The following is a 144179-nucleotide window of genomic DNA, read 5'->3' as shown; positions in this document are numbered from 1 at the left end:
CGGCGTGTTGGGCCCACCCCTGCACGCCGACGGCAAAATTCTGCCCAGAACGTTAGCAGTGAGGAACAGCAAGCAATTAGGAAGGAAAATTGCATGATGGCCTTGATCACAATGTGACTGGAGTACAAGAATAAAGAAGTCTTGCTACAATGATACAGGGCTTTGATGAGACCACAACTGGAACACTGTATGCAGCTTTGGTCTCCATATCTAAGGAAAGACATACTTATTTTGGAGGTGGTACACAGCAGAGGTTCACTAGATTGGTTCGTGGGCTGAGAGGATTGTTCTATGATGAAAGGATGAGTAAATTGGGCTTGTACTCCCTGGAGTTTAGAAGGATGAGAGGTGATTACAAAGAAACATGCAAGATTCTGAAGGGGCTTGACAGTGTAGACACTGAAAAGTTGTTTCCCCTGTCTACTGAATCTAGAACGCGGAGCCACAGTGATAAAAGCAAAATATTGCGGATGCTGGAAATCTGAAACATAAATAGAAAATGCTGGAAAAACTCAGCAGGCCTAACAGCACCTGTGGAGAGAGAAACAGAGTTAACGTTTTGAGTCCGCTCTGAAGAAGAGTCACGCGGACTCAAAACGTTAACTCTGTTTCTCTCTTGAGTTTCCCTATGGAGTTTTTCCAGCATTTCCTGTTTTTGTGACATGGAGCCACAGTGTCAGGAAAAGGAGCCAATCATTTAGGACTGGGACAAGAAGAAATTTCTTCTCTCAAAAGGTTGTGAATCATTGGAATTCTCTTCCCAGAGGTTTGTGAAACCTCCATCGTTGAATATATTTAAGGCTGGAATAGACAGATTTTTGGCCTTTATAGAATCAAGGGACATGGGAAGGATTCAGGAAAGTGCAGTTGAGGCAATAGATCAGCCATGATCGTATTGAATGGTAAAGCAGGCTCGAGAGGCCTTATGGTCTACACCTGCTCATATTTCTTCCGTTCTTACTGAGTCTTCGATCAGTTTGCAACTTTGTTGGAGTTGACAAAGGCCTATTAAATTACTATTTATATTATATTCCAGGCTGGAACTCGTAGTATGGTTGTTGGATGGGCCTTGATATCCATTGCCAGGTAGCCAAGACTACTGTTCACATGTGGTTGTTTCAAACAGTAGTTCTTCGTTTACTGTGGTGGGATTTCTGTGAAATGGATGAGCTGTCTCCTACTTGAAAATGTTTGTTGTCACAGCTGTTACGATATTTAACATATAAAGTAGATCATTTTTTTAAACAAGTTATCCTAATTGTAGTTCATATCACAGTAAATCTGAATGAACAATGGCACTTCAGGTGCAAACATTGTTATACTCTTGCTGCCATATAATTTATTTTCTTGGCTTTTTTCCCATTCTCCTCTACTCCACTCTTAAGCTGTTGACTGCTCCCAGAGTTATGGTTTCAAGACATTCCTGACCTCTTGGGTTCAATGGCCTTCTCTGCACCAAAAGCTCCATTAAGTTTTATGACTAAGATATTATGGAGGAGTGCACTCATAGGGCAGAATTTTACAGCCCCGTCTCGGTGGGGACGGGGCCGTAAAATGTGGCGAGACATTCTAAACCTCATTGGCTTCGGCGGGAACATAAAACCCCCCTGCCGTAAAATTTCGCCCATAGAATGGCAAGCAACAAGGCCAACTGCGGATGTTACTTTAGTCCATAATTTTGCTAAATTTTGTGCAAGTTTGGTGCTTGCATAAATGTAATATGCCCTTACTGGGAATTATTCTCCATACAATTTCCCCAATTCACAGAAATATTGGGATCAAGACTGGGTTCTTGGAATATTCACCATTCTCCTGAATGGATGCAGCAGCAACAAAGCTGAAGAAGCTTGCCATCATCCAGTACTTGATCAGCATATTTTCCATCAGGTTAAATATCCATCTCCCTCTACCACTGGTGTACTGTGGCTGTAAGTGTTTATTTATTACAGGATGTAATACAGTAACTCACTAGGTTTAGCTGTGACATCTAAAGCTAAGGACAAGAGCAGCCAGGTCTTGAACACCGCAACCTCTAAGTTCTCCTCCACTTGGAAATATATTGGCATTTCTCTATGGTCACAAAGTTAAAATCCTAGAATTACCAACCTCACCATCATCATCACAGAACTGTAGGGAAGATCTGCTACCATCTTCTCAAGGGTAGACATGGATGGACATGGATGGAGTTTTGCCAGTGATGCTTTCACCCTGTGAACAAATAATAATTAGCATTGTTCATTTGGGTGTCAGATGGCTGCTTTAATTTTACAATGATCAGTGATGAACAGCAACTAAAGCCCAGTATCTGGCTCTGACTTAGGACGTTGGTCAAGTTCCAGAAATTGCGGGTCACCCAGAGTCATTTTTCCTCTGTTGGGTGGATTTTTCCACATTCTAGCTGGGCCATTAACTGGACACTGCCAGGGAAACAAGAAATTTCGACTTGAACTAAGGGAAAACCTGACACCATCTGTTATATTTTGTTTCAATCAGACTTCCTGCTGCCATCGGTGAGGTCTCATTGACGCCAGCATGGAAATATCTGCTGACTAGATTACTGTAACCTGCTGACAATGCAAAGGAGATATATTGGCAAGCTCCATGTGACGGAAAAACAATACATTAGGAAAAAGCATGACAGACCAAAAGATTCAAATATTAGTGCAACAAACTTAATATGAATCATATGTATTCAGTTTAGGCACTGTTATTTGAATCATGCTAATGATCGTGGCATCCTTATTATTCAGTTTCAACAGTATTAGTTTCCGGTGTCTGTGGGCAGCATGAGTAATTGTTTACATAAGGAAATCTAAATGAGGTGCCTGAGAGGAAATTCCAAAGTTATTTGAGATGGCAGTTCCCTTTATTGGTAAGTTATCATGAACACAGTTCGAAGTCATAAATAATTAAGTCCACATCACATAAACATTATATTCCACTGAGAAACTGTTGACTATGCAGAGTCCTAACAATGTTTCTAAAAAAAAAACAAAATGAAAATTAAAAACATCTTTTCTTTTCTCCCATGTTGGCCTTGGTCCCAAATCTTCATTTGGGAAGCCTGTGGGTGTTATTACCTGACAAACACGTACCTGCTCACTTTTTCTTTTCAAAAGCAGGCAAACCTGTCCCCAGCTCAAAGAAGCCCAAATTGGAAAGTTTGTTCAGATTTCTGGTGCAAAGTTGAAAACTTAACACTGAGTCCTCAAATTTATTCGGCTTACTCTGAGCAAAGTAAGGTGTCAGCCTTGGGTCTGTTGAAGCAATCTGGTCTCTGGGTAGGATTTTCCCGTTGTTGGGCGGGCAGGCCCGGGAGCAGACGGGAAGCGGACCACCGCCCATGATCGGGCCCCGATTGCAATTTCATGCTGGCTGGCCAATTAACAGCCAGCGTGAAACGCGCACTGAGAACCTCAGCGCTGCCGAGATAGGGGCGGGAGGAGTGCGAGCGCTAAAACCAGCGCATGAGCGGGGTATTGCGCACAGAAAGCTCCCTGAAGGCACAGAGCTGCCTCAGGGAGCTAAAGAATTTTACAATCAAAAATAAAGATTTTAAAAATAAGGGAAACATGTGACTCAGTCACATGAACAGGGACATATTAAAAATGATGTTTACAAATTTTTACTTTTTTAAAATTACTGTTGGAAACCTCATCCCGCCCGTGGATGAGGTTTCCTAAAAATCCAAAAGCCGCTTGGCCGATTCGCCTGCCCACCAACCGTAAGGTTGAATGGGCAGTGAAAAATACTACCTAATTAATTGATTACTAGACTTAATAGCCCTCTTAATTGTCGGCAGGGGTGCTGTTGACTCATGTGTGCACCTGCCGACAGAAATATCGCGCAAGCGCGCAATGATGTCAGGACCCTCGCCTGATGTCATCACGCACTATTTTACACCCGATTGGGTCAGGCACGCACGCGCCCGCTCACGGGATGTAAAATCCTGCCCTCTGTGTCAGAAGGTTGTGGGTTCAAGCACCAGTCCAAACTTGAATATGCAATCTACTATGATACTTTAGTGCAGAACTGGAGGAACACTGCACTATCAGAGCTGCCATTTTACAGATGAAATGTTAACCTGAGGCCTCATCTGCCTTCTCAAGTGGATGTAATATATTCCATGGTACTCTTCGAAGAATTCTCCTGTTGTCCTGATCAACAGTTATCCCTTAACCAATAGTACTAAAAAGCGGATTGAATGGTCATTTATCTTATTGCTTTTTTTGTGAGGTGCTTTTTCCATGATGTGTTCGAACTGATTACCAACGTTACCCCAGTGATTGTTGTTGAAAGGCACTTCATTCACTGGGAAACTCTTTGGGATACCAGGGGGGCTGAAAGGGATGATATCAATTCAAGTCATTTCTTTTATCTAATGAAAATATTTAAAGTCCTTTCAATTTTTTGAATATTCACTTGGTATTGAAGCGGTATGAGTTCCCATAGTTTACAAACTATTTCATCAGACCTTAAAAATACATCGTATGGATGTACAGATATTGCAGTGAGTCTTTCCCACAGCTGTTTGTATATTCCAATACAGTGAAATGTATGAGAATGGATGGTTGCTTTCCCTGTGGGAATTTTTATATCAAAGCTTCTCTCAGGAGTTTAATTGAAAGAAAAACCTGTATTTATAAAGCACTTTTCATGACCTCCAGATGTCTTTAGCGCTTTACAACCAATTACGTACTTTTGAAGTGTAATCATTGTTCTAAAGTAAGAATTGCGGCAGCCAATTTGCTTAAACTCCTACAAACAGCAATTTGATAGTAATTAGATAATATGTTTTTTGGTGATGTTGATTGAGGGGTAACTGGCTTTCTTAAAAGTAGTTGTCATGGGATCTTTTACAATCATCCACCTGAGCAGGCAGATTGGGCCTCAATTTAAAGTTTTCATCTAAAAGATGGCATCTCCAACATTGCTCCAACATTGTTGCACTAAAATGGAACTTGAACCTCGAATTTTGTGACTCGGGGCAAGAGTGCTGCCGAGTGCGCCACAATTGACATTGCAAGAAACTGAAAGAAAGACGTGTGTTTATATAAAGCCTTTCACCACCTCAGGATGCCTCAATCCACTTTACAGCCAATTAAATACTGAAGTGTAGTTACTGTTGTAATGTAGAAACATGACAGCCAATTTGCACAAAGGAATCTCCCATAAACAATAATATGATAGAATCAATTTAAGATAAAAGCAAAATACTGCGGATGCTGGAAATCTGAAACAAAAACAGAAAATGCTGGAAAAACTCAGCAGGTCTGACAGCATCTGTGGAGAGAGAAAAACAAAGTTAACGTTTCGAGTCCATATGACCTTTCTTCAGAGCTGAAGAGAAGTGGAAATGTGATGAAATTTATACTGTTTAAGGGGGATGGGGCAGCTGGAGCTGGATAGAAGGCCAGTGATAGGTGGGGACAAAGGAGGGATTGACAAAGATGTCATGAACTAAAGGACAAAGAGTTACAGTAGTGGTTAGTGCTAATAAAGGTGCTAATGATGGTGTAAAGGTAAGAAAGCAGATTTGATTATAGCAGAACAAGGATAGCATTGTCTGAAAGAACATCATGGAACAACTGACAGATGACCCTGTAAGGAGTGGGGTGGGGGGAGGGGATGGTGGTGGCGGGGTGGGGGGGAAAAGAAAGGATAGAAAATTAGATATAACTACGGATAAATGAATAAATATAAAAATAAAACAAGCGGATTAAAAAATAAAAATGAATATAAAAGAAAGGGGATAAAAGGGGGTGGGGATGGAGGAGAGAGTTCATGATTTGAAGTTGTTGAACTCAATATTCAGTCCGGAAGGCTGTAAAGTGCCTAGTCGGAAGATGAGTTGCTATTCCTCCAGTTTGCGTTGAGCTTCACTGGAACATTGCAGCAGGCCAAGGACGGACATGTGGGCATGAGAGCAGGGTGGTGTGTTAAAATGGCAAGCGGCAGGGAGGTCTGGGTCACGCTTGCAGACAGCCAGAAGGTGTTCTGCAAAGTGGTCACCAAGTCTGTGTTTGGTCTCTCCAATGTAGAGGATACCACATTGGGAGCAGTGGATGCAGTAGACCAAATTGAAGGAGGTACAAAGGAAGCACTGCTTCACCTGAAAGGAGTGCTTGGCCCCTTGGACGATGATGAGGGAGGAGGTAAAGGGGCAGGTGTTGCACCTTCTACTATTGCATGGGAAGGCGCCGTGGGTACGGGATAAGGTGATGGGGTGATGGAGGAGTGGACCAGGGTGTCCCGGAGGGAATGGTCCCTACAGAATGGGTGAGGGGAAGATGTGTTTGGTGGTGGCATCATGTTGGATGGAGTTGGCAAAATTGGTGGAGGATGATCCTTTGAATGTGGAGGCTGGTGGGGTGAAAAGTGAGGACAAGAAGGACCCTATCATGGTTCTGGGATGGAGGGGAAGGTGTGAGGGCAGAGGCGCAGGAGATGGGCCGGACACGGCTGAGGGCCCTGTCAACCACAGTGGGGGGGGGTCCTTGGTTAAGGAAGAAGGAAGACATGCCAGAAGCACTGTTTTGGAAAGTGGCATCATCGGAACTGAGAAAATGGGATGGAGTCCTTACAGGAAGCAGTGTGAAGAGCTGTAGTCAAGGTAGCTGTGGGAGTCGGTAGGCTTGTAATGAATATTGGTGGACAGTCTATCACCAGAAATGGAGACAGAAAGATCAAGGAAGGGAAGTGTCGGAGATGGACCATGTGAAGTTGATAGAGGGGTGGAAATTGGAAGCAAAATTGATACATTTTTCAAGGTCCAGTCGAGAGCATGAAGCGGCACCGAAACAGTCATCGATGCACTGAAAAGAGTTATGGGAGGGGGCCTGAGTAGGACTGGAACAAGGAATGTTCCACATACTTCATAAAGAGACAGTCATAACTGGGACCCATGCGAGTACCCATAGCCACACCTTTTATTTGGAGGAAGTGAGACAAGTTTAGGGAGAAATTGGTCAGAGAGAGAACAAGTTCAGCCAGGCGGAGGAGAGTGCTGGTGGATGGTGATTGTTTGGGCCTCTTTTCAAGGGAGAACCATCCTGGTGAGGGATGGAGGTGTAGAGGGATTGGACGTCCATGGTGAAGAGGAGGCGGTTGGGGCCGGGGAACTGGAAATTGTTGATATGACATAGGGCATCAGAGGAATCGCGGATGTAGGTGGGAAGAGCCTGGATTAGGGGAGATAGGAAGAAATTATTTCCGTGGGGCAGGGTCAGGCTAACATGATCGATCAACCGGGATAGTCCTGTTTGTGAATTTTGGGAAGGAGGTAGAAGCGAGCTGTCCTGGGATGGGAGACTATGAGGTTGGAAGCTGTGGAGGGAAGATCTCCAGAGGATATGAGGCCAGTTATAGTCCTGGAAACAATGACTTGATGTTCGGTGGTGGGGTCATGGTCCGGCGGGAGGTAGGAAGAGGTGTTTGAGAGTTGGCGCTCAGCCTCTGCGAGGTAGAGGTCAGTATGCCAGACAACAACAGCACCACCCTTTTCGGCACGTTTGGATAATCAATTTGATTGATTTTGCTTAAGGAAAAATATTGACCAGGATACCAGGGAGAACTCGCCTGTTCTTTTTCTGAAATAATGCTGCGGGATCTTTTATGGTCATCCGAGAGGATATGGTTGAGGGCCACGGTTTTATGTTTCAGCCAAAATATAGTACTTCCAACAATGCAGCACTCCATTGGATTGCCATCCTTGACTTTTTTCACAAGTCCTGGATGGCACAAGAATCTACATTTTTCTGACTCAGTGAGCCAGACACTTTGATGTGAGAGCTAGGGTCTGTAAAAGAGCTGATTGTACATGATCTGGAACTGGCTTATGAGGTTTCTCATGTTGTAGGTTATACTGTTTCAACATAAAAAAAACACATTTAATGTTTCAAATTTGGGAAAATTTTTCACTCATTAGTGGAGTACTGGAAAATTGGCAAGGCTGGACTGACATTATATTCTGAAATGGAATTTTATTTTACTAGAGTTGTTGCATGTGCAAAGTCATGGATATGCACCTCTTCCATTGTTAAAAAAAGAACTTGATGTCATGATGGATCATAAAGTAATGGTAGATTTCTTAAATGAAGGCTTTGTATCTACTTTCATACTGGAAGCAGAGGCCGAATACGAGTGTTATGACGTGGCAGATGATGTGTACCAGGCAGATCAAATCCACAAGGAAACTTGATCACGCAGTCACAACGATTTTGCAATTTGTAGTTATTTCAAGATGCGTGCCCTGAATTCAGGGATTTTTAGAAAACTAAATTAAACATTTATTAACAAAAGAAAAGATTTCAAGCCCATACATAGGTCTACAAATTACTACTATAATAACACCTAAAACCCCTAATTAATCTGGCTTCCACTTATACCCCCATTAAGGCAATGGTAAATAAAATAGATTTAAACAGATCCTGGCAAGACACCACAATACCGTGGGCAAAAGAATTCAAAGTGGCTTTTCCCAGCTTCGGGTTCTGTAGACAGCAGCTTAATGCACAACTATTGGAGGCTTTTCACACTTAGGGTAGATCTTATAATGCCTTCCCTGACACATAGCTTCAGCCTCCTTTATACATGTTTCTCCCTTGTAATGTAAATTCCATTGTTCCCATATGCCTTTGGAACTTTACTTTTCTCATAATATAAATCTATTCATGGTGCTAATTTTGTCAATAACCTTCGGGAAAAATAAACACACTGCTTGGCCTAGCTTCTCAGGCCTAACATCCTACCATCCTTTGAAATTCAAACTACCCTGCTTTATCTAAAAATACAAATTCTCCTCACCTCACATTCTAAAACTTCAGACATGTTGACGTATTTAGAATTTTAAACCTAGCTCCTTGAGATGAGTCAAAGCCTCCAGACAAGCTGTCTCCAATTCAATTAAATCCCACACACACACTGACACACAGAGAAGCTATCCAAACCCCATTATTAAATACATTTACAATAAATCACAACAATATTATGAGAATTATTACACTTTTGTGATAACGAGTAATAAAGTAAAAAATGGTATTGGAGAAGATGGTAGGCCTTAAAATAGTTATAGATCACCAGAACATAATGGTTTCCTTAGAATATTAAAAGAAGCAAGTGGGAAATGGCAGATGCATTAGTTGTAATTTTCAGTAGTTCTCTAAATTCAATACTTGTGCTTTTAGTTTGGAAAATTGCAAATGTCATTCCATCATTTATGGAAGAGACAGAAAAAACAGGAATCGATAGGTCTGTCAGTTTAACATCAGCTAATGGGACCTCCTGGATTCTATCATCAGGAACAGAGTGACTGAGCACTTGAATGATCTTCAATAAGCACTTGATCAAAGAAAGTCAGTATGTATTTGTGAAGGGTAGGTCATGTCTAACTAATCTAGTTAAATTTTTTGAAGAGAACGCTGACAAACTAGATATGGACGTTGTCTAATATGAACATCCTTGAGGATCCTGCACAAAATACTTTTAGTAAAAATAAAAGCAACAGAGGTAACCTTGCAAGGTTGGGTGGTTTGGCTATGCCTCAGATTGGAAATCCTCGTCCTTGTGTTCAAATTTCTTCATGGCCTCACTCATCCAATCCATGGCCGCTTGGGCCTCCCCAGTTTCCATTGTTCCCTCACTGGTGGTCGTGCTCTCAGCTGCTAAAGACCTAAGCTATGGAATTTTCTCCCTAAACGTTTCCACTTCTCTACTCTCTCTCCTCCTTTAATAATCTCCTTAAAAACTTCTCTTCGACCAAGCTTTTAGCCACCTGTCCTCATATCTCATTATGTGACTCAGTGTCAAATTTTATTTGCCCCTGTGAAGCACCTTAAAACATTAAGGGCACTATATAACTGCAAGTTGGTGGTGCTGGTAATTGGTTGGGTGTTAAGAAGCAGCCAGTAGGGGTATAAAGCATGCACTCTAATTAGTGAAATGGGACAAGTCTCAGGGATCTACACTGGAGTTTCAGCTTTTAACCGTACACAGCCAAGACTTGGAAAAAGGAATAGAGAAAGTTGCATCCAAGTTTGAAGACAACACTAGGTTATGAGTCTCAGTGAGTTGTGCAGAGGGAAGCAAGAAATTATAAATGTGTGAAATCAGACTAAGTTTGTGGGCAAAGCTATGGCAGATAAAGTCCATTGTGAGAAATTTGCCTCTGAGAAAGTCAAATCAGAATATTTCCTGAATGGAGTGAGACTAGGAGCTGTGGATGACAGAGATTTTGGGCAGAATTTTCTGCCTGTCGAGTGAGCGGGCCCGACCCAATCTCTGACGGGCGGGGAGCCGATCCCCGCCAGCGATTGGGGCCACACCACACTGCCATTTTACATGGGCGGGCCAATTAATGCCCGCCCAGCATGACATCCAGCGGGAAGCGCTTTGTGCTCCCTGTGCAGGCGGATGGGGGGGGTCCCTAAAAGCAAGAGTGCGCTCTTTCGCGCATGCGCACAAAAGAGCGCATATCTCCCTGAGGCTAAGTGCAGCATGAGGGGGACATGTTCATAATTTACAGATTAACTTTATTAAAATTTTTAACACCCTGCATGAAGCCTCATCCCGCCGGTGGATGAGGTTTCATGTTTTCTATATTTGCCGCCAGGGCTCCTTAAGGTTGGATGGGCAGGTCATTTAATTGATTAAATGATGCTGTCAATGGCCTCAATTGGCCATTGACAGGTCGGCAGGCCCACTGCTGAATTTGCTGCGCCCCCGCCTTCCTGAAAATTTAAATGGGGCGGGATGACATCGGGGGTTCCGCCCAATGTCATTCTGCATCATTTTACGCGTCGGCGAGCAGGCCCTGCCCCCTGTTCGTTGATGCAAAATTCTGCCCTTTGTTTTCATGTGTACAAATCAGTAAAATCTCGTGCACAGGAACAAAAAGTCATTTTTTTTATTCTTAGATGGGATAGAGCATCGTTGGCAAGGCCTTTGTTCTTCTAGGTGGTAGAGGTCACAGGTTCGGAAGGTGCTGTCGAAAGAGGCTTGGTGAGTTGCTATAGTGCATCTTGTGTGTGGTACATACTGCTGCTACTGTCCATCTATGGTGGAGGGAATGAATGTTTAAGGAGGTGGATGGGGTGTTCACCAAGCAGGCTGCTTTGTCCTGGATAGTGTGAAGCTTCTTGAGTATTGTTGGAGCCACACTCTCCAGACAAGTGGAGAATATTCTATCACATTCTTGACTTATGCCTTGTAGATGGTGAACAGGCTTTGGGAATATAGGAAATGAGTTACTCGCTGCAGGATTCCCAGCCTCTGACCTGCTCTAAAAGGATAATGGAATGTTGGTTTTTATCACAAGAGGGTTGGAATGCAAAGGGGCAGAAGTGAGGTGAGGCTTCAGTTGTATGGAGCCTTGTTCAGATGCCACCCAGAATATTTTGTTCAGTATGGCACCATATCTCAGGAAAGATATATTGAGCTTGTAGGGGGCAATGCAGTGAATAATAGCAGGGCTTAAAGAGTTAAATTATGAGGACAGGTTGTATAGACTAAGGTTGTATTCTCTTCAGAAGGTTATGAGGTGATCTAATTGAGATTTTTTAAATGATAACATAATTTGATAGGTAGATACAGAGAAACTTTTCTCTAATGGGGGAATTGAGAAAGAGGTGGAACAGCCATAAAACTCAAGTTGGGCCATTTAGGAGTGAAATCAGGAAGCACTTTACACATTGTGTGAAAACTCTTTACCTGTGAAGGATGGGTGAGGGACAATTAAAACCTTCACAAATAACATCAACAGATGTTTATTAGGTATCAGGAAATAAATATAGGAAAATGGTGTTGAAGAGAGAATTAGAAGGGGTTAAGAGAGTGACACATTTTTGAGACTGAGATAGTATGGCTGATTTTTCAAGGCATGTGTTTCCAGCTGGACCACACGTACAGCCAAAAAAATTGTGTGTGTACTGTCTCTAATTTTCCATCCATTGATTTCAATTCCATTAAACTGATTCATTTATCTTCCACTTACCAGTTCTAGTGAAGGTAGTCTCTCTTTTTCTGCTCACAATGTTGATGGGCCAGTGTATATCTGGTTAATATTGTTTCAGATTTCTAGTACCTGTATTTCTTTGGTCTGTTTGCTTTCTTTTGAAGGTAAATCTATCAAATAAGTGTTCTTTGCAAATTAATAAAAACTACCCATTAAAAAATTAACTTGGGCTGCAAATTCCCAATTTCAGTTCCTGCAAATTAGTAAAGATCTACCCCTTAATGAGTGAATGGGAAAAAAGGACAATATCTGTAGGATGTGGGCAGGTTCCCACAGCCATTCCAGACTGTTGAAACTGCAGTCTGCACTATTACTACATGTTGAGTCACACAAGCCAGCCATGAATCATGAAAGCCACTATGAAATTCCATCCTATGTTCCATGTACTGCATGGGCTGAGGAAGACCATCATAAACAAGTTGTGAGAATTGCTTTCCACAACAAGGCTGCTTTAAAAAAAATCTTTGAAATCTCAGCATGTACCAAAAAGATGGGCGCATTTTTAAGAATTTGTGTGCCATTTATCTCCTGGCATTGGGCATGTCCCAAAACAGCACAGGGATACTTTCTTTCAGTCTTTGACACTTTGGATATTATACAAATGCAAAAGACTCCAAGGCCAGTAAATTCATTTTCATTCACTTTTCACTGATATGCATATTCCATTGACCCACTAAATACTGAGTTTTCCTTTAAATTTAAAATATGTGTCCTCTCCTTATTTTGGAATTTGCTTTCTCCAGCCTTCCAATCAAAAAGGCTAAAAGAATGTTTGCCTTTGAATTCAGGGGCCTAGAATATAAAGAGGAGGAAGTTTTGCTACAGCTATACAAAGCACTGGTTAGACCACATCAGGAATACAGTGTACACATCTGGGCACTGTACCTTAGAAAGAATATGTTGGCCTTGGAATGAGTGCAGTGCAGATTCAGCTGAATGTAATCATAGCTCCAGGGGTTAGTTTATGAGGAGAGTTTACATAAACAAGTCTCCTATTCCCAAGAGTGTATTGTTGGCCCAGGGAATTACAAGGATACCTGCCATGGAGAGAGAGTTTTCTGCCATAGAACTTCATGCAGATTTCCCAAATGAATCCCTGCAGAGTGTTTACACAGCCAGGCATACTTTGAATGCCAGTGTCTGCCACCTTAAACACGATACAGATGCCTTATGGCTTTACAACTAATCACGATTTTCACCAAACTGGGCTGCATTAGAGTGGTATGAGTGATGTGACTCTGACCCAGGTGAGGGAGTTAGGGAAGTGAGAACTCCACTCAAACACCCCCACTTCTCACCATTGCCTCCCCTCGTCCCAAGTCATTACCCAGCATGCTGCCTCATCTCCTGATGGCTGCCTTAGCCTACACAGGTACAGGTGAAACAGGCTTTGGGGCTCCAAAACCCAGAAGGTACAGCTAGGTTTAAAACAGCAGATAGGGCAGGAACCTGAGCAGCTGATCTCTAATCCTGCTGAGGCCTCGCAGGATGCTTTTGGGGGGGGGGGGGGGGGGGGGGGGGGGGTTGGGGGGTGGGGGCGGGTCCGTGGGGGGTGTGGAATCGGGAAGAAAGGTGTTGGGATCTTTTGGAATGGATGAATGGTAAGGGCAAAATATCCTTGCTCATCACTAATGAACTGGTAATCTACATCAGAAACAGCATTCCGACAAAGTGTATTGGCAGTCATCAGATCAAAGTGATACAGTCAGACCATCTCATGAGCTGGATTATCACCCCTTGTAACTGTTCCACCATTGGTGCACTCAGCAACCTAGACTGCAAACTCTGCAATTCCTTCCCTAAACCTCTCTGCCTCTCTTTTCTCCTTTAAAACACTCTTTAAAACCTACCTCTGAACAAACTTCTGATCACTTGCCCTGATATCTCCTTATGTGGCTCAGTGTCAAACTTTGTCTGATAATGTTCCCGTAAAACACCTCGAGACATATTCAGTTTAAGGCACAATATAAAAGCAAGTTATTGTTGCTTACATTATATTCAGGGCAGTGTGTCTGGTGAATGAGTTGTAGAAAAATAACAGATGTGGTAGAAGCCTCTGTGAGGCTGCACATGTGCTTTCTAAAGCCCCTCTGACTCATATCACCAGTCCTAGGATTTTAGAAAAATTAGTTTGAGGCAAATACGTTAAACTCTTTGGGCTGAATTCTCCCATCTAGGACTAAACCCTGTGGCGGGGGCTGGGACGGGGAGTGGTTCCTGCTGCGGAGGGAAATCCCATGGTATCGCACGGCCCCAGTGTCATTAACTATTCAGCTGGGGGTTTCCTGACAACTTGCCTGGCAGGACAGGCGGGATGGCCCTTGAAGTAGCAGGCCAAGGAAAATCAAGAAATATTAAATCACAACTGGTTGCACGGGTGAACAATTGAATGTCACAATCAGAGAACTTTTGTAAATATAATCACTTTCACTTTAATAATGTCTGCTGTCTTGTTTCAGCATAGTCCTTGACGTTTAGCATTCCTGCCCCCACCCCCTTCATCTTCCTGTGGATACTCCATCCCTCAGAATGAGGGACCTGCAGGGAGACAACAGTATGTCCCAGGGCCCTTGTGAGCCATGTGCAATCCTTTAAACTCTCATGTGTCCAAGGGCCCTAGCATTGTCAATAGTACCTGCTGAGGTTCCCAGAATCACAGATCACAGAATTGCTACAGTGGAGTAGGAGGCCATTCGGCCCATCGTGTCATACCAGCTCTCCGGATGAGCATCATGACTCAGTGCCATTCTTCTGCCTTTTCCCCATAACCCTGCACATTGTTTCAATTTAAATAACCATCTTTCAGTTGTCCAGTTGAGGTGACCTGCATCTCCACCCACCCAATGACCCAACTCCCATGCAGCATCTCGAGATCTCCACCATCTGCACAATTTCAAGCAGACCAGTAATGGTGGTAGTCACGTTTCTCTTGATCTCCAATACCATTTTCCCTCCCTCAGTCACCCATACCCTATCCCTCATAACCATTGACCCCCCTGGCATAACTTTCCATCTCCAACCCTCTCCCATCATCTTCGACAATGTCCAGATTAATGTCCGCATCCCCTTCCGCCTCGAGAATCTCACCCCATTACCATTGATTTGCCCACCCTCCTCCTGTCCAACCTCCTTGAGCCCATGTCCATCTCTGCCTTCCCGTCAACAACCCTCGGCGCCCCTTCACGTGACATCATTACACCCTCACTCTCCCACCCTAACGACTCCCTCGGCCCTCTATAATCCTCACCATTCCGTCCAGCCATGGTTACCATCTGTTCTCACCCCAGGAGTCTACAACTGACTCCACCGACCACTCCCTGTGAACTCCTTCACATCTCAACACTCCCCGATGCCTCTTCACACCTCTACACCCCCATGCCCCTTCACAACTATACACACCCTCATGCCCCTTCACACCTCTACACACCCCCATGCCCCTTCACAACTCTACACCCCCCCATGCCCCTTCAAACCTCTACATCCCGCCATTCCCCTTCACTCCTCTACACCCACCCATGCCCCTTCACTCCTCGACATTTCCATGACCATTCAAATGTCCACATAACCCCCACCACCCACAAACCACCACTGCCCTTCCCACGCTCCTGCCCCATTCCATCTGTCATAAGGCCCCTCTGAAGCCCTTTCCCCAGCATCCCAACTGCTCATGTCCTCCTCTAGGCCTGAACCCCGTACTACATCTTCACTCCTCTCCTATCATTCTTTCAAACCCCACCCTCCCTCAGTCACCCATATCCTATCCTTCATAACCACTGACCTTTCCATCTCCAACCCTCTCCCATCACCTTCGACAATGTCCAGATTAATGTCCACATCCCCTTCCACCTTGAGAATCCCACCCCATTACCATTGATTTGCCCACCCTCCTCCTGTCCAACCTCCTTGAGCCCATGTCCATGCTGCCAAAAAGCAACTCCTGCAGCCTCCCAGCTGCAGCTGGATGATCCGATCCCTTGGCAAAGTCCCTGGATGAAGGTCCGAAGCCTCGGCCAGGCCCTTGAATGAAGGTCTGAAGCCTTGGTGAAGTTCCTGGATGAAGGTCTGAAACCTTGGCAAGGCCCTTGAATGAAGGTCTGAAGCCTTGGTGAAGTTCCTGGATGAAGGTCTGAAGCCTTGGTGAAGTCCCTGGAGGAAGGTCTGAAACCTTGGCAAAGTTGCTACACTGAGAACAACCACCTCCTGGATGCTGCTTTACAGAGGTTGGAGGTCCACATGGTTGAAGGTCCACCCACCCATTGCTACATGTGGTGTCCCAGGATCCAGCCATTGGAGGCCTCCATCTTCTCTTCGGATCTTCTTCTTAAACTACGTCCCAACTTTTTCACACCACGTTGACCTAGACGAGTTCTGGACCTGCATGATTTCCCGCTAGCGTCACGTTCAATCGGGCATGAGGGGCTACAGGCCCCTCCAAGATTTGAGATTTATACTTCTGTCTGTTTTCTATGATCTTTCATTTTTGCTTTCCCTCCACCTTCTAGCAATTTCCCATTCCTGCTCTAGAGGTAGTTAAAGTAGAATTGTTGGAAAGTATTCAGTTAACTGCGAGCCTTCTGCTCAGTCTGTAACACCACATTAACTGCAGAAAGTAGTGCAAAAGGGATAGCTCAAAAAGTAAAAATAATTTTCCAGGAGAAGTATGCAAACACCAAATGTCCTTTTGAAGCGTAGGGTCTATAGGACCGGGATTTAAGGTTTTTCTTTTGTTCTTGGCTCCTGTTTGCTCTCTCGCTCTGGTTGTGTTGGTGAAGTTAGTTATTGGCAAGAGTTGGTGTGAAACTGTTCGAGTTGGTTTGAGCCCGCTGACGCTTCATAATGAAAATCTGAAAGGTCATGTGGGAGGAGGTGGGTGAGGTGGTGGAGAAAAGCGGTGGGAATCACCTTAATCCTGGACATAAAGCACTGTTTCTTTCTGAGAAGTAGACCCCACCTCAATCCCAGTCTATAGATGGGAAGAAACCTGTGGTCATTGGAAGGGTTGGAAATGACATCTCCAACAAAAATACTAGGTCTTTATGCATTTTGCAAGTATTGCTCAGTGCATCAACAGCCCACCTACTGACAGTTTTCATATGTTCCGAGAAGCATGTTTTTTTTACCCTTATCTAGTTGACATTCTGAAAATCTAGACAAAATTGCTGCATTCAGAGCTTTGCAGAAAAGATTAGAAATGTGCCCCATCCTGAAAGTCAGAAGTATTCTGCTTTAAAAAATGTTTCTGGTATGCAATCGCCTCCCACAATGGAATGATGGCATTAGGCCATTGCTAAATGTAAACATGTTTTTCCATCCAGCATAAAGCAAGCCCAGGCAAATTGTAACTTGTACAGCAATAATGACCCCCAGCTTGGCAGAGCAATCAGTGGGGTCGATCCTGACATATTGTGAACATGTAAAATAGCTGGTACCAAGCTGGCAGTTAATTGCACATCTTTCCTGATTTTATTGTCACTGACTTCAATTGTTGCAGTAAATGCATCGCCCTTTTATGGTGTGTCATGGTTGCCCATATAGACAGTGCTAATTGGCTTTTTTATTGAGACTACATTTGTAAAAATGAATGAATGTTCACGGCAATGAATGCAGTTACACTCCTCCAGTGAAAGATGGGCCTAAGGCAAACCCAGTTGATTCTGCCTGGGGTTGTTGGCATGTAATTTAGCTGCACCCTCTGCTGCTCTGGTTTGTTGCTTTGGAACCATCACCTGAGTCAGCCATGGCTCAACGGTTCGCACTGTGGTTGTGAGTTCAAATCCCACTCCAGAGATTTGCGCACAAAATCTAGGCTGATACTTTAATTGCTATCATTGGATGAAATATTACATCAAGGCTCCATCTGCCCTCATAGTTCCCATGGCACTACTTCAAAGAAATGCAAGGGATGTCTTGGTCAATATTCATCCCTCAACAAACCAAAAAGGAAAACAGCTCTGGTCATTATCATCCTTGTTGTTTGCGTTTAAATTAACTGATGCATTTCCTACCACAGCAACAACACTTCAAAAACACTTTATAAAAAGTCCTGGGGCGTCCTGAGGTTGGCACTGATGCTACATAATGCACATTTTCTCTTTTCCCTTCAAACCATCCATTATGTTTGTCGGCCAACTGCTCTTCATAGAGTGGCAGATGAGAAATCACTTGGATCTCTAAGGGTTGCAAACTGTGAACACTCAGCCCACTCAACTCAACGTCCTCTTGGAATATTCTTCTAGGAATTGCAACCAGACCTAGCCCCTCCTCCCCTCCCCAGTTGGAAAGCAAACATAAGAGATAGGTATTTGAACCACAACTCATACATAAATGTGCAACTGCACAGTCCATCCCTCATGATTTTTTAAAGATCACCCAAAACTGCAACATTGAGTGAGAAGATTGTAATGATTTGATGTACCGGACAGGTTTCTTCCACTCCCACTTGGAATGACAAGGGTCCAGTTTCTGAGACAATTATACCAGGAACCTAACTAGGCCCATTTCCAAAATTCCGCACGAAAACTGTATCTCCCACAGAAAATGCACGAGCTTTGTTATGAATATCGTGATCCAATTTTTAATTACTCTGACTCTCCTCTGCCTTCCCCTCTAAGTTTGGAAACACCAGACTTAACCTTGTACATAGGTGGCATTTCATCAAGGATTCAGATGGCATTGAAGCCGTGGTTGCATGAGGAATCATACGATAATTGAGAAGAAAACATGAAAGTCGAGTTTCTAGAGTACCTTTGGATAACCTCTTCATTCCTGATTTGAAAGTTTTCATTGCTTTTTCAGTTAACCTATTTGATGAGAGATTATATGGTGCTGTTTCAATATGTTTAATTCCATTTAAAATCATGAATCTCTGAAATTCTGTACTAGTAAAAACTGTACCGTTATCCAAAACAATGACTTCCGGTGGACCATGTATACTAAAACGTTGGCCCAGCTTTTCAATAGTTGCACTTGATGCCAGTGATCTAACTTCATACACATCCATTCACTTAGAATGCGAATCGATGATCAATAAAAATATGGTACCTAAAAATGAACCTACATAATCAATATATAGTCTCACCCAGGGTCAACCCAAGCCACTCCCATGGATGCAGTGAAGCTGAAATAGGCAACTTTTGTTGTTGCTGATACTGGAGACAGTGCTTGACCATGATTCCAATGCCACTGTCTATACCTGGCCACCAGACATAGCTTTGCGCAAGCATCTTCATCTTCGATATGCCTGGATGTGCACTGTGAAGCTCCATCAAGAGTGGTTCTCTTTCTTGCAAAGGGACGACAACTCTTGATCCTCACAACAAGATTACATCTTGACAACTTAACTCTGTTTTACGGGCATGGAATGGTCTCGTCTCTTCAGACACTGGTGAATTCGACCACCTTTGCCATACAAGGTCTCGGACTTTGGACAAAATTGGATCCCTGTTTGTCCAATTCCTTATTTGCTTTGTACACACAGGCGAAGAGTCCAAGGAATTCAGCACAAGCACAACTTCTTGTAGCACTGGAACATGTACAATACTATCTGGCAACGGGAGACGACTGAGTGCATCCACATTTACGATATGCACGCCAGGACAGTGCATAAATGTACACTCATACACAGATAATATCAAAGCCCAACGTTGAATTCTTGCTGAGGCTCTTGGTAGCATGGCTTTATCTTCACTGAATAAACCCATTAGTGGTTTATTGTCTGACACAATGGTGTCAGTTAGATCACTGACTCCAAATGTTACTGATAAACCTTCCTTTTCTAGTTGTGTATAACACCTCTCGGCTGCAGAGAGGGTTCTGGAGACATAGCCGATTGGTCTTTCGGAACCATCTTCCATCCCATATGATAACACAGCTCCCAGACCATAAGGAGATGCATCACAGGCTAATATTAATTTTTTTGATGGGTCATAATGTACCAGTAAACATAATGAATGTAGCTTCATAGCTTCTTAACTTTTACAAAGGCTTCTTCTTGTTGTGAATTCCACGACTAACAATGATTCTTTTTCAATAATAAGTGTAAACGGGCTAACAATGTTGACAAGTTTGGCAAGAAGCACCTATAATAATTAATCATGCCCAAAAAAGAATTGAGTTGAGTGATGCTGGAAGGAGAGAGCTCCTCTTTGATTGCCCTGACTTTCTCCCTTCCTCGATGCAGCCCCATGGCATCCACTCCGTGACCCAGGTAAGTGACTTCCGGTGCTTGGAATGTACATTTCCCTTTTTTTAAAATCATACACCATCTTCCAAAAATCTTCTTAAAACCTCCTCTAAGTTGGCCAAATGTTCGGCTTCCGTTGACCCTGTGATCAGGACACCATCTAGGTATACTATTACTCGGGGAAGTCTTTGCAATAGACTTTCTATGGTCCTTTGGAAGATTGCACATGCAGATGATACTCCAAAGGGTAGGCACGAATATTGACACGGACCCGTGTGCGTGTTGATGGTTACATACCCTCTAGACACGCTATCCAGCTCTAGCTGTTGGTAAGCATGGCTCACGTCCAGTTTGGTGGAGGATTTGCTTCCAGCTAGCTTTGTGTACAAGTCTTCTACCCTCGGGATAGGATATTTATTTAGTTTAGCTGCCTTGTTCACGGTTAATTTGTTGTCCCCACAAATGCGAATAGTTTGATCAGGTTCCATCAAAGGAACTTTGGGCATTGCCCATATCAAAAATTGGACTGCTCGGATGATGCCCAGCTTTTCTAAGTGGCACAATTCTGCATCCACCTTCACCTTTAGGGCATAAGGCACAGGTTTGGCCTTAAAGAAACAGGGTGTCGCCTTGGAATCTACATATATTTTTGCTTGTAAGTCTTTTACCTTTCCCAATTCACCACGAAATACACTGTCATATTTCCTTAACAGCTCAGGCATTCCTCCTGTTCTCACTTCAAATATTTCAGACCAGTTCAGCTTAATTTTTTTTGTAACCAGTCGCAGCCCAGAAGACTAGATCCTTCACCTGAATTTATGATCACTTGAAGCTGGGCTGTCTGTTGCCTATAGGACACAGGTACTGTGGTGATGCCCTTTACCTGTATGGACATTCCAGTGTATGTCTTCAGTTGAGCCATAGTTTGCTCCAGATACAGTGGCTGGGTACCTTCATTTAGGTATTTTAAATGTGTTTGAGGCTCCCTATTTACCTCCATGACTAATGGCCTCCCATTCACTTGAATGGTAATGGTTACTGGTCCAACTTTTACTGCTTTGACATTGTACAGGGAATAGATATCAGTATTGGCAGCTTCAGGTTCTGTTATTTTATTCACTTCATCCATCTTGCTCTGCTGTCTTAAGGGCTGTCTCAATTTCGCTCTGCACTGCCTTATTACGTGTCCTTTCTTGTGGCAGTGATGGCATTCTGCCTCCTTGAACCTGCAGGTTTCTGGTATGTGGTTACCCCCCACATCTGTAACAGATTAATTTCGTTGTCGCTACTGAAATGTTTCCACTAGATCTTTTTGTTTTTTGAGCAGCAGAAACTGTCTCTCGCTTCACTGCTGTCTCTCTGTTTCTCGCACCACGTCTAGCAGTAGGTTCCCACCCCAACTGAAGAATGGCGCCATGTTACACATTCTGTAAAGCCTGCGAGTCCCTTGCAGCACTTTCCTTGGCTAACGCTATTTCCGTGGCGTGCTCCAAGCCAATATTAACTTCGGCAAGTAAACGGCGCTGAATCACATTGTCGTGAACACCACAAACTAACCGGTCTTTCAACATGTCAGTGTGTGTTGTTGTGGAAGGAAACAGTTATCTCACAAGCAAAAACAGAATTACCTGGAAAAACTCAGCAGGTCTGGCAGCATCGGTGGAGAAGAAATCAGTTAACGTTCCGAGTCCTCACGACCCTTCGGCAGAACTGAGTATAGTTAGGAGAGAGGTGAAATATAAGCTGGTCTAAGGTGGGGGGGCGGGGGGGAGAGAAGTTGAGGGTGGGGTGATTGTGGGGATAAGCAAGCAGTGATAGGAGCAGATAATCAAAAGATGTCACAGACAAAAGGATCAAAGAGGTGTTGAAGGTGGTGATAAGAGAAGTGCTAATTAAGAATGGAAGGCAGGATACTCAAGGTACAGCTCTAGTGGGGGTGGGGTGGACAGACTAACAAAGTTTTAGTTTTAGATTTAAAAATAATGGAAATAGGTGGGAAAAGAAGAATCTATATAAATTATTGAGGGAATATGTGTTTGGTGGTGGCATCATGCTGGAGTTGGTGGAAATGGCGGAGGATGATCCTTTGAATGCGGAGGCTGGTGGGGTGATAAGTGAGGACAAGGGGGACCCTATCATTTTTCTGGGAAGGAGGAGAAGGCGTGAAGGCGGATGCGCGGGATATGGGCCGGACACGGTTGAGGGCCCTGTCAACGACCGTGGGTGGAAAACCTCGGTTAAGGAAGAAGGAGGACATGTCAGAGGAGCTGTTTTTGAAGGTAGCGTCATCAGAACAGATGCGACGGAGGCGAAGGAACTGAGAAAATGGGATGGAGTCCTTACAGGAAGCGGGGTGTGAGGAGCTGTAGTCGAGGTAGCTGTGGGAGTCGGTAGGCTTGTAATGGATATTGGTGGACAGTCTATCATCAGAAATTGAGACAGAGAGGTCAAGGAAGGGAAGAGAAGTGTCAGAGATGGACCATGTGAAAATGATGGAGGGGTGGAGATTGGAAGCAAAATTAATAAATTTTTCCCCCACTAGAGCTGTACCTTGAGTGTCCTGCCTTCCATTCTTAATTAGCACTTTTCTTAGATAATATCACCACCTTCAACACCTCTTTGATCCTTTTGTCTGTGACATCTTTTGATTATCTGCTCCTATCATTGCTTGCTTATCCCCACAATCACCCCACCCTCAACTTCTCTCTCCCCCCGCCCCCCCACCTTAGACCAGCTTATATTTCACCTCTCTCCTAACTATACTCAGTTCTGCCGAAGGGTCATGAGGACTCGAAACGTTAACTGATTTCTTCTCCACCGATGCTGCCAGACCTGCTGAGTTTTTCCAGGTAATTCTGTTTTTGTTTTGGATTTCCAGCATCCGCAGTAGCTTTTAGCTTTTTGTTTTTATCTCACAAGCAGTTCAATTGCTAATTATCAGTTAACAACCCGACTACACATTTGGATGTATAAAAGGGAAAACAGGTGAGACAAGTTCTCTCTGTAGGGAGTTTTATGCACCAGAAATAAAACTATATCTGAAGGAGTCTGTCGTACCAAACAGCTATTGGAGCTTAACAAGTGTGTCCCTTAAGTTGCAGTGTTCAACTGCTTGAACTTTGCTATAAAATTTGTGATGGACTCTGCCGGGACCCTTACTCTGGAGTAAAACTTAAACCTCTGCATTATTACCGATAGCTTTGTCTGAAAATGCGTCTTCATGAGGTCTACAAGTTCATTAAAAGATTTGGAATTGGCGCATTCCGGGCGGTCAGGCTGCAGATGAGGTTGTATGTTTTGCCATCACAGACACTCAAAAGAATTGCTTTCTTCTTCTTCTCCCCCGCGGTTATTTTGTTTGCCACGAAATAAAAACCAGGCCGATCTACATACTGGGTCCAGTCTTCCATGGACACATCATAAGGGTCGATTCTGCCGAAGAGTGGCATGACTGGTGAGTACACTTTTCTTTCCTTTTTTAAGAACTGATGTACGCACATTCACAAGGTGAGATGCAGTGTCACAGCTATCCCATCCTCTTGCCAAATGTAATGACTTGATGTACCGGACAGGTTTCTTATTTGAAACAGATAACTTTATTACAGAGCTCTTTTGGAAGCGACATGCACCCACCCCCCCGCCTCAAATTACCCAAGCTTAGGGCTCATTCGTTAGGGCAATCACGTGACCTGTAGTAGGTAGTAGGAAAGGATATACCTTCAATCATTACAAAGGCACAAAGCAATTCAGAACATACTTTCAAAACAAAATGGGATTTTGAAATTGTTTAATGCAACAAAAATTCAACAGACGGTTACCAACCTTTGCATTCAGCATGAAACCGGTCATAATTACAAGAGCAATTGATTATTGTAGGTTACCATTAGACTACAAGGAAAAAGTATTTGCCTGGGTGATTGATGGCAAGAAGAATCCTTTGACAGTGATACAGAAGTTTTTTATCCTTGAATCAGGCACAGTCCATAAACTTAACAAAAACACAAACATGTTTTATAATGCTTGGTGGCTGAGTACAAATATCACATTGACACACATGCTAACTGGTCACAGTCACACTTTTTCTCCTAGTTTGAAAACGTTTGTGAAATCATACACAGAGTAACATTGGAAAAGAGAACTACTGAAGGCAGAGATGTATGCTAACAATGAATTATGGATTGAGCCCCATAAAACATCATTATGGTGGTGTCAACCAAGTATAGCTAACTGCAGAATCGGGGTGGGCATGGGAGGATAGCCAAAGCATTTACCAAAACAATGCACCTGAAAAGTGACGTGTTTGAAACAACGGTCACTGATCATCTGCTTTCAGTTTATCTGCTTTAAATTCAGTGTAGTTAGTACATCCCTATAAACCTCTACCATATGATTAGACCTGAAGTTCCTCTGAAAACTTGAAATATCTGCTGAAAAATTCTGCCCAAAAAAAGTTGAATGCTTTAATTTTTGGCCTAACTAAGGCAACCTTATCCTTTTGGCAAAAAGCCATTTTTATTTTGTTTGGCAAAATGTAAATTCAAGATTTTCTTAAATAAAAGCAGTTGCACTGCCACAGCATGTGCACAATCACCAGCTTGGTAGCTTGATTCCATAATGGTTATCTTTGCAAAGTTTTGAGGGATAGTATTTAAAAGATTTAGTGATTTTAATTAAGGTGCATATTCTCTTGCAAATGCCACACTTACGAGCCTTATTCATTGTGTCCTAATGTCCATCTGCTTTACGCACTGGGCAGCATCTTCCGCTTGGCGAGTGGAGGCAGGGCCTGCTTGCCGACATGTAAAATGACGCGGGAATACGTCAGGCGTATATCCTGACGTCACCCCACATCATTTAATTTGCAGTTTGGCGGGCGCGCAGAACTGTCAATGGCCTATTAAGGCTATTAAAAACTAATTATGATTAATGGACCTGCCTGCCCAACCTTAAGGTTGGCGGGCAGGCCAGGAGCCCTGGCGGGCTTCAGAAAAAACATGAAACCTCATCCACGGGCGGGATGAGGTTTCATGAGGGTATTAAAATATTTATGAAATGTTTCAATAAAAGTTATGGACATGTCCCAACTCATGTGACAGTGTCACATGAGGGGACATGGCAGGGAAATTTTTTTATTACCTTTATTTGAAGTTTTCAATCGGAGCCGATCTCCGAGGCAGCACTTTGCCTCAGGGAGATCTGTGCGCCGCACTCCCGGCTGAGGGAATTCCCCCCCCACCCCCCCCCCGCCCCAGTGCTTCCTGGCGGATGGCACGCTGGGCGGGCCTTAACTGACCTGCCCACATAAAATGGCGGCACCGATCGGAAGTCTGCCTGCCCTCGCCCACTCCCACTTACCCCCCATCCACCCCGACAGGGGGAAAAATGTTGCCCTCTATTCCTAAATCATCAGGGTTATCAACCAAGCATCAAGGCAGTGCTGTTCTTGAGCAAGAAGGCAAATGCAAAACTGCTTCTGGGGTGATATGCTGTCTGACTGTCTTTTCGAGTCCATGCCTTTGCTGCACATAACCCTTCCACCAGAGGTGACTCCAGGAAGCATTAAATTTGAATGAGTTAAAGTTCAATTGATATATTACCCCTTTTTACTTGGCTCAAGCAACTAATTTTTAGTTTGTGGATAATATGATACAGGATTTCAATATGGGTGCCATTATGATCTTCCAGAGATACCTGCTTGACTTGTTGCGCTTGATGCATTCTCAGGAAGACAAGTTGCTAATGGTCACAGCCTGAGCTGTTGTAGATGAGTTATGGCACAAATGCCCTAAATTGCTGAGGCATTTTAATAAGGGTCCAGGCAGTCGATGGGTCTGCCCGACCCATTAATGTTGCTGAAACTCTTTAACCATTGATTCCTAACCAGGTAGAACAGAAACTACTGGGATTTCCCAATCAAATCTCACATATAAATAATGTGTAAAATCAAAAAACTGGAAGGCTCCTCAGCTCCATTAAATTATAAATTAAAACGGGGCATTGCTGTGTGTGGCCTTTTAGGTATCAGGCATATCAGAAACAGGCTGTGTGTGACTCACCAAAAACTTGCCATGAAAGTTAGCCTGCCATGAATTTAGATGTTCACTAAGGGCAGGATTTTACACGTCGGCGAGCGGGGGCGGACCCGCTCGCCAACATCTAAAATGACACACGGTGATGTTGGGGGGGAAGTCCCGACATCATCCCACCCCATTTAAATTTTCTGGAAGGCGGGGGCACATCGAAATCAGCTGCACGCCCGCCGACCTGTCAATGGCCAATTGAGGCCATTGACAGAGGCAATTATGTAATTAAAGGACCTCACCGCCCAACCTTAAGGCTGGCGGGCAGGCTGGGAGCCCTGGCGGGCATTGGAAAAAGCATGAAACCTTATCCATGGGCGGGATGAGGTTTCATGTAGCTTTTTTAAAATTTTAATGAAGTGTTTCTGAAAATTATGGACATGTCCCAACTCATGTGACATTGTCTCATGAGGGGACATGTTAGGGAAATTTTATTTTTCTATTTGTATCTTTTTGACATTCACAGCCAATCTTCCTGAGGCAGCACTTAGCCTCAGGGAGATGAGTGCGCTCTTTCGTGCGCATGTGCGAAAGAGCGCACTCTCGATTTTGGGATTCCCCCCCACCCGCCGCCTGCACAGGAAGCGCATAGCGCCTGTGCGTGCCCGCCATTCAACTCCCCCTCCCCACCCCCCCCCACCAAACGGGGGGGAAAATTCAACCCTAAAAGTGAAGATATATGTGGCCAACTGACAACTTCTAAAATGAACATACTTATTTTAATCACCATTTCTTCAGGATTGCCGTACAGCACAGGGGAATTTGAGGAACACAATTTTTATTTTTGGAAACTGAATTTCCCTTCAGCTTAACTGTAAAACATTATAAAAGTACCTGGCTGCTGTCTTGAATTGGCCCATTTCAAAAAGCAGGCAAATCCAAACCAGCTCCCTCGCTGCAGTTCATAGTTCTATTCTTTTGGCATGACCTAAGTGCAAGGGAATTAATAGCTATAAATCTTTAGGCCCATATAGTTTTATCTGCAAGAGGATAATCTGGCTCGGAATCACTGGCACCAAACAACACCTGGTCAAGCAAGAAATGAAAGAAATGCAATGGTCTAGACATGAAGGAAGCAAGCGTCAGCAGTCTGCACACACTCTCACTGCCCAAATTCCAATATTTGCATGTTCAGATTTTATTGCTTCTTCTATACTTGAGATTTTGGTAATGATAGAACAGTAGGGCCACTGCCCATTACAACCTGCTTCACATTCCTGAGGTTGCCATTTCGAGTCCTGACATTTAAATCTATCAGCTCCGCACATGCAAAGCATGTTCAGATCTTAGCTGGGCATGTAAGTGCATCTCTGTTTGACTGTGTGGGTGTTAAAATACAGAAAAATAAATTTTATCCTGCATTCAAATGACTAACCTTGGCTAAATCAGTGATGATGGATCCTGTTTGCCTTGTCCTTTCTAAGGGAGGACGGGTGAATTTTACTTTATCATGTTAAATGGGTATTAGCGAGTCGATTGCTCCTTTTTCCATTCCCCTGATTTTCATTTCATGGGCTACAATGGGGAAAGAGATGCAATCTAGGCTGCAATTCGCCATCACTGGTTTATACTATTGCCCAGTTAAAATGACCCCTCATTTCTCAAGTTTAAAGAGGAAAATGGGATTGCATTGTTCTATAAATAACCATTTAATTGGTACAAGTGCAGAGACTGCATGGGTTAGTACTGTGGCCATACCCAGAACGTAATATAAAGATGCCAAATGCTGGGCAATTTCAATACAAATGAAGCTCACTGATACAGTCTCTGCATTTAATAATGCATTTCACAACAGTATTAAACCTTACTGCGGAATTAAAATACTTATTAGCAGACTTGAACTGCAAATATCACAAATGAACCAAGCTGTAAATACTCCAACTCGCCAATCACTGGGAAAATCCATGGACATAACCTGAACCATACCCCAGTCTCATATGTGTCTAAGTTGAATTTTTAAGCCGATATTTTCATCTGTTCAGGCATTTGATTTTGGCTGAAATCTGCAAGGAGTTGCTAAATGGTAATTTGTGATTACTTGGTTGTACGCAAATCCCCACATCCCCGACTCCTCCTTCCTAAGGAAAGTTTATTCAGACAATCTGTTTGCAGCGGAAAAGCTCATGAGCAGCAGGTCCCAGATGTTACAGATTCAAAATGCAGATGCTCACGTTTGATATAAAGCGTACGGTTTATCACCAACTCTGCCCACAGCAACAGAAAGCCTCCGTAAGTATCCAGCAAAATATAGTTCATAGGTTCTGTGTAGAAGAGGGGCAGAAACTACCAGCTCCCCATGGGAACTTGTGAAGAGTGAATTCACAGAGAAATACAAGACGTTAAGGGAAAACGAGGAGAAATTACTCTCTCTGACTCTCTCTTCCTTTCTTTACTTAATCTTTCCAGTGCAAACAAACTTGCCACAAGAGCACAGGTTAGTTAAAACAGAATCAAGTTTGGATCTCCCAGTTGAGTGTGTGTCACTGTAACTTTTCACCAACTGAGCTATCTACCCTCCTGAGTTTATTTAACTGAGTTCCACAATGTGCTGAGACATTTTGGAGCTGTTTTCAGTTACAGACTATGCCTGAGCCTTAAAAAGATATACAGAACAGTGTGAAGACAAGGCCCTCCGATCAGTAAATTAAAAATGACTCTGGAGAAACAAACAAAACAATCCAAGGAATGCTTAGATGAAGTAAATGTTTGTCCAATCCCTTGCACAAGTACTGAAACAGCAGGCATGAATTGTGATGAAAACCCAATTTAGGGACTGCAACAGCTCTTTTTCTAGATTCACTCCTTCTTCAAGAAATTGATCAATGTCCATTTCCAGAAAGGCAGCAGTAAAGATTTAGGAACTGCAATGACATAATTAAGGAATGCAGAGTCTGAATTCCATTTTCCGCAACAGCTGGATGGTCACAGCACACATCTGTGTTTCAGATTGTTCAACAGTGTTTCAGTGACAAATGTGCACAGGGGACTTCACTACACCTCAGGAATGTAAAAACTGTTCAAATTTTAATACATTCCCTATCACCAGTGTATCACGGAGACCCATTGGCTGTGGTAGGTAGTGCTGGGCCTTCTTTTGTTTCGAGTTTCAGTTGCCAGACAAACCAGAGCCTGGCTGTGCGGTTAACCTACCAGATCCAGTAGGAATGAAAAGTACTGATGGAAATGTAATGAGCAGCCAAAAACACAACCTTGCTGCTCTTCTTGAGCGTTCAATCTCCAACATAGCTTCCTGACTTTACGAAGTAATGAAGGTACAGCGAGGACGATGGCAAGCTAAGCTGTTTACAAGCAGGCACTTTCACCCAAAACAAAAATTAATCGAGTCACTAATCCCAGACAGAACAAACAATAGAAAAGGCAAGTTTACTGTCATTAAACATCCGTTGTTCGGATGCCATCATCATCTATGTTGTATTGGAACTTTTGCTCATTTCTGGGTGCTGGCTGTGACCTGTGTCTGCGGCGCTTCCCTTGACCATTCACATCTTCCTTCATTGGCAGCTGCATGTTTGGTACTTCAGATGGTGCTTTCAGGACACTCTCGTGCCTGCCCACCTCCTCTACTGGGGATAAAGGTGGCTCGCCAGCAGCTGGCACAGGAGTCCACGGCTGCCACGATGACACCACGGAGGTAGACTTGGAGAGAGGCCGTTTCTCTTCTCCTTGTGGCTTGGAGCTAGACTGAGGCCACACCGACGCCGAGGAGGAAGGGTTGGATGCGGTCAGGGAATCTTGCAGCTGTGAAGAAGAAGTTCTGCTGATGAAGGTGGATTGAACTGGAACTGCCTGTGAACGGTAGTACAGAAATGAGGAAGAGGAAACATAATGTAACCGAGATTTAACTTCCAAATACCTAGCGACCTGTAATCCTACCAACAATGATGGATAGGAAAAGACCCTCTAATCCTTGCAGCTCGCCCCAGAAAATTCTGATACCTTGTATATATCACAGAACATACACTCTCCACCCCACCCAAAGAACCATGCAATTATTCTGTATAGCCATGTTCACGTGAAACACGATGACACTGCAGAGAACTATCGATGCTTTCATGGTATATAAGTGGCTTTCTATAAAATATCCTCATATATTTTGAATGTAGTGAAGTTTCACTGCAAGAACTTGCATCTAAGGAAGTGCCTGGCACAATGCTTTAAAGGCTATGCAGCCCCTGGAGCTGCCTTTCTAAAATTACCCTAGTTGCAAGCTTGCATCAGCTGTTTGAAAGTAATTGCTATGAGATCCTTGTTTGATTACCTTCTGAGGTAGGAGAGAGTTAATCCTATTCCATTGAGCTGCAAAGCCACAGCTTGAAATAATGAACAACCATCTGCGTTCTGACTCATTTCCTTGGCACTTAAGTTAGTGGGTAACTCACTAGTCAACAATTGCCGTTGCTTCTTTTCTCATTCAACTTGATTCAATATGTAAGACTCCATCCAGTACTGGTCAAAACCAACTGACAACCAGCCCAAAGGTTAATGTACTATTAGCAGATGGTACGAATAAGAATAGAAAATGGCAAATGACTTTTTTGTTCTCATGATATTCCTATTCATATGGGGGCTTGGGCAACTTTGGGTTAAATTTACCCCCTTTCCTTTTCTCATTTATTTCTGCTCACTCCATTTGAATGCCCAGATTTTACACCGAGAATAAAGGTGAGGCTAACAGTGCTCATTGTTATTATGGAGAAAATTTTACAGCAACTTCTGGGGTCTGCGCATGTCCAATTAAATGCGGGAATACAGATGTTGTAGTCCAATTTTCCCTGCTCCTCCAGAGGCTACCCATACTTGTACCTGACAGGATCAGCGTTGCAAACCTCAAAAAGGCATGAAATTACGGTACTCACATTTAGCCCATGCCCCCATATTAACAGGAATACCATGAGAGCAAGAAAGTAATTTCCCATTTTCTATTCTTATTTGTGGTACTTATCAACTAAAGAAAAAGCTAGTGCTGGGGCATTCAGGCGTAAGTGAATTTTTAATGGTGTGATAAGCCTTAATTACTACCGAGAAACACCTCTGGCACTAAAAATTTAATATTACATGAGTGGAGTCTCATTCCTTCAACATTTAATTATTGTTGGAGACATTTTAAAAACATGAAATTTTCCTTCACTTTTTGTACCTCTTTTATGTCTCTTATCCCATCTTTCTTTCCCTCTCTTAATTTCATTTTTGTGCTATACATGATTTTGTAATGAATTAAATAAAAAATTTATTAGATTTATCAGACTCTGCATGTGTCATTAATGATTCTTCAACCTGATTGTTTGAAGAGACATGCTGTTACATAGGATATTCCCTTGGAGCTGGGAGTAACTCAAGATGATTTGCCCTCTAATTTCTCCCCCATGACTGGGAACGTGCAGTGCAAAGGATCAGAATCTGTAAACAGACACTGGTACAAATTCTCTCTTAGAAAAATAGAGACTCAATGAACCCATGCAAAAATATTCAGTTCAGAATGTAACAAATAGCTAATGGGAAGGAGCCATGAAATTTTGTTCTGCATTTGTTCATGGCATGTAAGCATCTCTTGTAAGGCCAGCATTTAATGCCCACCCCTAATTTCCCTTGAGATGGTGGTGGTGAGCCACCCTCTTGAACGGCTGCAGCCCGTGTGGTGTAGGTACATCCACAGTACTGTTAAAAAGGAAGTTCCAGGATTTTGATCCAGCGACACTTAAAGTGTGGCGATTTCTTCCTAAGTCGGGATGGTGTATTATACTTGAAGCAGCAATGTGATTTTTAATCATCATTTTTAATCACTTTTAAATGAAGTTAGAAAAAGTTGTTTTGGCTCAATTAATGGGTAGAATTTTGCCCTCGTCGGGTGGGCTCAGCGGGGGCAAGCCGGAGCGGTCGGGAAGCCGCCAGCAATCGGGCCGTGGCCGTGATGCAGCGCTGCCTGAGTCGGAGGTGGGGAGGAGGGCAAACGCGTAAGTTTGCGCATGTACGCGAGTGCATGCAATGAAAGCTCCCTGAGGCAGAGTGTTAAAACTTTCATTTAATTTTTAATTTCTGTTGGAAACCTCATCCCGCCTGTGGATGAGGTTTCCTACGAAATCCAAAGGCCACTTGGCCTTTTGGGCCTGCTCGCCAACCGTAAGGTTGGACGGGCAGTGAAAAATTTCATTTAGTTGGTACTTTAATGGCCTTAATCGGCCTGTTAATTGTCAGTGGATGCGCTGCCGACCAAAATATTGCGCGTCAGTTTACACTCGTTCAGGTCGGGTGCATGTCCCCCTGATGGGTGAAACATTCTGGCCAATAAGTATCCAACGTTAGGGAGCACAAAATCAGGAAGTTAATGCCTCAAATTCCCAATTCTTATCTTTGTCTTTAAATCTTTCACAGCCTCACCTTTCTCTATCTCTATAATCTTCTCCAGCCCAACAACCAATTCCAAACTCTCTGTTCCTCTGACTCAAACTTCATCTGCTCCCTTCGCACCATCACTGACGCTTTCAGCAACCTATGTCCTCTGGGCTTCTCTTGCTGAATTCCAGCATTTCGGTCTCCTCCTGTGACCCTCCCTCACACCTACTTCTTTGACAAAAGCTTTTGGTCACCCCTGCTAATCTCTACTGCTTTGCTCAGCTTCCTTTCTCCTCGGGTCTCTGTGAGGTGCCTTGGGATATGTTTCTGCATTCAACATGCCAAATGAATGAAAATTGTATTTGCTTCGTACTACAACTCGGCAAACCCTGCCTGTGTGAACATCAGGTGATTGGGGTCAGCTTCAACATCTCCGCGTCCCATCACCACTTCTCCCCACCCAACCCAAACATATACCCAGGCAAACAGCTTGCTGGCACTCACACATGAATAATGGCCAGTTAGTTAAGGTGCACTATGGCCAGCATTGCTCCTCAATCACTAGTCACTGCGTCCAGGAAAGGAGAAGGCGGAGGATAAGTGATGAGAAAAATAATTTTAAAAAATAGATACTGCCAGTTAATGCCATGGATTTGGTATTGCTTTTCTTAAAATCTTCATCCACAATTTCATCACTACATTTGAAAAACTGCATGGCTAATTTTCCTAAAAGATGCTGTTTTGAGAGCTGTTTATTTAGCAGTGTTCTCGCAGTAGTACCTACCAAAAATGACATAACCATTGGCTTTTCAACTTAGCCTTAGTGTGTTTTCAGGTCAAAATGCTATTTTAAACTCTGATTTTCATAAGCAGTGGACTCTAACAAATCAAATATTTGATGTGTAGGAGGGGACGTACTGCATTATTGCTCGAACACTTCAGTGCCTTGATTGCTTGATTGATGGCTTTCATCCAGCTTTCCATCTCCGCAGGACTATCTGCCTGTTTGCAGAAAACAAAATACAAAGACCAAATTATTTCATCTTCAATTGCACACTCAAAGAAAGAGCTCACAAACTGACTTAATTCAATAATCCTTTTGGTTCCGTGGATCAACACACTTTGCACAGTTACACTTAGTTTGCACCTTTGGTCAATTTCTGAGTTATCATGACCAATATTGCCTGTAAAGTGCTTCATGATGTCCTGAGATCATGAAAAGTGCTGTATAAATGTAAGTTCCTTTTTCAGAGCTATCTTGTGATAAACTTCGCTTTGAAGTACAATCACTTTCAATTCTGATGGATTTATAGGAACAGACATGGCCATTTAGTAGGCCTGTTCCGCACAGTGAGTTTTAATATAAGTGAGGAACATCTATGTGCTATTTTTAGAGTGGGAAAAACTGAATAAGCCAGAAGTCTGAATTAATACATTTTCATAAAACATCACAGTCATCATTTTAGTTTATATGATTTCAAGTTTAACAAGAAAATACTAAATGAAATAATTTGAAATTAAGAGCAGTGAACAGTCTGACACATTATTTATTCTCAATGTTCCAATGTATTTAAGGGACCAAAAGAAAATCTGCATCAATAGCATTTTGCTCTGTGACTTAATGTATTTTATCTCTTGTACAGTTACATTCATTTTACAGCATTAATTAACCTCATTTCACAGCCTCATCAAACTTCCAGTTGTCTCGACTAATATTTATCTCTCAACCAACATCACAACAACAGATTATCACAGGGTTTTGTAAATATTGGTTTGGTACTTCTGTGTACTTGGCATTTGTGCATTTTAGTTGAATTGCAGATCAGCTGGACACATCAATGTTACCACTGGAATATTAAAAGTGTTAGATTCCTCAAGTATGATCAAGAGAATAATATCTCGTATTGACAATGAAAAATTTCTTAATATTGAAAGACACAGAATGAGTTAATTGTAGTCATGCTGCTAGAAATTTCTGGACATGTGGTGTTCTGTGCCTGCCAGGAAATGGCATTGCTGATCTTTGGAAATCAAGCTTTAAATAGAGTGACTGCTGCTGAATGTGGTCTCCCTCAGGAACTTTCATTTGGGATACACCCACACACACTATTCCGGTCACTAGAATTGGCCTTTTTTTGCACTGCAATTCAACAGCCTTGTCCAAGGCTCTTGAAGATGCAGTTTCTGAAAAAAAAGTCATGAGGTTTTTTTTTAGAGTGAAGCACAGGTACAATTATAGTGCAGAACTGCATTCTGAAGAGCTTCAGCAAACCTGGCTGCTTCTCCTGTGCTGCAGGACCAGTGCTATTTGCACGATGGTTTTGACAACAGCTGGACCCACTTGAAAATAATGTGCGAGTAGTGACTGTTCTGCTTGGGCTGGTGTCTTCCCCAATGAAGGGCACAAGCATTTCAACTAACCGGCAGCTAAGTTCTGGGCCATCTCTACCTTCAACCACAGGCTACTTAGCATTTGTGGTGCAGTTGGAGGCGGCCGGTGATAGAGATATGAACTGAAGCCATCCATCTGGATAGTGGGCATTACCTTTACTAGCAGGCATGCTGTTGACTTTTGATATATATGGACCATAAATAATTGGCTGGGATGTAGATTAAGGCCCAGAATTGAACCCGGAAAACTGTTCAAAGCAAGCTCTACTAGCTCTTGTCTCCTAGATTCTGCTTCCTTGTGCAGCTTTGTTCCTGGCTGTTTTATATCTTGGCTGTTTAAATCTAGTTCGGTCAAACAATCGGAAATAGGAATGGGGCCACCAAAAACTATGCTTTCCCTGCAGACCCCACCAGATGCAGCATCCAGTTGTTGGTGACTCCTATCCACAGCAGAACATCCACCAGCTGTCACCCAAAAAAAGGTCCAAGAATGAAGCAAAAAGCAAAAGGAGTTAGGGAAAAGGAAGAGCGACAGAGACTAAGATGATTCATTCTTCAGTTATGAAGCATTTTGGAACATGCAGAAGCATAGAAACTAAAGGCAATCAGGGGCATGTAGTGGGAGAACACATGGGGCAGAAGTTTAGGAGCGGGCGTCAAGGCGTGCCTCCGATGCCACCATTTTACATGGGCGGGCCAATTAAAGCCCGCCCAGTGTGACATCCGCAAGGAAGCGCTATGCGTTCCTCGTGCGGTGGTGGGGGGAGGGGAGAAGGATCCCTAAGCGAAAGAGCGCACTCATCTCCCTGAGGCTAAGTGCTGCCTCAGGGAGATCAGCGCCAAATTTAAAAATGTTAACAATAGAAAAAAAAAAATCCCCAGACATGTCCCCTCATGTGATACTGTCACATGAGTTGGGACATGTCTATCACTTTCATTAACACTTTCATTAAAAATTGAAGAACCTACATGAAACCTCATCCCGCCCGAGGATGAAGTTTCATGCTTTTTTCAATGCCCGCCAGCGCTCCCGGCCTGCCCGCCGACCTTGAGGTTGGACGGGCACGTCCATTAAGTAGTGTAATTACTTTGTCAATGGCCTCAATTGGCTGTTGACAGGTCGGTGGGCGCACAGCTGATTCTGCTGCGCCCCCGCCTTCCTGAAAATTGAAATGAGGCGGGATGACGTTGGGAGTTCCGCCAGATGTCATCCCGCATCAGCCAGTGGGCCTCGCTGACCGGGAAAACCTGGCCATGGATTCTATGGTTAGTGGGATTGCCCTCCCCAATTTCAGTAACCATGGTAATCATTTACTTTGATATAGTTAAAAGGATTTTTTACATGAATTTTGCTTAAGGCATTTGGATTTATTTTATGAAGTCATTAAGAGAAAAATGACAATACAGTTAAGAGAGAGACCATTTTTTTCTTATTTATGTCAAGGAAGATTAACTAGCAATTTACAAAAAAAATATGAAAAACACCCTTTATGAAGTTCAACTTCCTCATTCTATTGTACAACAGTGCAACTTGGTGGTAGCAAAAGGATGTACAACACAAGGAGAGATTTGTGGCATTTTCATGCAGTTTCGCTTCTCTACCATCACATGGTGCTGTTGCACTTTGTGCACCAGGTCTTCTGATGACTAGTGTAATAGTTACAAAGCAGCATCTTTTAATATCAAGCAAAATGGGGAATTTACTTCTCGCTGTCAAATATCTGCTGAAAACACTTTCGGTTGCTTCCTGCTTATAAAACACAAGGAAAGGTAACAGTGGAGCAGTAAGTGAGTGTTGTTCTATTGGAGATACTAGAATTTGGATAAGATGTAATATTGGAGGCCCTGTCTGCCCCTTCAGGTGGATTGTTCAAAGAACAGCCCGGAACTCTTGAGGGGGTGACATGATAAAGGTCTTTAAGATTATAAAAGGGTAGGTGTTTCCACTTGCGGGGGCAACCAGAACTTGGGCCATGAATAGAAGAGAGTCACTCATAAATCCAACAGGAATTTCAGGAGAAATTTCTTGACCCAGAGAGTGGCAAGGATGTGCAACTAGCTACCACAGGGAATACTTGAGGTAAATAGCATTGATGCATTTAAGGGGAAGCTAGATAAACATATGAGGGAGAAAGGAATAAAAGGTTATATTGATGGGGTTTAATGAAAAAGGGCAGGTGAAGGCTCATGTGGAGCATAAACACTGGCATGGACCAGCTGGGCTGAACAGCCTGTTTGTGTGATGTAAATACTATGTCATGCTATGTAGCACTTAAGAGCAGGAGAGCTTTCTCAGTGCTCCAGTCAGCAATCACCCCTTAATCAAGACCAAAAGAGAGATAAACTGATGACTTGTTCATTTTCCCTTTATGGAACTTTGCAAAAATTGGCTGCTTGAGTTTGCTTACGTAACAACATATGGTCCTCCTTGACTGTAATTCCTTGGCATTTTGGGACTTGCTGAGGATGTAGAAAGTGCTATGTCACTGCTAACTTCTTTAACAGCTATATTGAAACTGCAGCTGGGTCATTCTGACATTTTTTCTGTTCAGGGCCATTGAACATGAGAAGGTAACTCGGGCGTACCTTCCTCAGTTAAAGGATGAGATACTAGGAGTGAAGGCCTCAGAAGCTGACAGTATAAATGGGTTAAAAAGATGTACTTATGGAAAGGGAAGTGAGAGACAGGTAGGATTGTTTCCTCAAACAAGGATCAGCTTATCATGGCTCTGAAAGAATTTCATTCAATACCATTATTTTGGTATATTGTATATTATCAAGCAATGTGTTAAATTACAACTCAGTGCACATTACTTAACAACAATACAACTTATCTTTACACGAGTCCACAAATGGGACCATTTAGTGGAAGAGATAAAAACATTAGTTAAAGGACGGCCCGCCAATGGTAAACATTTACTTGGATATAGTAGAAGGAAATGTGTTTAATTCAACTAATTTTGCTTAAGGTATTGGGAATAGATGTATAGATTTATTTCATCAACCCACTGAATTCTAGCAGACGGCACTCAGAAAGGAATACATGGGATAGTCTGTACACACAGGAACAATGCAATGTGCGGGGGTAATTTGGCATTGGCTCCTGGGTCGGGGAGGAGATATCAAGAATCTTTTGACAATGATGGTGGGGGTTGTAGTTTTGGGGCACCGCATTTCATTGTGTCCAAGTGCAGGGCTGGTCATATCCAGTTCCATGGGTGATGTCATATGGACTCGAAATGTTAACTGTGTTCTTCTCCGCACATGCTGTCAGACCTGCTGAGTTTTTCCAGGTATTTTTATTTTTGTATCAGGCTGCTTAGGTTCCGTGGGCCTCCAGGAATTAGCTCGAGACTACCCAGTACTTTCCAAGCTCCAGGGAATGTATTGGAGACAAAAGTCCAGCAATCACGCTTTCAGATTGCCATATGCCAGAAATAGTCCACCCCAGTTTCTTTTAGGGAGGCTTCTCTCCATCACAGTGGGGTGGCAGGAACACCAGCACATTGCCGCCAACAGTGATGGTTGTACCAGCCTGCGTACTATGGGGAAATATTGAAGCTGGACTTAGGTATCTAGTATATGGGGTTAGGTCACAGATCAGCCACAATCTCATGGAATGACTGAGGAGGGGCTATATTCCCCTACTCCTGCTCTCTCTAATGTACTGCTGAATGGCTGATAGGAGTTCATCACACAGGACACGATATCGTGCGCACAGCCTGCAGCCATTTTGCCTTTTGTCCCTCGGGAGGGTGGGGGGAGTGGTGTTTTTGGGCCAGATTGTAGTCTGCTTTATCTTGGACCGCACGCACTCTGCCTAGTTGAGAGTCTGGGTGACATTTTGTCTGATGGGTGTTGAAAGAGCAACACTGGTCTCTGTTAAAGAGTTGAGCCAGATTAGTGTTGCCTTTGTTGTGCTTGGAATTCACCTATGATGAATACAATTGGAAACTCCCTGTTGTCAAAGTTTGCTGAATGGACCAGAAAGTTCTGAGGGATTTTTGAGGAGATACAGGACCTTGTGAGGTGGGTTGTATTACTCCTTATCATGTGATATCCTTGTGCACCTATCAGTCATTTCTGGGGGCAGGGAATTGGCTGGGAAGCCCATTTGGGACAAGCCAGGTTCCAGCCTGTAATTTATGGGTTTGGGCTGCTGATCAGATGGGTCTAAGATTGAGAATGGGGAGCCCTGGTTTTTTTTTGCTTGCTCTAAGCTGCAGGTACCGAGATCTCAGGATGGCTGCAAACAGCAAATTACTCTCAGAACACTTTAGTATCTTGGTGTCGTTTAGAAACAGATTCAGAGATTCTGTCTTACCTCAGACCTCTCAACAGATGCTAGCAACTGGAAATGAATTTGATCTGGCCGATTAAGTACATAACTGTGGAGTGCATATAAACTTACTTAAACACATGAATTAACCAACCACTTTCCTTGAACTAGTGTTTGTGTTTTAAGCAACAAGGCTACTGTTCAGCTGACAAAAAAAATACATCGTCAAAAGGCTTTGCATATAGACAGGAGTGAGAGAGCATCTGGTATTAGGTAACTGACCAGCTAAAATTATAAAAAGTTTTATGGTCCTTTCAATAACTTGCAACTGCGTAGCGAGAATAACTTCATATATTCCAACTAAAAAGATTCACGGTCTGATCACAGAGTGCAGCACAGGAACGGTGGGCCAAGTAACTTCCTTCTGTGCTGTGACATTTTCTGATTCTCTGATCTCAGATCACAGCAGGGTGCGGCTGTGAATTGTTGATGCTGTCAGTCAGAGCATGGGTTCTCTCACCTTATGGATTGGTGTTAGAAATGATCATGGAAGCTGACTCTAAACTTTGCTGAAAAAGCACTGATCTCAAAGTATTGAGCGATCAAACTTAATGAGTTCATTTCTGTCTTGTTTTTGTTGTTTTCATACATGGATTGCCTGTGTTTTCAGTTGGTCTCAGTCAGAGTTAAATGCACTCAGGTGTTAATTCCAATAGTTGCATGTTGAGGAAGATTGAGTCTGAAACTAGCCTGTACATTAAAACAGGTTTATTTCCAAGATAGCAAAGTGAAGTCACAGACTCTCCCAGTTCCTCCCAGACACCCAAAATGATCTGGCTGAGATACTCTTGCAATGATTCCCAAATCCTTTCCCAATTGGGGACAGCTGTGCTTCATTACCAACTTAAAGCATGAATTCTCTTGTAGCACAAATTCAACAGAAACATCAGGCACCCAAGTAGAACAATATTTTTGAAAGATTTACCTGAATGTAGAAAGTTCGAGACGTTGTGACTATTTCAAACAAATTATCCCTCATCAGTGCTTGACTGCGGGGAAAGAAAGACAAAATAAGTTAAGATGAAGAGTGAGAGAGTGCGTTTTACTTTAGTCAAAGCAAAGCCAGAAAATGTTGAGTTCTGGAATAGTGTAATAATTGGATAAAATTAATTTATAGAACTTCTCCAACAAGGAATTTCATTTACCTGCAGCTACAGTTTTGGGCTTTTTGTATATCCTTAAGCGGTATTGCTCGAAGTGGTTCTTTTTCCTGAAAAGGCATTATTTAAATATCAGTTCTGAATGTAACAATAAGATGTCCTTTTTCAAATACATGCCTAAATCCTTTTTGTTTGCAGTAAATGCATGGCATTTTTAGGGGTAGGGTAATGTAATAGTTATGTTACTGGGCAAGTAAATCCAGAGGGCTGGACTATTAACCCAGAAACATGCCCTGGAATTTACATGGCCGGGACGTAAAATAGGTTATGTGTCTAGCCCACCACCCAAGCTGACCACTTACTCAACAACAATCTGCTCACTGACGTTCAGATTGAGTTCCACCAGGACCATTCAGCGCCAGACCTGATTACAACCTTGGTCCAAACATGATAAAAAGAGCTAAACTTAAGCGATGAGGTGAGCGTGACTGCCCCTGACACCAAGGCCACACTTGGCAAAACTGAAGTCGATGGGCCTCAGGGGGGAAACTCTCCACTGGTTGGAGTCAGACCTAACACAAAGGAAGATGGCTGTGGTGGAGGTTGATCAGCTTAGCCCCCACCCATGGCATATCCCCCACCCAACCATGGCCTTCAAGCCAGGGGATCAACCCAGGTTCAACAAAAAGTGCAGGAGGGCATGCCTGGATCAGCACCAGGCATACCTAAAAGGTGGTGTCACCCTTGTGAAGCTACAGTGCAGGACTACTTGCATGGCAAAAGGTAGAAGTCACGCTCGATAGACGGAGCTAAACGATCCCACAACCAATGGATCAGACCTAAGCTCTGTAGTCCTGCCACATCCAGTTGTGAATGGTGATGGACAATTAAACAACTAAATGGAGGAGGAGGCACCACAAATATCCTCATCCTCCATGATGGGTGAGCCAACATACCAGTGCAAAAGATAAGGCTGAAGTATTTGCCACAATCTTCAGCCAGAAGTGCCAGTCTTCAGCCAATTCAATTCACTCCACGTGATATCAAGAAATGGCTGAAGGCACTGTATGCTGCAAAGGCTACGGACCCTGACAATATTCCAGCAATAGTACTGAAGACTTGCACTCCAGAACTAGCTGTGCTCTTAGCCAAGCTGTTCCAGTACAGCCACAACACTGGCATCTACCCGGCAATATGGAAAATTGCCCAGGTATGACCTGTTCACAAAAAGCAGGACATATCCAACCCGGCCAATTATCACCCCATCAGTCTAATCTCAATCATCAGCGAAGTGATGGAAGGTGTGGTCGACAGTGCTATGAAGGGGCACTTACTCAACAACAATCTGCTCACTGACGTTCAGATTGAGTTCCACCAGGACCATTCAGCGCCAGACCTGATTACAACCTTGGTCCAAACATGATAAAAAGAGCTAAACTTAAGCGATGAGGTGAGCGTGACTGCCCCTGACACCAAGGCCACACTTGGCAAAACTGAAGTCGATGGGCCTCAGGGGGGAAACTCTCCACTGGTTGGAGTCAGACCTAACACAAAGGAAGATGGCTGTGGTGGAGGTTGATCAGCTTAGCCCTAGGACATCACTAAAGGAGGTCCCCAGGGTAGCGTCCTAGCCCAACCGTCTTCAGCTACCCTCCCCATTCCCCTCTTCTTTAGGCTCCAGGATCCCTCCACGCTCTCAAACCTGGGATTAGGTTCCTGGGCCAGCCATCCATCTTCTTAATGTTCCTTCTTGCAGTCCTGGCAGTGCCTGATGCTGAGCTCTGGCACTGCCATGATTGCTGGAGCTGCCTGCCAATCAGATTGGTCAGCAGCTCTCCAGTGCAGGACTGCCTCCCACTCAGGCGTGGAAGTCCCAACCTTAACGCACTTCGGACAGGCTAAAGTGGTTATGGCAGCAGGGCAGGCTTCTCCCAGGTGTGTCAGCTTCCAGCCAACTTTCCTTTTGGGGGCAGGGAGGGAGGGAGGGGTGGTGGCGAGCAGTCCATCCCCGCTCTTCCGCTCTCCCTTCCATAAAATGCCCACGAGTTCAAATCCCAGCATGACAGCTGGGGAATTTAAATTCTGTTTATTAAGTAAAGCTTGAATAAAAAGCTAGTATTAGTAATTTGACCATGCAACAATCAGATCATAGTAAAACTCAACCGGTTAACTAATGTCCTTGAAGGAAGGCAATCTGTCATATTTACCTGGTCTGGCCTATATATTACTCCAGACCCACAGCAGTGTGGTTGCCTCTTGATTGCTCTTGGAAATAGCCGAGCAAGCTCACTGCCACCTTCTAAAAGGTAATTAGGGATGGGCAATAAATGCCATGAACGAATTTTTAAAAAATCTCCACCAAGTTAGCAGAGCGTCAACACTTCCAGCAGAACGAAAATACAACCAGCATTCCTGCTTCTATCTGCTGTCCAGTGATCCTATTGGAAAGTCACCATGCTTGGTATTGGGTGGAGGGCAACTGGACTCAGCTCTGAAGTCTCATTGTGAGGACATTCACTCCCTAAGCTCACAATGGGCATTTGAGTATTGGGGGATTGCTTGCGCCCATGGAACCACACCCTGATTTAATTCGCTCCACTCGGACGGGCAAAAGGAGGAAAGGACAAAATCAAAATGACTAATGTCATATCTAGAATTCATCAAAAACAAAAACTAATGCTTAATTAATAGAAGTCTGTGACGAGCCATTCCACGGGCTCTATTTTTGAACACATGCTGTGAAACTATTTATATTTAGAAAGACATTTCAGTCAAGCACAGTATGAAGGCAAAAAGAATGCTTTCAGGAACTAGCTTCATCAGGTGGACATGACAAAGCCTTCCTCTTTCTCGTGGCACGATGTTGTCACTAAAACTAAAACTCCTGTCCTGAAGCAGGATTAACCGCAGCTTCGAAAATCCTTTTTTGAAATCATTTTCGAGTGGTTTACAGAGGGGTGATTTATAAAGGGATCGTCCTTTAACAATAAAAGAAAAGAGTTTAAAGAATTAAAATAATTTTCCTTGTTGCTTTGTTTACTTCAGTTGATCTTCAATTGTTACAGATTTTTTGATTTAATCAGTGAGTGCTGAAGATATATAACAGGACAGGGGGTAATGACATTGAAGGGAAGCTTCCAGGTAGTTGAATTAATTGAGATGCAGCAGATGAGCCAAGCATCAACCATTTGGTTTTGTATTTCATTCCCTCACAGTAACCCTCAGGAACTATTTGATACTACTGCTCTCAATCTTATCAATCATTCACTGTGTCTTCTTCTCTTCCAGTTTCATTGGAACGGAAAGAGACCATTTAGCTGCTGCACCACCCTCTCCACTTCCGAACCTGTTTTGCCACTCAATGGGATTATGGCTAATCTGTGTGCTAACTCTTTTGTTCCAGAAAAGGCAGTGGGCCCTGCTGGAGTGTTCCTTGGACACTGCCAGGCCTCCTGTAACTCTCTCAATTCACTGAGTGTCAGTAGGTTATTTGACTTAAGGAGCAGTGCAGCACACTCCAATCCTTTGAATAAATCTCCAAGTGTGCAGCTTGGAGCATTTTACAAATCACGGTCTAACAGCAATGCCAAAACTCTCAATGTGGTTTATTGTGATGTCCTAACATTTGCGGTTCACAGAGATGGAGAGCACAGGAAGATAAAAACTGGTCTTCGATGATTGTTTACAAAGTCAGGTAAGACCTCTGTGATGACACAACATAGTGATCAGTGCAGTGCCAGGGTTTGAGAGCTCAATGTACTCATACTTATATTTTACATTATACCTGCATCCCACTCTCTTTGATGGCACAACTGAATGCAACTCGAGAAAACAGTCATTATTTAAAAATGATGAAACTCAAGTAAAAATTAAATGCGCACTTAAGCAGAAGCCGGTTCAAAAACACCAAACGGTTCTATGTTAAACATCACCCGATTTAAACTTACCAATTCACACTTGAAGTAACTGAAAAAACTTTCATCCAGTGTGAAGTATCTCCTCTTCCAGCTTTTTCTCTGTAACATTAATTATAAGTTCATCAGCTGACTGACGGTGTGGTGCACAAGAATATTAGAAACAAAGGATAACTGAGAACTCAAAACAACATGGCAATGAACTGAAAACTGGAGTCAGCTTGCCCATTCTATCATTCATAGGCTAGACATTGCTTAGATACCGTAACTGAATTATGGGGCTCAGGCATCATTTCAATTAAGTCTAAGCCCTTGTGTGCTGGCTCGGAGTTGCAGCAATGCTCAGGACAAACCTTGTCAGGCAGTAAGTGGTCAAGTCAGCAGGCCCTGTAATAACGTGACTCCAATGCTCAAAACACTGAGGCACTTTGGGCCCCCCTCTACCAAACTATTGGAGTTTGGGACCAATGTCAGTCAAATTCACACGCTACTGGCAATCCAAGTAGGCTCCACATTATAATAGGATTGAGGCTCATTTTCAGAAGCAAACAGTAAAATTTACCCTTGCAAAAGCACTCACCACAATGCCCTGTTTCACACAGAACCCACTCTTCAAAACCTGAGGTCCTAATGTTTGCTTGCTTCCAGACACCGGAATGTGACTTAAGGAACGTTTCAAAACGCTGTGTGTAGCAGATTCAGTAGTTTCTTGACTTTCGCCCCCATTCACCTTGAGACCAAAGCAAAGAAGAGACAGTGAGCTCCTGGTCATAAACTACCCCAGAATGCACCACGAATCACAAGATTATCTGGTCATCGTCACATTGCTGTTTGTGGACATTTGCTGAACGCATATCAGCTGCACTTCATTGGCTGTAAGGCATTTTGAGACATCCAGTGCTCGTGAAAAGTGCTATATAAAGACAAGTCTTTCTTTCTTTCCACCTCTAAGACACTCATTGAAACCTAACTCTTTGACCAAGCTTTTGGTCATCTGTCCTAATAGCCCCTTCTGTGGCTGAGTGTCAAAATTGCTTTTTGTAAAGCACCTTGGGACGGTTTACTATATTAAAGGCACTAAAGAAATCAAAATTGTTGTCGATAAAATGGGAAGGTGAAAAGCAGAGTGTGTTTAATTAGCGCGATTAATGAATAGTGGTAAATCTTTATGAAGTAAATTTATGCATGGGAAGTACATTCACCATGTATTGTAGGTGTGTGTGCATAGCTTTTTCTATTAAAAGTAGTGAGGGCAGCTAAAATGCTGTCAGCATGGCCTCACCTGTTGTCAGTTAGCAATTTCTATTTGACAATAGTGCCATTATAAATCCATTGATATGAATAATGGTGCTTGGGGGAGGGGAGACAAATAATGAGAACAAATTGGTGCAAAGAATTGGGTGTCAGTAGTGTATATAAAAAACGAATTCCAAAATACCTAAAGTGCACCTATCTTAATATACTGCATCCTCTCCATGATCGCCTGAATACTTACCACCTCCTAGTATCTCTGAGCATCCATTTCACAAGGACTTCAAATGGATGCCTTACACAACCAAACATCAGGAAATGGCATGCAGGACCACCTTGTCTCCAAATTCACATGCAAGTGACTCTTCTAACCCATTTCAGCCAGAAACTTCTTCGACACAAAGTGGCCTGAGATTGGAGCCCGAGTTTTTGCCAAGTCGGAAGGGCTGCGTGCCTCAGCCAAAATGGTATGAGAGCCCCGATTCCGAAAGTCCCACCCCTTGCATCTACCATTTTCCTCAGGGTCCCCTGGGGTGAGAGCGGTTTCTCACACATCCTCAGTTTACAGAGGCAGCAGCACATTCAAAAGTGCAGCTGCTTTGACTCAGAACCAATTTTCAGCACCCAGGCTGAAATACGGCTCGTGGGCTTCAGACGTTGAGGAAAAGGTCTAATCCTCCCAGAGTTCTTTGGAGAGGTCAGGTACCCTTTTGGAAAGGTAGGGTACTTTTTTGGAGAGATTCAGGTACCCATTTGGGTTTGTTAACAGTGGACATTAATGTGGGTAAAAGGTGGATACGCACTGTGGAACTGTCAAATTGTCAAGTCATTTCAATCACCTACCCTATAAATTTTGAAATAAAATAGCCTGCTGTGACTCTCAGTTGAAAAATATTGAAGCTTGCAATTTCAATAGATGTTTGCTGACGTAATCCATTATATGATTAGTGCTGCCTGATTGCTTCCATGACCCATCATAGAAGAGGGGGGCTGCTAAAAAGATTAACTGTCTTTGATCTGGGGCTATGAACATAAATGCTTGTTTTCATAAGGGTTTAAGTACTTGAAGGAAATTGTTTTAAAAGGGATTAAGTGCTTGGAGGAATTTGAATTTATTGAATGGGCTTTTATCGATCAGAGTTCTTATAATACAGTGAAGTCTGCAATAGATACTTAGAAGTTTACTTTCTTCCATCTCTGCATGGCTCCTGAGATCTGCCCATGGTAGATACTGGGTGAGTTGGCATGGAGGGTCTAAGGGCAAAGAGTGTGGGGGCAAGGGTTAGCATGACTTGACACTAGTTGGTGTCAGGGCTATAAAGGGCGAGTGGGGGATCATGGGGTGGCATGAGTTGGTACCGTTGGCGTGGAGGATATGAGGGGCCATGGAGGTGGGTCGAGGGGTATATGTTGGCAAGGGACTTGAGGGGCCATGGGGAAGTGGGGGCACAAGTTGGCATGGATGGGGCAAGGGGAGTGTGTGGGGGGGATTAGGGCTAGAGGGCTGTTTCATTTGTTATTGATTTATTATAACTAGAATGAAGTTTAGCAGTCCCTGTAGCTGCCTCCACAATGTTTCAGGGGCAGCGTGCTGTTTTCAGTTAGCACCTGCTCCCCCAGAATCTTATAGGGAAGTTTCTCCCGAGCCAGGCTTGTGGAGCTAGAAAATTTCCCGACTCTGCATACCTGACTTGGGAGCGAAAATTTCTCCCTGGGTTCAGCCATTTGCTTCCATAGTGTCAGCTGGCCTCTAGGTTCAAGTGCCAATTCAGTACTTGAGCACAAAAAATCTAGCTGACACTCCAGTGCAGCACTGAGGGACTGGTGTACAGTTGGAAGTTGCTGTCTTTCAGTTGTAATGTTAAACCGAGGCTCTTCTGCCTTCTCGGGTGGACATAAAAGATACCACAGTATTTCAAAGAAGAGCAAGGGAATTATCCCTGGTGTCCTGGTCAATATTTAACTCAATCAACATCACTAAAACGCACATTTCTCTCTCCACAGATGCTACCAGACCTGCTGAGATTTTCCAGCATTTTTTGCCTTCATTTCACAATGTTTGCTTCATTACAACAGTGATTCTGCTTCAAAAGTACTTCATTGACTGTAAAGCTCTTTGGTACATGCTGAAGTTGTGAAAGGTGCCACATAAGTACAAGTCTTTTTTCTTACTCATAAATGTAACTGTAAAACTCTGTAAGACATCACACCGTCCAATTCAAGCACACAGTTCAAGGTTTCTCATCCCACCTATACAGGAAGGTAGTGCGGTTTTTACATTGCTGGGCCATACAGCTGTGCCTCACCCACCATTGATGTCAACAGTTGTTTTGGTGGTGGTACCAGCTCTCTCAATCTGTCCCTGCAGCGTGAAGTCAGCACCATCAACCTCACCACAGTGTATAACCACACGAGGAACGCACCACAACAGTCTCTCGACATCTGGCCTCTGCCCCAATATACTTCCCTACCATGTGTTGTGTTAGTAAGCTATGCAGGCCAGAGGGTCCCAGGTTTGATTTTCCAGTTTGTCTTTTATTTATTCATTCACAGGACGTCAGTGTCGCTGGCATTTATTGCCCATCCCTTATTGACCTTGAGAAGGTACTGGGTGAGCCGCCTTCTTGAACCGCTGCAGTCCATGTGGTGTAGGTACACCCACAGAGCTGTTGGGAAGGGAGTTCCTGGATTTGGACAGTGAAGCAATGGCATCATAGTTCCAAGTCTGGAAGGTGTGTGTCTTGGAGAGGAACTTGCAGATGGTTTCTATGCACCTACTGCCCTTGTCCTTCTAGGTGGCAGGGTTTGCGGCTTTGGGAAATACTGTTGAAGAAGCTTTGGATGAGTTGTGCAGTGCCTCTTGTAGGTGGTACACACTACACCCAAGCTGTATAAGGTGTTAGATGTGGAGTCGATCAAGCAGGCTGCTTAACCCTGGATACTCCTTGTGGTCAGCTGAAGCAGGGGCAATAACAGACCTGCTACTCTTAGCCTCAGCAGCCCTGGCCTGCAGGGGTTGTGGCGGTGGGGGGGTGGGGTCTGGTGGGTTAGAGAGAAACAGCCAGAGAGTTCCCATCTCTGATCCTTATCTCATGACTCCAGCATGCGTGGGGTTGTCGAAATGCAGGATGAGCCTCAGTTACTGATGCTCTTTTATGTGTTCTCCTATTCTCACTGGCCTGGGTGCACACATGAGAGAGGCAACAGTTGTCAGCAACCTCTGCTGGGGGTCGGGTGGGGTGGGAGGTGGGGGAAGATGCAGAAAGCGGGAGTGTGTGGATAAAAAAAACTTATCGTGCACTCTATTTCATTTCTTCTGAAAAGGTTTATGGGCTGATTTCGAATGCAGCGCTCCCTCGGGGAAGTTGCTCTTATAGGAATCATACCTTCCATGGACAAAGCTGCACTCAAAACTTCCCATGGTCCAATCCCTACAAGAACCACTCCTCACTGGGAGTGTCTAATCACAGAATGAGTCCTGCCAAATTATTCTAATGGCAGGCCATCTAACAGTATCTGCACTTGCCCTTGCATGTTCAGACTTTTAAAATGTGTGTGTGGCACATGGCTGAAAGTGCAAGCTGATAATGTTGCAGTGAGAGAAACTGGTCATCTGAGACCTGAGTGAACAGGTCAAGCAACTGTGCATCTACTTAACCAGTCAGACGGAAGGAGAGTGAAGTTAACAGATTGTGAAGAAGATGTAAATTAGAGTGCATAAATTCAATGTCAAATCAGGTACCAAAAGTGAAGTAAAGAGAGGGAGAGAAATATTGGATTAAGAAAGAGAAGGCAGAATCTCACGCTGCCAATAAGGAAACTGAGTTTGAGGGGCATGTGAGTCAGAGGTCAGGCTGCAACTTTGCAGCACAAATTCGCTGACCTGTCCTCCCTGGAACGTGGTTTCCCGCTGTGATTGAGTATTGACTTGATTATATGCAGAGCCGATTTCTGCGAGAAAGAACATTGCAACAGCATGAGTCCTAGAACAAAGTGAAGAAACAAAACACCTGACACAACGTCTTTGTGCCTTCAAGTACAGTTCCCAGTGTTTGAAAGCTGAAGTGGTTTTTGTTCAGTTCAGATCGGAATTGAGCTAAGCAACTGCACTGCTGTGATTGGCCAAATAAGGTAAAGATAATTCTCACGGTTGGTTAGAATGTGATTGATGAAGCATTGAAGCAGAAGTTTTCCACTACATTCTGCACAGCACCCTTGATTGAAACTACTCAATTTTTAAACAAGTTTAGCTTTAAAAAGAAACATCTGTTGACTGATTTAAAAAAAACGGCACTATAAGTTTTAATTTTAAAAGTGATGGTGTTTGATAATCTTATATAGCTCACCCCTTGTACATGTGTGTGTTAAGTGAATTTTCTTAGCTTCATTCCTGAAAATAGGGACTCTCCCTGGTGTTCAGTTACCGGAGAGGCGGTAGCCTTCTGAAACCACACCATCTTGCATCGGGGACCCTTGCCACTCGGTACTAGTCACTTATTCAATTATTGTCCTAGGCATCTTGCTTCAGGTACCATGCCCTAAGAAGGCTTTGGCAACCATGGACTTCCATGTTTTGGTCTGCAGGCTCTGGCTAACCAGGAGCCTCTCCCACCCTTACCACCTGCCATAGCTGTATTGGAAGGATTTAATGCTTGATAATCAATTTGTTGAGCCACGTTATGAACTCACCTTCCGCGGCCATCAAGTGTCAGAGTGGGACTTGAACCTGGAGTTTATGGCTTAGAGGTAAGGACGCTACCACTGCACCACAAAACACCCCTGTATAAACCATTAGGCCATAACTAGAGTACCGCATACAGTTCTGGTCACTGCAATACAGGAAGGATGTGATCACACTATAGAGAGTACAAAGGGATTTACAGGGATGCTGCCAGAACTGGAGAATTTCAACTATGAGGAAAGATCGGATAGACTGGGGTTGTTTTCTTTGGCACAGAGGAGGTCTAGGGGAGACTTGAATGAAGTATATATAATTTTGAGGGGCCTAGATAGGGAAGGATCCATTTCTGTTAGCAGAGAGGTCAATACTCAGGGTCCAACAGATTTCAAGTAATTGGCGGAAAGGTTAGAAGGGAGTTGAGGAGAAATGTGTTCAACCAGAGGGTGGTGGAGGTCTGGATGTCACTGCCCGAAAGAGGCAGAACCTCTCCTCTCATTTAAAAAATACTTGGATATGCACTTGAAGCGCTGTAACCTGCAGGGTTATTTACCAAGAGCTGCAAGGTGGGATTGGGCTAGAAAGCTTGCATTCTGCTGGCAGAGACAAGAAGGGCCGAATCGCCTCCACCTGTGTCGCAAATATATTTCCATGTTGGGGATACCTCGGAGATGCCTAAACCTGATTTTATTCATTGCCTACGCACAAGCACTTTTCATCAGGAATAACTGGTTAACAATTGGGTATCTGGCTGGAATTCCTCCGGATCCTCAGGCACTGAGGCCAATAGTGGTACTCCTCACTGCTGCCCCAGGAGTAATCGCCTCGCCTGTCACAGGTCAGCGATTCTCCTGGTTGGGAGAAGTTGAAATTATCACAGGAAGTTCAGAATACGTTTATTAATGTGTACGCAGGAAGGTTAATTTAAAGTTTGTATGTTTTGAAGGATCAGGTGATACCTTATAACCTAAATCCTTTCATGAAATGTTTGTTTTGCAGATGCCTGTTCCTCAATGTATTGTATCTTGTACATTCAGGTAACATAACAATTCGTGATGGCTTCCGTAGTTCTGTACATAACCCTAAGCCATCATTCATCATTTAACTTTCAGCCCTGGCTCAACAATAGCGCTCATGTGTGAATTCCAGGTCATGGGCTCAGATTCCAATCCTGAGACTTGGGGCAAAATTTTGCCCTGGCGGGATTTTATGGTGCCGCCGAAGTCAATGGACTTGTGAATGGCTCGCCGCATTTTACGGGCCCACTCCCACCACAATGGGGCCATAAACTTCTCATCTTGAGCGTGAAATATAGACTGACATTTCCAGTGAAGTGCGGAGGGAATCCTGCACCGCTGGGGGTGCTGTCTTTTGCACAAAACATTAAACCCATCCTGGCAGGTGAATGCAAAGATTCTGTGGGTCAGCGGTGAAGGTAGCCAAACGCCAGTGTGCGTCACGTGTTTCAGGAAGGGGGCAGTGAAAACTCTTTCCCCTGGCACAACAGCGCGAGCGTACTCAAGGTCATTACTCCCCCCCCGCCCCCACACCCACCACCAACCAACAGCAAAAACTGATTAACTGGTCGCTTGCTACAATTCAGAATTCATTCACTGACTGGAGTATCCTTTGGGGATGTCCTGAAGATTTGAAAGATGCTACATAAATGCAAATTCCTTTCAACATCTCATCACAGAAAATCGGGAGGGAGTTTTCACTCTCGCATGTCATGTCAGGGAATTGTACCCAATTATATTGATTATTCCATCTGTTAAATAGGGCCACAATTTCACATCATGTGCCCTTGGAATGTGCTATAAGTTCCAAAGTGCAAACAGTCCCACTTTATTGATTGCATTATTCTAAAGCTTAACCTTTACTTGGTCATGAATTTACTTTCTGTTTGTCAATCTCTACACTTTTGGGTTCTGATTAGCTGAAAAACCAAACACTGGGACTGTTTTCAGTATGGCCACTAGCTCTTTTGGACAATTGTGCTATCCCCAAAATGAACAACAGTAAAAAGAACATATAAATAATAAAACTTTTTAAAATGTTCTGAGGGGCCGGGAAATAGAACAGAAAAAAATTATGGTCAAGTATAATAACTGGGAAAAGAACCAGAGTAGAGATAAGGAGATTCTTCCTTTGACACACCAGTTGTTCTGAGATAATTCAATAGTAATTTGACAGGTTTCAAAAGAGAATTGGATAAATACTTGAAAATGGGAAAAACTGTAGCACTGTGGGGAAAGAGCAATGGACTGAGACTAATTAGACAAGTCTTTCAGGCATAGGTCTGATGGGTCAAATGGCCCCCTTTTCGTGCTGTATGATTCCATGAAAATAGCCTGATTCGTAACAAGGAGATAACCAGGCAGGATGGAGGAGACAGGCAGGCAGAAACTGTTACATTTTAAAACCTCTATTGAAATTACATTTTGAGTGCGTATGCCTGCAGCTTAGATTTATTGTTTCATTAATTAAACGATCCCTGGCATTTGGGGAGCTTTATATTGTTGCAATCACAATGTGAGTGAGCTAACAACTTAAAAAACTAAATAAAGTCTCCCATGCCTTTGGATCTTTTGGCAGTGAAAGGGCCAGTAACTGCCAACAGTCTGCAAAATCACTGTGCATCAAATTAAATATATTCGAGTATTCCAGTAATACTAAATAATTAGGAAATATTCTATAGGCGGGAGAAGTGTGCTAGTTTATTGCAGAATGCTACAGAAGGAGAGGTGTTCAGTAAGTTTTTGCAGACATCTTGTGGGAGATTAATGTTGACGTGTATTTCTAAAACTGTCAAATGTATTCTGATACTCAAACGGTTAAAGATTTTTTTTTAAAATGAGGAAGAGTGGCGCAGATGTGGGTTTAATGTAAATGCAATTTCTAAATTAGTAATTTTAATGCTGTGGTGGCCACAAGTGACTGACTTGGCTGATGAGATAACTGAACCAGAAGTTAACCAGCAACGGCCAACCACCTTATCAACTAACCCACGTCATATGATGGCAACCTGAGTTCAACCACATCAATAGTTTGAGCACTGAATTAAAAGTTTGCAGATCCTCACTGAATGTCTGCCTGGTGCGGAAGTTACATGTGAAATTTGCACTTCAGTTTTTATTTGACTTGGATGGTGTATTTTAGTAACTGTGGAAAACTTCTGATCACAATTTCTTTGGTCTTTATATGAACAAAAATGCATCAGGAAATGGGTTGGGGGCAAGGGCTGGACTGGTTGGTCCACCAACGCCCCCCGCCAGCCCCTAACTCCCCAAAAGTGTGTAGGATTCTCAAGGAATGCTGGCTAATGACATAAAATCATATGAAATCTCCCACTCAGTCCATAAAGGGGAGCAGAAACTCTCAGACCTTCCAACCGCAGTCAACCTCAGTGGGAGGAGGAAAAAAATCATGTGGAGCCAAATTCAAGGAAAACTCAGGGGAATTCCTCCTGGGCTACTCAAAATCCAGAAGACTGAGGCTTCCCATGATTCATCAATGGACTAACTCAACTAACCACGTGCTACTCCCACACTGAAATGTCCCTGTTCTGTCTGGCCTCTGTTTCTAGACTGAGCAACTCCCAATCTCAAACTTGCCTCTTCTCTGTTTCTCTCTCTATGGTGATTCCCCAGTTGTACATATGGCTACTTCCCCAATCTCGTGAGTGCACGAGGGCAAGATCTCTATCTGCAGGAGTGTTCTCTCAAACCGCCATTATTTCCTTCCTTATACATGTCCCTCCAACAGGCCAAAAATCTTTGCTTTCACTTTTTGTCCTTGGAAGGAATTACCTCTCAACTCCATAGCTTTCTTTACAAATCCAGCCTTCCCTTTCTCTGGCCTTCCACCTTTACAGATATTTAATCCTTTGCTGCCCTTGTGCATCCCTGCCTCAGCTCCACCCTTCGATGACGTTGTTACCACTAAATCTCAAGACAGCCCCCCATTTTTGTCACTCCCTAGAAACAATAGTTACCACTGAGGCCTCAAATCCATGCGTCAAAAGCTTGCATGCAACCTGTCTAGTCATTCACCTCCAGGTCTTCTGCAACAACTTAGATTTGTATACAGCCTTTTCTACATGGTGTATTCTGACAAAAATGGACGTACTGGAAGGGGTGATAAGTAGCTGGTCAAAGAGGGAGGTTTGAGGAGGATCTTTAAAAAAGGGAAGGAAGGTAGAGAGGAGGAAGAGTTTTGGGATTTCATCTATTCCTAGTTATTTGCAGTTCCTCCCAGTTTCATACCATCTACAGATTTGGAATGTTCATTTATAAGCCTATTATCAAGTGATGATGCAGATAACAAAGGTCCCACCATTGAGGTGCATCTTCCTTCTCCTGCCAAGCCAATCCATCTCTTCAGCCAATTTTTTATTCTTTTCAGAAGCACCTCAGCTATGCTGTGGCTTCCAACTTTGTAGAACAGTCTCTTATTTGACTTTGTTATGAGGGAGTACAGCTGCATTCAGGTCAAACTGAGATAAAGTCAAAAAGTTACAAATCAGAGAGTAATATGCTCTGCCACTGGTTTGGGAAATGGGTGAGTTAAGGACCTCATCCTGCTTTTATGTTCATGGAGCGTGTATGGTGCCAAATGCCTTAAATGTAAGTGATCCGAGTGACAGAAGGATTTTAAACCTGCAGGTGGATCAGGCCTCTTGTTGCAGGTCACTAAACCCGGGTCTTAGCATGGAAAATCGGCGACACCAATTATAAACAATAATTAAGCTGTTCCTGCAGATTTTCTGAAGAACGGAACAATCTGAATTACCAACCCACCATGCCCATCCCCATCCCCACCCCCATGCCTGCTGAGCTGATCTGGCAGCCAAGTTGTGCTGACTTCTTTCTGGTGAGTTACCCAGCAGAGCAGGTTGAGTGCTGTAGAATTTGCCCCATCATGGGCCCATTACCATTTGAAGGTTTCCCCGATGGTCAAATAATCTGACAATCTACATCACTGAACAGAGACTGATTGACAGTTCCATTTTCCCAGCATCTCTGAGACAAATAGTTTCCCACAGCTTACTGAAACATAGAATTATAGAGCGTCTACAGCAAGGAAATGGACCAATCAGCCCAACTAGTCTACGCTGGTGTTTAAGCTCATTCCTCTCAACCTGACTCATCTAGTGCTTTCAGCATAACCTTCTATTCCTTTCTCCCTCATGTCCTTGAATGCATTTATACTATTGACCCCAACTAATCCTGATGGTAGCAGCAAGTTCTGCATTCTCACCACTCTGTACAGCGCCTTGCTTAGGCCACATCTGAAGTACGTGTACAGTTTTGGTCTCCTTACTTAAGAAAGGATTGACTTGCATCAGAAGCAGTTCTTGTTCACTCTCTGGCTAAAGAAGTTTCTCCTGAATTCCTATTGGATTTATTTTTAGGAGGTCTTGTGGCACAGTGGTAGCAACTCTACATCTGGACCAGAAGTTCCAGATTCAAGTTCCGCACCAGGACTTGTTGCCCACGGAAGTAGCATTCATAACACCGTTCAATGCGCTGATAATCAGCGTGGGAATCCTTCCACCACCTCCCCACTATTCCCTGAAAAGGGAGAAAAGTTGTGTGAAGAGATGCTAAAAATAATCCTAATTTTTATGGTCCCTAGTTTTGGCCTCCTTACTTTTTTCATGCCTATCCTATCAAACCTTGACATAATGTGAAAGACCTGGTAACCCATCAGTCTTCTCTTTACTGGAGAAAAGAACACCAGCCTGTCCAGGATTACAACAATAACAGGGTTAGGTTGTTCAACCCCTCAAGCCTATTCTGCCATACACTTGGACCCTGATTGACCTGCATCTTAACTCAATTTACCAGCACTGGTTCTGTAATATTCCTCCCTTTACCAAATAAAAAAAATTATCAATCCCAATTTTGAATTATTTCATCATCTCTGGCACTGAAGGTTATAAGGATAAGCATAGGCGATTAAAATGTTTGAATAAATATGATCTATTCTGTGGTTGTTCCACAAACTCATTGCATTGTGTGAAAAATACTAGAGTTGCCTTACTTTGTCCTATTTCAGCAGATACATTAAAAAAGCAATCTTAATGTTGGCCAATGCACACTGCAAAAAATCTTCTCACACCTTTGGCTTTCTAAGTTTATCATCCTGCATAAATTACCCTCCCTCTGTCACTTTCTATCACTGCAGAAAAAAAATCCCTCACTTTCTGCCTTTCAATAAATGAGTTATTTTTCCTGTCATGCTCTTTGCACTGCCAAATATTCCAATGTCTCTTCCTGTCACCTGGTGCTGCTGTACTGTGAACTACTCTGTGAAACACTCTTTAAAAAGTCACGTTCTAGTTCTCCATCTGTGAATAACACAATCCAAGCCAGATGTTGCTGCATTTCAACGGCAACAATAGCTTGTATTTATATAGCATCTTTCATGTAATAAAACATCCCTTAGATGCTTGACAGGAACATTATAAACCAAAAGATGAAAACAAGGCTACTGAAGGAGATATGGGGGAACATGAGCAAAAGCTTGGTCAGAGTGGTAGGTTGTAAGGAGCAACTTAAAGCAGAAAAGGGAGGTAGAGAGGAGGAGATTTGTAGAAGGGAATTCCAGTTCTTGGAGTCCGGGCAACTGAAGGCACTGCTACCTATGGTGGACGATTAAAATCAGGGATGAACAGGAGCCAGAATTACAAGAGTGCAGATATCTCGGTGAGCAGTGAGGCTAGAGAATATTATAGAAATAAGGAGGTGAAACAGTGGAGGGATCTGGAAACAAGAATGAAAATTTTAAAATCAACACATTGCTTACCTGGGAGCCAATTGAGGTCAACGTGTACAGGGGTAATATGCAATGGGACTTGGGGCAAGTATTTCAAAGTATGAACTGCACCATTCCATGTTGCCAAACAGTGTTTTTTAAGAAATGGACTTCACAAGCTAGTTAAAAGGATGCTTTGGTGAAAGGAACATTTTCTTCCGCATTCCAGTGGCAAAATAGCCAACTTGTGCACTCAGTTAAACCTGAAGTCTTTAGAGACACAAAATTTGGAAGGGTTTTGTGGGAATAAAGCAAAGCTGATAAATATTTGAGTAAGTTTTGCATAAACTTCAGTTACAGATCTCAGACACACATTTTAAGCTCTCTTATCACCATATGCAGATTTGCTGAATCAGTGACCAAGTCCAAGACACTGATGAAGCACACAATTACCAGCTGTGAAGAGTGTGTGCACTCTTAATGGTGGCTTAAGGAAAGTTTTCATTGCAGACTGATGAGCAAAAGGTCTCTTCCCTAAAAGCACTGCAATTGTCCCTAAGTGTGGGTCGAAATGTAAAACCACTCAGTTTGGCAGTAAAATGGCAATCCCATTCAGAGGTGCTATGGGAAATGGAAAAATCCTGCTCTAGTGCTTCAGTTATTAGGCTAGTGTTAAGTCAGAGTGGTGGAAGAGAGTGGAAGGTGCAATGCAGAGTGGAAGGCTATGCTGTACCTCCCTTTTGAAAATTTAAATCCCACCATGGCCTTGCTGTCTTTATAGCCTCTGCAAGTACTGCACCCCACTCCAAGAACTTTCCCTTTCACCAAATGGACCTCTTCTACTTAACCCCCCTTCTCTTTGCCCCACCTTGGATGCTTGCCTTAAGCCCCACTTTGAGGGATTTGATCCCTAATCCCTCCTGTTTCCCCACCTCCCTCTCCTCCTTTAAGACCCTCCTTAAAACTCATCTCCGGCAAAGGCAAGGAATTCCCGGCCCCGCCAGGGTGGGATCCGCCCTGTGGGATGTGGTGGGCCAGCTTTCAGATTTTAGCTTGAGGTCTTCTTCAAGCAAGTGGCACAGTTCCATCATTGTCTTCCTACCTAACCATCATCTCCTAAGTCACCTCTCCTCATTCAATCCTGGGTAATCACACCTGAAATAATTCCTACGGATGTTGGAAGAAGGGTCATACAGGCTTTCGGCCATTGACTTTCGGCGGGACCGGACAATCCTGGCAGCAGGCAGGGTCGGAGAATCCCGCCCAAAACTTTTGGATACTATTTCTAACCTTTCCGTCTTTGGCTCACATTGTGAAATGCTTGGGAACATTTTTCTAGGTTAAAAGCTGTAAATGCCAAATGCTGACAACAATGTTCAATTCCAGGAAAAGAATATGAAAATTAGTGCATTCTAAAATTTCAAAGCGGAAGTGGCAAATAAATGTTGTGGGAAGTCAGTTCTCACCTGAGTGATGGGTGTTTGCACTACAACTCCGCCAATGATTTCAGTCTTGTATGGAATCTGCTGCTTCTGGGCTTCTGTTGTAGGCCTTTTTAGTTCAGCACTGGGTTGTGGGTCATTCACATTGCCCTTTGGCACCTGGCAATGTAAAAAAAAAATGTTAAATGTCAAGAAAACAAAAGTACTGCCATATATACACCATCTAAGGTCATATTTGGTCTGTAATTCTTTCTATTAGCTACAGAATAAGGAGTAGATTCATCACTCATTGATGCAATTTCAGAAATGTCAGCTTTGTAGTCTCAGGTGGTTTCAAGGAACCGTTTCCTGTGCCACCATACATCTCAATTCTGAATCAAATTAGTACCCTTCCTTCCTCAAACATTTGAAGATGTCCCAGAGCTATTGCTGTTGCTTGCACAAACTATTCCTTTGTTCACAGAATGATCACAAGAAGTGCAAGCCATTGGATTCTTGTCCCTGTGAAGGACATCCTGAAATTCCTATGACGTTGGAAAAAAGTTGTTTAACAGTTGCCAGAAAGGAAAAATGACAAGACCCCCGTAAGATGTTACAGCATCATGTGACCACAGACCACCACCCCTGCCACACCTCCCCCATCCCGCCCCCAAATCCTCCAAACTCCAGATAACAGCCACAAAACATGAAGCAGAGTGTGGTCCACCCCATCAGTCCTAAGTATATTTAAAGCTTCAGAAATTCTCCGCTCTTTTTCCGGGGACAATGAAAATGTGTGTAGAACAAAAGAAAACATGGCAATGGTGCGATGCGTAACCAGCTTTGATTCAGTTGGGAGAAGGGCCTTATTTTTCACCCAGTACCTCATGCTATCCTCTGATAGCTGAGCAATATATCCCTCTCAGTATGGTACTATATACTGAATTGTCCGCTGGAGGCTTATTCTCAAACCGAATCACCTGTATATGCTCATTTAATTTTCACAAAAATACAGCAGCACCCCCACTCCACGCTGTCCAAGTGCAGGGCCATGCCTCAAACATCCCTGAATCCCACCTCAATGCATCCAATCACCACACTCCATCCCCCACGCTTGAAAATGGAAGGTGGCGGGGACACAAGTGGAGCTTGGTAATAAATAAAAGGGAGAAAAATAATTTTGAAATCAGAAGTAAAATCAGCGAGATCATGAGGTTACGTTCAGATCAGCCATGATCTTATTGAACTGCAGAGCAGGTTCGAGGGGCCGAGTGGCCTACTCCTGCTCCCAATTCACATGTTCGTATGTCTATAGCATGTCAAGAACCGACCCATATCTTGTTGCAAACTGCTATTGTGCTCAGTGTATCAATTATGCAATTGACCAATAACGTCTAACATCTGCTGCTCACTGTGGTGTCTCAATACTCAGACCACTATTCCCCAGAATCTTGTGTACCTGTTTATATATTGCACCAATTTCTACTGATATGTGCAACTCCTCTCACCTGAGCATCTCTGGCTGAAGCTGATATGCTATCATTTAAAAAGGGGGATACTGTCCTTTGGTACCTAACTGAAATAACAAGTCACATCATCCCACTCAGAAACTTCTCTGGCTTTCTCTGTGCGTTTATCAAGTATATGTACTGTTCCCCTCCCATTTTTTTTTGATTGTACTAAAATGTCCTTCTGCCTCCTCTGAAGACCAGTCTCCACTAAAAATGCGAACTTGTCTGTTCTCTCCACAGACACTGACTGACCTGTTACAACTGTCCACCATATTCTGTTTTCAATCTCGTCATTGAGGTATTTGTGGGAGCTTGTGTGAAATCTAGCTGTTGATGCTTTAACCACTGGGGCTTTCAAGACTAAGATAAAACCATAGAACAGTTACGGTGCAGAAAGAGGCCATTGAGCCCATCCTGTCTGCGCTGGCCAAAAAGAGAAAAAAGGAACTAGCCGTTCATTTCAATCCCACTTTGCAGCATCTGGTCCGTAGCCTTGCAGGTTACAGCATTTCAAATGCAGATCCAGGTACCTTTTTAAATGAGTTGAGCATTTCAGCCTCAACCACCACAGACAGTGAATTCCAGATGCCCACCACCCTCTGGGTGAAAAGGTTTTTCTTCATATCTCCTGTAATCCTTCTACCAATCACCTTAAATCTATGCCCCCTGGTAATTGACCCATCAGCTAAGGGAAACAAGTCTTTACTGAATACCTTATCTAGGCCCCTCATAACTTTGTACACCTCAATTAGGTCACCCCTTAGCCTCCTCTGTTCGAAGGAAAACACTCCTAGCCTATCCAATCTCTCGTCATAGCTGCAATTTTCAAGCCCTGGTAACATTCTTGTAAATCTCCTCTACACTCTCTCCAGAGCAATTATGTCCTTCCTGTAATGTGGTGTCCAGAATTGAACACAAAATTCCAGCTGTGGCCTAACCAGTATTTTACACAGTTCCATCATTACATCCCTACTTTTGTATTCAATACCTCGCCCAATAAAGGAAAGCATTCCTCCATATGCTTTCTTGATCACCCTGTCCACCTGTCCCGTCATCTTTAAGAACCTGTGGACAGGCACTCCAAGGTCTCACTTCCTCAACCCCTCTCAATAACTTCCCATTTATTGAGTATTCCCTTACTTTGTTTGCCCTCCCCAAATGCATTATCTCACACTTTTCAAGATTGAATTCCATTTGCCACTTCTCCGTCCACTCAACCAAACCATCGATATCATTCTGGACTCGACAGACTCTTCACTATCAACTACATGGCCAATTATCGTGTCATCTGCAAATTTCCCAATCATGCCTCCCACATTTAAGTCTAAATCATTAATATATACCACAAATAGCAAGGTCCCCAACACTGAGCCCTGTGGAACACCATTGGAAACTGTTTTCCATTCGCAAAAACATCCACCGACCATTACCCTTGGTTTCCTGTCACTGAACCAATTTTGGATCCAACCTGCCACCTTCCCCTGTATCCCATGAGATCCCACTTTCCTGTCTAGTCTGCTATGTGGGACCTTGTCAAATGCTTTATTGAAATCCATGTAGACAATATCCACTGCACGACCCTCATCAATCCTCCTTGTTACTTCCTCAAAAAATTCTATTAAGTTAGTAAGACACAATAGATTTTTAAAAATTCAATAATAGTATGAAGGGATATGGAGCTAAGGCGGGTAAATGGAGCTAAGAAACCGATCAACCATGATCTAACTGAATGGTAGAGCAGGCTCGTGGGGCTGAATGGCCTATTCCTGTTCCTCTGAAACATTCAGAAGTTGACTGCTGTATTAGAGTTTGAGCAGTAATTGCGTGGGCTGAAGCAAAGTGATACCTGTTGAAGTCTGAAAGAAGGAAGCATGCCCTCTCTACAACTCCAGCCATTGGGGCAGAGTGACAATAGCAAGTGGTCCAAGACACTTAAAAGAGAAGGAACATTGGAAAAAATGAACTTACTGTAATTTTGCACGACTTGTTTAAGGCATCAACCCAGTCAAGTAAATCATTCTTATCATTAGCTTGTAGAAAGTAGCGGCGTAGACCTGCATTTATAACTGCAATTCAAACAGATATGGTTTTACTACACTGTTTTCACCAAAATACTTTACAGTGCATTGAACAAGTAAACAGTTAGCAAGGTTCAAGACATTTAGCTACAATGGAGTTGGGTGGTGTGGAGCAGTAAGACTTGGATTCTTGGCTATGATTGCCCAAACGAGGTGCAGTCAATTTAAGATCTGCTGTCCTGGGATGCTGCAAGTGGAGGAAATCACACCAGGACTTATGCATCCATTCTGGATGAAGAAACAGTAAAATGGAGTGAGGCAAACACAACACTGATGCAGAAAACAGGGTCTATGAGCAAGTGCCTTGTGGGCTAGCTGATAAGGTGAGGTGCAACTTCATGTACCCAGTTTAGTACAACAGTTTAGTACTCTCCACAGAAGGTGGCAGTGCGTTACGTTGGCCAGGAGACCACAGGAGATGGTTACACTGTTTATAATGTCCAAAAATAGTTGTGGGTGAAGGTGGCATGCTTTAAGAAAAACTCATGCGGAACCTCTGAAATACTATAGAACAAAGGTGCCACAAGCGAACAGAACATTCTGTACTTCCTTTTTTAAGGCTGTTACCACTGAGGAGGGATGTTGGCTCACATCTGACTTCTACACTTGGAGACAAACTGAAAGGTCACATAAAATGAACATGTGGAGATAGTTCCGTTGGCTTTAACAACCTGCCCACATACTCTTTCATCCGTTCCTAGCTTGTGGTTGATTTATAACACCTGCTTTATCTGCACATCAGCATACGTCAATTCAGCTCACTAGCAGCTTGATGTGAAATCTGGCCAATTCATCTGCTCAGGAAGGCCTAGCCCCAAGCCTAAAGAATCAAACTAAACCACTTGTAAAGTATTGAGTTGTCTTATGCATGACTTAATTGTCTATAAATCCTGCTTGCCTTATTCCCAAGTCTCAAGCCTTTGATATTAACCTCAATGTAATGGTGACTATTTCTTATGTCCAAATCATGGTTGATATTTCCAGGTTGCTTGACCTTTTTTTGCATTAGCAGCAACACAGGTGATATTTTGGGCTGAACTTTCCCACAGGATATGGAACCCAAATTCAGTCCCAGGACCAGGTCCCCACCTCGTGTCTTTCATAGTGATGCCACTGGTCTAATTTTCGCGAAGGAGCTCAATTAACACGCCACCTCCATATCTTCTTGAGTTGTCTGCCTGAAAGCAGGTCTGACCCACAGCACCACAACCTCCGCCATAGGCAGGGCAAGGAGGCAGATCCCAAATCCACCCCAGTCAGAAAGGCGATTACACCCCGTGTTGTTGGCAGCAATCTGATCTACACCAGCTGTCCAGCCAACTGGCTCCACAATGACTCCGACTTGCTGTAGCAACATGCACTTTTACATGTGTGTCTACACACTCTTTTTCGCTTTGGAGAACGGTGGGCAGCACTGGAAGGATTTTGTAGGCTGATCAACAACCTGCTTTCAGCCATGGCCAACAAGTCTTGGAGGGGGATTTGAAGGGGCCTTCCAGCTCAGAGACAGAAGTGCTACTAACTGAGACACAAGCTCCCAATAGACTACCTCCAGTCAGATATTTTCTTTACAGTTCTCAACCACCAAATCCATAACTGGTTCATCCTTGGCTTTTCAGGGTATCAGCCATATCCATGGCTGTAACTGTAAAAGCTTCCATAGGTATATGAAAAAGAAAAGATCAGCAAAGACAAATGTGGGTCCATTACTGGCAGAGACAGGAGAATCAGTAATGGGGAATCGGGAAATGGCAGAGAAGCTAAACCATTACTTTGTGTCCGTCTTCAAGGAAGAACCTCCCAGAAATAAAAAAGAACCAAAGGACTAGCTGGAATGACAAACTGAAGGAAATTAGTATTCGCAAATAAGTAGTGCTGGAGAAATTAATGGGGCTGAAAGCTGATAAATCCCCTGTACCCAATAATCTACATCCCAGAATCATGAAAGAGATGGCCATAGAGATAGTGGATGTATTTGTGGTGATCTTTCAAAATGATATAGATTTGGGAACAGTGTCTGCAGGTTGGAAGGTGGCAAATGTAACCCCACTACCAAAGAAAGGAGGGAAAGAGAAAACACGGAACTACAGACCTGTTACCCTGACATCCGTAGTAAGGAAAATTGTAGAATCTATTGTGAAGGATGTGATAATTGGGCACTGAAGAGTCATTACCACTCGAAATGTTAACTCTGTTTTTCTCTCCACAGATGCTGCTAGACTTGCTGAGTTTTTCCAGCATTTTCTGTTTTTGTTGTAATGTTTCCAAGTTTGCTGATGACACACACTTGGTGGGAATGTGTGCTGTGAGGGTGATGCAAAGAGGCTTCAAGGAGATTGGGGCTTAGTGAATGGGCAAGAACATGACAGATGGAATATAATGTGTGAGGCTATCCTCACTTCCTACTTTGGTAGGAAGAATGGAGGTGCAGAGTATTTCTCAAATGGTGAGAGACTGGGAAGTGTTGATGTCCAAAGGGACCTGGATGTCCTTGTTCATCAGTCACTGAAAGCTAAAATGTAAGTACAACAAGCAATTAGGAAGGTAAATGGTATGATGGTCTTTATCACAAGAGGATTTGAGTACAGGAGTAAAGATGTCTTGCTTCAATTGTACAGAACCTTGGTTGGACCATACCTGAGAACCGTGTACAGTTTTGGACCCCTTACCTTTGGAAGAATATAATTGCCATAGAAGGAGTGCAGCGGAGGTTCACCAGACTAATTCCTGGGACGGCGGGACTGTCCTATGAGGAGAGACTGAGGAGACTGGGCCTGTATTCTCTTGAGTTTAGAAGAATGAGGGGTGATCTTAGTGAACTTACAAAATTCTCAAGGGGCGTGACAGGGAGGAGGTAGATAGGATGTTTCCCCTGGCTTGGACAGGGTTGGTGGGTGGGGGTTGCAGAGTGTGGTCTAGCACCAGGGGATACCATCTCAGAATAAGGGGAAACCCATTTAGGACTGAGATAAAGAGTTTCTTCACTTGAGGGTAATGAATCTTTGGAATTATCGATCTCAGAAGGCTATGGAACCTCAATCATGGAGTATGTTCAAGACAGATATTGATAGATTTCTAAATACTATTTACATCAAGGGATATGGGGATAGTGTGGGAAAATTGCAATGAGGTAGATGATCAGATGTGATCTAGCTGCATGGCAGAGCAGGCTTGAGGGGCTGAATGGCCTACTGCTGCTCCTATGTCCTATGTAACAGTATTGCATTTAGTGTTTTTGGTGACAGAGTCCTGATAACATTTTCCAAGAAAACTTTCAGAACCCCATCGGTTTCCTCATAAATGAGGCTGGAGGTGCACTTAACAACCCCATGTTGAGCGAAGTGGCAAATGGCAACAGGCCACCTCCATGTTCACTGTCCACTTAGGGATGGTGGTCAGTTTCCAGAAGTGGGGGCTCATGACGGTGCCGGTCCCCACTGTGTGAGCACTGCGAGTTGCTGCTGAGGCCCAAGCAGCAATAAGTGGCAGGCAGCTGCCATCAGCATCAAGGGAGTGGCTGAGAGAGACATCAGGAAGCATCCATCTCCACACTCAAATGGCAAGGCTGTGAGGTGGGAAGGCAGTAGCCTTGCCACTTTTTGCTGGTATAAATTCAAACTCAATCCTATGTAAAGCAGCATCTACCTCACTGAACAGTCACCTCCTCTGACTTACCGGGGTGCAGAGATTGGGGGGAGGGGCGCGGTGGGGTGGAAGGTGGGATGTGCAAAGCCGGCCAGATAGAAGTCCGCTTACAAAATGCCCGCTAAGTATCTCACTAAACGGCTTCACTATCTGTCCACCGCTGGGTGGTACGTTGCCATTGCCAGTACTTTCACCTCCGGAAAAAGCATGAGGGGCCGGGAACAAGTCAAGGAGCCAGCCCAAAGCTTTCACTTTGAAAATTTCAAGCGGGGCTGGGAAATTCTGGCCTTCATTCCTCCGGAAGTGCACTCTGCTAACAAAGTCCATCCATGGCTCTTATAAATTCTCTTTACCATAGCAACTGGGTTGGCAGCTTAAGGAGGGAGGATAATTTAAAGAACTCCAAGCCTGGCAAATTAATTATAAAATAGTGCGTATTAATACTTTTTTGCCCAATTCCATTTACCAGCATTTCAAGGCTATTAAATTCAGGATCCAGGCACAACAATTTCAGGTCATGATGTGGCATTGAGAAATAGAGATAGTTTAAGTAAGTTAAATTGGTATTTATAGGTGTTAGGAATGAGTTTTAGCTTTAAAGTTTAAGTTTTATTTGTATTTCTGTATCTGTGTGTTAAGAAAAGTCAAATGGAGTTTTAGTTTCACTTTAAAAAGGTGCTTGCATTCCTATTAAGTGTTTATGACTTAAGAAGTTAAGCAATTACAAGGGTAGAAGAATTGGGCGGTTGCCAAACAACAGGGGTCCAGAGAGGCAGGTCCCACCAACAGACAGACTAATAGAAAAACTAAAGAAACAGCAGTTTTAAGTTCAGTTTGAAGCCAAGACCCCAGAGAGACTGGACACTGGGAGAGGGAGCTGCAGATTTCCCAAAAGAACCAAAAGGTCCTAAGGCCAAAAGAGTGAGACAGAAACTGGAGAAAATCCAAAGAAGATCTTCTAGTCAAAGGAAGGACAGGAACCTGGACAAGGTCCTGTTAAGTGAAATTAAGAGTGAGGGGCAGAGAGAAAAGCTCTAAGCTTCAGATTTAATGAGACAAAAGCTGCAGAAAGCAGATTTAAAGCAAGAACAGTTTGCAAAGAGGCAAGAAGGTCCAAAGAGACAATTGTAGGTCTGTAACTCTTTGCTATGGGCATGTGAAACAGTGGTGAAACAAACTGTTAACAGCTAATTCAGTGAGAGAGAGTCTGTGGAAGATAGCGTGAATGTATGTAGTGACCCGGGGAGAGGATCATCACAAGGAGAGTTCGAAATCCTGGAGGTGAACCCATGTGGAAGGCACCTGAGAGAAAGGCTTGGGAGAAGATTCCAAGGCAAGGTCTTGGAGCTCTTGGGCAAGGTCAAGGCAAGCTCTGAAGAAGAGTCATATAGATTCGAAACGTTAACTCTGTCTTTCTCTCCACAGATGCTGTCAGACCTACTGAGTTTTTCCAGCATTTTTTGATTTTGTGTCTTGGAGAGTGGAGATTGGAAACCTGCGTGTGAAAGACAGAGTGCAGCGAGACCGGTTAGCTCAAAGTGTGACAAGCGTCTGGGGGGAGTTGAGGAGAGATTCATAACATCTGATTGAGGTGGCATCTGTCACTTGGTTTCAGAGTGTGGTGTGTCTGACCACAGGTCGCCATAGGTGTACATAGACTGTGTACTCATTGTGGACATTAGAGTATAAGATAGCTTTTGTAACTTGTGTATTTTACAAATCTGTATATATCTGTAAAGGTATAGTTGTGGGTGAAGGAGTATTGTAATATAGTTCATCTTTTCTTGTTGATTAAATGCTTTATTCTTTTGTTAAAAGTTTGTCAGTTGACCCCTGTGACTCTGTTCAGTAGCTACTCTCCACGTATCTAACCAAAGAAATAAAAGTTAGGATCTATCAAGCTGGGTTCCACTCTGGGATCAGGCTTGTCCAGAAGTAACCTCAGCTGGGGATCGTAACAGTGGCACCAGTGAGGGTTTCATTTCCCCAAAAAAAAAATCAGGTGGTGGCAAAGAGGCATTAACCAGAGAAAAATATTGGTGAAATTGGGAATGGCACGCATTGAATGAGAACAAAAATATAGCTCAATGAACTGAGATTTCAACCTATTCACCACTTGCAGTATGTCTGAAAGAATCAAAATTTCAGGAATTTTTTTTTCCAAAACCTTCTGGTGAAATGTAATAACTCTTAGAGCTGTGACAGGTATGATTCCCAACATTTGCTTGAGAGATAAGCACCAGTCATATCACGACAATTGGTTACATTTACATACAAATATTACAAGCATTGCAGCTCAGATATGGTAAATTGAAGCAGATGGATTCAAACACTTGTGATTACAAGGTGATAGCTGAACAGATTTGAAGTCTGTGCAACACACACTACAGCAAATATGAAATGGCCAAAGTTGCTCGAAATATTTTTCTGTTGAAATGGGACCTTCAGAAGGTTATTGCATCAGACAGTAGCACAAGGACTGTCCTGCATATTTGTACAACAATGGAGGCAGAAGCAGCAACAGGATCACTGGGTTTACAAACCACTGACATAGCCACAGATCAAATCCATTCTGAGGAGGTGTCCTCTACACCATAGTTCCTGACAGGAACAGAATCACAGAGCAAGGGTGTGAGAAGTGATGACTTCTCTAGAACAACTGAATTTCACAGCAGGGAGAAAAGGTGTTCCTCCAAACTTGTCCATCACAGTAGCAGGACCACTGTACCACATTGGGCATGTTTGCTGTTTGAAAACTTGTGCATCAACTTTGAGGAGCTTAAATTATCCAATTGTTTTACACTGAACATAGACAGTGCCCAATGAGACTTAAGAAATTCCAAGGATGGTTAAAGGTGCACATTGTTAATATTTTAAGTGTCCATATCAAACTTAATCACCTACCAAAGCAAAATTCAACTTTTGGTTTCTGCTTTGCAGTAGCTTCACTGACCTAAAAAACCAAAGAAAAGTTAGATTAGAAAGATTCTGACTGAGCGCCCACTTTACCAATAGCAGATGATGTGTTTAGCCAGGAGCACTGAGGTTCTATAACATTGATGGGCAATCTAGGCTAGTGAGTGAGTCGCAGGAGAGGCCCTCCTTCATCTCAGTGGACCGTAAGATTGAAGTCGGGCATGTGCACTAACCCATGAATAAGATTAAATACCTTTAACACACGCTGAATATTTTATAACAAGTCATAGAAAATGTTTCCAGGATTCCTTCAGATTTGGAAGCTGTCGAGCACATTGGGCAGAACCTACCGGAAATTTTGTTCTGTGAGAGGAATGGTGTGTTTCATAGAGCAGAATTTTGCCCTTGACGGTCGGGCAGGCCTGACCGACTCTGCGGCGGGCGGGCAGATGATCGCCGCCGCCGAAACGGGCCCCACCGCCATTTTAAGGGGGCGGGCCAATCAAGGCCCACCCAGCGTGTCGCCCGATGGGAAGCGCTATGCAGAGGGGGGGATTCGCCAACTGCCAGAGTGCGCTCCTTCTGCGCATGCGCACGAGGCAAAGTGCTGCCTCAGGGTGATCGCTGAAACTCTGTGAAACTCTAAAAATAGAAAAATTTAAAAATCACGATTTTTAACATGTCCCTCTCATGTGAAAATGTCACATGAGATGGGACATGTTAGTAAAGAACACAAACACTTTATTAAAAGTTTTTTTAAATCACCTACCCACCTGCCCATTGGGCCCATGCGCCGACCCGAAGTTCGCACGGGCCCCTCAAAATCCTGGGCAATTGGAAAGTTAATGGCCTTAACGAGGCCTTTAATTAATGGCGGGCGCGTCCCACTGCATAGCGCGCCCGCCGACCGAAATATCGCGATGCCGCACGCTGACGTCAGGACACTGGCGTGCGGGCTCCGCCACCCACACGCCAGCCAGAAGATTCTGCCCATAATGTCTCTTAACGTTGTATTTTTTTTGGAACTGCTATCACCTTGTTGCAAATTAAGCAAAATGGCCTCTCTTTCTGTTCAATAACAAAACAATCCAGCTTCCAACTCTCTTTTACCATTCTGCTCTCATCACCGGTTTTCCTCTTTTTGGCTACTTCTTCTTCCTCCGTACTTTTAGATTTTGCACTCAGTTTCCCTTCTTTATCATGCCGCTTCAACACAAAGCGAGTCATTATATAATTAGGGGCAAATTAAATTACCGGCAAAAGTAACATTAAAAAAAGTGCAACCTCCCACGTCCACCGGCGTCGTAACTAAGACAGTCTCCTGGGCTAGGGTAATTTTCCTAACTGCACTTGCATCCCTAGAATTTGCGGGGCGTGCCGATTGAACCATAGCAGCACTTTGGTTGGACGCAGAGGGAGCGCACGGCTCTCACAGTCAATGTCATGTGCAATCAGCATGCACCTCACTTCACATGCCCTTGCTTTGCGTTGCTTATCACTTTAGAAATACTGGTAGGAAAAAGCTATGTGGATGGAAACCAGTGGAATCTGGCAACCCTGTGCATGGGCAACGGTCAACAAAACGTCTCGTGGACCGCACTCAGAACCCTGATGGGCCGCATGCAGCCCATGGGTTGCAGGTTGTCCACCACTGATGTATAACAATGGAGCTGATTCCCCTTATCCAGTGTGGGGCAGTACTCGGACGGAGCTCTAGCCGAGAATTCATGGGCCCACAGAATGGACCAGAAAATGAGAGGCTACAAGCCATTGCTTTTCCCATCAGCACTCCCTGCTGCTGCCACTGTACGCAACTGGGGAATCAGTTCTCACCTCCATTGACTCGAAGAGAACTCTCCTTGAGGTTGGCAAGGGTTCAAAATCCCAATGTTGAGAGTCGGTCCTGCTTATAAATATTGCAGAAAACTCAATACCCATACAATGGAAGCATACAGTTGTGATAGTCTTATTTTCAAATGAAAAATTCTCAGTCTGGTAGCTCTACACCTAGAGAACATTGTTCCATGTTTTTCTTCTTTCAGATGCTGATGGGCCTGTTGTTTATCCTCAGAACTCACAGCACTCTCTACTTTTCTTTTGTTCTCCAACACAAGAGATTTACATTTTTAACTGAGGCACTGTAGCAGGAATCAGCAATGGTTCAGTAAGCACTCGTGAAGTTTCATGTGACTGGGTCTTCAACAGATTTTCAAGGTACTACTATTCTTAACACTTAACCATGTGAAGAATCCCTTTATCTTTTGAGTAGCGTGATGGAGGTGGTTTACTCCAATAGCCACAAACTGTGACTCAGAGGCTCGATACTTACATTTGCTTTATTTATGCTGCATGCCCCTGTTGGCACAAAGCCATTTCAACTGCGCATTGACTGTGAAACTAACCAACAAAAGTGACCTGAATTCTGAATGCACTGAAGCCATGGGATGCACAGCTAGCGCATGACATGAAATCGAGCTTAAAAAGGTATGTGAGTGCTCGTGGTGGTTCTCCTGCAATCTGCAGACAGTTGCTGCGGACTCAGTGTTAAAACAAAATCGTCAGAGAGTAAAAGTCTGAATCAAAGTAAACATTTTGTGCACAGAACTCATTCCCTGGAGGGAGGTGATTTACAGCAGTCCGTATAGAACCAAGGCTTGCCTGATGCATTTCACAAGTTGCAGCTATTGCCTCACATCAATTACACTGCATAATTCATGCTTCATATCAATCTTAGGTTTTAATCTTCTCCTTGCCTCAAACCCCTTTTCCTCTCCTCCTCTTCTGAGAGCACTAACTCTTGCGGGGCTCCAGTCATATGGTCATAAGCAGCCCATTTGGACCTTGTGCATTAAGTGTGAACTGATACAAAATTGAGAACCCTGATCAATAATGTCTCTCCTGAAGCCACAGGAACTGAGCCCAGTGGTGTTGCCCTTAATGCTGCTCTGGCTAACTTTGCACAGGCTAACAGCCAACCTATGACTTGCTGCTGTGCTTTACTAGAGCCAGGCTATTCTTTTACCTACCGTGCCATCTTGGAAGCCAGCCTTAGGTTTCAGCCATGGAAAATATGTTTGCAAAAGACTAATCGTACCCCTGATTGCATCATCACATGTTCCTCCACTTATGACCAAGGTTGATTGTCTTGCTAGTGCATGCTGCATGTCGAGAATATAATGAGTGTTTTACTAATGTCATCTTAACCCCCCCAGGTTTTTGTGTCCTAGAAATAATCTCATAGCTGCGTTCTTCTTTGTAATTTGTACAGGTTTTTAAAAATTAATTCAGTGGATGAGGCATCGCTGGCAAAACCAGCGATTATTATTGCGTAATCCTAATTGCCATTGAGAATATGGTGATGAGCCGCCTTTGTGAATACAACTGAGTGACCTCTTCGGCCATTTCAAAGGGCAGTTAAGAATGAACCCTATTGCTGTGACCTGAAGTCATTTATAGGCCAGACTGGGTAAGGATGGCACATTTCCTTCCCTAAGGGACATTAATGAACCGGGTGAGTTTTGATCACTATTTGGTGGCCACATGGCCACACTTACTGATACCAGCTTTTTACCACAGATTTCTCAAATTAATTCAATTTAAGCTCCTCTGCTGGGATTTGAACTAATTTCTCTTTTCATTAGTTTGGCTTATTGGACTAAACCTGAAAGTGTTTCCCTACAACAGGGATGACTGGAGACATGTAATGATTATTTAGACAACTGCAGGCTGAAAGCTGACTTGCGAGTACCAAACTGATAAGAGACAAAAATTTTAAGAGGTAGTCTCAGATTAAGGAAAAGTTTTCCTTCAATGTCTGGGAGACATATTATAGATGAGACAGATACTGAAAAGAGACTTTTCTAGGCAGCCTTTCTTCTCATTTTGAAATAGGCTTTTCGTTGAGGGCTTCATTTAAATTCAGCCATGAGACTCTGAGTCTTTACAGTACTTTCCATCTCCACATAACGAACTGGAACTTAAATTTTTGAGTGTTAATGATATAAGTGTTTTCACCATTAAAGATGCCAACAGACCTGGAGTTTCCCCACAAGATGGGTTGGTTACGGGATGTGCAATAGCATTGTATAGTTGTTCAACCATTTTCTTGACTGAAGAAGTTGCATTGTGATGGGATGTGGGCTAATTCCAAAACAAGACCAAAATAAGAAATTGCATGTTCTCATACATACAGGAAAATGCTAGTGCACTTCAGAAATAAACAAGTGAACTTTCCACTTCTGTGTGGATGCAACTGGTTCCTATGCTATCTGTTCAATCTTCGTAGCCCAAACGTGACAATATGTATTGACTAACATAAACTGTGAGTGCCTCCTAATCCAGATTGCTGAAACCTTCCTCTTATGAAACAGTGACCTACAATTGCACCATGTGTGAAGTTAAGCCACTGCCACAAAATTTAGACACTGCAATTAGAAAAAAGAAAGCTCTGTAAAACCTCTCCCGAGTACCTGTGTAAATGACTTTAAAACACTCTGGTTCAAAACGACACACACCCAGACTAGTTACAGCTTTTAGGGGTGTACCTTTTGGAGGAAGGGAAAATGAGAGGGAATGTCAATTGTTACGATGTACACACACGCTCAAAGAAACTATTTCACAAATATCGTAGAGATTTGAAACGGAGGGCGGAATCGTCCCAGGTTTGCTCTAAGTGTGATAGCAGGTGGGTAAAACGACCTTTAACCCACCGGCCATGATGGTGGGTTTTCACGCTGTATCATCCCAAACCCACCACATTACTTTTGCATTCCCAGAAAACAAGCCGTTTCCATGGCGGGCAGGCTCTCATTCGCCCACCACGCCATCACCTCACCGCTTCATCATGCCAGGCACCAATTTAAAGTACAGCCGCGCTCAGTGCTTCCAGCCCAGGGCTGCAGCAGAGAAGACATGGCCCTGAAAGGCAAGAAGACTGCAGCCCTCAAGCACCTTTTGGATACCGTGGAGGCCCTGTTATGATGTCTTCTACCCCTGCTCTGTGTACACGCAGAAGAGGCAGCCACATTACCACTCCGGCTTGGTAGGCAATGGCAGTGATGGTCAGTGCCAATGCTGCATAGAAGAGGTTGGCCATCCAATGCAGATGGAGGATGAATAATCTCATCCGTGCAGCTGGGGTATGGCAACCATCTCATCACGCTAAACTCATACACCCAAGCCCATCACACGTTCACTGGCATCTCATTCACTGTCAGCTCAAGAAGGGGCATCACCACCAATTATCACACACATACCCTCATATGTCCATCTGGCCTTATCTCCTCAGCCCTCACCATCTTGAGGCCACTTGCACAGATCAACGTACGCCCCCACACACAACCTGGGATACCCTCCTTCTCCAGTACAGCTCTTCCCTTGCCTGAGGCCACTTCTCCCCCTTCCCTTAGCAAAGCTTTGCCCTGCATCCATTGAAAAGCCACCGACATATGGCTGATCTGGTAGGTAGAGACCTACCCGTGAGCCCCCTAAAAGTGATGTGGTGCTGTTTGTGAAGCCTGGCGCTGATGACTTTGAGTGCTGACTGAAGCAAGGTATGCAAACAAACCTTGAAGCCCCAAGCAAAGTGCAGCCTACCAAGTACACGCCCTATATATGCTGCTGTGAAACACGTCAGCGTGTTTTCCCCCTCCGATGTGGGCGGATGATCCTGTGCGGGCGGGGGTGGGGAATGAGTCCGGCAGGCTGGCCTCAATGATATGCTGATGTATTACAATGAGGTTCCCGATGTCCGATGGCAGGCTGTGTTTTGCACCATCGGCTGGCAGAGCGGATGATCGCAAATTGGTTTCACAACATTGTGAAACCGATTTTTGGCCTTCTCACCATATTGTCCGCTCAGGCCACCGAACACGCCCGACGCCTGTGGGCACGGAAAATCCCGGCCTACGTCATTTCATGAAGCATTGAAACACAGGGGTGGACACATTAATAATTAAAGGACAAAGTGAGAGAGTTTGGAGTTAATGAGTTAGTCACAAGAAACAAGTATACAAGCTGCGATAATGTTGGAAACTGCTGGAGCGTTATCAACTGAAACTCTTCATTTTATGATTGTTCTGAATCTATTGATTTATTTGTTTACTAGTTGCAACAGTCTGTTGGTGTTCATCAAATTAAATAATGAAAGGACTGGATTGCATGCTTCTGGATCAGAATTGCAGAAACTTGCAGCACAGGAGGCGACCCATTGTATCTGTGCTGGTTCTTTCAAAGGTCTGTCCAATTTAGTCCCACATTCCATTTCTCTCCATGATCCTGCAAATTAGATCTTTTCAAGTAAGTCCAATTGCCTTTTGAAAGTTTCAATGGAAGTTAACTCCAGGTAGTGTGTTCAGATCTTCACAACCCCTGTGTGAAGAAATTTCTCCTCACTTCCCCTTTAGTTCTTTCACAAATTATTTTACATCTGTGACCTCTGCTTACCAATCCACTCACTGGAGGAAATGGTTTCTCTTCCCTTTCTTTATCCAAATCCTTCATATTTTTGAATATCTCTATTGGATCTTCCTTTCACCTTCTGTGCTCTCAGGAGAATAATCCCAGCTTCTCCAACCTCTGCAAATAACTGAAGTTTTTCATCCCATCTTGGTAAATCTTCTCTCTACCCTCTCCAGGGACTTGTTGATAGATTATTGGGAAGGATCAGAGGGCATGCATTTAAAATTACACAAGCGTTGGAATCGACAAATGTTAGCTGATCCTTCGTTCCCGAGAGAGCTTTAAGCCCCTGGAATGCAGACAGCGAGTGTGTGCTGACTCTCTGCAAGCCTTCAAGAGAAAGTTCATTCTTGGCTGGCGCAGAGATTTCACCATGAAGGAGCTGAATGGATTAACAGTTAGCATACGCTGTTTGGTTTGATCGCCCGCATGGACTGCAGTTGCCTGAGGGGACTGGAGAGGAACTTTCTAGAGATGTATTCCCTCTATTGGACCCGTGCATTTTTCCTGTTTTCTGTGCTCTCCCGCAGAGATTATTTGGTTTTTTGGGCAGGGGAGGGGCAGTGGTGGGGGTGGGGTGGAAGGTAGCATCTAGTCACAGTGCTCCAGGCACAATGGACCACTTTTGCCTGCCTGGCATTTTTTGTAGGTTGGTATTTGACTCTTTGCCATGGTTGCAATTTACAGCACACCCTATCCATGTAGGATACATGGCAGACCACTCTCAGGGGTGGTTAAGCACTGGAAACGTGAGGTAATAAGCATGCCAAGAATCTGCTTGTTGATCTTCCTGCTTCTCAAATGATGGGGAGGTAGAGAAGTTTGATGGTGGGGGCAAAAGGCACATTGAGTGGCAAACTATTCTCTCCAAAGAACTAATCATGCCTCAATCTTCATGCTGTACTAAGTGGGAGGCAAATCCATTAGGAAATGACATTACAGGCTAAGCTTCTTTCCCCCCACCACGATCTTTCTTATTCTCACAACTAGGCTACAGTTTCTGCAAGCAGACCAAGTGCCTTCAGGGTTGCAAACTGTCTATTCATTTTCTCATACATGGCTTCGAGTAACCCAGGTTAACAATTAACTCTGAAGCCCGGTCAGTCACTTACTGGTGAATGCCTGGGATCTCCACCACATTCTTTTGTTGGCAGAATGGATAAAAAAGACCACATCAGGCAGGATTTTCCCCTCATCGGGCAGGCACAGCGGGGCAGGCCCGAGAATGGCCACGGAACGGTCCGCTGGCATCGATCGGGCCCTGGCCACAATTTCACGCTAGCTGGCCAACTAATGGCCAGCCAGCATCTAACATGCGCTAACAGCCTCAGTGCTGCTGGGATGGCGGCGGGAGGAGCAGGAGCGCTGAAGTCTGCGCATGCACGGGCGTGCGCTCAGTGAAAACTCCCTGAAGGCACCGAGCTGCCTCAGGGAGCTGAAGATTTTTAAAATGAAAAACGAAGATTTTACAAACAATATAAACATGTCCCCACATGTGACTCAGTCACATGAAAAGGGACATGCTAAAAATTAATTTTAAAAAATTTTAATTATTTTTTACTTCATTGTTGGAAACCTCATCCCACCCTTGGATGAGGTTTCGCAAAAAATACAAAGGCTGCCTGGCCTATTCGCCCACCCGCCAACTGTGAGGTTGGACAGACGGCAAAAAATTCTACTTAATTAGCCACTTACGGGCCTAAATAGGCCTCTTAATTGTCGGCGGCGCGCTGCCGACTCTTGTATGCACCTGCCCATCGAAATATTGCGCAAGTGCGCAATGACGCTGGGATGCTCGCCCGACATCATTGCGCGCTATTTCATGCTCAGGCGTGTCGGGCACTTGCCTGCAAGCCAAGCTGAAAATCCTGGCCATCCACTGACCACTAATGAAGCAGCCCATACCAGCCTTGAGCAGGACTCAGACAACATCTGACTCGCAAGTGGGAGGTAACATTTGTCATATAATTGCCAGGCAGTGACTCTCTTCAACAAGGGAAAGCTCTGTCACCTCCCCCTGACCTCCAGTAGCAGCAGCATTGCCAAATACCACAAACTCTCTTCCAAGCAAAGCCCCGCCAACCCCAGATAGCATCATGGTGGGGGATCACTACTGCTCAGAAAATTAGATGGACCCAACCATTTGAACACCATGCCAACCAGAGCAGGCCAGGCTACACTGCAATGAATGCCCCACCTCTGCAAAGCCTTGCCACTATTTACCAGCCACAAGTCAAGAATATGAAGGAATGCTCATCCCTCACCTGGATGGGTGCAGTCAGCATATTCAAGTCCCAGCAGTGTTCTGGGCAGAGCAGCCTGCTTGATCAGTGGGCCCGTCACTGCTTACATTATTCCACTCTCGACCACCAACATTGTATTTTATATAATCTACAGAAACACATCCAGTTCAATCGAATGCACCCCATCGCCCAGTCACCAAGAAGCACAAAAGCAGTGATAACATTGGTACACGATCAGCTCCAGATTTCCCGCCAAGCCACACACTATCCTTATGAGGAGAAACATAGCTATTCTTTCATTGTCACTGGGTCAAAATCCTGCAAGTCCCATCATGGGAGCAATATCCTCATAAGGACTGCAAACTTTACAATGTAGCAACCCAATTTTTGACTGTGTTTACTACAGCTCTGCTCAGCAATGCTGATATTCTCTAACACTGTATAGATAACATGTGTGTCTTAGCCAGTTCTCATTGTCCCTTGCATACAAAAAAACAGCAAGAAAACTGATGACCACAGGAAAGAAAAGAAACACTGGCATTTATACAGTGCCTTTCACAACCTTAGGATGTGCCAAAACACTTTAAAGCCAATGAAATACTTTTGAAGTGTAGTCACTGTTGCGATACAGGAAATGCAGCAGTCAGTTTGCTCACAGCAAACTCCCACTAACAGCAATGTGATAATGATCAGATAGTCTGTTTTTAGTTGAGGGATAAATACTGGCCAGGACACCAGGTAGAACTCCCCTCCTTTTCTTCAAAATAGTGCTATGAGATCTTTTAAGTCTGCTAGAGAGAGCAAACCAGGCCTCGGTTTAAGGTCTCATCTGAAAGATGGCATCTGCTATCGTACTACCCTGAGTGCCAACTCAGATTTTTGTGCTCAAGTCTCTGCAGTCGGACAAGCTTTTGACTCAGATAGACGAGTGCTGCCAACTGAGCCACAATTGACACAGTTTGTCCAGGACAAACGGATGTTTTTTTTCTTTTGAAGCTCTGACATATTTCTTCAAGGTGATATAACCCATCAGTTTGAGTTTCAGTTAGCATCAAAGCAGTAATGGTGTTTTGTCCTGCACCAGTAATTCAATCCTCAATCCCACTATAGCTGGCTCTCTAATTGTTTAGCGGTCTGCATCTCTTTTTTCTTTCATGGGATGTGGGCATTGCTGGCAAGGCCAGCACTTGTTACCTATCCCTAATTGCCCTTGAACTTGCTCGGTGATTTCAGAGGACAGTGTAAAGGAAACCACGTCACTGTGAATCTGGAGACACATGTAGGCCAGGCCGGGTAAGGTTGGCAGATTTCCTTTCCTAAAGGACGTTAATGAATCTGATGGGTCTTTACAACAATCTAGTCATGGTTACCATTACTGAGGCTAGCTTTTTATCCCAGGATCATTAATACAATTTAAATTCCACTAGCTGCCATTGGGATTTGAACCCATGTTCCCTGAGCATTAGCCTTGGCCTCTGGATTACTGGTCCAGTGACATTACCACTACACACTACCTCCCCTCTCCTCTGACAGTCAATTCACAACATTTGAACACCATATCTGTCTCTGTCTTTCTATTAAAACACATTTAAAACTGGTCACAAAGCATATCATCTATCTTCACTTTAATTGGTATCTTTGACTGGGTGTCAATTTTCATCTGAATTTTACATTCCTATGAAGCACCTTTGGACTTTTGACTCTGTTTAAGACATTATATAAATCCTAGTTGTTTTTGTTGCACAAAGGCATTTGTCTCTTTTGGAGCCTGTCCGTCTGCTGCCTTCCATTTTGAAACAGTGAAGGAAGCACAACCTCCATCATAGTAAAACTTCACAAAGTGCTTCACAGGAGTGATTATCAAAGCAAATTTGACACTGAACCATGTAAGGAGATATCAGGACAGATGACCAAAAGCTTAATCAAAGAGGCAGATTTTGAAGAGTGTCTTAAAGGAGGAGAGTTGGAGAGAGAAAAAGATATTTTGGGAGGGAATTCCAGAGTTTAGGGCCCAGGCAGCTGAAGGACTCAGCAGAATAGATCTACGACTAATTTAGTGGGTTCCTCCCACTAAGATGAATGTAGACAGTGGCAGTAGACAGTGGTGCTAACTTTTTTTTTTATTCGTGCATTGCTAAGCCAGCATTTATTGCCCATCACTAATTGCCCTTGAGAAGGTGGTGGTGAGCTGCCTCCTTGAACTGCTGCAGTTCATGTTTTGTAGGAACACCCACAGTGCTGTTAGGAAGGGAATTCCAATGTTCTGATCCCCTGCTAGCTTTTCAGGGGATCCTTTTCAGGCCTCTCCCCACTCATCTGCCCTCCTTCCCTTTCATTTCCAACACAGTGTTGCAACATGCACTCAAACATTTAATTCACCTTGGCATCCCATGCCGTTCTCTGGAGACATACTCCTCTACCTCACCTCCATTTTTGCTGTGGGCAAGCACCTGCAAATCTGCACATTGGCCTTGAATTAGGGCTTAACAAAGCCATTAATATTCAGGCTTGTACATTAAGTCCCAGTAGATTAACTACACCTTGAAGTACTGGCATGCAGAATGACTGATGGTGTCGCTAATAGCAGAAGTGAAGCATGTTCCACTCTTCATTCATTCCTTTTCTAAGTGATGCTAAGGTAACCTTTGGTTTTCAGTCATGGCTCAATGGGCAACACTTTTGCTCCTGAGTCAGGAAGTTGAGAGTTCCAGTCCTACTCCAGAGATTTGAGCACAACTAGGCTGTCGCCCCAATGTAGCACTGAGGGAGTGCAGCACTGTCAGATGTGGCACCTTTTGGATGAGACATTAAACCAAGGCTCCACCTGCCTTCTCAAAGGAATGTAAAGGATCTCATGACACCATTTCAAAGAACAGCAGAGGAGTCATTCCAGGTGTCCTGGCCAATATTTATCCCTCAACTAACATCTTTCAAAAAGATGAGCTGACCGTTATCACATTGTTGTTTGTTGGAGCTGGCTTTGCACAAAATGGCTACCGTGTTTCCTACATTACAACAGTGGCCACACGTCAAAAAAAAATCACTGTCTGTAAAGCGCTTAGGAATATACAGAGGCTATGAAAAGCGCTATATAAATGCAAGTCCTTTCATTCGTTCTCAGACAGACTGCTGACTATCTGGAGTGCCATAGGCAGAAGAGGCAACTGCAAGAGGTAGCAATGGGCTGTTGAACCTCCATCCAATGTGAGTTACTCCCTTCATGAGAAAAGAGTAGAGATTGGTTGGAGTGGGAGCTCAAAACTTAACACACAGTAAGTCCCAGCAACTTCTTCCAAACTCAGTTTATGATTTCAGGGGATGAAATAATTAAATTCACTCACTCAATTTAGAATCACATGATTCTTAAATAGACTTACACAGGTGCTGAATTCTCTGCTAAATTCAGTTGAGTCACGAATTTCACTCTCGGAGTTAGTTGGCTGTTATTCATTAACATGATGCAATAGCTTTACGGACTTAGCAACATTATTATCAGCTATATTTTCACACTGCATCGAAGGCTAAATTGCACAAATGTCTTCTCAGCTGTACACGTAATGTTAAAATGGGGTGGTTGACATTATGAGGAGGCCAGGTGACACAATAGGCACATGTTACATGTGCCAGTGTGTTGCTCTTTGCAAATGCCGCAGTAATATACTTGGAGTACAATGTTGGCTTATCCTGTAAATAGAGGGATAATTTTCCCAATGTGAGCTCCTGACTTGACACTTTTCCAAACCATTGGCAGCAACCGAAATTTCCAATAGCCACTCATGGCAGGAGTTTGTAATCCATTCAGAAAAACACTTTTGCCCCAAGCACTGTGACTGCCTGTTTAATGCCACTGCTGTTAATGGCTGGTGAAAAAACACTTGCTGGCACAAGAACTAGGCAGAAAAGACAATTTGTTGATGAAAATAGCCTCTGTACAGATAACAGAGTCCATTATTCAGTCTGACACTCCCGAGGTGGAGTGTCGCTCACAGGGCTGTTATTTTTCATTTAATAATTTAAATGGTTGGACAGCTGAGCCCATGATTTTGCCGCCGCCAGTGCTCTGTGCGAGTGCCACTCCTCATCGGTGGCATCTGACTGGAAAAACCAGCCCAAATAATTATTTAAGTTTTCTTTCCCTTTAGTGCTGGCTCTCATTGTTATTTTACACTGAGTGTAATATGGAAATTTCCCTGCAAAGAGGAGGCTGGCAAAATACCTTAGAGATGTAGGGTAACTGCAGACTGCCGACATATTGGGTTCCAGGTGGTAGATTCTGAAAGTAAACAAAAAAGACATTATTAGTAATTCTTGTCTGTGTACACATGTTGCTTGTATAAAGAGCTGTATTTAGACTCAAGCTAAGAGGAAGGATCTGCAGTAAATAGATGATAAATTGAAACATCTAACGACATGCAACATTCTCCCACTCTGTATGTTTCATTAGACCTCACCCTGGGGTATTCTACCAAGGCCAAGTACAATGCAAAGCCTACACTTCTCAGCACCCTTGAGAACTGCCGAGTTCTGCTTAGGTATCAGTAAAGAAAGCATTGTGTTTTAATTCAGTATAACTGAGCAACAGTACTTTTTTTTAATTCATTCATAGGATGTAGGGATGCTGGCTAGGCAGCATTTATTACCCATCCCCAATTGCCCTTGTTCAGAGGGTATTTAAGAGTCAACCACAATGCTGTGGGTCTGGAGTCACATGTAGGCCAGACCAGGTAAGGACGGCAGATTTCCCTCCCTAAAGGACAATCGTGAACCAGATGGGTTTTTCTGATAATCGGCAATGGTTTCGTGACCAGATTTTTATTGAATTCAAATTTCACCATTTGCCGTGGTGGGATTCAAACCCACGTCCCCAGAGCATTACCCTGGAATACTAGTCCAGTGACAATACCACTACATCACCGCCTCCCTTAAATGTAATGGTTACAGTTTCTGCATAGCAGTGTGACCAACTAGCACATGGGGAATCTCACAAAGGGCTAAAAGGAGGGAAGGATGAAAGAATTGTATTTATATAGTGCCTTTTATGACTTCAAGACATCAGGACATCCTTTTTACGGCCAATTCAGTAGTTTTTGATATGTACTAACTACTGTCAGTTGGGAAACACAGCAGCCAATTTCTGCAAAGCAAACTCCTGAATACAGCAAGGTGATAAGAATCAGATAATCTGTGTGCTGTTGATTGAGACATAAATATTGAACCAGAACATGGGGGATAACTCCCCTGCTCTTCTTCAAAACAGTGCCATGGAATCTTTTGCATCCACTTGAGAGGGAAGACAGAGCCATGAATTTAACGGCTCATCCAGGAGAAGTAGGTTCGACAGTGCAGCACTCCCTCAATCCTGCACTAAAGTATCAGCCTGGACGCTCAACTGTCAGGAATGGGACTTGAACCCACAACCTTCTGACTTAAAAGCAAAAATGCTACCAACTGTAGTAAACAGAAAAAGAACAGCTTTTATCCACCCACCATTTTGGGTCATTAATAAATGATTCACTGCTGCAAGTAACCCATTTTACTACTGCATTGGTGTGTTATATTCAAAAGCAGTTTCTTAGCCTTGCAGTGTACATGACTATTCAATCACATTGTGCTCGATTTGTTGTGATTAACACAGTGCAATTCACTGACAGCTTTCCCTAGTCTAACATTTACTCATTGTAACAGTGTGCACACTTCAAAAGTACTTAACTGGCTGTGAAGTACTTTGGGATGCCCGAAGGATATGAAAGGCACTGTAAAAAGTACACATCTTTATTTACACTTTTACAATCTGTGTGAGCCAAATCAACTGCACACTTGCAGTTTTTGCCCTGTATGGGTTAGTGTTTATCAGTGGAACCGGTAACCTTGTGTTAGCAGTCAGTGTTGAAATGATGTTTTTTTTTTCTAATTTGCAATTTTTTTTAGAAAACAAAGGGCACATATATATGTCCTCAATTAAAACAAAATCAAGATAAGCTGTTGGTTGAAGGAGAAGGAAGATCTGTGGGGAGTATTTCCTGTACAAACTACCCCACCCAGTACTGGCTTAAAGAAACGTGTGCAGCCACAGTCAACTTCGGCACTGTAACTTTTCAGTTTTGTTTGAAAATGTCACTTGCTTACAATCATAGCATCTTGCAGCACAGAAAGAGGCCATTCAGCCTCTTGTGCCTCTTTGAAGGAGCTGTCCAATTTAGTCCCACATCCCAGCATTTTCCCCATATCCCAACAAATTAGTCCTTTGAAAGTATCCAATTGCCTTTTGAAGGTTCCTCTGGAATCTGATTCCATCAGCCTTTCACAATGTGTGTTCCAGATCTCAACAACCTTCCGTGTGAAGGAATTTCTCCTCATATTCCCACTATTTATTTGAACATTTACTTCAGATCTCTGACCTCTGTACCTAAACCACATGCTGGAGGAAACAGTTTGTCCCTGCTTGTTCTATCAAAACCCTTCATAATTTGGAAGACCTCTATTTGGTCGTCCTTTAATCTTCTCTGCTCTAAGGAGTACGATCCCAACTTCTTCAATCTCTCCACATAAGTGAACTCCCTCATCCCTGCCATCATTCAGGTAAACCTCCTCTGTACCCTCTCAAGGCCTTTCTTGTGGTGCCTTGAATTATGCACAATGCTCCAACTCAGGTAACTTAGAAAGGCTTAGTATAATTTTGTTGGGTTTTTTTTCGTTTGACGTTTCTATCTGTAAAACTATCACATTAAGTTTGTCCCATGCGTAACGACTTAAATTGAAACACGTGCTTTAGACTGGAGCTGCCAGACTCTGAAGAGGTCCTTATTGGCTGAGGGTACAGGAGTAACTGCCAATGTAATCCCTTCTGACTTGTTACCTTTTGCTCAGCCCCAACAACAACCCAGCCAAATGCTATAACTCCAGAGGGGTAGAATTAAAAAAGCAGTAAAGTTATGTTAAACTTGTACTGAAGCTTGGTTAGACCACACTTGAAATACTGTGAACAGTTCCAGACTCCATATTATAAACTGCTATAGGAGGCACTGGGGAAGGTGCAAAAAAGAAGATTGACTTGAATGACACCAGAACTGAGAGGTTATCAATCAGGAGAGATTAAACAAACTGTGGTTCTTTTCACTAGGAAATAGAAGTTTAATGGATTACCTGTTCAGGTCTTATTAAGATTATGAAAAGGGCTTAACATATTAGTCAGAGAGAGAATATTTCCACTTGCAGGGGAGACCAGAACAAAGGCCCATACATATAAGACAGTCACTAATAAATCCCGTAGGGAATTCAGGAGAAACTCTTCACCCAGAGAGTGATGACAATGTGGAACTTGCTACCACAGGGAGTAGCTGAGGTGACTGCTATTGATGCATCAAGGAGAAGATAGGTGAGCACATGAGGGAGAAAAGAATGGAAGGATACATGATGCAATAAGATGAAGAAGGATGAGGGGGCGTTCATGTGCAGTAGGACTGGCATGACTCTGATGGGTTGAATGGTCTGTTTCTGTGCTGTAAATATTTGACCAATACAGGGGCTCCAGGTTGACTCAGAAGTCGAGTCTCCTGCATATCTTGCAGAAACCAACAGGACCTCTTTTCAATATTTGCTGGCTAAAAGAGATGGCGAGACTTGTTGCCTGTTGGTGAGGGAGCAATCATGGAGCAAACATCAGGTAATTCTGAGCTGGGGGAAGTACATTTCTACAAGGGGAGGGGGGGGGGGGGAGAAAGGAGAGGGAGGGAAGGGAATGAGAGAGAGGAAGGAAGGGAGCAGTTCAGATGGACAGGCAGGGGAATGGGAAATGTATCGCATGGGGAGGGGGAAGGAAATGGGAGAGACAGACAGGTGTTACATGGGGAGGGGAAAGGAAATGGGAGAGACAGACAGACACCACATGGGGTGGGGGAACGGAACAGCATAGATGCACAGACATTATTATAGACAGCAGAGATAGGATGGACATTGTTCATGGAGTGGAGGGATGTGGAATGAGGTAAGGCTCGATGATCACATGGAGGTAAGCTAGTTGGACCTGGGGCAGAAGAACTCCAGCTCCTCCTGTTCCAAAAGCAGTGCTGTAAAGGTTATTACCCCATGGATCTGGGCCTTCTGACCTCCTTTCACCTGCCAGGATTCCTGAGCTCCAGGAAACACAGCTTCCATGGGCTAAAAACAAAATGGTGGCATGTAGCCTCCTTAAAAGATTTTACTGCCCGAACTACCCTTTAAGAACGGATGATTCACCTACCCTCCTGACCCAGGATGTTAATACTGAATTTGCGCTGCAATAGAATATATACTTTTAAGTTGGTAATGCAGCACAGTTGTCCCCAATTGGGAAAGGATTAATGAAACATTGAAAGAGTATATAAACCAGTTTACTCTGGGTGTCTGAAAGGAACTAGGAGAGTCTGTGACTTTACTTTGCTTTCTTGGAAATAAACCTGTTTTAAGATACAGGCTAAATTCAGACTCATTCTTTCTCAATGTACAATTATTGGAATTAACACAGGATAGGTTCAAAAATTTTAACATTTCACTTTCCTACCTACCCCAAGCTCACCAGTCCCTGAGGGTTAAAATCATCCCTAAGGTGTTGTCTCACATCGCTGGTAAAGTGACACAGGCCCCCTCCAAGTGCCTGGCCTTTATGTAATGAGTCCAGGCCATGTGTGCGAGCAGCTTTTAAATGGAGAGATGTGGTGAGCCTTACCCAATCTTACACACATCCACTTGCCAGCAGAGCTCACAAAGGTTCAGGTCAATGTCAAAAGGCAAGTCAATCTAATGCTCATTTGTTTATATTCAAAGGGTATAATTTTGATTAAGCAATGGCAGCAAAAGTGCTCCCATCTGCTGAAAGCATATAATTATCTTATTCATAAACAGGTCAAGCTGGTGTGGTACTCTTGGCGTGGTGGGGGAGGGGGAGAAATTCCTGGGAGTTGCTCAGCTGATTAGAAACCACAATAAAAAAGGCAAAGCTTGCAGCTGTAACCAGAACAATTACTCATCACCCACAACCTTACTGTAACTACCCCTGTGTCATATGGAAGTTAATTCCTTCTCCATCTTCACAATGTAACAAGGGCATAAAGACGGTCAGCTAGGCAGCGCTACACATTTACACCCCACTGGGGAGTGGGGTACACTGGGCCAACAGATGACCTTTTTAAAGAGATCAGCTGCTGGTCTAAAGGACAATAATGCCAGGGGGTGACATCTGTTAATCAGCTCTTGAGCACAATAGAGTGTTGGAGCTGATGGTGTGAGAATCTATTCCGAAACTGCTGCCAAAGCCGTTGAAGCAAAGGTTCAAGTGAGCTGAAATGTAAAATTAAGCCCATTAAAGTTTCTTCCACAGACACTTTAAACCACTGATAGGGAAAGGTTGAGATTGGGATAAGAGTGGGTTCAGTTTTGTAAGTTAGGTACACTGATCAGGATGTTCTGACATCCCCTGCCCCTGCCCCCTACTCATTCAGTGCCAAGTGTGCTAATCTCAGTCAAGGTAGTAGCAGAGGGCAGTAAAATATGCCCTAAGTACCCTGGACAGGCGATGCAACTGCCTCCTACCTACACTGCACTCTATGCTGAATACTGTGTCAACAATGAGCCCAGACAGAAGCATGATCCTATCAGTGAATTACTGAAGGGGGAAAGCGTATGTGCAATTATCACACAACTTCAGAAGCAGAGTAGAGAGAAACGGGAATAGAATTTGGGGTACCTAAAACACCACTGAACACGAGCAGAACCATCAACTTCCTCACCTCTGTCTTCTTTCAAAGTATTTACTGTATCAAACAAAATCTAAGTTCTCTTCTCATACTCCTTCCCTTAGGTCTCACAAATAAGGTGGCCAAATTTGAGCTGTGCAATGTTCACTGAGATTGCTAAGGCGTGGGTAGGAGCTTTACAATTGGCCACAAACACTATGAATTAGCAAAGGGAAGCTTGGCCACTGACTCAACTTGGCTGCTTTGCCTCCAACATTAGCCAACTGACACCTTCTTGAGGGGCGCACCAAGAAATTATGGTCACTTGCCCAAGCTCCCAGAAGGCAAATCGAATCCGTGAACCATTCCCAATGAAGGAAGCCGATGCACTCAGGAGGGCCAGAAAGAATGGAAGGAGCTTGAGATCGAACAAGATCATTCAGCAGAGTACAGACGCAATAAAATTACTTCAGCTCTCCGGTTATTAAAGTTCTGGGGAGAATACTCTTTCCTGGATATCTCTCACTTTACTTTTAATCCATTTCAATGTCTCAATTAAACTAAAACTTGTCATTATTTGTAGACATCCAGTACTTCATGTGTGAAATAAATCCCACAGTAGTCTTCATTGTAATCATCCAGTTGCCTACCCTTTTATTCTAGAACTACTAGCCCTCAGTCCAACACTGCTCCTTGCAGTGGGCACCTTGACTGCCCATCATATCTTTCAGGGAGAGGTGGCACCAGATCACCGTTCAATGTCACCCCATTGACATTCAAACCACAACTAGGAACTATTCTGGTAATGAGCTGTGTCCATAAGCCCACATCTGATGCCAATGTGGTACTCCACAGGAACTTCAGCAACATACAGAAACTATAACCAAGTGTCCCTCTAGGCTTCCTCCAACTCCCCCCTTACATTCCTCAGAAATTTCTCGTCACCGCATTATCTTGGTATGGTAATATAGTGGTTATGTTACAAATACTGGAAGAGTAATCCAGAAGTGTAGGTTATAAAGTACAGAAGAAAATCAAGAATCTCACCACATTAGTTTGAGAATTTGAATAAGTTACTAAAAAACAAAACTGGAAATAAAAAACTTGTAAAGGTATTAGTGAAAAAGTGACCATGTTATTTAAAATGTAATTGGTTCACTAATGCCCTTTAGATAAAGGAGCCTTCCAACATATGACTCCAATCCCTCATCCACATTCCTGACACTTAGCTGCTCTCTGAAGTGGCTTAGCAAGGTATCAAACTGCTAAAACAGCAGTGGTTTAAGAAGACAGCTCACCACCACCTTCCCAGGACAATGAGGGATAGACAACAAAAGCCAGCCTTGTAGTGATGCCCACATCCCAAAAGTCAATAAAACTTAAAAAGTCAGCTCACTCCAATGTAGAGTTTGCAAGCAAAGTGGAGTCTCGACAGGAGCTATGTGTCAGAAGGCATCAGTGTGACTCCTCCTTCAGCATCCCCCCCTACAGGCCACGACCATCAAAGAACTGAGCAGATAAATTTCTCTCAGAGTCAAAGGATTCAAGTGACAGTCGGGATGTGAACCCATTGCCATCTGATTGGGAGGCAGGTCAGTGCCAGGTAAAGGCACAGTCAGGGCCCTCCCCCAGAGCAAGTGAAGTAAAGCTCTCCTTTCAGTCTGAATGCTGTAACTTGGCAACACTTGGACTTGAGCCAAGGTTTAGGGAGTTTATCGCAAGTGCTTATTTGTTTAGTTTCGCCTGTCAAGAATGCTGGCAGTCACAAAAATCAATCCCATGCACTGCCTCCTATACCTCAGCATTTTACATTCAAATGAGTAATCGCTGAAGAAATGCTTTCTGACACCTGATACTTATTCATTTTTTTTCACTTCGGTTTTTGCGAAGGCATGGGGAAACAATCCCCTTTACTGCTAGGAACGCCAGTGAGAAATTTAGCTGTTCAGAGTCCATTTATGATGGGAACGCAGAGAATGTGCTTGCCAGCAATCACTTGCTTTTAAAGTGTTGTTCTAGTTAAAACAGACACAAACTGCAGATACAGGATAGGTGCACCAGGCATGTCACAGAACAGGAAAGGACATTGGACAGGAGGCTGGACTAAGACACCATTGTAACTTGCTCATGCTACGTAACCCAAAATTTTGTGTAAAAATACCCCCTCAAAAGCTCCTAAAACAGATTGTGCTAACTGCTTGGTAAAGACAGTTAGTTACATTTACTAATGCCTCCCCTTTTTGTGCTGGAATTTACTCCTATTTCTTTGAGGGTACCAATTTGTGCTGGCCTGTTATTTGTAGGCATCAAAATCCTTATGACACCTAGTCCTTGGATTTCAAAAACTGAAAGTGAGCAAGCTATTTGAACAAAAGAGGCGTTACCACCATCCTTAGTTTCTGGCCTCATTCCAGAGTTACCAAGATCTGGACTGCAACCTTATCTTATTTAATACCTACTGATATGGCCCCAGAGGAGCTCAGCTAACACAGGTCACACCCGGAATCAAAAGACCATATTGTATTTAGGCAGTAATACCCAAAGCTGCTGCGTTTTAACTCAGCTATTTTTCTTCTAATTTCAGTCATAAAAATGTGGTGGGTTCTTCACGATCAGCATTCCAATGCTGGAATCCTGAACAGTAAGCAGATTAAAGTGAGGATACAGCAGAGATCTTTGATCACATGAGATTCCATTTTCCTACATAGGATGTGCTGGTAAGTTCATTCTGATTGTTAGTGCAATAACAGTGCTTTAATTATCTACTGTGGTAGTTGAGTTTATAATTGGAGAGGAGGCGTTTTCAATCACTCACACAAAATGTGTTTTATTGAGCTAGCATATGTTACAGACCAGATGATTTCCTACAGTCTCTCCAATTCTGTGCGAGTCAGAAACAATTGGTGCTTTCATGGAAAGTATATTATGGAACGTGTAATAAAAGGGCAAGAGAAAATTTATCCTCCAACATAACATTATTTTAGAGAAGTTAGATGGTCTCTGGATCTAAAACTATGAAACCAGCAGGCCTGTCATACTCTGAGCTTTTAGAAATCCTTATTAGATTTAAAATATCCAAGTTCAGAACTGATGAGATGATAATCTGGTCTTGATAACCAGTGTCAGACAAACTATAACACTGCGATACCAGTCACTGTCATAATGTCAGAAACATGGCAGCTGGTTTGTACACAGCAAGCTCCCATAAGCAGCAGTAAGATTAATAACCAGATAATCTTTTTATTTCGTGAAGTTGGCTGAAGGATAAATGTTCGCCAGGAAACCAAGGAGACCTCCCCTGCTCTTCTTTGAAATGCTGCCATGGAATCATTTACATTCACCTGAGAGGGCAGACAGAAATTTAGTCTGATGTCTCATCTGGAATACAGCAGCTTTGGCTGTGCAGCATTCCACAATTCAAGTGTTCGCCTAGATTAATGTGTTGACGTCTCGGAAGCAGGAGTTGAAATCTGACTCAGAGGCAAGAGTGCTACCCACTGCTAACACTTAATATATAGTGGTAAATGAATGGAGAGCAATTATTTTGCCACAAGGCTCACCTTGGCATTCGTAAGCAGATCTCAGTTTGTGCCACCGGAACACAGCTTGACTGAATTACTGCCTGTAACTCAGGCCAGAATTTACCTGTCCTGCCCGTGACAGGAGTCATCACAGGCAGGATGGAAAATTTGACAGACCAGCTGAAGGCCCGTTGACTTCAGGCGGGACCAGAAAATCCCGGCCTCACGAGTCCATTCTCAGTGGGTAAGTGGATCATCTGGAGTGCTAATGAGTCATAGGGATCAACCACATCACTGTCCTGTGATGGAGTTAGCTGGGGATGATACAATGCCCTGTGCATTCATGAGGTGCGCAAGCTGAAATCAGCCGGGGTTTGTCAATCACTAGACAGTAACACTTTCTGGAAAGTGTATACATTCAAGTGTGTGTGTCCTTACCTGTGCTTATCAGTGTATCAATGGGCAGAAAATTACGCTTGGCCGGAACGTGAAATAAAGCACATTGATGTCGGCCGAGCGTGTTGACGTCAACGTGCACTCTCACGATAGTTAGGTCAGCGGGAGCCGGAAACGCGCCCATTAACAATTAAAAGGCCTATTAAGGCCATTAAGTTAACAATTGTACTGACTTTTTCACTGCCCTAATGGTTGACGAGCAGGCGAAAGGGCCAAGCAGCCTTTACATTTTTTAGGAAACCTCATCCACGGCCGCGATGAGGTTTCCAAAATCAAATACAAATAAAATAAAAATTTAACACTTGAATTAAAAACATGTTGTTGCTCATGTGACAGTCACATAAGGGGACATGTTTTATGATATTTTTATTTTCTTTATTTTTTTTTCTTGAACAGCGCTTCATCTCCTCTACTTCCGTGCCTCAGGGAGATTGAGGCATTCTTTCTCACACGTGCACAAATTGCGCACTAGGCCCACTCTCCCTCCCTCGCTCCCCCACCCCACCGCCCGCACAGGCAGCGCTCAGCTCTGCCGCTCGCGATCCATACTGGGCAGGCCTTAATTGGCCTGTCCGCGTAAAATCGCGGTGCCGAGCCGATCGTCCACGGTGGTCAGCTTCCTGACCGCCCCCACAAGCACCCCACCACGGGCAAGATCCTGCCCAATGTTTGTGACTATGTCAGTGCATGTGTGATCATTCAAGTGTGTCAGTATATGTATGTCGCCAGGCACGAGTAGAGAGTGAAATCTATCTTGGTAGCCTGTTTACTGCTCCCAGTTTTCTTTACCTGCCAATAATAGATGTTTAGGTGATTGGCTATTGCCTATTTTGAGCTTCCAATATTGATCAAATGGTGAGCACACATGGACTTTGCTGTGATGTTTTATTGAGCCAAAAGCTGTATCCAAACTCACTGAACTCAAATTAGGAATGATTAGTTGGGCAAGTTACCGAGCAGTTGTGGAAATGTTCAGTGCATTCAGGAGAGGGCAGCATGAGGGCTATAACAGGGTGGGGAAACACATTAAAAACTCCATACAAGCTGCCATTACCAGAGAATCAGATCCATTTGGAAGCAGGTGTTACAAAGCTACACCCAAAATACAAAGTACTACAGCTCAACATGTTGGGTAAGATGGAAGGATACAGTTTTAATACTATTTCACAAGTCTCATCAAATTGGCACAGTGCTGAAGATTGGCCTATCACTGAACAACATACCTAGGCTTTGGTTTAATGAATTAATGTACTCAGCTCATAACCTCACAGAAAGGGAACTCTAATCAGAAGTGGAGTCAACACGACCCTAGCAAGGGTCGTGTACACAGCAAACTCCCAAAAACAGCAATGTGATGATGACCAAATAGCCTGTTTCTGTGATATCTCGTTGAGATATTGACCATGATGCTGGGGATAACTCCCCTGCTGTTGTCAAAAACGTGCCACGGAATCTTTTATATCCACTTTAAGAAAGCAGACAAGGTTTCAGTTTGATGTCTCATCCAAAAGACCTCTGACAGTGCAGCACTCTCCCCTCTATGTTAGCCTAGATTTTTGTGCTCAGGTCTCTGCAATGGGATTTGAGTCCACAGACTTCTGATTAAAATGCAACAGTGCTACCAACTGAGCTACAGCTGACACACAGAGGACAAAAAGCTGATTTTGAATTTCATATGAACTCCCACCCTAGAAAATAAAAGTTTTCAATATCACACTGGTCAACACCTTTTCGAGCATTTAAAAGTAAAAAGATTTATTTTTTAAATTTCTCTCTCTGTTCATTTCTCACCCCTTCATCAGCTGAGAGCAGGGATCAGTGTGATCCTGAAACAAGCCACAACACCTATAAATGATGTTCAGTGAATTCCCATTCCCATTAATGCAGAACTGCACCAAGAGCTCTGATTTGTAAGCAAAAGGTTATACTCCTTAAATCAATAGTGTTACCTTTCAAAGGCTATTTTATATAGAATATGAGAGCTTGCACTGATATGGCACACACTCAGGCTGTCCTCAAAGTGCTTCATAGCCAATGAATTACTTTGTAACTTGCTAAGTAGACATAGCCAGCACCGAATTTGCGCAGAGCAACATCCCAGACAGAAAATGAAATAAATAAATGGCATTAGGATATCTTTTTGTTCATGAGGGATATTTGGGGTTTCATGAAGACATATAAAGGAAATGCATTGAAAACAATGTAGTCACAGTTACAAACAAAATTCACACCAGTTCTCCAGAAGCTACATTCTCAGTAGGGAGGTGTCAAGTAACCAACTAATCACGACCTTCTAGAAGCAACAGGGATAGACTGTCTGAGACCAGTCACCTCTATCACTTGTTTGTGGCTGGGGAAGGTGACTGGTGTGGGGAGGATCATCAAAGGAAGAGGTTTTTGTGAAACTATAAAGTGTAACTAGAATATTAAGAGTAAAACTCATTAAGCTCATTTTGGTAACATGCCCCAGCCCCATTATTTCTGCCACTGAAGAGAAAAATAGCAATATTATGGGAACATTATTATCTCCAAATGCCGCAGCACGCTGACTTGGACACATATCATCATTCCCTAATTGTTGCCGGGCTAAAATCTTATAACCTCTGCCAAACAAGATTGAGCAATCTGCTGCCTGTCTTCTAACTCGCACAAAGTCATGTTCACCCATTAGCACCATCATCACTCCCAGTCCAGCAACACCTCCATTTTAAAATTCTCAACCCTGTTTTCAAATCTCACCATGGCCTCACCTCACCCTTTCTCTGTGATCTCCTCCAGCCCTTCAACCTGCAATAGCTGCATTCTTCCAGTTGATGGATGATGAAAGGATGTTTCCCCTTCTGGGAGAGACTAGAACTAGCTATGGGACACAGTTTAAAAATAAGGGGTCTCCCATTTAAAATGAAGAAGAGAATTTTTTTTCTTTTGGTGGGTCATGAGTCTTTGGAACTCTCTTCCCCAGAGAGTGGTGGAGGCAGGGTCATTGAATATTTTTAAGGCAGAGGTAGATAAATTCTTGACTAACAAGGGAGTCAAAGATTACCAGGGGTAGGTGAGGATGTGGAGTTGAGGCCACAATCAGATCAGCCATGATCTTATTGAATGGTGAAGCAGGCTCAAGGGGCTGAATGGCCTACTCGTGCTCCTAATTCGTATGTCCATATGTTTTTGTGTTACGAAAGTATAATAAGTTTCATAATATTATTCTGGTTTATTGTAAAGTAGGCCTATGGGTCTGAGTGTAGATGGTTCTGTCTGTGTGATTTAATTACATTTGGAGTCAGGTAGACTGCAAGCTTGAAATTATCAAAAGAAGTTAGATGTAGAAATGTACTTGAAATGCTAATGAGTGAACAGGGTTGCGGTCTTAGTATGAAAGGTGTATGAAAGGAATTTGCATTTTTAGATAAGTGAAGGGATTGTTTGGATTTCCAAGGGGTGTTTGTCTGTTTACAACTAGCCAGATAAGCAAGGCTAAGCAATGTGTTTATTTTTCCCAAAGGTTACTGACAATATTGGCAACATGAAATTTTTATATTATGGGAAAGGTACAGTTCCATGGAACAATGGAATCTATATATTAAAGAGAGAGAAACATATATAAGGGAGTATGAAAGGCTATGTTGTGCAAAGGCCATGTAAGATCTAACAGGAGTGTAGAAACAGCCTTGAAGAAGCCTCTAGCCATTTGTGCATAAGTCTGTTGTGTCCAGTAACTAAAGTTGGAGAAAGCCATTTGGAATTACACTGTCAAGTGGGTACTGTGTTAACTTGCTGTTTTTTTTTTAAAACCTAAAATCTATTTTGGACTGTTGCCTTAAAGAGGGTGTGTAATTGGGAGTCAGGTTAATTAAGAATTTTAGGATTTGATATAGTATTAAGTAATTGTAGTCTTATGTATCTGCTTGAAATATTTTCTTCTGTTAATGAATATTTTAATTTAATTTTTTAAATCTCTAAAGGTCTTAGTGGACTCATTGCTTCTGAGTTCAGTGCACACATCTCATAATAAATACAAATTGCAAAACCGTTGTGATAGTGTGACTAAGTTTCCCTTGTGGATTTGATCCACCTGGCACACATCATCTGCCACATCATAACATTGGCCTGAGCATCCCTGATATTAATTATTCTACATTGGCACCCACGCCTTCAGCTACTGAGGCCGGAAGCTCTGGAATTCCCTCCCAAAGCCTCTCCACCTCCTTTAAGACGCTCCTTAAAACCTACCTCTTTGACCAAGCTCCCCAAGTACCTCCTTTATGTGACTTGGTGTCAAAGTATGTGTGAAATGCCTAGGACATTTCACTACATTAAAGGTGCTATACACATTCAAGTTCTTGTTGTAGCCTTATAAGAACATTGCAACTATTCAAGTAAAAGTTCCACCACAACTTCTCAAGTCAACAAGGGATGAACAATAAATTGGGTTTTGCCATCAGCATCCACATTCTGAGAACAAATAAAATATCTAATATGTTTTCCAAGGGTGTGCACATTTGATACCCAAGATCAAGTTGTTGCCTAATAACTCAGTGCTGTTGAACAGAAATTGCTGACCAGCTATAGTTATGTCACGGTTTCATGGTTTCTTTGGGAGGGAATTCCAGGGCTTCTGGCCTCAGCAGCTGAAGGCGTGGGTGCCAATGCAGAATAATTAATATCAGGGATGCTCAGGCCAATGTTATGATGTGGCAGATGATGTGTTCCAGGCGGACCAAATCCACAAGGGAAACTTATTCACACTATCACAATGGTTTTGCAATTTGTATTTATTATAAGAAGATGTGTGCACTGAACTCAGAAGTAATGAGTCCATTAAGACCTTTAGAGATTTTAAAAATTAAATGAAAATATTAATTAACAGAAGAAAAAATTTCAAGCACATACATAAGACTACAATTACTTAATACTATAACAAATCCTAATATGTATTAATTTTAGTGCAAAACGCTTTTCATTCACTCACACAACACATACAGGAGAAACCTTCTGGTCCAGTCAGCCTGGCCCACACAATTGAGGCACCTTGTGCATTAGCAATGTACAACACCTACTCCATCCCTTCCCAAACTATCTGATCCCCTAGCAGAGACAATAAACCAGATTAAAACCCAATTTGATGGAGTCAAAGCCTAGGAAATTCCTCTTTACCTCCAAAGTGATTGAAACTAATGCAGAGGAGACCACTTTGGCTCCAATAATTCTATGTAGTCTGAAACATTGGGACAAGGTGATCCCTGTTACAGCCAGAAACAGATCCAACTCTCTCATATTGGTAAGATGATATGAATTTGCTTCACCTTTTTTAAAAACTCATTAATAGGATGTGGGCTTGTTGGCAAGGCCAGCATTCATTACCTATCCCTAATTGCCCATTAGATGGTAGTGGTGAACTGTCCTCTTGAATACAAGTGAGTGACTTGTTAGGCTGTTTCAGAGGGCATTTAAGAATCAACCAGATTGCTATGGGTCGAGTGTCACATATATAGCCAGAATGGGTAAGCACAGATTTGTTCCCTAAAGGACATAAGTAACCAGATGGATTTTTCAAACAATTCGATAGTTTCATTACTGATAGTTTTTATTTCAGATTCCTTTAGTTGAATTTAAACTCCCTAGCTGCTTAGATGGTCGAATTTTTACTCATGTCTTTAGATTATTCATCTAGGCCTCTAAATTATTAGATGAAGCATTCAAATTCACTACCATCAGCACACTTCAATTTTCATCTTACCAACCAATGCACAAAAGGTTAATGTTCATATGCCTACGCCATATGACATCACATGTTCAATGACTGTCTATTTCTCAATGTTTATCTACCAAAGATGCAACTGGCTACATCTGGTTTCTCAATTAACCAGATATGCCATGTGACTAACATTGGACAACACTGGAACTTACTTTCAGTTACGATTTTAGTACCGAAACAATGCGTGCTCAATGTTGGCTTGGGGGCTTATTAATGGAATATGTCATAATTTATCATGGTTTGTAACACTGTTCTACAATTTTATTTGTTAATCTAAAAGAAAGGCGGAAGTGATTTGTTCCCTCCTTGTTTTGCCGAGTTTCCTGCCTTTACTTCAGCTTTTCTGTCTGCAAGCTGCTCTGCTTTGTCTCAGGACAGGGAACATTTGGAGAACTTTAAATCATCAGAATTAGTTACTGGCGTGGACAAACTATTGTTGCTATAAACATAACATAATTTAGGCCTTCTTAGGCAAAGTTTTCCCACTTGCAGAAAACAGGTGAACATACCCTAGATGCCCATTTGTCCAATTTGTTACAGAATCTGAACTTTGATGTAAGGTCTGGCTGAATGAGATTTCCTAAAACTTTTGCTGATTTGAAATCTTGTTGGGATGGGACCTGGAATCAAACTACCCGAGCAGGATTTGCTTTTAACAAATCAATGCTGGCTTTCATTTATTAACCCCTATTTTTCCAAGTGCCAAATCATTTTGTCCCCCAGTCTCGTCTCTACAAGTTTTCACACTTCGAACATTGGGCTGACTGGCCTATAATTGCTGTGTTTATTCCTCTTGCAGTGGTGTAACCTTTGCAATCCTCCAGTCCACTATCACCACTCCAATGTCCAAGGAGCATTGAAATATTGTGACCAGAGCCTCCACAATTAGCACCCTTACTTCCCATAATAACCTAGAAAAGGTCCCATCTAGACTGGATGGCTTTTTTTTCCCCACTGAGTGCAGCCAACCTTTGAGGTACCTCCTCTTGACATATTTTTATTCTGTCTCATTTATCTACTAACACCTTTCACAGTTATTAGCAGCATCCACTTTACTGAAGACAGATGCAAATATTCATTTAATAATTAAGCCGTGCCCTCTGCCTCCACAAAATGATCTTTTTGATACCAATTCAACCCCATCTTTCCTTTAACTACCTTTTTACTACTTATATCTTTATAAAAGGACTTTTGGGTCCCCTTTTATATTACCCACTAATTTATTCTCATACACCCCCTTTGTCCCTCTTATTTCCTTATTCAGTTCTCCTCAGTACTTTCTTGTTTTCTACCGGATTACACACCTACCATTTATCATTCTCCTTTCTGTGTTTCATTTTAATCAGTATATCCTTAGGCATCCAGGGAACTTTGCTCGGATGCCCTTCCTTTCCCTCTTGTGGCAATGTGTCTAGTCTGTACTTGAAGGCCTCCCATTTTTATTTTACCACCCAATCTCTGATTCCAAACCACCGGGCCAGATGCCTTCTCCACTCACTGAAATTAACCCTGGTCCAGTTGAGTATTTTCCTTGTCCTTCTCCATAACTGCTCTAAGCTTCCTGGTATTGTGATCTGTTTCCAAATGCTATCCCATTGAAACACATTTCACTTGCCCTACTTCATTTCTTGGAATGCGCCTTCCTTTTTGGGCTGGAGTCACACTGATCAAGAAAGCTCTTGTCCACATTTCAGGAATTCCTCCCCCTCTTTGCATTGTTATTTTTCCACTCATATCAGGATAATCAAAGTCCCCGAAATCAATAAAGTTCTTGTATCTTTCTGCAATCTGCCTGCAAATTTGCCCGTCAATCCCCTTCCCACTATTTGGTGACCTATATTATACACCTAACAATGTTATAGCTCCTCTGTTGTTTCTTAATTGTAACCAAATAGATTCTGTCTTGGAACCCTTTATCATCCCTTTCTAAGGCTATATGGCATATTTTATCAATACCACCTCCTTTTTCACTTTCCTATTTTTCCTGAATACATTGTAGCTAGGAATATTACTTGCTCGTTCATCCTCTAGTTTGAGCCAGGTCTCGAATACTGCTATTATCCCATGTGGCTACTTGTGCCTGCAGCTCACCAACCTTATTTACCATGCTCTGTATATTTACACACATGCACTCTCTTCCCATCTTAGTCTGCCTTGCATTGTTGTTGCTTGCCAGAGATTCCCCTCTCTCCTAATTTCTCTTTCTTGGGTTGACATCCATTAAAAAAAGTAATTGGGCCTCTGTAATGTTTTTTATCTATATTAAAGGCAAGTTCTTGTCGAGGGAGTATATCACCTTCAGGACACTGGAGAAGGGAGGTAAATTGAAGTGATCAAAAAAGACAAGACATATTATATCATTGCTACCGATGTTATCTTGAGATAAAGATGACCTTAATAAAAGTCATATTAGCACCGAGTGTATGTATATGTCACCAGACAACTGAAAAAAGTGTCAGACAAGGTTCTGACCACAGAAGCTTGGCTTCTCTCACATTTTGATGCTTTTTGCATTTTGAATGAGAAAGGCCTAGATGTCTCTGCTGGTTTTCCAGAGCCTGGGTTAAAAATAGAAATGGGTCAATTTTTTTTTTTAACCCACACTGTACTTGTCTGGGCCACTTATGACTAAGTTTGAGCCTTTTTTCCCCCTAGAAAACTTAAAAATTTTTGCGACTTTCTGCCAGCATCTCTGTTATTGCTCAATGAAAAGCATACACTGTAAATATAGACATGCAAAGTGAAAATATGACAAATGAACTTGCACCAGAGAAGATAACAAGCATGAAAGAACAAAATGGAGGTTTTGTTTGCACCATTTAAAATGTTTCATCCCGCTTGGTGCTTACCAAGATGAAGGATATCAGAGTTAAGGTTTCAGGCTGATGACCTTTCATCAGAATGGTTCTCGTGAAAGGTCATCACCCTGAAGCATTACCTTTATTTCTCTTCACCGATGCTGCCTGAACTGCTGGGTATTTCCAGCGATTTCTTTTTGTTTTTATTTCAGATATCCAGAATCCACAGTATTTTGCTTTTGTATGAGGGCTATCAGTTATGGACAAAAGATGAGCTTCTCTTTCTTTGAACCTCTTCTCAGTTCAAGTGCAGGGTAAAAAGGTGCTTCCATTCTGCCCAACATTCTGCTCGAAGCCAATGCAAGAAGATCACACCCGTATAACATTGATATTTCTGCACTGGTTTGAGGCCGGGAGGCAGCAGCAAAGTGGGGTGCTGCCAATTTGTGTTGTGTCTTGACCAGTCTTGTGGGGTTTTTTTTTCAACCTGCAAGGAAATACGTTGAAACCACCCAATCTCATTCCAATTCCAGCTTCTTTATCCCATCTGCATGTGGAATGTGTCTCAACACATTCTGAATTAGTCCCGACAATGAAAGTAGTTATATTATGGATGGTTTCACCAAAGGAGGGAGAGAAAAACTGGGGTTGTTCACCTTAAAGCAGAACAACTGCTTACATTTACATAGCACATTTAATGTAGCAAAACATACTAAGGTGTTTAACAAGAGTGATATAAGTTTAAAAAGATCATTTTTGACAAGTTTCTGATACCAAGCCATATAAGAAATCAGAACAGGTGACCAAAAGCTTGGTCAAAGAGGCAGGTTTTAAGGGCAATCTTAAAAGAGGAGAGAGTCACAGAGGATTAGGGAGGAAATTTTTAAGCTTTGGCTCTAGGCATGTGAAGGTGTAGCAATAATGGCGGAGCGATTAAAATCTGGAATGCTGACGAAGGCAGAATTGGAGGAAGGAAGCGATCTTGAAGGCTGGAGGAGATTACAGAGATAGGGCAGGACAAGGCCAAGGATGGATTTGAAGACAAGGGTGAGAATTTTAAAACTGAGGTGTTGACAAACCAGGAGAACCATTGTATATAACTTCTTGTGGTTTAGGATATGGGTAGCAGAGTTTTGGATGAGCTAAAGTTTATGTAGGGCGAAAGATGGGAGATTGGCCAGCAGAGCACGAGAATAGTCAAGTCTAGAGGTAGCAAATCTATGGAGGAGGGTTTCAGCAGCAGTTGAGCTGAGGCAGGAGCAGAGTGGGATTATGTTATGGAGATGGAAGTAGGCAATCTTGATGATAGAGTGGATTTGGGGTCAGAAGCTCATCCCTGAGTCAAATATGGCACTGAGATTGCAAACCACTTGGTTCAGCCTCAGTCAGTTATCAGATTGATCTTGTTTGATAATATTCCTGTGAAATCTCAAAGGTACTATATAAATGCAAGTAATTGTTGCTTTCTTTCAATTAGACAAGCCATTTGCACAATTGCCAGAAATCAAAAAGCAGGTTGAAACTGTGTGGTCACATCATAACCTGTAACATCACTTGTTGGGCTATGGAGAAATAACGAATCTATTATTGGTTTGGTAATTGAAAACATAGGTTGTTACTCCTTTGACCCTAACAGCATCCAGATGAGATGATGTTACACATCTGCATTAATCAACTGCATTTTATTTGTGTTAAATCACTTTGATTGTGACATCAAAACATCAGGCATTGTTGGGAATAACCGCTGGGTTTGCAGCAGCCATGAGGGATAATGCATTGCAGATGCTGTAAAATCAAATATTTATAATTTCTGGAGCAAATTAATTTATTGTGAGAGGGAAATAAAGACTGAATTTCAATCCCTACTATTGTCTGGTAATTACTTTCTCATTTGGCAGATTATATCAAAGTGCCCCAATGATACTTGGCTTCCCAGAATGGAAATATAGAGATATAAAAAACATTGGCAGATTTTATGAAGTGAAAATCGTCACCGGCTTTGAAAGGCCCTGCAAGAATACGTACTTGTCACTTGCTAACATTTAACCTTTTGGTCACTCCAACAACTATTATTCATAATTTTGCCTCAATTGAACACTTTTACGCTGTAGGTTGAAGGCTTCAACTATTGGTAGTACAGAGGGTAAGGGTCCAGAAGGCAAACAAGATAAATTCAGTGCAGCATTGTTATTTCTGGAAAAGCAAGCATTGGCCAAGACCGGTTCAGTCAGGCAAAATTATACGAAGGACAGGTTTCACAAAGTCTCAGTTATCTCAGCAAAATCATTTGCAAAAGTTACTGAACCTCAGCTTCATAGACTTTATAATCTTATAGCGCAGGATAAGACCATTTGTTACATTACGTAGAGGAATCCCAAACTAATGCCACTGCCCTGCTCTCTCCACAGAATAATCTGCTTCAAGATTTATTATCTTTCCCTTTCACAAAATTCAGGCTCGTGTTCCCTAGCATGTAGAAGGTTAAAGCGTGATTTGACTGAGGTTTTTAGGATTTTAAAAAGATTTAATAGGGTAGAGAGAAACTTTCTCTGCTGGTGGCAGAGTCTAAGCAGAGAGCTTAACCTTAATATCAGTCTTAACCTTAATATCAGTTCCACATCATTCAGGAGAGAAATTAGGAAATAATTCTTCATGCAAAGTGGTACAAGTGTGAAAATCTCTCCCACAAAACGCAGTTGGTGGGAGCCCAATTAATAATTTAAAATCTCAAATCAGTAGCTTTTCACTAGCCAAAGAAATTGAAGCCAGAGTGGGTGGACAGAGTTAATATACAGGTCAGCCATGATAAGAACATAAGAGCATAAAAAATAGGAGTAGACCACATGGCCCATTGAGCTTGCCCCACCATTCAATACAATCATGGCGGATCTTGGACTTCAGCTCCATTTTCCTGCCCGCTCCCCATATTCCTTCCTGCTCCCCATATCCCTTAATTCCCTAAGAGACCAAAGGTCCGTCTATCCCAGCTTTAAATATATTCAAAGGTGAAGCATCCACAATCCTATGGCGTAGAGAATTCCAAAGATTCACAACACTTTGAGTGAAGTAATTTCTCCTCATCTCAGTCCTAAATGATCATGCCCTTATCCTAAGACTGTGCTCCGTGTTTTAGATTCCCCAACTAACGGAAATAACCTCTCAGTATCCACCCTGTCAAGCCTCTTCAGAATTCTCGAAGTTTCAATAAGATAGTCTCTCATTCTTCTAAACTCCAGAGAATGTGAGTCCAATTTACTCAGCCTCTCGTAACAGGACAACTCCCCCATCCCAGGAACCAATCTAGTGAACCTTCGCTGGACCACCTCCAATGCAAGTAAATCCTTTCTCAAATGTGGAGACCAAAACTGCACACAATATCCCAGGTGTGGTCTCACCAAAACCCTGTAACAGCTGTATCTCATTGAATGGTGGAAATGGCTTTTGGAGGAGCTGAAGGGCCTATTCTGATCCCTATCATTAAAAGGTGCAATGGTCTTTGCCTCAACCATTTCCTGCAGCAGAATTCCAATACCCTTGCATGTCAGACATTTATACTGATCTTTTCCCTCACTCTGTGAGAGAGTTTTAAATGAGTATTATTAAGAATGCAGGCGCTCGGGGCTTTTGGTTGCTGCCCTGTCTAAGGTGCACTAATGGACAGTAAGCTGGAGATGACCGTAAGGTAAAGAGGTCAAGGCCAATATAAACAAAGCATCCAAAATTCTGACACCTGGAGTTATCAATACATGACTGTAACCCTACATATAAAAGGACACACCACAAACAGTAATGTCACGGAAAACAAACCTGTGGGTTGTCCATGTACCACAAGAGCGCATTGTCCGACGTGTCCAAAATAAAGTATCGTCTCAAAAATTTTCCACTGCCTTCAATCTCCTCAATGTCCAGAAACCCACAAACACGGCTGTATCGATCCACATATGGCATTTCTATTCTCATTGATCATCACACTGGGGAAGAAATGACACCAGATGTTAAATGTCTATCATTGGCTTTCAGATGGATACATTGAAAAAATTAATATGAATAACCAATGCTTTTAAAACAAAGTAGACCTTACCACTTCACAAACAATTCTTTGCAATAGTGCATTATATATGATTTTTATATGTCTCCTAGGCAGAAAGCTAATATGAAGTGGAAGTAGTTGAAATTATTCAGAGAGTGGGTGCTTGCTTTGTTGTAGCCCATTCTGTTAACAAATAGCTACACTGTAATCAGTTCTATCCTTTCAATTCCCCACCCTTTTTAACTCTCAGGTACCCTGTGACTATTGCCGATCATTCCTATTTCATTATATTTCCAATTGTCATTGCGCTTTGTTTTACTGAGCTGAATTTTACAGGCCACCTGTGGGCAGGAATGCAGGCAGGTGGACCCATAAATTAGGCTGCCATGCCATTGGCAGCTGGTCAACCATCAGCCAGCCCACACCTGCCCTTACCATGATTTCACAAGTGGCATGGGTGGTGTCATGTGGGTCGCTCACCTGTGGCCCAATTGAGGCTCTTAAGTGGGCAATTAATGCCCAATTAAGGTGCTCATACCACTGCCGCTCTGATTTAATGGGCGGTGGGAGAGGCCGGTGTTCAACGTGTAGCCCAGCATGTTTAACCCTATGAGCTAGTGGCCAGTTTAAGGAGGTGCCTCTAGGTGGGCTTTTGGTGCCATCAGAGGCCCCTCCCCACAGTTTTGCCTCCCCACATCCATCCTCTCCCCCCCGACCCTACCCTGCCCTGTCGAACTTGCCCCCACCCCACCTCACTGGGTCCTGTCAGACTGGCCCCAGTGAGATCCCATTGCTGAATGGCACCTCCGTGGCCAACCTGCAGTGCCAGCAGTGGCCAACGCTCTTGCTGGCACTGCCTATGTGCAGAACTGCCTGCCTCCAATTGGTTGGCTGCTCTATGAGGCAGGACCTCCTCCTGGAGATGGACAGAAGACCCGCCTGATACTAATTAAAGGGCAGTTGCCCAAACTAATTAAAGTGGGGCGAGCCAGCTAAGCAGAGGCCGGCTCACCCCCAGCATTTACACTGGGATGCAGGGAGCCTGCCCTCAAGCGTCTAATCCAGCCGATTGTTCCTATGCAAATGGTACTGCACTGGAACAGGAGTAGGCCATTGAGCTCCTCAAGCCTGTTCTGCCATTCATTGAGATCATGGATGATCTGTATCTCAACTCCACTTTACTTCTCTAGCCCTTACCTAACAAAAATCTTTGAAGCATTGGGTCAAAGTCTCAACACAATCTGTCTCAAAGAGTAATACAGTAACAGTAACTATTCCAACAGGTCTCATGATGCCCTGGCTGAGAGGAATTGATACTGTTAAGGAGGAGATCCTCATAAAACACTTCAGTTTGATCTTCGATATACAACTTTAGACACGACCTTCACGGAATAAGTTTTTATAGCCTGACCTTTGGAAATATATTAAATGCCGATTAAGAGATATGCATATCTGAAGTCAGAAAGGATGATAGGTCCTTGTAAAGTTAAAAACAAACCCAGGAGGGAGAGTATTTCACTGAGGATACTGTCTTAAAACAAGTAGTCCAAACCCATACTCTGCAAGAGGACGATTGAAAATCTCGTCCAGTTAGCCAAAGTCTCATATCACAATCTGCATCCGCTGTCGTCTGCAATGTAGCCACACTGACGTAGCATTTACAACAGCTGGCTGACCAACCACTTCTACCTGACATTTTTGGCAGTTTTGGGTATCAAGTTCAGGTTAGTGAGAGTTTGCTCCTGAATCGCAGCGAATGAATAGAAAGGTAACAATCAATAATTGTACCTGTTACATGTGTAAAATGATGGATGGTTGGGTGAAAGCTATAAACTTTAATATATAAGCTTACAATTTAACCTTGGGCACTGATGTCACCATTCCACTGTGTTGATAATGCTGACAAGACCGCAGCTGAAGCCAATGCAATTGAAATGCAGCCCTTCACTCCCTCTGTAACATCTATTCTTTCACAATCATAGAATCTCACAGCAGGAGGCCATTACACCGGTTGTGCCTGTGCTTGTCTGCTCTAAAGAGTTATCCAATTTACTCCCTTTGCCCAGCTCTTTCCCCATAACCTTGCAAATTAATTCTCTGCAAACAGCTATCCAACTGTCTTCTGAATGTTCCTATGGAATCTGTTCCATCACTTTTTCAGTAGTGAGTTCCAGGTCATTAAAACCCTCGGTATGGATCATTTCCCTGGCTATATTTTTGATACTCAATTTGTACTTTATACTAGCATTTTTAAATCCGTGCACTTTACCATTCCCAACTCCTCCCATTGCAACTGTTGGTAAAATGCGTCCATCAGTACTAAACTGGACCAGCAGGCCAGGGATGTCTGAGTCTTTATTCTCAGCCTGTATGGAGTATCTGAACTGGAACAGGAGAAAGATTATTACAATTCACCTTGAAAGACTTCGACTTTGGGAGCAGGGTGAAGTTGGAAAAGGAACTTAGCCAGGGTTCCCACTCTTGAATGAGCCTATTTGAAGTGTAGATGTGGGGTAAGCACGGGATCAGGCTCAAGTGTGTAGGCATGTAAGTGAAGAGAAGCTGCTTGAATGAGGTACCTGTTGATTATGGAGTGCACACTTGCACGATTCTGGCCCTTCCACAGAGGAGGGAATGAAATTGACAAAGATCATGCAACACAAAAGGAGGCCATTCAGTCCATCATGTCTGTACCAGCTCTTTGAAAGATCTATCAAATTAATCCCACTTACTTGCTCTTTCCCATAGTCTTACAAACCTTTACCTTTTCAAGTAAATGTAGAAATGTTGCTGCTTTGACTGTTGCATTGTTCAGCCTGCGAGGTAGCACCAATTGGATGCACTGTTTCCGCTCCGTATTTGGGCCAGAGCAAAGATTCTTACTGTTTAAACCACAGCAGTCGAGCTGACTTCACCCAATCACTATAGAAAGTGCTTGCTGCACAACAAATGTTCCCCTAGTAACCACCATACCACCAAAGAACAGGACACTCAGACAAACAAATTTGAAAAGGCCTTACATTCCCAGCCACAGCAATGGCACACAACCAATTTTCATCTATAATTTTGCTTCCTTGTAATGAGGCTAGCCTAGATTGTCTGATTTGTGTTATTGTAACTCCAGTATTAACCTATTTATTTTAAACAGGTGAAATAATGCTGATGGGGAAATTTGTACCATTATCTTTACAATGATGAAAGTTCACATAAACTATTTCATATGACTTTGTGGGGTGTCCTGCTAATTTCTATGAAATTTTCTTATACTTTTCTAGCCCAATTTTCATTTCATTGTTTTGTATTACATGTATTCTGCCCAATTCAGTCCATTTGGACAAAAATGATATCCACTGTATCCCACCAGTGTGTGTCCTTTACTTGTTAATTGTAGATTAGTTGGAAGGAGAAAGTATTTTGCTTAGCTTATAGTTTATGACATCCTCAGAACATCTCAACAGCTTCACAACCAGTACATTACTTTTGAAGTTGAGTCACTGGTGTAAGTAAGCAGTGAAGCCAATGCTTGCACAGCAAGCTCGCAGAACCAGCAAATTAGATAAATGAGCAGTTAATTTGTTTTTCATAATGTTGGTTGAGGGGCAAATATTAGCAAAGATATTAGGGGAATTCCCTGCTCTTCTCAAATTAACGTCATGGGATCATTTAAGTGCAGATGAGGCCTCAGTTTAACGTCTCATCTGAAAGATGGCACTCCTGAGCAGCACTGCACTGAAGTGTCAGCTGAGATCACATGTACAAGTCTTTAGTGGAGTTTCAGCCTACAATCTAACAGAAGCGAGCATGCCACAAACTGACCAAGGTTGAATCGATAAAATGAGATGTTTAATGCATTTCTATGACAATGGTATATTGGATATATGACCCATAAGAAATTCTGTTTTTTGTGTTCACAACATCTGCAGACAAATTGTCAGAATAAAGTGCTGCAAGGAAAAATCTTTCAGAGATCTCATTTTGTTGCAAGAAAGGGGCTGCTTCAAAGGAACACAAAGGACCCTGCAGCTAAAAACATTACTTATTAAATTATGACAAAAATGCACAGAGATTACATTAGGAATGACAAGGCAAAAATAAGCTAGTAGACACTCAGCTTCCTCTTTAATAGCTGCACAGCTATTAAACCAGGCACATTGCAAATTGGGTTTTCTAAATTTTCATGAAGTAAATTTCATCACCCTTTAAAACTCAATGTAACAAGACTAAAGATTGGGTTGACACTTTGAAATTCTATTCACTCCTTTCTCTCATCAAGACCCTTGAAGGTTTTATTAGATTCACAGTTCAAACCCCTTACATTTCTATGTAAAACTCACTCATCCCCAAAGATAGTCAAGTGAAACTGCAGAGGTCTGTTCCCACACCTCCATGATCTAACATTAGTTCCCTCAATGATGCTCCTTCACAGCATAGGAAACCCATGTGGGCTGTGGAGTATTCCCAACCTTACAAGCTTCAGTCCAGTTGTGCAACCTCATATTTATCCAGCTGTTTTCGAAAGAGTTAATGGCCATAGATCAGCTGTTTTTATTGTAAATCTGTCGCACACATTCACAATGCTCTGTTCAATCTATCCTATTGCTCAGCTGGCTGTGATCATTCGAGAGCTGACAAAACAGTAAAGTCAGTCAAAAATTTTAAAAAGCTTGCTGAGTGCTGCAACTTTCCCTATTTTCCCTTACTGTCACATGGAGACTCATAAAGAAGGCACAGTGTATTGTTGTATCAGTGGCTAATTGCAATGGTAGTTGGAAAGTACAGCCAGAAGACCAGAATGTTGGGACTTTAAGGATTAGTGAGAAAGGGTTGTGTGCGTTATGGACTATGACACAATCTTGAGGTCTTGACAAGTGCATCCCTTGACTGGGTCACAGTGTTGCCAATTTGTCCTCTCTTTCACTCAACCTCTCCTGTACATAAAAGGAATGAATACATGATGAAGTATATACAGCACCTATTCTCTTAGTTGACCTGATAACATACGAAGAGAACCACATCTCTCTTCATTACACGCACCCTCCTATCTCAGGGGAACATGTGAAATCAAAAGAACAGTAATGTTAGATATGAGCTAAACCTTGAGATGGTCTGCGTGCTATCACAGTAAATTGTTCCCCCTTGGTATTTCCATTATAATCCATCAAATGTCTTATCTAAGCAATCAACTGTGGTGGCAATACTGTATCATACCAGTCGCTTTATTCATGCTTTATTTAGTATATTTTTTATTGCTTTCTCTGGGTATCCTTTTATTTTACATTTATTTCCCCTCCACTCACTTAATTTCCCTTTCAAAAGTGGCTGCAGATGCTCTGTTCCTAGATAGCCCTGGGTTACTTGTCCCATCTCTCCATTGAAATAAGCTTCTTCCTTACACTAGTACCTTTTTAAAAAAATATACACATATACAAAAAAAAATATAGAATGATATGTTGACAAGATAGGAGATCAGACATGAAAGGCTAAAGTTAACAAATTGGCCCTCCCAGTGCAAAACTTTGGCCAAGGTGTTGCTGGAGTAGACCATCTCGTGTCATGCCTGGTTTATTAGATCTTTGTCTCAGATCAAAAATATTTTGGAAATTAGACCTTTTCAAATATGAGCTGTAAAGCCTATTAAGAAAATGTATTGAGTTTTTTTTCAGTCTTTAAAGGGGAATTGGACAACACACTTGAAGAGGAAAAAAAGAGGTGTGGGGCTAATTGGACAACTCTAACAAAGAACCAGCTTAGCTATGATGGGTGGCTTCTTTCCATCTTGTATGATTCATTGAATCTAAGTCAATTAAGTCTATTATCTAAGTCATTATAATGTCAGAAACACGGCAGCTAACTTGTGCACAGCAAGCTCCCACAAACAGCAACTTTATAATGACCAGATAATCTGATTTAGGTGTTAGTTGAGGGATAAATATTGACAAGTACATTAGCAGAACCCCCTGCTCTTCTTCGAATTAATGTCATGGGATCATTAACATCTCACCTGAAAGACAGCACCTCCGTCAGGTGCAGCATTCCCTTAGAACTGCCCAGGAATGTCAGCCTAGATTTTTGTGCTCAACTCTCTGGAGTGGGACTTGAACCCACAATCTTCTGACTTTAGGGGGCAAGACTGCTACCAAATGAGACATAGCAATAACGATGTATGAAGGATACTCTGTCACTGGCTGGGTAAGAAATTTATTAGGCAGCGAAATTCTGCAAATCTCAGCTGCGGAATTCCAGAGGTTTTCCCCACCATGATTCAAGCTTTTGTTCTGCAAAATGTTTCATACAAAAACTAACATCAACAATTGGAACAAAGAGAAGTTCCTCTTCTGTCTTTAAAGAGTGGTTTTCATCCTTGAATTATCCCTTCACCTGCCTTCTATCCCTTCACCCAATGATACTTTTACAGATTGATTTCTTTAATATAAAACATGTACAAATATATCACAATGCAGTTCGTCTAATCCAACTGCCAAATGGTTAAAAAATACTCAACAAGTGACCACATTCATATGTTTAGATGTAATCCCTTAAAATACAATGCAGATATAGTCCACACTAAATAAAATGACCCAAACAGATGTGGAAATGCTGTACACTGAATTTGAAGCAGAGTTTAATGTGGTTCAAATTCAACATGAACTCACTGGCACTGAAAATGCTGTGGTCTCAATAAAATGAAATTTTCTGTTTGTGTAACAAGGAAACAGAAAAAAGATGAATTTCTGTTCACTACAAGTTCTACCTTCTATTGAACATACTAATAATGGCAGATGTTTACAATCTCAGCAGAAGCTAAATGGTTGCCTCACTCTTCTGTTATGTTGTAAACTGAGCACTTTACAATTTGTACCCATTTTGTGCCCAGTCTCTTGTTTGAGAGTGAGTGAGGTCATGATTACCAGTCTACTTTCCAATGTTAACAGGCCAATACCTATTTATGGGTCTTTTTTTTGTTTTCATCAAGGTAGCAGTAATGCAAAGTGGGACGTTGAGATCATCCATACACTCAGTGTGCAAGCCCCAAGACTCACTCCCCACTCGGTGCTGGGTTGGCTGATCTTGGCAGGATGTGAGCTACTTTTAGCCACAATGAAAGATGAAGGAGCAAAAAGATCCCATTCCCTTTTTCTGATAAGTATTAAGCATTGACTGTACTACACAGAATTTACAGAGCAGAAAGAGGCCTTTCAGCTCAACAGCTTTGTGCTAAGTTTACAAATCATGTGAGCCTCCTCCCAACCAAGTTCAACTCAGCCCATTCTTCTATTCATTTCTCCCTCACGTAACATATAGATGTTCAATGAGGACAAAGTCATGGTTTGTTTAGGGTAAATGAGAGCGCATAGAACTGGGGACAACCTTTTGGTTTGGATAAGGAATTGATTAAGAGGTTGGAGACAGACAGTACGGGCAATGGGGAGGATATGATTAGTGGAATCTTCCAGGAATTAGTACTGTGGCCTCACCTTTTCACTATATTTATGAATGATTTGGATAAAGGAAGAGAACTGTATATCTAACATTGTTGATGAGGTGTAGGTGGCACAGTCAATAATAAAGATGGGAACAGAAAGTTGCAAAGGGGTATTGATTGGGCAAAACTGACAGACAGATCCATGTAGGGAAAGCTTGAGGCCATCCACTTTGAACAAAAAAAAAGAGACTATTTTCTCAATGATGTAAAGCTAAGATCTGTGGAAACCACTAAAAGCTAGTGCACAGGTACAAAAATAATTAAAAAGGCTAATGGAATGTTGGCATTTATCTCAAGAGGGTTGGAACAAAAAAGGAATGGAAAATTTGTTTCAATGTACAGAGTTCTGGTCAGACCCTGATCACATTCAATGCTGAGCACTGCATCTCCGGAAGGGGTTTTGACCTTGAATTGAGTGCAGCACAGATTGACTAGAATGACAGCAGAGTTAAAAGGGTTAAATTATTGAATAGACTAGGCCTGTATTCCCTTGAGTATAGAAGATTAAAGGATAATCTGATTGAATTGTTTGAAATGGCTAAAGGAGTTGATAGGGTAGATAGAGAGAAACCGTGTTCCAGAACAAGGGGGTTAACCTTAAAATTAAAACTAGGCTATTCAAGTGTGATGCTAGGAGGCACTTATTCAAAGGATTGTGGAAATCTGGAACTATGTTGAGACTTAGCCAGTTAGAAATTGATTGTGGTTGATAGTAGACAAGGGTATGAAGGGTTACAGAACCATGGTGGGCAGAAGTAGTTAAGATACTGATCAGCCATGATCTAATTTAACAGGCCTGCGGGGCTGAATGGCCTCCTCCTGGTGCTATGACAAAAATGGAACATGGTTACTGTGCTGGTACACTTGACACTGCAAATCAAGTTCTTCAGGAAAAGGACTGGGGAGAAGATAGGAACATAAAAAGAAACGGAAACATTTCACACCTGCTTGCATCAGGAAGCATTGCTGGGTCACGTAGCAAGGTCCTGCAAGCTACACCGAAATGAATGACCAGATAATCCTTTTTTTGGTGATGTTGGTCGAAGGATAACTGTTGGCCAGGACACCAGGAGAACTCCCTACTCTTCTTTCCATTCTGCAGATAAAAGTGCGATGCACTCCTGCCTCAATGGCATATGTCATTGCCACTATCTGGAAACCACCCAGCTGCCTCAATTTGAACTATTCCATTAATTTCTCCAAATTTGTGGTGTTTTCCAATCAATGTCAGTTTAGTGTCAATTTGTGCAGACTTTTGGGCAGTTTGATGCTGTGGATTCTTTGCATGACGAGGCTAGGCTGTCTAAATGTACTTCACTTTGGATCCTTACACGCAGTTTGTAACCAGGGCATAAAAGGGAAAATGGACACCCCATTTCTCCCCCATCCAGCAGCAGAAAGGATGTCAGAGCATCAGTTTCAAAAGGGCGCTTGCATTCAGAACTTCAGTTCAATGCACTAGAACACAAACCATTTTACTAAGAAAACAACACTGACTCTTCAAGGAGGCAGAATATGAATTAGGTAGAAAAACAAACCTTTAATTTCCTCCCAGGTCTTTGGTCTCTGCCAGAACAGGGTTTATGAGTGTGTGTGGTGCACTGCCCTTTGATTTTTTGCCTTCGAGAAAATCTTGCCTTTGACCTACGCCTTTTGATCAGCAAGTACAGACTAAAGAATGAACTAACCTAGACGCTTCACATTTTTGAAGTGTACTCACTGCAGGAATATAGGGAAACATAGCAACAAATTTGTATATAGCAAGGTCCTGCAAGCTACACCGAAATGAATGACCAGATAATCCTTTTTTTTGGTGATGTTGGTCGAAGGATAACTATTGGCCAGGACACCAGGAGAACTCCCTACTCTTCTTTCCATTCTGCCATGGGATATTTTATGTCCAGTTTAGAGGGAAGACAAGGTTTCAGCTGAACGCCTCATCTTATGTACTCATATCCCTGGAGTGGATCTTGGCATGCGCTGACACAATCTGTCTGTCAGCATGAAACATTGATAGATTTCCACTTATGAGCTACAGGGTCACTTCAAACATATCAATGTAATGATTAATTTCCTTTCTTGTGATGTTCTTGAAGACTTCCAGCAGCCACCCGCCTCATTTAGTTCCTTCAGTGGGAAGAGCCCAGGAGAAAGACGAGAACATGATCTAGAAGGAGCTCATCATTAACATTAACCAAAGGGATAAGAAGAGAGAGAGTAAACAAAACTCACAGTAGGATAGTGTTGGGATGGTGTTTAAGTTCAAAGGTTATAGCCTATTAGCAAAATGAGTGGGTCAAGTCCTTTAATAAATATCTCCTCTATAACCCCTTCATAGTTATAATTCTATTTCAGTGATGATACTGTTATTTGTTATTGTTGTCTTTTAGTATAGGCTACAGGTGGGCTTCTCCCTCTAAGACAATATCAATCTGTCTGGGAATCTGAAGTTATGCTTCAGGATGCCAATTTTTTGTTCTATGATCACTCTGGGTCAAGGCTACCTGAGCCAAGGTGCAAGACAGCAACCTTTTGCTTCTAGGAGCGATCATTAAAGTCTGACTCTCCTTCACATACAGAAGTCAATCTTAAAGTATTGAGGCTTGTGTGTGGACAGCAGTCATTCTTCTGCAGGGTTTGTACTTCAGGGCAATAGTCAGAGGAGGTCCTTGCAGCTCTTGAAGGCCATTGTTTGGGTGGTCAGAAATACTAGGCAATATGCGGGAGAGAGGGGAATCCTGCAGCGTCAGGAAGTTGGACTGCTTCGTCCTTCCACGGGAAAACCAAACAAAACATCAGTGACAAAAAGAAAGACTTGCATTTACATAGCACCTTCATGACCACCAGACCTCCCAAAGAGTTTTCAAGGCACAGAAATACTTTTGAAGTGTACTCACTGTTATTGTGGGAAACATGACAGGCAATATACGCACAGAGAGCTGCCACAAACAGCAATGTGATAATAGCCAGATTACCTGTTTTTTTAGTGATGCTGTTTGAGGAATAAATACTCCCCAAGACACTGAAGATAATTCCCTTGCCATTCTTCAAAATAGTGACAAGGAATCTTTTACTTCCTCATGAGGGGGCAGACAGGACCCTTGTTTATCTCAACCAAAAGACATCACCTCCAACAGTGCAGCACTCGCTACTGCACTGGATGATGGAGATATAAGCGCCTTGAAGGGCCTGGAGGCATACAAGTTGAGGACCATTGTGACCTTGATACTCTGGATTGTCTGTAGGCCAGCTTGCAATGGGAGGAGGTAGGATACCCCTTATAGATTTGAACCTGTGCAGTATCCCTTCATTCAGCCTCCCTCCAGCCTTCAAAAAGAGGGTGATATCGGAGCACTGACCGAGACACCTACTTGTACAATTCCTGCTTGAAGTGATCAAGCAATTGTATGCTGCATCAGACCAGTAGGGAGCTGGTAATATAGTACTTATCCATATCCCCCCACACATGTCCCAGTCCATATGATGGGAATGATCTGGTTGTTCTTATGGAAAGTGTAAACAAGGGCTCTGGTGGTGTCTTTACACATTGGTATGTGATTATGATCTAGCACATCATTTAGAACAAAGAAACTGAAATTCTATGATTGATTCAGCCCATTCTGTTGGAGAAGCATTTGCAAGTGGTTCTGAGGCAATCACAGAATCACACATTGCAGAAGAGGCCCTTCGGCCCATCGAGTCTGCACTGACACATGGGAAACACCTGACCTACCTGCCTAATCCCATTTACCAGCACTTGGCCCATAGTCTTGAATGTTATGACGTGCCAAGTGCTCATCCAGGTACTTTTTAAAAGGATGTGAGACAACCCACCTCCACCAGCCTCCCAGGCAGCGCATTCCAGACCATCACCACCCTCTGGGTAAAAAAGTTTTTCCTCACATCCCCCCTAAACCTCCTGCCTCTCACCTTGAACTTATGTCCCCTTGTGACTGACCCTTCAACTAAGGGGAACAGCTGTTCCCTATCCACTCTGTCCATGCCCCTCATAATCTTGTACACCTCGATCAGGTCGCCCCTCAGTCTTCTCTGCTCCAACGAAAACAACCCAAGTCTATCCAGTCTCTCTTCATAACTTAAATGTTTCATCCCAGGCAACATCCTGGTGAATCTCATCTGCACCCCCTCCAGTGCAATCACATCCTTCCTATAATGTGGCGACCAGAACTGCACACAGTACTCCAGCTGTGGCCTCACCAAGGTTCTATACAACTCCAACATGATCTCTCTACTTTTGTAATCTATGCCTCGATTGATAAAGGCAAGTGTCCCATGTGCCTTTTTCACCATCCCACTAACATGCCCCTCTGCCTTCAGAGATCTATGGACACACACACCAAGGTCCCTTTGTTCCTCAGAACTTCCTAGTGTCATGCCGTTCATTGAATACTTCCTTGTCAAATTACTCCTTCCAAAGTGTATCACCTCACACTTTTCAGGGTTAAATTCCATCTGCCACTTATCTGCCCGTTTGACCATCCCATCTATATCTTCCTGCAGCCCAAGACACTCAACCTCACTGTTAACCACCCGGACAATCTTTGTGTCATCCGCAAACTTACTAATCCTACCCCCCACATAGCCATCTATGTCGTTTATATAAATGACAAATAATAGGGGACCGAGCACAGATCCCTGATTCTTACACAGAATTACATAGAATATATAGTGCAGGATCAGGACATTCAGCTCAACCAGTCCCCGCCAGTGTTTATGCTCCACTTGAACCTCTTCCCATGCTTCCTCATCTAACTCGAGATTCCTTCATTCCTTTCTCTCTCATGCACTTAGCCAGCTTCCCCTTAAGTGCTTCCATATTATGTACTTCAACTATTCGCTGTTAAGGTAAATTCCACAATTGCGACACTCTCTGGGGAAAGAAAGTTCTTCTGATTTCCCTATTTAATTTCTTGGTGACCGTCTTATATTGCTCTTTCTCACCCTCTGAAACATGTTCCCTGTGTTGATTCTATCAAAATCTTGCATCTTTTGAAGAACTCTAGTGGGTTACTCATTGGCCTTCTGTTTTCAAGAGCAAAGATGGAAATGGTAAAGATGAAACTGCAACCATCTGCAGAGCTCACGATATGAGTCTCACTTTCTCGGACTGTATTCAACACTTGCAAAGTTTATATTCACAGCAGATGTGACACCCCATGAGTGCTACTCATTATTTAACAGGGGAGTTTCAGGGCCTATTTCATGCTCCCAGCAGGGATTCAGGCTTACAAACAGTGCATCAGAGGGCTGCAGCCTGTGCTTCTCATACCCATTCAAATTAATGGCTGGGAAAATCACTGGCTTCTCACTGGTGATGTCTGCGAGTGTGCCTCCCTTACTGGGTCTGGAGGATCAACTTGATCATTCATAAAGCCCTTTCAAAATAGAAAAACAACATCTTTGTGCAAAGACTGATATTCTTCTGGAACAATCTGTCAGGCACAGAGTGTGGAAACAGATGGTAGGAATGTTCAGGTTACACTCAGATACCACGCTGTGGTAGTGAGCACGTTTCAGGGCTGATTGGTGGGCGGAGTGACCTTTTCTCATTCTTTGACAAAAAGATAAACCATTAGATAGCAGCTTTCATAACCTCGGGATGTCATAAAGCACTGTACAGGCAACGATGAGGCAGACAATTTGTGCACAGCAAGCTCCCACAAACCAGAGCATCTGTTTATTGTTAGTGATGTTGATTTGAGGGATATGTTTTGGACAGGACATTTAGGCTATTCCTCATTTCCCTGTGGGCTATATCTTCATCTTTATTACTCGCATAACAGAGTTCTGGATTAGGATTTTGATGTGGTCCTGAATGATCTTCCACTCTATGAAATATATAAATGGAAAATTGTGAGGCCAGGGTGTAGAATTTGCAGTACATGTTCCTGGTGCATGCAGCTATGAGACACGCATGCCAAAGGTGCAGAGTTGCGTTTTTGTTTTGAATGTTCGAAGCAAGCACATTCTACTGCTTTTGGGCTTTTCACATCCTAGCAGCATGTGTTAGGCTGCCAGACATCCTGGGTAAAGTGATGGGTTTTCCCCTCTCCCGCTTGGCGTCATTTTCAAAGCCTCCAAAAGCTCAAATCCTGCCTGGTAAAGCAGCTTTCCATGGTTGAAAAACAGAACGAGATGTGGGGTGGAACATTTCGAAAGGTCAAACCAATCATAAAATTCACTCTGATAACATGAGGGTTAAGAAACAAATGCGGGGCCACTGTCTGTCTGCAACAGGCCATTCTCCAGACTACTGTGGTTTGGTGAAGGTTCTCAAGGCCACCTTAGCTGGCGCAGATTATCTGACAGATCCAGCCTGAAATAGAAGCAGCTTCGATTTTGTGGCCAGAATTAACAGAGACCTAAAATGAAACTGGTTTCAGTGTGCCTAGCACAAGTCCCCAAAGGAGAGCAGATAAATCTCCAAAAATGCCAAATGAGATCACCTCTCCCCATCTTGTTAGCTTTCCAAAGTTCCTTTTCCACCATCAGTTCAGCTCATTCCGTCCTAAATACTTGAGCCAGATGTATTGGATTGTGGAGTCTTGTCTTTTCAAAGCTCCCAGTGACCAGGAGCTGGGTATACATCAGAAATCTGTTTTTCAAAACGGAGACTCTGAAACGTGGGGTGTCTAAAAGGTACCACAATGCTAGCCACTGTTCATAAATGCCAAAAGTTAATCAGCCGCCTTCATTAGAATTCACAAACTTCCAACTCATTGCTGCCAAACACGTGATGCCACAGTGTGACAATTCAATTCACTTATAGAACATACTTGCAAACTTTCCATGTCTATTGCTTTTCCATTTGACTTCATTACATTCCAAATATTTTTATCAAGTGCAGCCTTTTTGACCAGCATTGTCCCCTCTCTCTGTGCAAACTCTGGTTGGGGTAACTAAGGCACCAACAGCGCCCCTCCAATAACTTGTCCCGGTGACTGGCAGCAGCTTATTAACAAGACATCCCCCAATTCGGCTGCACACAGCGTCAATAGATTCCATCGGAAGCAGGAATCCTGGCTGAGTTTTCCCCTCCTGAACCTAAGGTATATGGGGGATTTCTATGACAGGACCGGGTACTTCAGATTCATTGCCAGCCCCACACTTTATTTTTAAAGTGGGAAAGGTTCACTGGTGTCCCACAGTGTCCTCAGCTCTCATTTATGTCTCCAAGCAACTGGTAATGCACACCAGTGGGCAGATCCTGGTACCTCACCTCAGCTGATGAGCTAAACTAAATAGGGGTTTCATCAGCTTCATCTTATGTAGATAGAGAACGTCGCCCCTCTAAATGCATGAAGTCTGAAACAGTGGAAGAGGCAGATGATCTAAGCAAGAGGACAATGGCTCTGAATGCAGATACCAGCAAGAAGTGTGACACATCCAGGGCACTCTCCTGACAAAGCAGGCTTGTGGCTAGGCACCTCAGAAAAGATTGGGACCTGACCATACCATAGTTAGCAATGAAACCTCATCACTAAAATGCTGCTGCTTAAAATAGAAACCACTGGAACAGCATTACATCCGACCCTGGGCAAGAGGAAGGATCCTGAAGACGAAGAACCTGGTGTTGTAGAAACTGACTATAACGCCTTGAGAAGTGCAGTGTTCCCAAGTGAGATGAGCTAGAGGTAGGTTAGCCCTATGTGGGCGGGGCGACAGTGGGATCCAAACCTTGGGCCTCTAGCCTATAGCTTCATATCTCTAAACCATCAGCCAAGTTGAGTCCTTTTGAGCACTGGCTTCCTGAGATTTGCATCATTTCGAGATTGAGTAAAATCTAGACGCAATTTCATAGACTCGTTTAGATTCCAATTGCTTTTATTTTCTCATCATCACACGTTTAATGGTGGGAGTAGTTAAAGCGTGGTTGTATGATAAAAGGATTCTGAAGCTGGAGGAAGGTATCAGTGTTTTATAATTGTCATTTCAAAATCAGGTGCAAGTCTGTGTGAAGCACACTTTGCCTTTACACTGTCTCCCACCATATTTTGCAGCACCTCTGCAGCTGTCAGGACCAGACCTGACACAAGATAGAAATGAAGGGAGTCTTCTCCCCTCACTTTATGGTTTCAGTTCACACCCTCACACTTGGCTTAAACTCATAATTTAGCGGTTACACAACGCCAAACTTATGGTACTTGAACATATCAATAAAAAGAGCAGAGATCTCCCGCAATCAGGTCCGAGGGACAGGGTTCACACGGAGTCAGGTCCGAGGGTCAGGGTTCACCTGGAGTCAGGTCCGAGGGTCAGGGTTCACCTGGAGTCAGGTCCGAGGGACAGGGTTCACCTGGAGTCAGGTCCGAGGGACAGGGTTCACCTGGAGTCAGGTCCGAGGGACAGGGTTCACCTGGAGTCAGGTCCGAGGGACAGGGTTCACCTGGAGTCAGGTCCGAGGGACAGGGTTCACCTGGAGTCAGGTCCGAGGGACAGGGTTCACCTGGAGTCAGGTCCGAGGGACAGGATTCACCTGGAGTCAGGTCCGAGGGACAGGGTTCACCTGGAGTCAGGTCCGAGGGACAGGGTTCACCTGGAGTCAGGTCCGAGGGACAGGGTTCACCTGGAGTCAGGTCCGAGGGACAGGGTTCACCTGGAGTTGGGCCTTTCTGCCAAGGAAATTAGGTCCTAAGATCCTGTACCGTGATGCAAACCTAAAAACTGGGGTATACCAATTTCTACCTTAATGTCTTGTCACAACTGTATCTAAACAGCTTGCTCTAACTTGTATTTTTGATTTCATTGACTTGCAGAAAAGCAAATGGCTATTATTTCTGTTGCCTATGAATGTTGCAGAGGAAGGGACTTGCTCAGCAGTGTAACATGTTGCTAAGTCTATGATAACACTTGTAGGACCCAGACAAACAGTTCCAAATGCAAACTGTCAGCCCTTAGTGCATCCAGAGCATTGGTGCTGCTCTCAAGCATGTGTTAGAACTCACTTCCACTTTGCAAATTTAATTCAAGTTGGACTCCATTAAACACTGTGGATCATTGACTTAAAATGCAATCTCATAGTTTGTGAGGTTTGAAAGACTTTTTTCCTAATTTTAGCTCTATTAGTTTGTGTGCTAGTGTGTGGTTTAACCACAAATTTTAAGCACAGAGCTGCTGTTTATGGGTTCACAGTGATTCCTGAAGAGAATTTCTGCAGTCAACCCCCATCCACCCCACAATACTGCTATGTTTAGTCTCATACCCATACTGCACAGTGTAGGCATTGGAACTAATTATGCACTGAAATGGCTCAGGCAGGCCATTTAAGCCCCTATCTCTACAGGGGAGAGCAGGCTGAGGATGTTCTCCACTATCCTGCTGTAGAAGTTACCGAGAAGTGAGAATGACAATGGGCTGGGGGTTTGATACCGAGACAGGAGGACTGACCTCCATGGCACAGATGATGATCTACAACAAAACAAAGACCAGTTCAGCAAGCTGGACATCAATAGCATTGCAAATTCTATTGCAGAATCTAAAGAACCAGATTACATGACAGGAGAAAGGTGGCTGAACTCCATTAAGGCTTTGGTACAGCTTGCAGTGCATGATACTTGACCTAAGTTAGGCACAAACAAACACTCACCTCAGTGAGGCCAGCCAGAACAATGATGGCTATCATTGCTACCATCAAGGAAGGTGGGGGAGAGTGAAACCTTTCCCAAGCTGGGGTTCGTACCATCCTGATCTCATTGGGTTTTGTCCACCTTTTCAGCCAGCAATACAAAAGTAAGACTAAACCTCAAAATCCTCATGTGCAGAGTGTCCTTGGCCCAACCATCTTCAGCTGCTTCATCAATGACCTTCCTTCCATCATAAGATCAGAAGTGGGGATGTTCGCTGATGATTGCACAATGTTCAGCACTATTCACGACTCCTCACATACTGAAACAGTCAATGTTCAAATGCAGCAAGACCTGGAAAATATCCAGGCTTGGGCTGACAAGTGGCAAGTACCATTCACGCCACACAAGGACCAGGCAATAACCAACTCCAACAAGAGAGAATCTAACCATCGCCCCTTAACATTCAATGACACTACCATCACTGAATCCCCCACTATCAACATTCTGGGGGTTACCATTGACCAGAAACTGAACTGGGCTAACCATATAAATACTGTGACTACAAGAGCAGGTCAGAGGCTAGGAACTTGCGACGAGTAACTCACCTCCTGTCTCCCCAAAGCCTGTCCACCATCTACAAGGCACAAGTCACGTGAGTGATGGAATACTCCCCACTTGCCTGGATGAGTGTAGCTCCCACAACACTCAAGAAGCTTGACACCGTCCAGGACAAAGCAGCCCGCTTGATTGGCACCACATCCACAAACATTCAATCCCTACACCACTGATACACAGTAGCAACAGTGTGTACCATCTACAAGATACACTGCAGGAATTCACCAAGGCTCCTTAAACAGCATCTTCCAAACCCACAACCATCCAGAAGGACAAGGGCAGCAGATAGATGGGAACACCATCACCTGGAAATTCCCCTCCAAGTCACTCACCATCCTGACTTGGAAATATATCGCCGTTCCTTCACTGTTGTTGGGTCGAGGTCCTGGAACTCCCTTCCCAACAGCACTGTGGATGTACCTACACCACATGGACTGCAGCGGTTCAAGAAGGCAGCTCACCACCACCTTCTCAAGAGCAACTAGGGATGGGCAATAAATGCTGGCCCAGCCAGCGAAGCCCGCATCCCATGAATGAATAACAAAAAAATGTTGCAGTGCAGAGACTGTCTGAGGGGACTCTTCTGTTTCTCTAGACCTGGGTTTGACAGATTTCAGCACAGACAGAGACCCCAAAGTGAACCAACATCTCACTGCACTTGCTTCACTCCTCACAACATCATTTCCCAACACCAGCACAGTTACACACATCCCAGATCATCACAAGTGAAGAGCACCAAGTGGTGACAGATTAGAAGTGGGCACTATCATCTCAGCATTCTGGCTTCAAGAAGGAGGTTATTGGCCAAGTGTAATCATTTACAGGAGCCCCTGCAAAATAGACTCTAAGACATATCTAAAAGAATGGAGTGAATGCACCAGATGGATCTGTGCAGTGATAGACATATAGTTGTCCACATTGAAGCCTCCCACAGAGTGCATAGGGCATCTGAAGCATAGTCCTCAGAGGCATGGGGCTCTCAGAACAGTTTCAATATCCCAGGAATACCCAGATTGCTGCGACATAGACCTTTGATGTCCATCTGCAATTGTGTCTCTTGTCTGGTTTCAGAGTACTGGGTGATCAGATTGAGGAAACACAGAGGCAAGGACTCATGGGTCACCCAATGGTCACCTCCCCACAATGGGAGCATGCCTGGAGATGGGTGCAGGGAGAGGAAATTGGCAGTAAAATCATTTCAGTGTTGGGGCCATATGTTGCCTTCACCTTGCTAAATGGTTGGGACAAGGCCTGGGTCCAGAGTTATCAAGGTATCTTCTTTACTAAATGACGCGGTCACAACAAGGGAGGGAATATGAACAGAGGTGTAAACAAGCTCACTGTCAATGAATACATGCCAATTTAATGACTGTATCAAACTAATGTTATTGATATTAATTGGGCATAATTAAACTCCTGTCTACCATAACAGTAAGTTGCATTTATACAGCACCTTTAACAGTCAAATGTCACAGGAATATAACCAAACAAAACTGGATGCTAAGCCACATACAGATATATAAGGACAGGTGACCCAAGAGGTAAAGCTAGCTACTGAACATACCTTTGCAATTACAAGGAATTTCCTTGCTACTGAATCTCTTTCCATACCCAAAAAGCAAATCAGCAGAAGTCTATCAAGCTGACTGATAAGCTGAATGTAAATTTACGTGATTGCACAGGAAGTGTGTTGAAAAGAAGCACCACCGTTACAAGATCTGTGATAAGACAACTTCCCTGACAAATCTGCCCCAACATATATAACCCAGATGAAACAGCCAGTTTCATCATAAGTGAAAGCAGCAGCAACAGGATTTTGTGATAAGCCACAGAGAAACCAGAGCAACCCAATGAAAAGGCTGTAAAGCCAGCTTGTAAAAGCCACAAAGGCTGGCAGGGAGAAGATCAGCTTTCAAATCAGGATACTTCAGCGTGGGTTCCACACCTCCCATGTCGTCTGTGAAAAAAAAACTCTCTGCTGCAGCAGGGTTGAATGTGTACAGTCATTTTCCTAAAGTGCCATGTCACTGCAGTTGTCATTGGCCATAGTATTCTTGCTTTCTGCAGCAAGGCCCAAAAAAATAACCACAGTGAAACGCCTCTCATTGCAGACATGAAAGGACCCGCCATAGAAGAACATAAAAGAACTGATTGCTTGAATACCCTGCTCCTCACGTGTGTGTGTCCTGGGAGGGTGTGTGTGTGTGTGTGAGGGAGAGAGAAAGTGAAATATGGTCACAGCCTGACAATTTCATCAAACTTAAAATGTCATGGCCTCATCCAGGAAACAAGCGAATGGAGACAATGGCTTGAAGTCTTGTATATGTACATTCTCTCCACAAAAAGGATGTTTTCTGTTTTGAGGTTGAAAGGTAATGTGTCACTTAGATCATGCCAACATCACATGGGAATAATTCAACGACCAGCTCAAATATCATAAAATAAAAGCAAAATACTGCGGATGCTAGAAATCTGGAATAAAAACAAAAAATGCTGGAAAGAACCCAGCAGATCTGTGGAGAGAGAAACAGAGTTAACATATTGAGTCTGTAAGACTCTGAAAAAGATGCTGCCAGACCTGCTGAGTTTTTTTCCAGCATTTTCTGTTTTTAGCTCAAACATCATCCCATCTGATAATCTGTAAATGCTTGAGAGTCCAAAGACTGAGCCGGTGCCTCATCAAGGTGGCTGTTGTTGAACGTTGTCAAGAGGCCCAAAGCACCTGATGACTCAGGAGAAATTCCAGACACGTTATAAAGCATGGTTCAGCTATACAAAGCTCTGGTTAGACCATACTTGGAGTATTGCAATCAGTTCTGGGCACCAAGACTTAGGAAGGATAGACAGTACTGCCTCAGAGAGAGCACAGCATTGATTTATTAGAATAATAGCTGTACTCCAAGGGTTAAACTATGGAGGAGAGATTAAACAAACTATTCCTTGGAATTTAGAAGGTTACGGGGTGATTTAATCAAAGGTTTCCATGATATTTATGGGAACAGGTATGGTAGATAGAGAGAAACTATTTATGCTAGTTGGAGAGTCTAGAACTAGGGGATAGAGCGTAAATACTAGAACCAGACCTTTCAGAGGTGAAATTAGGTAACATTTTTATACACAAAGGGTAGTATAAGTTCGTAACTCTCCACCGCAAGCTACAATTAACACTGGATCAATTGTTAATTTTAAAACTGAGATTGATAGATTTCTGTTAAGCAAAGGTATTAAGGAATATGGGCTAAAACAGGTCTAAGGTGTTCGGCTACAGATATGCCACGATCTCACTAAATGGCAGAACAGGTTTGTCGTTCCTATTTAAGCAGAAAGTCGGCCCCTTTGGCCCAACCAGTCAATGTTGGTGTTGATCCTCCACATGAGCAGTAGTTCAATCACATAAGCCCATTCCAGTTCCCATATCTGTTTTGTCTTACGTTCGGGGTCCAAATGGGGTTTCTTTAGGGTTTGCCTGTTACCCTAAGACTGTTATTCATAAAAAACATTCTTGTTTATCCACAGATCTATCTACATCTCAGAATCTCTACATGAAGTTGTACTTCCGCTTCCCTCCAGATATGTTACTGAATCACGTGACATTGCATCATTCTTACATCAGTATCAGGCTCCTGACGTTAACCCTTTACTCTACAACACCTTTTCTTAAATGTTGACATGATCTCTGCTACAATCACTAACTCTGGTAGTGGAAGTCCAGCCCCCAAACCCTCTTGTAAAAACAAATCTCTGACTCTCCGTCCTAAATCTATTTAATTGACCATCTGTGTCTCCTCATTCTAGACCCCTCAAACATGGGAAACAGTCCATTGATATCTAACACTGTCCCATCCCTTCATCAATTTGAAACAAAGCTGTCAAATAAACCTACATCATGTTCACACCAAAACAGACCCAATATTTTTCTTTGTCTGATCCCTAATCAGACCGAGGGTGTGGAGACATTAATAACTGTGATAGCACAACCATGAAAAGAAAGAAACACCAAAATCTGATAGTGTTTCTCTCACACAAACAGATTGTGCAGTGACACCTAGGGGGTGCAACACTTGGTTGGTTTTATTGACACGTTCCTGATAGAATACACATTTTACACTTTGTACCACTTCAGCACTTTGGCACACTTGTGGTTGGAATTACAGCAACTGTACTAATGCTTTCAGCAGTCTTGGTCCCAATCCCTACAGCCTCAGTTACACTCACACTAGGGCTTTCTTCTCTTGATTTTGGGGGGGTGGGGGCTAAGGGATCTGTAGTCCAACAGCATGAAAGGCAGACACTCTTCACACTCTCAGGACATCACAAAGTGCTGCACAATCAGTTCAATACGTCTGGAGCTCAGTCACTGTTGTGGTGTAGAAAAATAATTATACATTTGGAATGTCATGGACTTACTGCATCTTAGACTTTTCTCAGTTGAAGGGGCAGGTTAAAGAAGGTGAGGTGTCTTGTGTGAAGCTGCTTTTATGGGGGGGTGAAGGGGCTCTCCTACATAATATTGGTTCTCAGGAGGTGGGCATCACTGGCATTTGTTTCCCATCTGAGGTCAAGTAGAGAAGGTGGGAGCAATTTAATGCAACTGAGCTGTTGGCTCTTTTCAGCACACTTAAATGTCAAGCACCTTGGTGAAGAACTGGAGTTGCATATTGGTATAGACAGCAGGCTTCCTTCACTAATTAGTCAATCAGTTGGGTTTTACCACAATCCGACAGCTTTAACGACACTTTTACTGATGCCACTTCTTTTAATTTCCAAACTGGATTCAGTTTTTTTTTTAGTTTCCAGATTTAAACTGAATTCTGATTCTGAAACTGCCAAGGTGAGATTTTAACATAGGTTCACTAGTATTAGTGCAAACCTCAAGTTTACTGCTCCAATAGCATACCAACTACACACCCCTCTTCTTTCCCCACTTCTCCTGCACCTTTGCTTACAGTCTCTCATTCAGCTGAGATGATAAAACTCAGTTCAGCAGTGAAGGGGCAGGATTGGTAAAGAGCCAGTGCCTCAGAGTCAGCTGAGCTGGGGCCTGTTGCTCAGATCTGTTGTACTGTAACATTTCTGCTTTAAGGATGAGTTGTTCTAGTATTAACAACTAAGCCTATCAAAACACGATTCTCTAAAAATGTGCAAATGGACTTCAGATTTGGGTGCAATGCTTCCAATGTCGAAAAGTTACCAATACAGGCTGTTGAGGCCCATAGATGAATAATAACCACCTGGACAAAGTGCCAGAGAGGGCCTATGGAATCATGCCCTAGCAACAGTATGGAAGAGAAAACGAGCACGAATTACATTCAGGTCGTTGTGATGTACTGAACTTAGGAACAGGAGTCGGCCATTCAGCCCTTCAAAATTGTTTCATACTTTTCATTGCCTCAGGACCTCCATGTTCACCACATGAAATATGAAAGGGAGGTAGAATGACATTCCAATGAAAAGCAGTCAAAAACTGTTTTGACTTCAAACAATTCACATGACTCACACTTTGTCTTTAAGATTTGTAGATGCTCTATGCAGTTCTTTCAGGCATGTTTTTAAAAACTTATTTTTAAATCATATATAAGCACAACCCTTGGCCAAAGCACTTAGCATTCTAAGTATTGCAAATAAAAAGATATTCCACTAAGTTGTTTAGTGTTATCATCTGTCAGTTTGCCAAAGCAAAACAGCCACGCCAAGTTCAGAAGTTAGTTATTCCAAGAACCTTCAGGATACCACAGAATACAATGGCATAGTTACGAAAGGAAAACTTGCTTGAGCAAGCGCTGCAACTTCGTGATGTTCACCCAGATAAGTCAGCACATTCAAATCCCCATCTCTTTATGGAGCAGTTTACACTGGCCCTGTCAAAACACCTGACTCCCGAGTTAGAGTTTCAGGTGACATTTAGATCTTAGCTTCCCTTCAGAGACATGATTTTGTTCATCTGATCTCACTTCACGGGAGAGTAGAATGAAGATGGGAGGGGGAGGGGAAGATGAGATTGTAATGTAATGTCCTACAGGGTAACAGTGGCTACACTTCAAAAAGTACTTGATTGTCTGTAAAGTACTCTGGGATGTCCAGAGGTCCTGAAGGGCACCATACCAATGCAAGTTCTTTCTTTTTGTGTGAAGGTAGCAGGAAGAGCTTTTCCAAGGAAAATCTTTTTGGGGCAAAACCAGCCAGTATTTGTAAGATTGGGGGGTGGGGGGGAGGTGGGTGAGGCTGCTCTGCGATAATTGCCAAACTAAGGGGGAAAGTGCATGTGGGATAGAGGAAATGGAGTAGGAAGCAACAAGGGGTTTTCATCTTCACTCCAGACAATACACAAGAAATGTCATTGTAAAGTAGCACTAGGAATCAAGGCAAGAAATTCACTAAAATCATTCAACCATGGTATCGGTTTCTTTCTAATCAATCTAACCACCACAGCTGATTAGATCATTATTCTTTACAATCTTAAAGCTCTTGGTTCTAAATGCAGCCACATTTCACTTGGTAATTTCAAAATTGATGGCATAAACACTGCTGATCCCACAGCTTGTTGCATTTTTCAGGCAGCATTTTGCTTATTTTAAATGCCTTCCCACACTGACTCAGCACATTTCTCCAGAAAATCACTGAGTCACACTTACAAGGATGGTGCGAGCTTTATTCCCCACTCTATTTTTGACCCCAAGGAGGGATTAGATATTCTTGCTTAGAGATGGGGTTGAAAAATCGGCCAGAATTCCTGCCCCTAACTGCTAGTCAGTGAATGTAGCAAGAGGAACAAACAGGAAAACGTATTTAAAATAAATGAAATGGGTCAAATAACTGTAAATATTCAGAGAGAACACTGCTTGCTTTTCAATCACAGTCTTTGAAAAAAGGTAGAATTTCAACTCCAAGGAAAAGACCTGAAAACAGAACTCTGTCACGTGCTTGCAACAGTGTTTAACAGTCTACTCGACACAATGAAACTCTTCAAAGTACTGCATGATACAATCATTTCTTTTTGGCAATAGACTTCTCTCCCTACACACCCTCCCAGCTCCAAACATGTCACTGCGTCACTGCAAGAACTGCCTTGCTTTGTCTAGTCACCATTTTAACACCAGATTGTTTCATCTTTTTGTGCATGAGGTTATGGGTTTGAGTACATCAAAACAGAGCTGCCCTGCAGAACAATAACACCCTTTAGTGCTGTGTACACACAGAGGCATCTTGATAAAAAGGAGCTTGTGGTTGCCAGACTGACAACACTGGCTTCACCCTTTCTGACAGCAATGTATTGTGAGATTGTATAGAAGCAACTGATCAAACTGGTTCACCTCTATCAGTTGGGCATAAGAAGGCTCTAAAATCTTCACTTCAGTGGAGCGCTGAGGGAGTATTGCATTATTAGCAGTTCCACCTTGTAGAACTGTCTGTCAGGTTATCCCAAGGCACTATTTGTGCCAAGAAGAGAGTTCTTATCCTATCCTTGCCAAATATATGTCCCTGAAGCAAAACATCAAAACTAGATTAACAGGTGATTTATTGCATTGCTACCTGTGGGACCTTGCTGTCCGCAATGTTGGTTGCTGCGTTTTCAGGCATAATGTCCAAAGTTATTGCTGTGAAGCAATTTAGGACAGCTGCAGGAGATACAAATGCAAGATGTCTTACATACGAACATATGAATTAGGAGCTGGAGTAGGCCACTTGGCCCTTGAGCCTGCTTCGCCATTCAATATCATGGCTGATCTGAATTTAACCTCAACGCCACATTCCTACCTCACCCCGATAAACTTTCAACCCCTTGCTTATCAAGAATCTATCTAGTTCTGCCTTAAAAATACTCAAAGACTCTGTTTTTACTGCCTTTTGAGGAAAAGAGCTGCAAAGGCTCACGACCCTCTAGGAGAAAATCCATGCCAAGAAATTTCTACACATTTCAAAATGTGCACTTTACACACATATCTGCTTGTGTTGTTTCTGTGAGGGATATGTATTGGGATCACTCGAAAGCAGGTACCTTGAATTATTTGAAGTCTTGCTATTTTTCCTCCTTGAGCTGCCGCGAAGCAGAAATATAAAGGTAACTGTGCAGTAACTAATGGATTCAGTGATGCTGTTAATGATCTAAGAAATCTATGTAGCTAGAGACCTCACCCATTACACACACACACCCATGTGTCTGAGTGTATTCAACGACTGTGTCACTGGGCATAGCTTTAATCTTGATCAGCGTTTTATTTTTGATTAGTACCTTTTCACACTGACACTCGTATATGGTCTGTATGTCCTGCACAACAAGTCAAGAGTATAATGACCTGCTGAGTTTTTCCAGGTAATTCTGTTTTTGTTGTGAAGAGTATAATGACGTGGTCATAATAAAAGAGTGTAAATATACATCCAGTAATATGCTGTTCAACCACTGCAAGTATGAATTTGGCCCCATTTTTAATATTCTGTTAAATTTCCATTGCATTCTTGCTTGTGAAGAGTGCATTATACTTTGTAACCTGAAAGCATTGTAAATAGGTTCAAGCAGCCTTCATAAAGGTCATTTAAAACTCTGCTGCCCGTGTTCTCACTTGTACCAAGTTCCATTCGTTCATCACCCCTGTGCTTCGTGACTTAGACTGGTTCCTGGTCAAGCAACACCTTGACTTTAAAACTCTCAACCTTGTTTTCAAATCCCTCCATGGCCTCACTCCCTCCCTACCTCCGTAATTTCCTCCAGCCACTCAAACTCCAAGATCTCGGTGCTCCTCCACTTCTGAGCTCCTGAACATACTCGATTTTCACAGCTGCACCATGGACAGATGCATCTTCTACTGCCTGGGTTCTAAGCTCCGTAATTTCCACCATAAACCACTCTGACTCTGACCTCTCTATCTCCTTTTAAGACGCTCCTTAAAACCTGTCTCTTTGACCAAATTTTTGTTCGTCTGTCCTAATATCTCCTTATGTGGATCAGCGTCAACTTTTCTTTGACAATGCATCTTGAGACATTTTACTACGTTAAAGGTACTATATAAATACAAGTTATTGCTGTTGTTGAACTGTAATGACCATTACTAACTTTGATCGATCGTCAGTGAAAATGTTCACCTTTCTCTTGCATTCTTTTTATCTTTCCTTAAGTCTTCACAGTTACTAAGTGGGTAGGTGGCCAGCTCCTAAGTCTCCACCACGGCCAGCCCTTAATAGGTGATCAGGAAGGTTGTGAAAAGGGACAACCAACTCCTCCCAATCTTTCCCTCTCCATTTTAATCCCTCTTCATTTTAACTTTCTGCCAGTGTTTCTCCCTAAGTTTGTCATGGCAGCACGAGCACCTCAAGGACTGCAGTGCTTCAGAGAGCGGGATCATTACCCCAAGCTTAGGTTCACAAAGAACGGCACCTTGTCAGCAACACCCACAGCTGCCAGTTGTCACAACCTAATTTAAAATCACAAAATCAGACAAAATAAGGTTCTTTCACATAAAGAAATACCACATCGATCTCAACAGTACAACCAAAATAACCACTGACTTATATAATTTGTGGAATTTGCGTTGATTTAACAGGAGGCAGTGCATCATCTGGGTGATATAATTGCCTCATGGCTTGCATGAAAGTTATGTGGTGTCACACACCCGTTGCTGTGGGTGGGGTATTACTAGCAGTTCCCCAGATTACAGTTGAAGCACAGTCAAAAACTAGGAACAGGAAGAGGCCATCTAGCCCTTGAACCTGTTCAAACATTCAATGATATCATTAATAATCTGCAATCTAACTCCGTATATCACTTTATCTCATATCCCTTGGACTCTGTGGTTACCAAAAATCTTTCAATCTCAGATTTCAAATTAATAATTGACCCTGTCACCAATTGCTGTTTGTGGAAGAGAGTTCCAAACTTCTACTACCATCTGTGTTCCCTAATTTCACTCCTGAAAGGTCTGGCTTTATTTTTTAGATTATGTGCCCCTCATCCGCAACTTCCCAATCAGTAAAAATATTTTCTCTCCATCTAATCCAGCCAGTCCTCTTAATACTTTGAAAATTTTCATCTAATCACCCTCCTTGAACCTGCTAAATTTCTGGGGATACAATCATAGTCTGTATAATCTCTCACTGTACTTCAATCAGGTATCATTCTGTTAAACTTATGCTGCACTCCCTCCGAAACCAATATAGCCTTCCGAAGGTGTGGTGCCCAGAACTGTCGACAACCCTCTCTAGGTGTGGTCTAACCAGGGCTTTATATAGTGCAAGGATGACTTCTGCCCTACTTGTGTTCTAGCCATCTAGCTATAAAGGCCAGCATCCCATTGACCTTCTTCATTATTTTATGTAATTTTTAAAAAATGACATTTTAATGCTCTGTTGCCCCTGGACCCCACCTTATCCTCCACCCCCCCACCCCCGAGTCTCTTGACAGGACTTGACAGTGCAGAAATATTTTCTACATTTATGCAAAAAAAAACTGGTCCCTGTCACAAATTTGGAGCTTTGCAGCGCTGCATGCTTGTCACGTTACCACACTGTCAAAAAGACTAGTGTCACAAGCCTCTAAAGTCGCAACCCATGAGTTTTTGTTAACCCACCCACCAGCAGGCATTGCTTGATCTTCACAACTCTCGTATGGAATCTCTTGCGTTAAGTTGCAATGTTAACAACTGGTCAACTGGTAAAAGGGTTTCTGCACTGAGATTTCAATGCTTAATTATAGAGTAAAAATGGGGTCGATTAAATGGTGCAGCAAGGGCAGCACCCAGTAAAACGTAAGTTCTTTGCAATGTTTGCAATGAAAATGACCCCCTGATCTTGCAACCTAAACCGTCTCCTCTCTACTGGCTTCGGCTTAAATACGATCGGAGGAACCTGGGCGCAGCGCCTTGAAAAATACAAATGTTCACACACTGCACAGGAGTAAAAGGATCGTTAATCATGAACTTACCCAGATGAGAAACGGGAATCTGTTGCATGCAGCCTCTCAGCAGCCCGGCAACACTGAGCGTGTCTGATCAGAATGTGGAGCTGAAACTCTTTTTTGCAAAAAAAAAATTCTACCCTTTTTGCAAGGGGTGGGGTGCGGGGGGGGGGTTAAATTGGAGATTAAAATATATATTTCTCTCTCTCTCTCTCTCTCTTTCGCTTTTTCCGGGTGAAACTTACATGAAGACAACAGTCACCAAAACTAACCAACCAACCCAGCCCGGATGTAAACGTTAACTATAAATGGAAACTGGTAACTGTAAGATCAGCGCTGTTTTTTTTTTCTCTGAAAAGTGAGGCCAGTGATCAGATTATTTGAGCTGCAGATGTTAAAAGACGAAGGGGGAAGAAAGCGTCTCAAAAGAGTTCTACCTAGTTTCTATGCAACTTAGGGTCAACAGAGAGGAGCGTCATTGAATGCAAATAAGTAGTAGAGTTTAAAGGGGTTGGACTTAACTGGTGGGTGCGGCTTAGTTAAAGATAAAGACTTTTTTTTCTGACTTCCCCATTTTTGAGAGCCTTTACAAAACTTTTGCAAAAAGCTGCGGCCAGCGATATTTCTTCTTTCCCCAGAAGTTTTTAGTAAATTTCCTAAGACACAATGATTAACCGAGACATTCCGGACTAGAGTGTGCTATTCTCTGCAGTCTGCAGCCGCGGATCCCTGAATCTTGTTTGCATCACCCCCTTCTCTCTTTCGCAGTCGAGAAGGCACATTGTTTGGGGGCGGGGGGGAGGAATACAAACTGGAATCGCGTTGGAGAAAGGCCCAGAGGGGGAAATAAATTACTGTAGGTGCTGTTGTGATCCGAAATACATGGCCTGAAAGGGCAGTGAAAGCAGATGCAATAGTAACTTTCAAAACTCAACTGGGGCAAACCCTTGGAGAGAAGACAAATGCAGGGCAGTGGGGCTAATTGGATGGCTCCTGCAAAAGAGCCAGCACAGGCAGGATGGGCCGAATGGTCTCCTTTGCTGTACCTATGACTCCAAGGTACACTTGCACCAATTTCTACCCAATGCAGCGAATCAGCCAACCCGGCCACGCAGCTGGTGGTGCAAAATTAGTTATTTTTTAATCTCCGTAATAAAACCCACCATTGGTGCAGTCACCCAGTGCAGGGAAAATGAGAAGACGTTTCAGAAGATACAACTTTTTATTTTATCTGCTCACATATGATTGCAGGTGCTGCCACATTCTCTCACTCTCCAAGTTAAATGGTATCCTAGGCAAGAAGTGTTGTAAATATATATCTGGCAAGGTTTGGGGAATTAATCATTGGCAGAATTTTGCAGTTTTGATGCACCCACAGCTTAAAAAGCACCATCGCACATGAAGTGCGGCCAACTTTCAAATGGCAAGCAAGGGTCCGGCTCAAAATGACACCTGAGGCTTTTTGGAGGCCCCTCTGATTCTCCCCATCCCCAACCTGTATCTGCCCTGTGTCCTTGCAACCAGAGCAGTTCATCAGAAGAACCGACGGTAGAAACCGTCCGTGCTGGGCAGAACCATGGAGGCCAATGCACAGATCCATGGTCTGCATAACGGATGTGTGAATTGAATAGATGTGTCGACGGGTGCACTGTTTGGGTGTGTGACTGTGATGGGTGTATCTGCTACTTGTATTCCATGTCAGTGTGTTGAGATTATTGAGTTTGGGCAGTCTCGACTATTTGATTTTATTTTAGTTTCGGCTATGAAAGCTTTCTGCAGCTGAAGGGGACCCGTGAAGTGACCAAAATCGTCCATTTTTGAGCAAGCTGAAGGTGGACCTCCAACTGTAACGGGAAACAACGCTGGGTTGACAACTGGAAAGATGCGTATGTGTTAAATTGTGTGTGCCCCCATGTGTAGCATAACTGTAAATATCTGTGCTAATACCAGGTTTCTAATAAATTCTACTATGGGAGTTTTTAATGCAATGACTCCTTGAAGTGTTGTGAACACCCAGCAATTCAGTTTCAGGTTTTGTCTTCCTAACATTGGTTATTGTATGTCTGGAGACAGCTCCATGAGGTGTGTAGCGCTAGAATGATGCGCTTGTGGTTATAGATCTGTCACTGGTATGAATAAAATGAAGTTCTGAATAGGGATGTTACACAAAAGGCTTATTTCACAACATCAAAGTGTGGTGGAGTGTAATTTTTCCACAACAGTTTGGTTCCAATCTTCAAAATTACCTAAGTGACAACACAGCTTTGATGTAAATGCATAACCTATACATGTATCTACCATGGATGCATTATTTATGTTTACATAGTTGTGCTTTTGTGTATTGTCTATATATGTGCATTTATATATCTGCAGTGCCATTTGTAATTATATGTTTCCAACAAAAGAAAACTGAGCTGTCCCACAAATTTCCTTTTTTATAAATTTTTTTTCTCTCTGTTGAAACAGATTCAAGCAGCACAGATGACTTCAGATTGCTATGGTTACAGTAAAGGTAGGCATTGTGCCCTACATAAACACTGGTGTGATCGTATGCACTGTAATCATTCTGTTCAAAAAGCCTACCTGCTGAAAATCAGAAGGCCATTGAATATGCTACGTGCTTGTAAGCTGTGATAAAACTATTGAAGGGCGTGAGGTTTGTAATCTGAATTTAATACATCTGGTCAATAATTCATCAGTAAGAATTTCATGAAATTAACTCCTCCATCATTCAGCACTAAATGGGATGCTTGTTAACTTGGATTATTCTGTGTCCAATAGCCCTTAGGTTTTTTTTTGGTGTCAACACACTGTTAGTTCTGTGGAAAGCCTCAAGACTTAATCTTAAGATGCTGGAGCCTTCTTATTTGTCTCGAGGAGTGCACAGTGTCTAGACTGTTGTCTGTTCCTGGACGAGATCAGCTGTATTTTCAGCAAGCCCAACCTCCAACTCTAGTCCCCCAAGACCCAAACAACTGAGCTACTTGTGGTTAGACATGGCAAAGTGTTATCTCAGACAGAAGCATATGAGTTCATGTGAGAAAGCCAGGGCTTTGGTCTCTGTGTTTGACGTCAATGCATTTTCAAGATCAGACCCAAAAGGTGTCGTTCAGCGAGGCAATCCAATTCTATTCCCGTGAGAGCCAACACACTGAGTTACTTATGCTTAGAAGTGGCAAAGCATACCCAGAAGCAGTTGCAACTCAGCTCACGTAGCAGACACTCTTTCTGGTTAGATGCAACCTTCAACTTCCTGTTCAGTTCACTCAGAATTTGCATTTGGCTGACCAGGTGCCTGAACACTCCTCATTTAAACTTTTATGAATATGAGTGAATCTGAATTCACCCCTGAGTATTGCTATAATTGGTATACAGTTACTGTCAAAGACAACCTTGTGAGGTATACAATTACTACTCCCTTCACAATGTCCCTCCAAGGCTGATGGAAACTTAGCCCACTTCAACATGAAAGCAATTTATTTAACATTGCAAATTGCACGTGATAAGCAGTCATGTGAGTGATACAGCACTATCCTAGTGTTGTATTATTATTTTGTTACCTTAAAATTTGACTACTCCAAAGCTCTCCTTGCAGGCTTCCCATCTTCTACCCTCGAGAAACTGCAGCACATCCAAAACTCTGCTGCTACATATACTAACTTGCAGAAAGTCCCATTCATCACCCCAGCCCTCTGACTTATTATGGTTCCTGGTTTAGCAATGTCTTGAATTAAAAATTCCCATTCTTGTGGTCAAATCCTTCCAGGGCCTTGCCTCTCCCTGTCTGTAACATCCTCCAGGCTTACAACCCTCCGAAATCTCTGCACTCCTCCAATTCAGGCCTCATGTATCCCTGATTTCCTTCTCCCCAACATTGGCGGCCATGCCTTCAACTGCCGAGGTCCTAAGACCTAAGGAATTCCGAGCCTAAAGCTCTCTACCTCTCTCTTGTCCTTTTGGATGGTCCTTAAAGCATACCTCTTTGACCAAATTTTTGACCACCTGTCCAAATATCTCCTTACCTAACTCGATGTCAGATTTTGTTTGATAATGCTCCTGTGAAGTACCTTGGAGTGTTTTGCTATGTTTAAGGTACTATGCAAATGTAAATTGTTGTTGCTGGCTATGTTTGCCTCTCTGTTCTCCTGTACAGACTGTACCAACATGCGGAGGTACTGAACAGAGGATGTGTCCTTCCCTATGAGGGAGGGAGGGGGAAGGAAGGTTAGAGAGAGAACTACAATGAGATCACACACAGCCTGGGAAGAGTCTGTAAGGATCATCTCCTCAAGAGGCACTCAAATATGATGCGGAAAGAAGGGGGGAGAAGTAAGAAAAAAGTTTTTGAAAACGCAGTCATGTGTTCCCATAAAAACTGGACCGGGAAGTTGAGGATTGGCTGCCTCGCTATCTAACGAGTCAGCATTTCTTGTGCTTCAATCAGCTGCTTACCTGTTTCTGGTACAGTTCCATGTTCACACACTCTTCTTGCCCTCAGGGATAACTGATTTGAGGTTGAAACAAAATCAGAGAATGCTGGAAGTATTCAGTAGGTCAGACAGCACCTGTAGAGAGAGTAACAGAGTTAAAGTTTCATGACGATGGCCTTTCATCAGAACTGGTGAAAGATCTGAAATGTTAACTCTGTTTCTCTCTCTACAGATGCTGCCAGACCTGTTGAGTTTTTCCAGCATTCTCTATTTTATTTTCAGATTCCCAGCCTCTGCAGTATTTTGCTTTTGTAATTTTGAGATTGCCCATTTTTGATGCAGAGTTCAAAGCAATGGAAGCATTTTTCTTGGTTAGTGGAGGATGCAAAGGAGTGTGCTGGGGTTGGGCCTGTGTGTGCAGCTCATGAATAATCATTACAGCAGCTCACCACTTAGTTACATATGTTTACTACTTTATCATAAATGTTTTCTCTCCTGTGGAGATTAATATCCCACCTCCTGTCTTTTATTTCTGTGAATAGAGGCTGTGAATTGGCACAGGATGATCCCATTTCACTGTGGCTCCACTGATGTATAGCCCGTTGTGTGGGGTGGTTGAGGGGGGGAGGTGGGGGTGGGGGTAGCTAACTGAGATGTTCTCCTTCATTTGTAGTTGATCTTGTAAAATGTGGTAAATCCTCCTAGAGAGAGGTGGGGGAAAGGACAACATGAAATACAGCAAGATCATGTATTATTATCCCATAATTGGTTGCACACGCGGCTTCGTTAGATCTGACTTTCCAAGAGCCTCAGTTTTATTTCCTTCCCTATTATTTTTTTCTGACTGCAACTCGTGCCTGCTGATGATTCAGCTTCCCAGAAACTGCCATTTTTACAGCTTTTTCCAGCAGAATTCAGCGCAGTGTGTTTGACTTAAGCAGCAATGGTTGTCGTAGTAACTGCTGTCAGGTCACGTAGCAGTATTTCAGCTAGCTGCAGTGTTATCTTCAAAGTTTACTCTAGTTGTCGGCCTGTAGCCCTGTATTTTGCCTTGATTTTTTTTCCAATTGCCTGAGAATAAGTGAGCAGCTTTTATGCAACTTTGACTTTATACTAACAACACTTTATGCATACAGATTATGTAATGTATTAAGTTTACCAATGGAGAAAACTGATGCAGCTATAGCTCCCCTGGTGGCTCAGTCAGATGTGGTACAGAGATGAGGTATGTTCGAAGTTCAATCGCCAGTCTGATCTCATTTGGATACCAGTCATCATTGACTTTGTTTTCATATTTTTTCTTGGAATGTGAGCAACACTAGCAAGGCAATCAATACTTATTGCCTGTCTCTATAGAGAGTTACATAGAATTAACAGCACAGAAACAGGCCATTCGGTACAACTGGTCTTTGCTGGCATTTATTTTTCACACTTGCTGTCTTCCACGCATTTCTTCTCACTATCAACACATCCTTCACACCTTCCTTCCTCATGTGTTTATCTAGCTTCCCCTTACATGTATCTATGCTATTCGCCTCAACTATACCTCGTGGTAGTGAGTTTCTCATTCTGACCGCTCTTTGGGTAAAGAAGTTTCTCCTGAATTCCATATTGGATTGATTGATTTTTTTATTGATGGCCCCTAGTTCTGGTCTTCTCTGCGTCTATCCTATCAAATATCTTCGTAGTTTGAAAGGCCTCTGTCATAATATCACATTGCTGTTTGTGCACAAATTAGCTGCCACATTTCCTACAGTACACAATTATTACACTTCAAAAGCATTTCATTGGCTGCAAAGCACTTTGAGATGTCTGGAGGACATGAAAGGCGCTATATAAAGGCAAGTTTTTTTTTATCCGTCAGATCACCCCCAGAATTTTCTGTTTTCTCGAAAACATAGCCACAGCCTGCTCAGCCTTTCCTGATAAGTATCTCCTCTCAGGTCTGGTACCATTCTTGGGAATCTTTTTTGCATCTTATATAAACTCTTAATAATCTTTAAATAGTATGGAGACCGGAACTGTGCACTGTTGTCCCTGAGGACATGAGGGATCAACTACATAGTCTGGTACTGAAGACATGTATAGGCTAAACTGGGCCAAGGTGGCAGCTTCTCTTCTATGCAGGATATCATTAAATCACCGGGGTACATATAGAGATTAGACAGCTATGCTGATCATTATTTTCTGGTTATCAGCCAATCAAATGACCTGGTATTATTCAATTCCAACTTTCCACAATGAGCTCACTTCCCTGTCTCAGCGAACATGGATTATGAAGGAGCAAAATCAATCCAGCTTCCTCTTCGCAATTGGGTAACCGTTGATGTAAAGTGCGTATGTGTGGATATTAGCTGAGTAAGGAGTTTGGTGCCATTGGGGTGCTTTCCACAATCGAAAGGTTCCTGTCACTCACAAAGGGGTAGATTCGATCACATGATAATTATGGATAAAGAAGGCCATTCAGCCCATTTTAGTTCAACCTTTCCAGAAAGACACTAAACTTATTGTAGTGTCCACTGTAACACTCCCAGAGTTTCAGTCCCCGCTATTCTTTCAAGAAGACCATTCTAGAGGCTAATCATTCCTAGTGTTAGTTGCAGCGTTCAAGAACTTGGAAGAGGAGAAACTCTTGTGACTTTCTGTTCGTTCATTTCATTGGCCATGAAAACAGCAGGCACCTTATGCCAGGTTTTGTGATGAGGGCTTCTGCCCTACCAAGCTCTTATACCCTGGGCACTGAGGAGGAAAGCCTGCCCTTTAGTGCTTGGGCCTACACATTATGAACAGTCACTTGAGTTAAGTATGGAAGGCTGCATCCAATGCTGAAACTGTGTGCCAGTAATAGTCTTCAGGATGGGAGGGAAGGGGGAAAAGCTTTTAAAAGGGCAAACAACAGAAATTATATTTCATGTTCCTACCTTGGAAAACATAATTCTTCCTTTTTGGATTCAGTTTACATCTATTGCTGATCTGTGAGCAGTTAGGTAGCGTGTGATATTCACAGAGCTCTGAAGTGCTTGCCAAATTCCTGTCATTCAAGTGTTCATATTACACCCAGGTAGAATTGAAGACATCAGTCAGAACTGAGGAGCTAATTGAGGTGAAATAAGATATATAAGCGATGGACCTTGTGCAACTTTTTGGAACACACAAAATACTAGCAAGAGGGAATATAATGCAGGCAGGAAAGGTGAGAATAGACTCATGATTAAGCTATTGATCAGAAGGTGCAGTTGTTGTTTGTTTGGGCACAGTTTGAAATGCTGTCTCAAGCATTCCCTGAAAGTTACAGGACATAGGTGAAAAATAACCTGGGAAATAGTCATATAGATAAAGGATACTTTTAGCCAGCTTGTTGCAGGGTTAGATAGTGCAGTTAATGGCTTGAAGAGCAATGTCACAAGATTATCTGAAGGTGATACTTTGCACCAGTAATTTCATCTTCTCTAATCCTTTGTGTTTCTTCGCAGGTTAATTTGGGTTTTCCTATGCTTGCGTTGTGTGACTTTCAGAAATTTGAGAACACAGATGATTGTAGTTTACACATAAAGCGAATAGCACACTAAATATGTGAATAAGGCAATTTATATCAATTGAAAGATGCAAAGACATTAAGATCCCATGCGAGTTATCTTTGTTCTACCTCTGCTAATGAGACTGAACTGAGATCATTACAGACTTTGACCAGGGAATATTTGCTGTCATGAGGAAGTTACTGGTGTTTACCAACATTGCAAAATAGTCCCACATGTGAGAAAGTGTTTCCACCAAAATACATCGTTAATGTGTTTTGTCTAACTGGGACAAAGCGTGTACTTTTCAACCAATGTTTCATGCAGTTATTGAAGGGTGTTGGTTATCTTCAAGTGTTTGCTATCTGAAATTGGAAAATCTGCATTCACAGCTGGACAATGACAGCTTTCGAACCAAAATAACTCTTCAGCAGAGCAGATAGAAATAAGGTTCATCTCCACCTGAGACTAGTCATACTGTCAGCCATGGCTCCGTTGGTAGCACTCTTGCCTCTAAGTCCAGGAAGTTGTGGATTTAAGTCCAACTCCAGAACTTGAGCATGGAAACCAAGGCAGTAATGAGGGCGTGCTGCGCTGTTGGAGGTGTCATTTTCTGGATGAGACATTAAACTGTGCTGTCTGCCCTCTCAGGTGGACATAAAAGGTACAAGGTCACTTTTTGAAGAAGGTCTTGAGATTGCTGTGACATAGTTTAAGTCTGGCAACAAGAGAGGTGATCGCCAGGTGTCCAGCAGTAGTGATGTCAGCAAGTGAGTAAGTAACTAATCACATTGAAGTATTCTCACAGACAGCAAACCAGGAAGTTAAAAGCACTATTATCACTTATAATTGAAGTTTTCAGATGGAAGAATAAATGATTATGATTAGATTAAGATAGAAGCTAAAACAAAAATAAACTTTTTTAAAACTTATTATTTTAAAATATATGGATTTTTAAAATCATTATAGAGAAATTTGACATTTCATAAATGTAACATTAATTGTTAAGGGCCAGTGAGGGTATTTAACAGTATTTATGAAATTAGTATACTGTTAGCCAGCTGAACTTCATTCAATAAGGTGTGACTTTTCAATGGTTCTTACCGCAAGGCTAACAGCATAAAGGTGGAAGTTTTTGTCAATTTTCTGATTGCTTCGAGATTGCAGCCGGGAATGGTGGGGTGGGCAGAACCTCAGCCACGCATTCTCTGCAGAATTATTAACAACAATTTTTGGATTTCTGTGTTATTCTGAACATGTGCGGTGTCAGTGAAGTAATGGCAGTTTTGCTGTCATGAACACTTGCAAAACCCAAGCTGATTTGTTTAAGGCACCATAGCAAGTGACCACAGCTCATCAAGTAGCTCTGATGTACATCCACTCGAGTCCTCCGCTCTTCCCAATAGATGAATCTTCACAAGCTGGTACTGACTGGAAGCTGCAGGGGAAATGTTGGATAACATCACCTTTCTCTGGCTGAAGGAAGTTTTGTGAAAACAGCTTTCCAAAAAATGAGCAGAGCACGTTTTTTTTAAAAAAAACCAGATCTTCAGGAATGTAAGATTTGAAATGCTCTTGTCATGTGGTTTCAATGGATAGCCAAAAGTATTCATAGAATCCAGACATTTATAAAATGAGTGCACGCACTCAGACATGATGGATTATGTTTCATCTGCTCAAAAGATGTTTGTGAAATTACACAGTTGCTGTAGGGTTTAACAGGTTTTTCAGTCTCACAGCAAAATCTTGAAGTAAGGACTTTGATGAGAATAGTTCTTCAGTCAAATATATAGAATCGTAGACATTTCAGAAGGAGGCCATTTAGCCCGTTGTGTCGATGTTGGTCTTAGGCCTTATTAGGAGCTATCAACTTTAATCCCATTAGCCTACTCTTCCTGTGTCATTTACATTTTTGTCTTTTACTGTTATTCCTATTTGCAATTCTGCTTTTAGAAATATGCGCAACTGCACCTCTGGATCCCTAATCCTCCACTCCATTGGCAAGCTTCCTATTTACACAATATGTTCATCCTCTTCCATTTCCCCAAATCTACTGCTTCACATTTGTCAGCATTGAATTGTTTTGGCCTCAAGTGCACAAGGCTGAGCAACAAAGTTGTTTGTGTAAAACATTTGATGCATTCCAGGAAAGGGAACCCCATTTCTATGGTGCATGAATGGCAACCTACAAACTCCACTGCTTTTTACAGCAACTTGGAGATGAAATGGTTGCCTCACCACCAATGTTAAGAACGGAAGGCTGTAAAATGCCTAATCAGAAGATGAGCTGCTGTTCCTCCAGTTTGCGTTGGGCTTCACTAGAACATTTCAGCAGGCCAAGGACGGGCATGTGGGCGTGAGAGCAGGGTAGAGTGTTGAAATGGCAAGCGACAGGAAGGTCTGGGTCATGCTTGCGGACTGAGGGAAGATGTTTCGCAAAGCGGTCACCCACATTGGAAGTAGTGAATACAGTAGACCAAATTGAAGGAGGTGCAAGTGAAGTGCTGCTTCTTCTAAAAGGACTTTTTGGGGCCTTGGACAGTGAGGAGGGAGGAGGTAAAGGGGCAGGTGTTGCACCTTCTGCAATTGCAGGGGAAGGTGCCGTGGGAGGGGGATGAGGAGTTGGGGGTGATGGACGAGTGGACCAGGGTGTCATGGAGGGAACGGTCCCTATGGAATACTGATGGTGGTGGTGGGGGGGCGGGGAGATTGGGGTTGAGGGGATGATGTGTTTGGTGGTGGCATCATGCTGGAGTTGGTAAAAATGGCAGAAGATGATCCTTTGAATGCAGACGCTGGTGGGGTGAAAAGTGAGGACAATGGGGACCCCATGATGTTTCTGGGAGGGAGGGGAAAGGGTGAGGGCAGAAGTGCAGGAGATGGGTTGGACAGGGTTGAGGGCCCTGTCAACCACAGCCGGGGGGAACTCTTGGTTAAGAAAAAATAAGACATGTGAGAAGCCCCACTTGGAAGATAGCATCATAGATAACAGATGCGACAGAGACGGAGTAATTGGGAAAATGGGATAGAGTCCTTACAGGAAGCAGGGTGTGAGAAACTGTAGTCGAGGTAGCTATGGGAGTCAGTGGGCCTGTGATGAATATTGGTAAACAGTCTATCACCAGAAATGGAGACAGAGAGGTCAAGGAAGGGAAGGGAAGTGTCGGAGATGGACCATGTGAAGGTGAGAGAGGGGTGGAAATTGGAGACAAAATCGATAAATCTTTCCAGGTCCAGACGAGAGCATGAAACGGTACCAATACAGTCATTGATGTACCGAGAAAAGAGATGTGGGAGGAGGCCTGAGTAGGACTAGAACAAGGACTGTTCCACATACCCCACAAAAAGACAGGCATAACTGGGGCCAATGCCACACCTTTTATTTTGAGGAAGTGAAACAAGTTAAAGGAGAAATTGTTCAGTGAGAGAACAAGTTCAGCCAGGTGGAGGAGAGTGGTGGTGGATGGGGATTGTTCAGACCTCTGTTCCACACACCCCTGCACCCCCCCTGCCCCCCTTAAGGCCATCTGTTACTTTTTTTGTTGAGCTTTCACAGAGCACTGACCCTTGTCCTGCTAATAATACATTCTGCCACTAACACCACCACCTTTAGTCTTTAACCCTACCATTAACACTCTCTTTGTCCTGTGCCCATGACATCTTTGTCAAAGTTCTCCTTTGCTCCCACCTATCCCTGACCTATTTTGCTCCACCTGCTCTACCACCACTTAAACAGTATAAAGTCCATCACTTTTCCATTTCTCTTTAGCTCTGAAGATGAGTCATACGGACACAAAATGTTAACTCTGTCTCTCTATCTACAGGTGCTGCCAGACCTGCTGAGTTTTTCCAGCATTTTCTGTTTTTATTTCAGATTTCCAGCATCCACAGTATTTTGCTTTTATCTTAGTTTACTCAGAGATGGACACAATCAGCCAAAAAGCAGACATAAAATATTCTTACCTTTTCAGTTTGGTACCTATGAATTCAGATGCATCATGTTCTGCAAGATTCCTCTGCTCCAAGTGCCTGGAAGTTTCTGATGAGGAACAGGTGATCTTTCTGC

The 144179-nt window shown here is 43.0% G+C and overlaps 1 protein-coding gene across 1 annotated transcript; it reads right to left on the bottom strand.

Moving 5' to 3' along the window:
* Positions 1 to 28652: 28652 nt before the first annotated feature.
* LOC144694890 (pleckstrin homology domain-containing family A member 2-like) lies at positions 28653 to 132620 on the bottom strand. Its single transcript, XM_078565621.1, has 12 exons — positions 132196 to 132620; positions 103376 to 103539; positions 81545 to 81601; positions 68615 to 68663; positions 61956 to 62053; positions 58522 to 58656; positions 44948 to 45097; positions 44401 to 44469; positions 40499 to 40563; positions 40279 to 40342; positions 33542 to 33625; positions 28653 to 30079 (listed from the first exon to the last, which is right to left on the bottom strand). Exons 2-12 carry the CDS (start codon positions 103526 to 103528, stop codon positions 29666 to 29668), a joined length of 1338 nt encoding a protein of 445 aa, XP_078421747.1. The 5' UTR covers positions 103529 to 103539; positions 132196 to 132620; the 3' UTR covers positions 28653 to 29665.
* Positions 132621 to 144179: the final 11559 nt, after the last annotated feature.

The sequence above is a fragment of the Cetorhinus maximus genome, chromosome 20 (assembly GCF_964194155.1).
Source record: "Cetorhinus maximus chromosome 20, sCetMax3.hap1.1, whole genome shotgun sequence".
Taxonomy (NCBI): domain Eukaryota; kingdom Metazoa; phylum Chordata; class Chondrichthyes; order Lamniformes; family Cetorhinidae; genus Cetorhinus; species Cetorhinus maximus.
The sequence above is the reverse complement of the archived record's forward strand: the minus strand, read 5'-3'. Positions and strand labels throughout refer to the sequence as shown.

What these genes read in the sequence shown, in the direction of transcription:
- LOC144694890 (XM_078565621.1), bottom strand. Translation starts at nt 103,528, where the DNA reads ATGAGAATAGAAATGCCATATGTGGATCGATACAGCCGTGTTTGTGGG. An exon ending in TGCAAACACCCATCACTCAG is followed by an intron (nt 45,098 to 58,521) that starts GTGAGAACTGAC and finishes TTTGGTCTCAAG; the next exon opens with GTGAATGGGGGCGAAAGTCA. An exon ending in CTCGAACTTTCTACATTCAG is followed by an intron (nt 33,626 to 40,278) that starts GTAAATCTTTCA and finishes TTCTGCAAACAG; the next exon opens with GCAGATAGTCCTGCGGAGAT.